General features: G+C 38.8%; 5 protein-coding genes and 1 non-coding gene across 6 annotated transcripts; 3 read left to right on the top strand and 3 right to left on the bottom strand.

The window, feature by feature from the left end:
* Nucleotides 1–10704: 10704 nt before the first annotated feature.
* LOC141631643 (uncharacterized) lies at nucleotides 10705–11262 on the bottom strand. Its single transcript, XM_074444284.1, has one exon. The coding sequence runs from the start codon at nucleotides 11260–11262 to the stop codon at nucleotides 10705–10707; it is 558 nt and encodes a 185-aa protein (XP_074300385.1).
* Nucleotides 11263–57641: 46379 nt separating this feature from the next.
* Nucleotides 57642–59270, top strand: LOC141631642 (uncharacterized). The gene has a single exon (XM_074444283.1). The coding sequence runs from the start codon at nucleotides 57642–57644 to the stop codon at nucleotides 59268–59270; it is 1629 nt and encodes a 542-aa protein (XP_074300384.1).
* A 745-nt stretch (nucleotides 59271–60015) lies between these two features.
* On the top strand, nucleotides 60016–60630 carry LOC141631641 (uncharacterized). Its single transcript, XM_074444281.1, has one exon. The coding sequence runs from the start codon at nucleotides 60016–60018 to the stop codon at nucleotides 60628–60630; it is 615 nt and encodes a 204-aa protein (XP_074300382.1).
* A 17972-nt stretch (nucleotides 60631–78602) lies between these two features.
* On the top strand, nucleotides 78603–82706 carry LOC141626848 (cytochrome b5 domain-containing protein RLF-like). Its single transcript, XM_074440454.1, has 6 exons — nucleotides 78603–78816; nucleotides 79556–79644; nucleotides 79741–80101; nucleotides 80710–80844; nucleotides 81973–82023; nucleotides 82423–82706. Exons 2-6 carry the CDS (start codon nucleotides 79606–79608, stop codon nucleotides 82506–82508), a joined length of 672 nt encoding a protein of 223 aa, XP_074296555.1. The 5' UTR covers nucleotides 78603–78816; nucleotides 79556–79605; the 3' UTR covers nucleotides 82509–82706.
* A 30773-nt stretch (nucleotides 82707–113479) lies between these two features.
* Nucleotides 113480–113586, bottom strand: LOC141634575 (small nucleolar RNA R71). The gene has a single exon (XR_012539302.1). It is a non-coding gene; the product is annotated as a small nucleolar RNA R71 (small nucleolar RNA).
* Nucleotides 113587–132639: 19053 nt separating this feature from the next.
* LOC141631640 (uncharacterized) lies at nucleotides 132640–134882 on the bottom strand. The gene is made up of 5 exons (XM_074444280.1): nucleotides 134411–134882; nucleotides 133734–134295; nucleotides 133189–133419; nucleotides 132913–133012; nucleotides 132640–132834 (listed from the first exon to the last, which is right to left on the bottom strand). The coding sequence occupies exons 1-5, from the start codon at nucleotides 134880–134882 to the stop codon at nucleotides 132640–132642; spliced, it is 1560 nt and encodes a 519-aa protein (XP_074300381.1).
* Between the last annotated feature and the right edge of the window lie 9297 nt (nucleotides 134883–144179).

Below are 144179 nucleotides of genomic sequence, written 5' to 3'. Positions count from 1 at the left end.
TCGGATCGACGGGTAATGGTGCTCGAACTGACTTGAGGACCAAGTCGCCCTCTTGGATGTTTCTGGGTTTGACCTTCTTGTTGAATGCCCGTTGTATACGTCGTTGGTATAGCTGGACGTTGTGCAAGGCATTGAGTCGCCGTTCGTCTAGAAGAGTGAGTTGTTCGTACCTTCGACGGGTCCATTCTGCCTCAGGGACTTAACTCTCCAGTTGGACGCGTAGAGATAGGACCTCTAACTCTACCGGTTGAACCGCCTCCATACCGTATGCTAGGTAGAAGGGTGTGGCGCCTGTCGGTGTTCGAATGGAGGTTCGGTATCCCCAGAGTGCGAAACGGACTTTGCTCGGCCAATCGCGGTAGTTGTCTTGTATTTTCTTGATAATGGTAACAAGAGTTTTGTTCGCTGCTTTCACCGCTCCATTAGTTTGGGGACGGTAAGGGGATGATCGATGTCGTTTGATCTTGTATTTGTCCAGCAAGGCTTGAGTTTCCGCCTGAAAGTGAGAGCCTTGATCGCTGATGATTTCGTGTGGTACCCCGTATCGGAAGATGATGTTGTTTTGGATGAACTTGGCCACTTGTTTGGCGGTCAAGACTGCATATGACTGTGCTTCTACCCATTTGGTAAAGTAGTCGATGGCGACGAGGACGAAGCAATGCCCCTTGGTGCCTATCGGGTTGACTTTCCCGATGATGTCGATGCCCCAGGTTGAGAATGGCCAGGGTGATGTCATGGTATATTAAAAGGATGGTGGTATGTATTGTATGTTGGCGAAGATTTGGCAATTGTGATAATGTTTGAGGTAGTTACGGCAATCGGCCGCCATGGTGGTCCAGTAGTAACCTAGCCGCATGATTTTCCGTGTAAGCATCATTCCACTCTTGTGAGGGCCACATTCTCCATCGTGGACCTCTCCCATGACCTTCTTGGCTTTGTGATGGTCAATGCAAAGGAGGAGAATTCCTTGGGGTGTTCTTTTGTAGAGTTGATTTTGGTTTATCACGAATTGTGATGCGAGTAAACGGATGGCTCTTTGTCCTCTTTGATCAGAGTTGGGAGGAAATTCGTTTTTGGTTTTGTAATTGAGGATGGCTAGGTACCAAGGTTCATCATGGCTTTCCTCATCGTTGATAATGGCACAAATGTGAGCTGGCTCGCTCCTTCTCTCGACATATAGGGGCATCGATGTCATGTCGTCATGTATGTTGACGAGCGCGACAAGTTTTGCTATGGCATCGGCAAATTGATTTTCCTCTCGCGGCAAGTGGAAGTTATTGATTTGGTCGAAGAATTCGGCCTCTTGATTGATGTTTGCTCGGTAGGGAGCTAAGCTGTCAGATCAGATTTTCCATGATCTGGATACCTGATTGATGATGAGTGAGGAATTGCCATGGACCCTCAGTCTCTTTATGCCAAGTGTGATGGTTGCTTGTAGGCCGATGAGACATGCTTCATATTCAGCGGCATTTTTGGTGACGAAGTCTAGCTTGACCGAGATCAGAACATGTTCTCCCTCTGGTGATATTAGAAGGATTCCTACCCCGAAGCCTCTCAGATTAGATGCACCATCAAAGTATAGGTCCCATGCGTCGAAGTCGGCACAAAGGATGTGTTCGTCTTGAAGTGACCATGTGTCGTTCGTTGGATCCTCGTTGACGTTATTTTCAGCTAGGAAATCAGCGATTGCTCTTCCCTTGATAACCTTGAGGGGTACAAACTTGAGATCAAATTCGGACAGCATGAGTGTCCATCTAGACAGCCTTCCGTTTAGTACGGATTTTTCGAAGATGTATTTAACCGGGTCCATCTTGGAGTAGATGTGAACCGAGTAGCTGAGCATGTAATGTCGCAGCTTCTTTGTTGACCATACTAGGGCAAGGCATGTCTTTTCCAGTTGGGTATACCTCGTCTCGTACTCAATGAACTTTTTGCTGATGTAGTAGATGGCTCGCTCCTCGTTGCCAACTGTTTGTGCTAGCATTGCTCCCATGGCTGTGTTGGTAACAGTCAGGTATAGGGATAGAGGAATCCCCGGTTGAGGTGGCATGAGGACAGGAGGTTTGGATAGGATTTCCTTTATCCTGTCGAATGCCTTCTGACAGTCGTCGTCCCAATCGGTGTGATTGGAGGCACGAAGCTTCTTGAATATCGGTTCACAGATCATAGTAAGCTTGGCAATGAACCGGCTGATGTATTGGACCTGACCGAGAAATCCCCGAATCTCCTTCTCGTTCCTAGGCCGAGGCATTTGTTGAAGGGCTTTGATTTTGGTTGGATCAATCTCAATGCCTCTTTTTCTAACGACATGTCCCAAGAGTTTTCCGGAGGTGACCCTGAATGCACACTTCTGAGGATTTAGTCTCATGTTATATTTTCGCAGACGAGCGAAGAATTTCCGGAGGGCATTGATGTGGCCGTCCCGTTCTTTTGATTTGACGATCATGTCATCGATATATACCTCTACCTCCTTCTGCATCATATCATGTAGGAGAGTGGTAGCGGTTCTTTGATAGGTTGCCCCGGCGTTGATGAGGCCGAAAGGCATGACCGTGTAGCAATACGTACCCCACTGTGTAGTGAACGCAGTTTTGTGCATGTCTTCCTCAGCCATTTTAATCTGGTTGTACCCGGCATACCCGTCCATGAATGATATGAGAGCATGTTCGGCAGTGTTGTCCACCAGAATGTCAACATGTGGCAAAGGGAAGTCGTCCTTTGGACTCGCCTTGTTTAGATCCCTGAAGTCGACGCAAACCCGAATCCTTCCGTCTTTCTTTGGTACGGGCATAATGTTGGCCACCCAGTCAGAGTATTCGGACACTTTGAGGAACCCAACCTTGAACTGTTCGTCCACTTCTTCTTTGATTTTTAGGGCCCACTCAGGACGCATCCGGCGTAGCTTCTGTTTCACAGGTTTAGCCCCAGGTTTAATGGGTATCCGGTGCTCTGCGATTTCTCTGTCAATCCCAGGCATATCTCTGTAAGACCAGGCAAACACGTCCTTGTATTCGTGGAGGAGGTCAATGAACTGTTGTCTTTCCGAGGGGTCCAGGGTTGTCCCTATCCTAAGTTCTTGAGGTGTATTGTCGGTTCCTACGTTAATAGGCTCGGTTTCCTCAATGATGGGGGTTCTGGTTTCCCGCTTGTCAAGTTCTTTGGCTAAGTGAGGTGGGTAGTCACTCAAGTCAAATTCCTCATAATCATTCAGAATTGCATTGCAGTTAAATTGAGACGAGTCATAAGCAAACTTAGCGTTCATTAAGTTGACACGAGCGAAAAGCTCGGAAAAGGACAGACATCTCGTGGTCAGTCAGAGGCGACACGACAGAGGAAGTGGTCCCTGGAACAGGCTCCAGGTTGTCACCTTTCATGGGAGTGGGGGTGACCTTAGTAGACTCAGCCTCTGAATCAGCCACGACTTTGTGATAAAACAAGTGGGAAGGGACCTTGACGGGACATCCGGAGTGACGGACTCGACTCCGACTCGGACTCGAGAATCGATCCTTCTTCACCTCCCTCCTTGAACATAGGGCCTTCTCCAGTTGTTATCTTGAGAATGCGGCCTTGGCGATCGGTCCACTTGACGGTTTTCCTCCAGCCCTGGGTAGCCTTCTCCGAGTCAGTATCGGAAATCAAGGCGGTTGGATCGAACTGGTTGTCCTTCAGGGCGATGTTGATAATGTCCTCATAGTCGAGGTGTTTGACGTTATCTTCCCCAAATAGGAGTGTGACAGCTTGTCCGTCAAGGCATGGTGACGGCTTGGACTCAGTTGATGCAGCTTCAATGTTGTCGGGAATAAAGTAGCAGTCCTGGAAGACTTCCACTCCCGGGTATCTAGCTCTGGGCACAGAGTCATAGATTGGCTCCGGAAAGCCGTGGTAGAGCTCAGACTCTCCCTCGGGGATAAAGTATCCGTTGAGAGTCAGGTGGTAGGGACGGAGGATGACTCCGTGCTTCTTGCGTTTTCGGATTAGAAGGTTCATCTCCTGGATGTCTTCATTGGTAGGTTCGTATCCCAGCCCAAAGGGAATGTTGGGGACCTTAGCCTGTTTCAAGCGAGGCAATGGGTCCTTTAGTGGATTGAGCGGCAAACCCGGGAAGTAACCCTGACGCATCATGATATGGTTGACCGTGAGGTTGGTGAACGGGTCACACTCAAAGGTTGCCGATTCATCAGTTATCGCGTTTACGGCTTGGAAACCCCACATATCATTGTCGTCCTCCTCAATGGCTTGGGAGGCTATCCCCCTTCTCATAACTGCTTTGATTGGGGAAGCGGGAATCGTGATTGTTTTCGCGTTGAAGGGGACCCTGATCTTCTGGTGGAGCGTTGATGTGACCGCCTTGACAGCGTGAATCCAGGGACGTCCCAGGAGCATGTTGAAGGACGCGTTGATGTCGACCACTTGAAAATTGGTTTGTCTTTCTAGTGGCCCGGTAGCGACGGCCAAAGTGACTAGCCCGGCGACCTTGCAACGAGTGCCGTCGTAGGCGCGTACTCCTTGGTTCGTTGGGATTAAATCAGATTCCTTAATACCCAGCCTGTGGGCAGTTTTGAGAGGAATGACATTCACGGCTGAACCGTCATCCACGAGGACCATTGGTATATTCTTTTGGAGGCATTGTACAGTGATGTACAGGGCCAGGTTATGATTGGCTCCGAACAGGGGGATATCCTCGTCAAGGAAGACGACCGGGTTACTCAGATTAGGGGCGTCCCTCATCATGTGTGCCACTATTTCTTCTGGGGAAGAGGTGGAGGGCACGGTTAATTTTCCCAAGGCCTGCAGCAAGGCCTGTCGATGCTCAAAAGACGTTGCGATCAGCTGCCAAATCGAGATTTCGGCTTTTTTCTTTCTGGAGCTATTTTAAGATTGAGTTCTCGGGAGCCTTTGGTTAAGTGTCCACTTCCGGGACGACTTCGGTCATGTTGTTGGAATGACCGCTGGGTTGCTCGGATTCTGATAGGGACGTCCGGACCGGGTGAGATGTCAGATTTCCTTCGTCCGCTTTTCCTTCCCCGGGATGACATAGACATCCTCAACATCATCCCGCCATATGCCGTTAATTTCAGGGTCTCGAGGATACCTTGGAGGGGTAATCCTCGGTGGGTAGTTCTTGTGGGGGATATTTTTGTGAAGGCGATTTTTATGGGGGTAGTTATTTTGAGGGTAGTTATTTTGAGGGTGATTATTTTGAAGGTGGTTATTTTGAAGGTGGTTATTTTGAAGGTGATTTTCGTGAGGTCTATACCAGAATGGTCGCGGGAGCAATCCATCTTGGGGTGGGTAGTTTTGAATGCTTGGGGAATTCTCCCTCGGACGCGGTGTTGGCGGATTGAAGATGAGTCGACGGTTGGCGTCGTCGAGTCGGGTGATTCTCTCAGAGAGGCTGGCTATGGCCTCTTCAACTTGCTGAAACATAGTGAGCATGATGGCAGCACTGAACACAAATACTCCGTCTGAAGGATCCTTTTTCCAGAACATTCACCTCGTCGTCAATCGGCAAGATGAGATGAGAGCAGTCTAGGGTTGGCTCATCGTCAGAGATGGTGTGAATTCCCAGGGGATTCGTTTTGTTGTTCGGCTTAGTTGGTGGGGGTATAGGCAAATCTCCCTTCTCAATCATGTCTTGAATGAGGTGCTTGAGTTTGAAGCAATTTTCGGTATCATGCCCTTTCCCTTGATGATACTGGCAGTAGGCGCTGGGGTTCCAAAATCGGGACTTCTTGGCGTCGGCCGGGTCCGAGGTGGGCCCGATCGGTTGTAACTTCCCTTGGTCCATGAGCCTTTTCAGGGCACTTGCATAAGTCGACCCTATGTTGGTGAACACTCTCTAGGGGCGTTCAGTTTTCTTGGCAGATGGTTCGACGAGATTAACCTCATCAATCTTGTTTGTCTGACCGTAAGGGCGAGATCCGGTTGAGGTGGATCCTTGATAACCCTTGCCAGTGGTCTTTGCTAAGACACCCTTTCGGAGGTCGTCCTCAATACGTGTCCCCAGAATCTGCGGATCTTGAAAAGTTTTGATATTATGATACCTCAGTAGGTTGGCATAAACCGGGCGGAGGTTGTTGACAAATTTTTCCACCAGAGTTGACTCACTTGGCTTACTGACCAACTGAGTACTCACCCTCCTCCAACGGGTTAGGAACTCAGTGAATCCTTCCTTGTCGTTTTGGGTTAGCACCTCGAGAGTACGGGTGTTGGCCTGGATCTCGACATTTTCGGCATACTGCTTGGCAAACTCAACTGCGATCTCATCCCAAGTGGTAAGGTTTTTCGGGTCTAAGGAGTAGTACCATTGGCGAGGAATCGGCTCCAAAGAGGATGGGAAGATCCTGGTAAAAAGCTCTTGTTTGACCCCCTTAATGGCCATGTAGTCTTTGAAAGCACGGATGTGGTTGAGTGGGTCCTCCACTCCCTTGAACTTAGGCACATCAGTCATACCTTCGGTTGTTTTCAAGATGGATGTTGTTACCCCGGGCTAGGAGCTGTTCTTCCAAGAGTTTCAGCCTCTTCTCGCCCCGAGGGTGGGGTATTATGTTCCCCAATTTCCTTGTTCTCCAGGGCGTCGATACGGGTCTCGACGCGATCCAGGGTGACCTTAAGAGTGGTAAGCAGGCTGGCCAGCTGATCAGTTGTGACATCTCTGTTGTTATCATTGTTATTGTGGTTGACAGACGAAGTTGAAGACGGGGCCATGGCTCTGAGGCAGAAAAACGGCTCACATTATAACTCCATCCGACACAGCTCCAAGACTGAACGCAGACAACACAGAGGACGAGACAAAGATCGACTCAACAAGACGGAGCGACCGTGTGTAGTCCCTCGGTGCTAACTCGATTTATGACGTGACGGTGTTTGACCGAACCTTTGACACGAGTCCAATCATGACGGCGTGACGTCATTGGACGGGTCTCGTGGTGAGACGACTCATAAGTAAAGACCCATAAGTACGTTTGCTTTGACTCGATAGACACGAGGTGGAATTGGAATGGTGGACTGAAGTTTTCGAAAATAGGAATTTCCAAAAAGATTCATTTGTCGCTTTAATGGGCGGCTTCCGAAGATATAAATCTCCGCAAATCGATCAGTTGAAAAGGGTTGTCTTAAGTTTATTTGCAAAAGACGGTTTGAGTTTGAGTCGGCTCGAAAAACAGTGTGTTGCTTCCCAAGACGGTTTTGAAATTCAAAATTGTATGTTTTGAAAATCGAGTTTAAAATGTTTGAAAAGGTCTCGGGGACGGTGCATGGTCCTCGGGATCCGAAAGTTTCTCGAGAAAAGGGTGTGTGCCTTTCTCGGGTTTTGAAAGAAAGCCATTGTCGGCGCGAAATGGGTTAAAATCCGTGTCTAGACGCGGCGATTATAACGGCGTGAAAATGTGAGTTGAAATGGTTATACAAAACCGGATTTGAAAATCGTCATTATGACGTCCTAGAAAGGCGTGTTGAAATGGTTATACAAAACCGGGTTTGAAAATCGTCATTACGACGGCCTAGAAAGACGTGTTGAAATGGTTATACAAAACTGGGTTTGAAAATCGTCATTACGACGGCCTAGAAAGGCGTGTTGAAATGGTTATACAAAACCGGGTTTAAAAATCATCATTACGACGGCCTAGAAAGGCGTGCATCGGTCGGCGAAAGACCGAGGTTTGAAATGGCCATTATAACGGCGCAAAGAGGGTGTTTTTGAAAGTTTGAAAATGACACGGAAGGACTTATGATCAGATAGCACATAAGAACTCACAGTTCATTATATTATGCATTATGCTGACACGGGTTTTGGCTTAAAAGGGTGGGTTACACACCAAGCAATCAAAGCCCGAATTGCGAGAGGGATACCAATCCAAACAAAATGTGTAAGGAGGGTGCCCTAGCGTCGTGCTCGAAAGTGATGAAAGCTCTTTGACGAAACAGAAATGTGTAACGTCGATGGTATGCTTGACTCAATCGGGATTCCAAACGCGGGGATGAGAAAACTCACGCCGACGAAACGAGCCAATTGGTCGAAAAAGGGTAAGGTTGTGGGCCCGGACAAGGAAACCCGACCGTGACCGTAATATCAATTAATGCATTCCAACCAAGACCTCGTTCAAGTCTCACCTTCTAGGGATCATAAAGACGTAAGTGTCCTAGTTTTCCCCAGCGGAGTCGCCAATCTGTGGACATGGCCCACCTGCGTATGCCCAGCCGATCTGTGGACAATGGCAGTGGTCTTTTTTGAAAGCCACGCTCGCCGGCGTAAAGGTGCTTTCGACCGGATCATTTTAGATCGGTCGGTTTCGTCTCGGTAAGGGTCTCGAAACGATTAGAGATGTTCGGAGTCGCCATCAAGCATTTTTGGGATGCCTGGAACCCGTTCGAATTCCACTTTATACCTCGGCCAAATCGAAGCACGAAGCAGCGTTTGACATAGGTACTAAAGATAAGGAAATCGTCCCTCTTTAGCATCCTATCTCTAGAATGACTCTCGTACGCCCTGGATAAGGTCGTCCACTATCCAAAGTTTCTGAGTAAGAGGTGAAGGTACGTATTGGGAAGCCCTTTAATCAGACACCCAATCCCGCCCGCGTTTAGCGGCCTCTACTGATCGATCTTGGTTGGTTGAATGCAAAAGTTGATAAAACGGTTTAAATGCATGAATGCACATCCAGTGATTTAAAACTAACATGTGAGAGCTTTCTAAGTCGGTTGATTTAATCCAAGTATCAAGTATAAGATGTCGAATTGGATTAATGGTTGATTTGCATGCAAGACGGAAATTAAACATCCATTTACCGTAATAGGTTTAGGGTGCATAACATGATCCATTTGTCTTAGTAAGGCATTTTGCAAATATGGTTTTGAATAATCGAATAGTCATCTGATCCCTCCTATATCCGGGCTAACCGGAGTCGGGATCGTCCTAGACTAATGCTGGAAGGGAACAGGCCCTGTACCAGACGGCTATAAGAGGCGCGAGCCAGCCGGCGGTGTAAGGGGCCTCCCTCTGGTTTTGAAAATGAGAAATGGGGAGCCTGTTTAGGCGCGGGTTAGCCCACGGTTTATGTGCCGTGTTCTGACCTTTTAGAAAACGTTATAAAACATGTTGAAAATGGGTATTTGAACCCGGTTTGATTTGAAAGAGTCGTTCAGACCGCATTTGTTGATTTGAAGAACTAGACTCGAATAATCATCATTATTTGATAATATTCGGCGTCGGGTTCGATTTGACAAACTTAACATGAATATTGAAAATGATGAGGGACTAATTGTTTTAAGTCCATTTGAATGTAATTAGTCGGTACTCATCATCGTACCCGGGTTAAAATCCGGCATGGTATGTAGAACCAAGGATGACTTTGTGTTGGTGACTAATATGTTTGTTTGAAAAATGTGAAGAAATGAAATAAAAGGCTTTCAAATACCTTCTAAATGTCATTAACCAAATATTATCGCCGAAACACGGATTTAACCGTCATGGTATGAAGAACCAAGGGTGAAAAATGCTTTATGGTTAAAACATGTGAAATGAAACAAAAAGGTTTCGAAAATACTTAAAATGGTAAAAACCGATTACAAATATGAAAAATGGATTAAGGGAAATGACGAGAACAAACACGGTTGATTTCTGGTCTGAATACCCCATTTAGGCGCGAGCCAGTTGGCGACCTAAGGGGCTTCTGTCTCAGACCAAAAATTAGTTTTGGCTCGTTTATTCCATGTTTTGGTTCATGTTATGCATGTTTTAGCATGTTAGAGTCATGAAACAAATGAAAACATAATAAAAGAGGATTTTTACACCCTCATACTTACATGTTTGGTTATGGTGAGTGACCGACGTAAGTGTAACAACTCGTTTGATCGGAAAAAACTCGGTTTAAAACCGTTTTGTTAAGTAAAAGAGTGTTTTAAAAGTTTAGTGATGGTGTAGTGGTCGAAGTGGTTGGTCAAGTGGTTTAATGCACGATGATGGTACCAAACAATGTGTAAGACTCGTGTTTACAATTGGTAGGTCGTAAATACGCGTCGGATTGTGACTTTAGATGTCGAGTCGAGAATTTTAAGGGAGAAAAGAGGGGGTGGACACTCGCGTAACTCTCAAATGGGTGGCATTTGAGGGGTATTTATAGGAGAATGAGTGGTTGTGTGAGTTTTGAGCGACGTGGCCACCTGGGCTGCTCAAAGAGGCGCGAGCCACGTCGCGGGTCTTCGAGCTGTGTTGTCGCTTTCACAACAAACGCAATCATAATTTGTTCTATCCTAGGATTTGTAGTCATATGTTTGGTACTTGACCATTCATAAATCCGGGAAATCTTAGCATAGAAGGTTTGAAATGTTTGTTTTTTGTGGTTGACTCGGTTTGACTCGTTGTTGGAGTCGAGATTTGAATTTTTGAGTCGGTTTTGACTCTAGTTAGTGTCATTGCGACCCCGTCGTCGTGCATTAAACACTCCAGGTATTTTTGAAATGTTTTATTTTCGAAATCGTTTTAAGTTTATCGACGTAAAGTTGTACACAAACTGTCGATCAAACGCCGCGATTCCAAAACATGTTGTAGTCCGATAATCATCAGGTGTTTGTTGGAGTCTCAGCAGATACCGGGTATCTACACTTCAGCAATTTCAACTTCTTTACCACACTGTACATTTTAGTCCCTCTAATCCTTCGATCCCAGACTTTAAGGATGGTCTCTCTGAACTCAGGGGACTTGCTTCACATGTTGAAGTATTTGAAAGATCTATTCTTCTCCTTATTAGCTTGATCCATGCTCACCACATAAGAAGTATGGTCAAAATGCCCCTCAGGCAAAAAGTTAGCAAAATAAGCTGGCATCTGAACACGCCAAGAGTGATTAACAAACCTCATATCCAATCTACTATAGACTCTGGTCTCAAGAGGTTGCTTGTTATTCCAAGTATAAAAAACTCCAGTGTAAGACATGTCACTCAAATCACAATCTTCAATGCAATTCTGGAAAGGCTCAGTTTCAGTACTAGTGACATTTCCTCCCAATCTCTCATGAGCTTGAGTCACAAAATTAAAGTCTCCTCCAACTACCCAAGGTCCCTGAATATTATTTGAAATTCTTCTAAGATTGAGCCACAACTCCTCCCTATCAGAATCTCCATTAAAAGCATAGACCATAGTGTAATAAAATTGTAACTGAGTATTCGCATTTGTAACTGACATATGTATGTACTGAGCATTATAATCTAGAAACAGAATATCAACTAGATTGGGTTTCCATAGGATCCATATCCTACCTCCCATGTGGTAAGCAGAATTAGTGGATACAGACCAGTCCCCAAACACATTAGCTACTGTCTTATTCAAATTATGAGGCTTAATTTTAGTCTCTAAAAGACCAAACAAGCCCACTTTATTAGTGTGAAGAAACTTATGTACAAACTTTTGCTTCACTTCTTTATTTATGCCTCTAACATTCTAAAATCCAAAGTTAATCATGGAGATAATTGAAAAGGACCAATACCAGTTATGCCAATGCCTGCTTAGGAGAGCTATTACCACTCACCACATCTTTGTAGGTTGGGGAAGTTTCCTAATATCATAATATGTTATAATATTATTATTATTAATATTATTATTATTATCTTATTATTGTAGTATTGTTGTGTTATTTGTACTGTCATATTATTAGTCTATATTAGCCAAACACGGCTAAGACTCATGCCTAACTGTAGATACCTCATTTTTACACCTCCCACCAACCACCCAATGATGATTAGGCCGCATGTTTGATACGCGGAACGATTTATGACAGTCCGTAAGTTCATCATCAAGTGATAGCTCAAACGCTCGAGTCAACCCCTGGGTCATCATCTACATATCGATACGGTCGTTTTGACAGTAATTAGAGTTCATTTGGAGTCTGGGTCAAAAACCGCTTCATTTTCTAAAAACCATTTAAATGCCGAGTCGGGATATTCCGGAATGTTCTAGAATTCTCTAGATATTTATTCCTAATTAAAATTAATATTTTAAGTAAATATCTACTGTAATATTGAGTTTCATGGAATAAGGAAGTGTAAATCTACCGAAATCCATAATAAAACCAGGAAATCTTTCTTGCCAAGGAGGAAACCGCTGGAGAAAAGACGCAGCAAATGCTGCGCCTCTTCGAAGAAACGCAGTAGGTTCTGCGCCTCTTCTCCAGTCCTCTTTTCGCATTTTCCATAATATTTTCGAGATTTGTTTCCATATCCGTGTCATTCCAAAACTCTTCCATATGTTTAGTATAAATAGAGGTCTTCGTCTTCCATATTTGGCACGCGAGTGTTCCGCCATTTCTTTCTCTCTCTCTTTTTGCATTCTAGACTAAGCTATTACCTTTTGATGCCTACGTGCTTAATCAGTTGACCACGTAAGCTCATATCATTCCGAATCCCAGTCACGTTGCATAGACGACCAACTTGACCAACTCCACCTTTAATCAACCTAATCAATCTACTAAATCCTCTAACGAGGGCATTTTCCACGCATATTCGAGTCGAGCAATCACTAAACGATAACTTTAATCAATATCCTTTCATTAAACATGTAAGCCTGAGGGTGTAAATCCCATTTTATTATTGTACTTTTATTTTGTATCAATTAATGTAAATCTATATCAAGAGCATGTTCGAAAACCGATTTAAAATCCTCCTTTTGAAGCTGTTTTTACGAAACAGCAGAGGTCAGACGTCGAGAAGAAACGCAGCAGCCGCTGCGCCTTCAGGGAGGATCACAGCCTTGCTGCACCTCTTCCAGAGGCTTCCTGCTGCTCCTCCTCTTCTTCTTCTTCCTCGACTTCCTGCAAATTTCCTCGTTTTCTTATTCTTTCATTTTCCTTAGTTCTCTTTGTTATTTCAGTATATAAATCATATTTCAACAACTCCCTTTTAATTACAATGCTTAATTCGTCCTTAATCTCGAGTAATTCAATACTTGCGGGTTTTCTGTAACACCCCGTAATTTCGGACCGTTATTTTATTGCGAAAGTAATTTATTAACCAAGTTGAATTTAATATTAATGTATTTGAAGTAAAAATAATTCAATGAAATATAATTCTATTATATTTTGAAGTAAAGTATTTATTTTGATAGTTTCAAAATGTTTAAAAATAGTTTAAACCGTGTAAAAACTTTTTATTTCGAAATAAGGGCATATCGGGAAAAATGACAACTCTTTTGAAAATTGGGCAAACGATTTTGGAAATGGGTCATATGAGTACTCAATCTTCTTGTAATCTCGTGTTTAAGAACTTTGGTCTTGTCGGAATTTGCATTTGACAAACGGTTCTAATTCTGGTCGAATCGAGTCAAAACCGACTCATGAAATTCCGCCACATCCCGCTCCTTTCCTCTCCTTTCCACGGCACCCTCCTCTTCCTCCTTCCCATTTATTCCTAAAACTTCTTTTGTTCTCCTTTTGGTACCTCTTGACCGAATTCCTCAAAAAAAAAATAATAATAATCTTACAATCGTAATTTCATCATAATTTCTTCGTTTCTAGTCCGATTTTCGCAAAATTTATATTTTCGGAATCCTCTCTTCAAGATCTACATCATAGTATGTTTTAATTTCAGTTTTAATTATGTCGATTTTGGCTGATTTTGGGCATAATTTCGGTTTTTGTACTTATAATTGTGTTTTTATTGTTTGTTTAGGTGAAGATTTAGTAGACGAGTTTGGAGACTCGTATATAGTTGAAGATAGGGGCTATTTGGCATATTAGGGTCGGTGTTCAAGGTGCTAATTGCTCATTTTGTTGCTAAAGGTAACATATTTCGAGTTACTCGACGAATTAATGTCACATTCTTTGCTTTTTGTATGATTTTGTGATTGTTAATTGAGTGGTTTATTTCACATGATAATATGGGTTAAATTCATGTCTAATTCATGTCTTTTATTAGTTTAAGTTCACATATTAGTGTGGAAATGAATTGGGAATGACTAATTGATGCTTCGATTTATGTTAAACTGAACAAAAATGGAAAAATGGAGGGTTTGGGGTGGTGGCCCAGCAGGCCCGGCAGGCCCACCAGGCCCACGGCAGGCCCTGGGTTGGCCCGGGTCGGCCCGTTGCTTGTTTCGCGGTTTTTCATGCGTTGTTCGTCGTTTCGGGTTAATTAGTGTTATATTTAGTATAAGTAGTAAATGGGTAATCATATGAAATGAATAATGTTAGTAGTGGATATAATGATGTTGGTAAAATTATGCTTATATTGGTAGTTTGCACATGTTAGGATAGGTTATGAGATGAAATTGGAAGGAATAGGCTTAAAATGAATTTTATAGCGATAATTGTAATGTTTGGATGATTATGCCGAAAATCGAGCCTTGGTCCCTTTGATCAATCGATGTCAGTCAATAGTGTGATTGGTCATCATTGCGATTGAACCCGTACTGTCGCAGGGTCAGGGGTTGCGGGTAAAAATTCGGTTGGATGAAATTATTGTGTTAATTGGATAATTGGCCTTATTCTTGTTTAGGCCATTTATTATGTTTTTATTTCACATATGTTGTTGGTTGATTTGAATGGTTTCTTATGTTGTAGAAACCTAGATTCCCTGGGAAACTTTAATATTGTCAAGTTTGGACTCTTTGCCTCTCTTTTGGTTAATTGGGTGTCCTACTTGTTTTGTGTGGTGCGGGCTAAAGTATTCAAGCTGGGACCTAGATTGGTTTTATTTAGGTCCTAGGTGAGTGCTTCGGCCTTCATCATAGATAGGCCATTATAGTCTTTGACGAGTGTATGTTCACTGCTTAATAGCCTCTGTGTTCCCGACTTGGTGGGTTTATATCCAAGTTGGGGCATGACCTCGTTACTTATTTTGAGAGTAAGTGGTCGGCTTAAGTACTAGCCAACCCTTTGGTGGACTCCTTAGGGTACTCACTTTGTTTTAGAAAAATTGTGAGTCTTGGGTGCGGTGGTGTGTATCCGCATGTCTAGGTCTGCATGTGATTTTAGGCTAGGGTTGTGTTGTGTCTTGGCCATGTTTTGATAGAACCTCGAGCCAAGATACCGGTTCGATTACCTTCCCTACCTCGTGGTATAGACTCGAGTTCTGAGTGACTATTGACCGTACTAAGAACTTATGCATGTCTTTGATATATTGTCCTTTCTTGTATGGTGATTCTATGAATCATAGAAGGTGAGATGCAAGCCGGCTATGGTTGATAGAGTTTGGATTCCTGGATGTTATGTGATTCACATGATAGTGTAGTATGAGTCGGTCTAGTATTCGCATGCTAGGACTATGTGTTGTTATATTGTTGTTCACATAATAAGCACGATTGTCTAGCATCTATATGCTAAGGCTATGTGTGATTCGTATTCATATTCTTATGTTTACATGTTACATTAAATATGACATTTCGTGGCTGGGAGGACTCGAAGTTACTCCCCACTGAATTGTGGCTTTCGTGTTTGTATAAAATGCGATTGACAGGTTGATGATGATTAGATGGGGTCACAGACGAGCTAGTGAGCAAAAGAATCTTGGACTTAGTTTGGTTATTTTGTAGTAAACCTTTAAACATTTGGTTGTGTTTATATTTTGAAGGGACATATGTCTCCCTCTCTTGCTTTGGTTTGTATCACGTTATTCTCGTGACTTTAGTTATGTTATGTAAATTAGTGTGTTAGTATTTGCAGGTTTTGGCACTCTTCATTTGGAAGTGTTTGTGATTGGTTTAGAAAAGTTTTTGAAATTACAGGTTTTATCTAGTTGAACCAATTACAAACATATCATGTCAGTTTTTCTGTAGAATTTACGTGTTTATCTATCGTTAAAAATGAGGGTGTCACAGTTGGTATCAGAGCTTGTTGCTCCCGACGCACGTTTGTGCACCCCAATATAAATCACTTGACCTTTAAATAATAAACTTGAGAGATGGGTAGGATGGGTAGATTTAGGATTTTATGTGGTAATCTGTTTGTGATTGCTATTTGTTAGGTTCTAACCAATATTCTCTTTTGCAAGATGACTCTCCAAGAAATGTAGATAATGCAATCTTACAAGCTAGGTTTGTTGATTGTTAGTTATTAATTTTGGTGCTGTTAAAGATTGGTTATGCAAAATGAAGAATGCTTCCACTTTCTCGATATTTCTTTCCGTATTCTGTGTATCTTACCTTAATCTTCCAAACTCGTTGTTTATTCGTCTTTCAAATTCCTCTTCTCTCGCCTTGGTAACTACTCTTCAATTTTTTCTCCCGATTCATCCTTGGTTCGTTTTCTTCTTATAATAAGAGTCCTTGTGGTTACCTTCCTTTTATTCCGCGGGATAGTCCCCTTGTTCCAGAGAACCCGGTTTTGAGGGAATGTATCATTTGAGGGCGTGAACGAGTTGAGAAATTGATTGTTTAAGGTTTGAGTTGTATAGGAGAATATAACTTGGGATCCTTTGGTTAGTCTTGTTAGTTGTGCTTGATATGAGAGTCTAGTGGGTTGAGAAACACCTTGGGATTTATGTCTATTGAGAGCTTGTTCGTTATAGATGATTGAGCATGGGTACTACCTTAGCACATAAGATGGAATGAACCTAAGCTACTTCATTTGAGAGTCTCGATGTTTCTTGTGGAGAATTAAAGGAATGATAGTTAGCCCTAATTCTTGTAGGCCTTGAAAGGAATACAATAGGACGTTGACGTTGCTTAATGGATTGGTATCGTACTTTGGAATTAGTTAGTTTGCTAAACCTTTCGAGTTGACCAAATCTAGTATAGAGTAGCCCTTGTTGACCTTTTGAAATTTGAGAACACGTGGTTGACCTTATTAATCATATCTGAATTTGGGAATTTTGGTGGAATGTTGTTCGATGTAGTTCGTTAGTTCAAAGATGTGATTCTAATTTATGGTATCGGAGACTAGAAGTATTAAGTGGTGAGATGATGGAGTAAACCAGCTATGGTATTTGGGGATGACATAGTAAGTGAAGTTCAATGACGAGAATTGTAAAGGAGATACTTTGGGACATGGATGGTAACAGATGAATTTGTGTGGTGAATTGATTTTGGCTCTTAGAACCAATTGAGTTGAGGAATACCTACCATTGTGGAGTCCTTGTTAGTCCTATGATTCGGTAGACTTTTGGGGCTTTGTTGAGCACCTTAGTGATGTAACCTTATCATATCGATCATAAGCTTTGATGAGTGTTTGGTAAGCGGTAACCCTTTCTTTATGCCGCTTCTGTTCTCCTTTCCTTCTCTTTAACGTTCGTTGAACCCTATTCTTAATTATGCCAAAGTTTACGTATCTTCTTCTTGCCCGAGATATCTTCTTAACCCGAATACCTCTTATTTTTGTCAACCGTTATCTTTACGGTCCGACTCCTTATTTCCTAACATGTCATTTGTTCCTTGCTTATCCTTCCTTAACGCCTTTTTATAATACTATCTCTTTTGAGAAATGTTGGCCTTGGTTGGACATCATGACTTTTGAAGGGATTGTTGTGTTTGACCCTTTCCTGGTTTTGAGAGGATTTGATATTGGAGAGACTTAGGTAGTGTGATGAGACATACTTGATGGTTCTTATACCTATAGATCCTTGATAAAGTGAGTACGTTGGATTGGTGGATTTTGTGTGTCAAATGTGAGTTGCATTGGTTACTAAGGTTATGGAACATGGCATTGTTGTTTATGTTTGGGTACTAGTGCCTAGTACTTGACTTAAAATGGATGAAACTGAATGGTGGATTTGAGGATATAGGATTGGTAGTAGTCGAGTTTGTGATCGGCTTCCATAATCACTTTGGGTATGAGAGTGAGAGTAAGCTACATTATTGGGAAGTTTTAGCACTTGTTTTAATAACTAGAAAGGGTAATGGTATGGTTGACACCAAATGTTAGGTTAAAGAACATAGTTTCAATTTATGGTTTTAGGAACTATGAGTTGTTTCTTGGGAATTTGATGGTAAGTAAGTTTAGGATGTCAAATTTGAAAGAATACTCCTTGGGATATTGATGACCATAATGGATTGGTGATGTGATTTGATATTAGTTGGCTCTTGAGAGTTCTTGAGTTGAGAGAGACTTAGTGTTGAGAAGAATTTGTTAACCCTATAGACTTATAGACCTTGAGGTCGCATTGAGTACTTGAGATGATGGGATGATGTTTTAGCTGAGTGTAAATCCGCTTTTGGAAATCCTTAATAAGTAAAAGGATAGAGAAACTTGAGATCCTATTGATTTTTCAGATTTTGGGGTTGGTATGCTGCTACCTTGTTTTGAAATGAGAATCTTGTGGTATATTTGAGGAACTTTCTCTTGGAGTTTATAGCTTGGTATTGGGATTCTTGATTAAAGGTTTATTTGTTTTGAGGAACCCATAGTTGACACTAGTTGGATACGAATATAGCTTTGTTGGAAGCCTTGACCTTAGACTTGTGAAAGTTGTTTCTGGATGTTTGAGGATTTGGAGAAATGAGATCACACTTATAGTGGAGTACCTTGTTTCAGGGAACAGATTAGGATGAGGTAACATAAGCGATTGAGGAAACCCTTGGGAGTGATGTGGTTATGAGTTTTGTTGTTAGGAAGTTTTTGGAACCGTTTTGAGTGTTGTTGTTTGTGATAAAAGTGTCTGGCGTTTCCTTGTTGACTAATTTCCCTTCTTCCCTGATCATGAGCGATATCGTTCATACCTCTCTTCCTTACTTCATCACACTCCTCTCATAAGTTTGATGTTGGTAACCTATGAAACTCCATCTTTGACACCCTTTTAGGTTCGACTTCAATTCTTACCCCATGAAATTCATACAGCCCTTTTGATTAGTTAAGCTTGAATCCTCTTAGCATTCTTGCTCCTATGATGTCTAAGTTACTTTTCACTTCGAGGAATTTCTAAATATTTCGAGCTACCAGTTTCGATTCATTCTTGAAAGTTTATGTCACTTCTGCAAACCTAACCTATTTTTGAAGACTTGAAAATGAAAATTTGATTTAGTTCCCTATTCCTTTCTTGAATATAAACTCGTTTATCGTAATTTTAATTTCTAGACCCGAGTTTTCGTTAAGATTTGTCCAATTTCTGTTAATTTTTGATCCATTTATGACTTCTTTGTCAAGGTTTAATGTTACATTTTTAGGGATTTGACCCCAATTGGGTTTAAAAGTGAAACCTTCATTTCTATTTTGGCTTTTTGCAAAAGAAAATTTGAGTAGACTACCTTTCTCTTACTTTGATTTTAACGTTGATCGGATGTTAGAACTAGTTATTGGAGACATTTGATAACTTGTTCTACGCTTATCGGCGAATAGTTTTTGTTTAAAATTTGTCTCTGATTTGGAAAAATAGCATTCTTGTGTGCACGACAAGAGCAATTCCATTCCATGAATGAGACTTACATTCTTGAAAACTCTTCATTAATGTTTTGAAGGTATTTTTGTTTTTGAATTTTACAAATGATTTGCCTTTTTACCTTATCTTTGATATGAAATGTGGATGTTCTTGTCTGATCAACAAGAGTATCACCGTTTCATTGAAAAGATACTTATATTTTCTTATAATTATATTATTAAGATGTTATTTACTATAATTTCTCCTTCTAAGTTTCGAGGACGAAACTTTTTAAAAGGAGGGGTGATTGTAACACCCCGTAATTTCGGGCCGTTATTTTATTGCGAAAGTAATTTATTAACCAAGTTGAATTTAATATTAATGTATTTGAAGTAAAAATGATTCAATGAAATATAATTCTATTATATTTTGAAGTAAAGTATTTATTTTGATAGTTTCGAAATGTTTAAAAATAGTTTAAACCGTGTAAAAACTTTTTATTTCGAAATAAGGGCATATCGGGAAAAATGACAACTCTTTTGAAAATTGGGCAAAAGATTTTGGAAATGGGTCATATGAGTACTCAATCTTCTTGTAATCTCGTGTTTAAGAACTTTGGTCTTGTCGGAATTTGCATTTGACAAACGGTTCTAATTCTGGTCGAATCGAGTCAAAACCGACTCATGAAATTCCGCCACATCCCGCTCCTTTCCTCTCCTTTCCACGGCACCCTCCTCTTCCTCCTTCCCATTTCTTCCTAAAACTTATTTTGTTTTCCTTTTGGTACCTCTTGACCGAATTCCTCAAAAAAAAAAATATAATAATCTTACAATCGTAATTTCATCATAATTTCTTCGTTTCTAGTCCGATTTTCGCAAAATTTATATTTTCGGAATCCTCTCTTCAAGATCTACATCCTAGTATATTTTAATTTCAGTTTTAATTATGTCGATTTTGGCTGATTTTGGGCATAATGTCGGTTTTTGTACTTATAATTGTGTTTTTATTGTTTGTTTAGGTGAAGATTTAGTAGACGAGTTTGGAGACTCGTATATAGTTGAAGATAGGGGCTAGTTGGCATATTAGGGTTGGTGTTCAAGGTGCTAATTGCTTATTTTGTTGCTAAAGGTAACATATTTCGAGTTACTCGACGAATTAATGTCACATTCTTTGCTTTTTGTATGATTTTGTGATTGTTAATTGAGTGGTTTATTTCACATGATAATATGGGTTAAATTCATGTCTAATTCATGTCTTTTATTAGTTTAAGTTCACATATTAGTGTGGAAATGAATTGGGAATGACTAATTGATGCTTCAGACGATGTTAAACTGAACAAAAATGGAAAAATGGAGGGTTTGGGGTGGTGGCCAGCAGGCCGGCAGGCCAACCAGCCCACGGCGAGCCCAGGTTGGCCCGGTCGGCCCGTTGCTTGTTTCGCGGTTTTTCATGCGTTGTTCGTCGTTTCGGGTTAATTAGTGTTATATTTAGTATAAGTAGTAAATGGGTAATCATATGAAATGAATAATGTTAGTAGTGGATATAATGATGTTGGTAAAATTATGCTTATATTGGTAGTTTGCACATGTTAGGATAGGTTATGAGATGAAATTGGAAGGAATAGGCTTAAAATGAATTTTATAGCGATAATTGTAATGTTTGGATGATTATGCCGAAAAATCGAGCCTTGGTCCCTTTGATCAATCGATGTCATCAATAGTGTGATTGGTCGGCGCGATTGAACCCGCACTGTCCGCAGGTTTGGGGTTGCGGTAAAAATTCGGTTGGATGAAATTATTGTGTTAATTGGATAATTGGCCTTATTCTTGTTTAGGCCATTTATTATGTTTTTATTTCACATATGTTGTTGGTTGATTTGAATGGTTTCTTATGTTGTAGAAACGGCCCTAGATTCCCTGGAAACTTTAATATTGTCAAGTTTGGACTCTTTGCCTCTCTTTTGGTTAATTGGGTGTCCTACTTGTTTTGTGTGGTGCGGGCTAAAGTATTCAAGCTGGGACCTAGATTGGTTTTATTTAGGTCCTAGGTGAGTGCTTCGGCCTTCATCATAGATAGGCCATTATAGTCTTTGACGAGTGTATGTTCACTTTGCTTGATAGCCTCTGTGTTTCGACTTGGTGGGATTATATCCAAGTTGGGGCATGACCTCGTTACTTATTTTGATAGTAAGTGGTCAGCTTAAGTACTAGCCAACCCTTTGGTGGACTCCTTAGGGTACTCACTTTGTTTTAGAAAAATTGTGAGTCTTGGGTGCGGTGGTGTGTATCCGCATGTCTAGGTCTGCGCAGATTTTAGGCTAGGATTGTGTTGTGTCTTGGCCATGTTTTGATAGAACCTCTGAGCCAAGATACCGGTTCGATTACCTTCCCTACCTCGTGGTATAGACTCGAGTTACAGAGTGACTATTGACCGTACTAAGAACTTATGCCTGTCTTTGATATATTGTCCTTTCTTGTATGGTGATTCTATGAATCATAGAAGGTGAGATGCAAGCCGGCTATGGTTGATAGAGTTTGGATTCCTGGATGTTATGTGATTCACATGATAGTGTAGTATCAGTCGGTCTAGTATTCGCATGCTAGGACTATGTGTTGTTATATTGTTGTTCACATGATAAGCACGATTGTCTAGCATCTATATGCTAAGGCTATGTGTGATTCGTATTCATATTCTTATGTTTACATGTTACATTAAATATGACATTTCGTGGGTGGAGGACTCGAGTTACTCCCCACTGAATTGTGGCTTTCGTGTTTGTATAAAATGCGATTGACAGGTTGATGATGATTAGATGGGGTCACAGACGAGCTAGTGAGCAAAAGAACCTTGGACTTAGTTTGGTTATTTTGTAGTAAACCTTTAAACATTTGGTTGTGTTTATATTTTGAAGGGACATATGTCTCCCTCTATTGCTTTGGTTTGTATCACGTTATTCTCGTGACTTTAGTTATGTTATGTAAATTAGTGTGTTAGTATTTGCAGGTTTTGGCACTCTTCATTTGGAAGTGTTTGTGATTGGTTTAGAAAAGTTTTTGAAATTACAGGTTTTATCTAGTTGAACCAATTACAAACATATCCTGTCAGTTTTTCTGTAGAATTTACGTGTTTATCTATCGTTAAAAATGAGGGTGTCACATTTTCGCCGTTTTAATTCAAATCGATTCCTCGGGGTTTCGACTTGTTCATGTCGAGGTTCAGGAGTTCCAATTTGATACATAAGTTTTCTTCCGAATATTATTTGTCCAGTTTCGTCTTAATCTAACCTCAGGTTTCGCCTTTTTGTATTTCCGACATGAGTTCATCATAAAATCATAATCATGTAAACCGCTGTAATTTCTCTTTTTAATTCGTTTTATGACTCGTCCAGATACATATGATCGGTTAAAACTCTTCAATTCGAGTCTAATATCGACAATCCATCTTAAATATACCAATGAACAATAACAGTGTTGCGGTTCTGACTTCACAGCCAGAACCCAGCTCGAGAATAGACGCATGAAGTGTTGCGCCTCTTCCAAAGGACGCAGCAGATGATGCGCCTGTTCTGGGTTGGTTTCTGCCTCTGAACTCTTTCTCGCTTTTACGTAGCCCCTAATTACGGTTTAAACCAACTATATTCATATTATCACCTCTAATCTGACATATTTTTATATTTTAATTCTAATTTTATTTTCCTTTTATTTTCTTCTTCTAAATCTCGTCTTTGAGCGTGCTTTTGACGTAGATCAAACAAAGCTTGTAATTTTTGTAATTTTAATTATTGTAATTCATTTATCATAATTATTATTATGTATGAGTTAATTGTATGGAATTCACATGTATTGAATCTAACATTTACTTCGACCAAATTGTTTGCTAAAACACGTGTTAACCGACATAGTCTAATTTCACATGCTAGGATTAATCCATGTTTTTTGCATTGCATGCATTACATCGACGACATATCAAATATGAACGACTTCCCAAATCATTAATAGAGGCCGCTATCGAGGCGGGCGGGATTAGGTGTTCGAATTAAAGAACTTCCTGATACGTACCCTCACCCCTTACTCCAGTTATATCTCGACATTCGTGTCCATTGGCATCTCGAGAGTCATTCTAGGCATAGAATGCTCAGGGTAATGAGTTCTTGGTATTCATGTCATTACTTTGTATCTTGACATGGCATGAGGTATTCGAACGGTTTCCAATTTTCCAGGAAAATCGACTAAGATGGTTTGGAGGATGAGAGACTCTACCCGACCTCCTAGGTTCCTCGGGAATACTAACCGTATCATCAGTTGGAGGAATAACTTCCTCTATCTGTTCCTCGGTTGTTGGTTCTGGAATCTCCGACAGCTTGAAGGTTCTACTACTCGTCTTGTTCTCGAGAAATTCTTTCTCTAAGAACGTCGCACTAGCCGCAACAAAAACTCGATGTTCGGTAGGCGAATAGAAGTAATGACCAAATGTTCCTTTTGGATAACTTATAAAGTATGTCTTGACCGATCGCGGGCCGATCTTATCCTCGTGTCTCCACTTGACATAAGCCTCGCAGCCCCAAACCTGAATAAAGGACAAGTTAGGGACCGTTCCCTTCCACATTTCATATGGAGTCTTGTCGACAGCTTTAGTCGGACATCGGTTAAGTATAAGAGCAGCTGACAAAAGAGCAAAACCCCATAATGAATCAGGCAATACCGTGTGCCTCATCATGGTTCGAACCATATCAAGCAAGGTTCGATTTCTCCGTTCGGACACACCATTTAATTGAGGTGTTCCAGGTGGAGTTAACTGTAGAACGATTCCACAGTCTTTAAGGTGTTGATCAAACTCATTTGAAAGATATTCGCCGCCCCGATCTGAACGGAGTGCTTTAACCTTTCTACCCAGTTGGTTCTCAACCCTGTTCTGGTATTCCTTGAATTTCTCAAAGGACTCACTTTTATGCTTCATTAAGTAGACATATCCGTATCTACTCAAATCGTCCGTGAAAGTGATAAAATATCTATAGCCATCTCTGTGGGTATACATCCGTATAATACCCTATAAATTTAGGACTATAACGTAAATTTAAACATGTGATTATGGTCATAAAACATAAATACAATGGAAACGATAAGGAACAAGAAATAACCTCGGGTCCTTTGATGCACGGCGTAAAGAACTGAAATCAAACGAGATTCCCTCCTAATTGTTGCACCCAAGACTTGTCCGAGATATGCCCTTGTGCTAGAACGTGTTCTCCGATTGCCTTGCAATATTGGGAGAACTTGTTGTGAGGTTTTCGAGATGTGAGATCTGAGTTTCAGAGAGAAAGTATCTCCAAAACCCTAATTATTTTCACTAATGATGATTAGGTCAGAAGGGAGGAGAAGCTCTCCCTTTTGATCTCCTAATCTCGGCCAAACCGAGTCCATGGGGAGGAAATGGGCTTTTCCATTTCCTCTTCATTTTAACTCGTAGTCCGTGCCCAAAAGACTAAATGTATATGACGCGGTTTATTATAAACTGTTATCGGTTATCGGAAATTAAGGCATCAGCTAATAATACGGGTTAGCTGAATTATTAATACGTGTCCGACAAAAAACAGTATTGTATAATTATATTCAATATACATTTAATTAAATATAAAACGCTTATATTTAATTTTACGAATTAATCTGGTTAATTAAGCCTTAGCCATGATATTTAATCCGTATTAAATATAATATCTCAACATCATATTTTGACTAATTACTAGTCAAATAACTCGGACTAACCGGTTAGTCAAATTTGCATCTACATGATCAGTATTTTCATACCGTCACATCTCTCGAACGTATCCTATAGGTGTGACTTTTAGGGACCAGTTGATCACCGCCATCCGTATGACAATAACGTCAAACTTATCTAGCAAGCCAACCGTTATTGATAAACGTGGATCAACCGATAATAATACCAAAAGTATGCCCTTTGATCCTTTTAGAGGTTTATAAGTCCTTGCACTAATTGTTAAGGACACCAACCCCAACAAGCTCCCACTTGTCCGTACAAGTGTATGTGCAATGACGTTATCCGCACTAACCGGAGGACACAAGCTCCAACAAACTCCCACTTGTCCGTACAAGTGTATGTGCGATAACCGATTCTCATATTCATTTAAAATTTCTCCCACTCAATGTAAAACAATTTGCGGATCTAAATCCACAAAGGTCGTATTTTACAATCGATCCGTATCTAGAGTGGTTTCCCCGACTAGAGAGTAACTTAACCGATAAAACGAATCCGTATCCGAGCATGGCCATGCATTTCGATTCTGACTCCTCGAGTGGCCCCGAGAAATATCGAGTACACGATAAAGATCCGAATATTTCCTTCAACTCGAACTCCTTCCGATCTAAGCACAACATGAAATGACCCAGAAAAAATCTACTTGGCCCCTGTTACGGATGACCGTGAGAAAGAAACCAAAGTCACCCAAAATCTGCCTTAGTCTCAAGAGACAGTCGATAGTCAAAAGAATCGACTCTTAGGATCACCATGGAGGTCCTATCCACGACCGGCACCGAATGTTATAAAACATTTAGGACTCCACGTCGATGTCACAAGTGTGTCCTACGAAATATCCGTATAAATCGCCTCTGTGATTGGTCAGTCAACCGGTTGACTTATGGCTCGTTGAACCCACCATCAACCAACGTCACAAAATAATTGCCAGAGTTATCAGCTCATGTGGGCAATTAAGGACTGAAAAGATATAATGTTCGTTCAGTTCACTTTGTGGTGTTCAAAATTTGTCGTACAAATCCACATGACAAACAAAATATATATATATAAAATATCAAAACGATGATGTCGTATAGAGTACAAGAGAGAATGAATCTGATCCATAAAAGAGTACTACAACTTAGGAACACGTTTAATTCCCATGGAATTAACGTGCCCTTCATGCTTATCTTGTCGTAATGCTTTAGTGAGAGGATCTGCTATGTTATCATCTGTAGCAATCTTTTCTATCACTACTTCCTTTTGCTCCACGTAATCCCGGATTAAATGAGCTTTCCGTTGTACATGTCTAGACTTGTTGCTAGACTTTGGCTCCTTAGCTTGGAAGATGGCACCACTATTGTCGCAATAGATGGTGATCGGGTCATTCGAACTAGGCACTACAGAGAGTCCATGTAAGAATTGACGCATCCATATCGCTTCCTTTGTAGCTTCAGACGCGGCATAGTACTCGGACTCGGTCGTAGAATCTGCTTTAAATGATTTTGTTTCGAACTCTTCCACTGATCGCGCCATTAAGAGTAAAAACGAATCCAGGGCGAGATTTCGAGTCATCTCGATCCGTTTGGAAGCTAGCATCTGCGTAACCGGTTGCGCATAGCCTTTGTTCGCCTCCATAAGTCAATGCCCAATCTTTAGTCCTCCGTAGGTACTTAAGAATGTTCTTGACGACCACCAATGTGGTTCACCTGGTTCTTTGTTGGAATCGACTTGTCATACTCAATGCATATGCCACGTGCGGACGTGTGCATATCATGGCATACATGATTGATCCTATAGCCGAAGCATAAGGAATCCGTGTCATGCGCTCTTTCTCTTCCGGTGTCTCTGGTGCCTGAGACTTGCTCAAATGCACCCCTGGAGCCATAGGAAGGAACCCCTTCTTGGAGTTAGTCATGCTTTGAATCTCTCTAGGACTTTGTCTATGTAAGACTCTGATCGAGAGATAACATCCGTCGTGATCTATCTCGATAGATACGGATGCCTAGAATTCTTTGTGCCTCTCCCAGATCTTTCATCTGGAAATGGTTTTTCAACCATACTTTCACCGAAGTTAAGAGAGGTATGTCATTCCCAATCAGGAGTATGTCGTCAACATACAATATTAGGAAGACAATCTTGCTCCCACTCGACTTGATATATAAACATGGTTCCTCGACCGATCGAGTAAATCCATTTTCTTTTATCACTTGGTCGAAGCGATGATTCCAACTCCTTGATGCTTGCTTAAGTCCATAAATGGAACGCTTAAGCTTGCACACTTTCTTAGGATGTACTGGATCGATGAAACCTTCGGGTTGTACCATGTACAACTCTTCCTCCAAAAAGCCGTTTAAGAAGGCGGTCTTCACGTCCATTTGCCAAATTTCATAGTCATGAAAAGCGGCAATCGCTAAGATAATCCGAATGGAACGCAGCATAACTACGGGTGCAAAAATCTCATCGTAGTGCAAACCTGGCACTTGGGTGAAACCTTTAGCAACTAGTCGTGCTTTGTAGATATCTTGTTGACCTTCCACAGAATGCTTTATCTTGTAAAGCCATTTGCATTGAAGGGGACGAACCTTAGCAGGTAAGTCAACAAGATCCCACACGTTGTTCTCATACATGGAGTCCATCTCGGATTGCATGGCCTCAAGCCATAGCTTTGAGTCAGAACTTATCATGGCACCTTTATAGGTTGCGGGTTCACTACTCGTTAAGAGTAGAACGTCATCTATGTCATGTTCCTCGACCATACCAATGTATCTGTCCGGAGGAATAGAGACTCTTCCCGACCTCCTAGGTTCCTCAGGAATGTTAACCGCAGCCGGGATTGAAGGAATAGGTTCCTCCAATGGTTGCTCGGTATTTGGTTCTGGAACCTCCGACAGGTCGAAGGTTCTATCACTCTTTGCATTCTCGAGAAATTCCTTCTCTAAGAATGTCGCACTAGCCGCAACAAAAACGCGTTGTTCGGTTGGCGAATAGAAGTAATGACCACGTGTTCCTTTAGGATAACCTATAAAGTATGTCTTGACCGATCGCGGGCCGAGCTTATCCTCGTGTCTCCACTTGACATAAGCCTCGCAGCCCCAAACCCGTATAAAGGACAAGTTAGGGACCGTTCCCTTCCATAGTTCATATGGAGTCTTGTCAACAGCTTTAGACGGACTTCGGTTAAGTATTAGAGCGGCTGACAAAAGAGCATAACCCCATAATGAATCAGGTAAAACCGTGTGACTCATCATGGATCGAACCATATCAAGTAGTGTTCGATTTCTCCGTTCGGACACACCATTCAACTGAGGTGTTCCAGGTGGAGTTAACTGTAGGGCAATCCCACAGTCCTTTAGGTGTTGATCAAACTCGTGAGAAAGATACTCGCCACCACGATCCGAACGCAGTGTTTTTATCTTTCTACCCAATAGGTTCTGTACCCTATTTTGGTATTCCTTGAATTTCTCAAAGGATTCACTTTTGTGCTTCATTAAGTAGACATAGCCATATCTACTTAAATCGTCCGTGAAAGTGATGAAATACCTATAGCCTTCTCGTGCGGTGATTGACATAGGACCACATACATCTGTGTGTATGAGCCCTAATAGGTCAGCAGCGCGCATTCCAACACCTTTGAAGGAAATCCGAGTCATCTTACCGATGAGACATGATTCACACGTGCCATATGATTGAAAATCAAAGGCCGAGATAGCTCCATGTTTGATGAGCTGTTTTACGCGTTTCTCATTAATGTGTCCCATACGGCGAGTGCCATGAGATACGTTTGATCTTTGTCACCAACCTTTAACTTTTTATTCATTAAGTGTAATATTTCGGTGGTCTGATCTAAAACATAAATTCCATTCATGGAGACTGCCTTGCCATAAATCATATTGTGTAAAGAGAAAATGCAAGTATTATTCTCAATTACAAATGAAAAACCAAGTTTGTCAAGTCGAAACCGAAATAATGTTTTTCGAAAGACTGGGTACATAATAGCAATCATATAATGATAACTCAAATCCGCTAGGAAGTTGGATCACATATGTTCCCCTCGAGACGGCAGCCACTCTTGCTCCATTCCCGACACGCAAGTCAACCTCACCCTTTACGAGAGGCTCGAGATTTCGGAGGCCCTGCACATGATTACACCGATGAGAACCACAACCAGTATCAAGTACCCAAGTTCCGTAACTTGCGTGGTTAATCTCAATCATATGAATAAAAGTAGAAGGAGAAGACATACCAACCGGTTTAACGCGACCTGCTTTTATGTCCTCATGATAAACGGGACATGTCGTCTCCAATGCCCAGTCATGTGGCGTTGATGGCATTCCATGTTATCTTTCTTGCTCTTTGTCACGCCTGATGAGTTACTCGACTCACCAGGACCACTCTTACCCGAGCCCGACTTCTTGAACTTCGCCTTACCTCTTGCTAGGTTTGCACTGAGCTTTGCCCTTACCCTTTCCTTCATTTGACACAACGAGAACATCCTGTTTCATGCTCCCATTGGACTTCATGTCCTTCTCGGTCTGTACGAGAAGGGAGTGCAATTCATGGGGAGTTTTCTTCAAATCATTCATATAGTAATTCGCCCTAAATTGCGAATAACCATCGTGGAGTGAGTGAAGTATGCGGTCGATAACAATGTTCTCGCTGATGTTACTGATTAAAGGTCTCCGGTTTCTCGACATTCTCAATCATGCTTTGAGAATGTGTGGGCTAACCGGTTGGCCCTTACGAGTCTCGCATCAAAGAAGCGAGTGGTATGCTCATAAGTCACGATTCTCGGTGCTTTCGAGAATTCCTTGGTGAGCGTGGTGAAAATCTTGTTTGCACCATGGGCTATGAAGCGTTTCTGCAAATTGGGTTCCATTGCAAAAATGAGTACGTTTTTAATCGCACCCGCTTCCATACAGAAATCATTAAACTTGGTGATTTCAGCGACTCTAGCCGTGGGACACTGGTTTGCCGGGATGGGCTCTAATAGATATTTGAGCTTCCCGTCAGCAGCAGCAGCATTCCGTAATGCCGCCTCCCAGTCCGCGAAGTTGGATCCATCATTCTTCAGTCGAGTAGACTGATTCATCTGATTCATGAAGATCCGAAGCCAGGACTCACGGTCCAATGTGGCACTTGGCATTGGGTTATCGTAGAACCGACCATTTGTTTAGCAGTTTAAAAACGTGATCTACACTGAAAAAGAAAGAAAAACAAAACGAAATAAGCAACTCATCGAGGTGATTTAAGTCTATTTTAAAATTCATTTTAAACATGTAGACTCTCGCACTTGCATAATTGATCTCCCTCAAGAATGATACAAGTGATCCCAAGACTCAATTTACGTAAATTGATAAGCCAACTGTTTAGCTAATTCTTCCGGAAGAACTCTTGGTCGACAGATTTCCGTAAATCCTATCTATAGTCCACCATAGTCACAGGATCGTACGAGTGACCATAGTGTTGAGATAAAATAGGTCAATCGGTTCCAACTTACCCGACGTAGAAGGGGTCATATTATGCCTACCGACGAAGAAGGGACTCATTGGAGTTTGACCTATAAAGACCGTTCTCAATTTTTGTTTATACGAGGAAGATCCCATCAACTAAATTATAATTCATTTTAAGTGAACGAATAACTAGCGTCTGTCGTGAATGAATTTATTTGGATGATGGCTTTAAAACGTGTGACATGAGAATGTCAATGAAAACTAACTCGTGACCTCTATATGTGTCAGTTTTCATGCAATAAATAGGTGGTTTTGTTTTTAGGCGGAATATGATGCATATTATCGTTGCGAAAAATAAATAAAAGAATGCAATACGTAAATAAACATTTCCTAGTGTGGCCTATCCTAGTATAAGAACATAATACAACTTTGGAATCCACCGTTGGACCCGAAAAGCTTGTCTTGATGTTCCATCTTGATCCAAGTAGCGGGAGTGAGCATCTGGTCTCCATCTTTGGTCTTCTCAAAAATTACAATTAAAATTACAAAATATAAACCTATTTACATTCTAATTAAAAACTGTAATTACAAGTGAAAAATCCAAAACGGAGATACGAGATCTCAAAATACAACCAAGACCGTGTTCCATCATTACGGTAACACGTTCTACTAAGGCCACACTAAGTTACAACCGATTGTAAAAATTAAATACGTAATAAAAGGGCATTCACGGCATTCAAGATAAACGATAAATAAAAATGCATCAACTAAAAACAAATTCATTCGTGACATAATTCTGTAATTATGTTAAATTTATCCAAACCACCTTTTAATGATTAAAATTCATGTGATAAAACCGCTTCTATCATTTAATTTTAATCCATTACAATCCGTTACTTTAAATACGCTTTAAAATAACTTAATGGTACGTGTGTGAACCGTTTCACAATCATAGCGAGTGTACAATATCCGTATAAAGTACATATTAAGGCCAAAAGAAAATTTAAAGCAAAAGAATAAATTTTCAAAGCTGTCAAAACAGAAATCCTTCGATCCAGGGACATAAGTGCTCGATCGAGGGACATAAGGGCTCGATCGACTGAACTGCAAGTCGATCGAGAGGGTTGCCAAACAGAAAGTGCTCGATCGACTAAACTGGTGGTCGATCGAGTACCTTTATCAGCGAATCTACTCGATCGAGTACGAGGACAACTCGATCGAGCAGAGGGGTTTTGAAACGGGGTCGATCGAATACAACAGGGACTCGATCGAGCAAAAACAAGACAGAAAAAACACTCGATCGATTAAAAACTTGTTCGATCGAGTACAAAACTTTCTGAAAAACTCCAAACCCTCGTGAAACAAGTTTTATGATACAAAACCACAACAATTTTGATCAAAAACGCATAAAATCAATTTTAACAATTGACAAAAACATGACATATTGTTATAATCTCCGTATAAAACAACAATATGCAAAAATCAACGAAAACAACATGAAATAACCGTGTAAAACATGTCACGGTTTCATAAAAACGCAACAGCCAAATCAAAAAATTTCTGCCGTGAGAAAAATTGGCTGATGCCGCACGGTTTTTAAGACAAAAACAATCGTTTCAAAATCGTTTTATGAGAAACACATAGAAAATTTACGTGGCCTCGCTCTGATACCACTTGTGGGTATACATCCGTATAATACCCTATAAATTTAGGACTATAACGTAAATTTAAACATGTGATTATGGTCATAAAACATAAATACAATGGAAACGATAAGGAACAAGAAATAACCTCGGGTCCTTTGATGCACGGCGTAAAGAATGTAAAATCAAACGAGATTCCCTCCTAATTGTTGCACCCAAGACTTGTCCGAGATATGCCCTTGTGCTAGAACGTGTTCTCCGATTGCCTTGCAATATTGGGAGAACTTGTTGTGAGGTTTTCGAGATGTGAGATCTGAGTTTCAGAGAGAAAGTATCTCCAAAACCCTAATTATTTTCACTAATGATGATTAGGTCAGAAGGGAGGAGAAGCTCTCCCTTTTGATCTCCTAATCTCGGCCAAACCGAGTCCATGGGGAGGAAATGGGCTTTTCCATTTCCTCTTCATTTTAACTCGTAGTCCGTGCCCAAAAGACTAAATGTATATGACGCGGTTTATTATAAACTGTTATCGGTTATCGGAAATTAAGGCATCGGCTAATAATACGGGTTAGTCAATTATTAATACGTGTCCGACAAAACAAAAGATTGTATAATTATATTCAATATACATTTAATTAAATATAAAACGCTTATATTTAATTTTACGAATTAATCAGTTAATTCGCCTTAGCCCATGATATTTAATCCGTATTAAATATAATATCTCAACATCATATTTTGACTAATTACTAGTCAAATAACTCGGACTAACTGTTAGTCAAATTTGGCATCTACATGTCAGTATTTTCATACCGTCACATCTCTCGAACGTATCCTATAGGTGTGACTTTTAGGGACCAGTTGATCACCGCCATCTGTATGACAATAACGTCAAACTTATCTAGCAAGCCAACCGTTATTGATAAACGTGGATCAACTGATAATAATACCAAAGGTATGCCCTTTGATCCTTTTAGAGGTTTATAAGTCCTTGCACTAACTGTTAAGGACACCAACCCCAACAATCTCTAGCGGTAATTGACATAGGTCCACAAACATCAGCATGTATGAGTCCTAATAGGTCACTAGCACGCATTCCAACATCTTTGAAGGAAATTCGAGTCATTTTGCCAATGAGACATGATTCACACGTGCCATTTGTAGAAAAATCGAATGCGGGAATAGTCCCATTATCGACGAGTTTCTTTACGCGTTTCTCATTTATGTGTCCCATTCGACAATGCCATAGATAGGTTTGATCTTTGTCACCAACCTTTAATTTCTTATTATTCATGTGTAATACTTCCGTGGTTTGATCTAAGATGTAAATTCCATTAATGGAAACTGCTTTGCCATAAATCATTTCATTGAAAGAGAAAATACAGCTATTATCCTTTATTGAAAATGCAAAACCGTCTTTAGCAAGTACGGAAACAGAAATAATGTTCTAAGACAAACTGGGTACATAGTAACAGTTATTTAAAAATAAGTCAAAACCACTAGGGAGTTGGATTACATATGTTCCCTTCGAGACAATGCGACAACTGCGTGCTCCATTCCCGACTCACAAGTCCACATCACCTTTTTCGAGAGGTATGATGTTCTTTAGGCCCTGCAAATGATTACACAGATGAGAACCACAACCAGTACCAAGTACCCAAGTTCCGAAACTTGCATGGTTAATCTCAATCATATGAATATAAGATGACATACCAACAGGAACGACGCGGCCTGCTTTGATGTCCTCACGGTAGACGGGACAGTTCCTCCTCTAATGTCCAGTCTTGTGACAATGGTAGCACTCAATGTCACCGCCCGTGCTCTTTGCCTTGCCCTGTGAGCCACTAGTCTCACCGGGCCCACTCTTACCGTTTCCTGGCTTTTTAAACTTTGGCTTACCTACAGCTAGGTCGCCATGAGCCTTGCCCTTACCTTTACCCTTGTTGGAAATCGTGAGAACATCCTGCTTCATGCTCCCACTCAATATCATATCCTTCTCGGTCTGTACGAGAAGGGAGTGTAGCTCATGAGGACTCTTTTTCAAGTCATTCATGTAGTAGTTCGCCCTGAAAAGGGCAAAACCATCGTGAAGAGAATGAAGCATTCGGTCAATGACAATGCTCTCAATGATTTTGCAATCAAGAGCCTCCAGCTTCTCGACATTCTCAATCATGTGAAGAATGTGTGGGCTAACCGGTTGGCCCTTCTGGAGTTTCGCATCAAAGAAGCGACAGGTATGCTCATATGTAACGATTCTCGGTGCCTTTGGGAACTCGTTAGTGAGCGTAGTGAAAATCTTGTTTGCACCCTGAGCAATGAAGCGTCTCTGCAAATTGGTTTCCATTGCAAAGATGAGTACGTTCTTTATCGCACCCGCTTCCATAACGAAGTCACTATAAGTGAGTGACTCGTTGACTCCTGCATTGGGGCCTGGGTTTACCGGTATTGGCTCAGTTAAGTACTTGAGCTTACCGTCAGCAATGGCACCATTCCGTAGTGCCGCCTCCCAGTCCGCAAAGTTGGACCCGTCGTTTTTCAAACGTGTGAACTGATTCATCTGGTCCATGAATATTTTCAGCCAGGACTCGCGTCCAAGTGTGGCACTAGGCATTTGGATTGCGTTATTTCCAGACATTTTGTTGTAACAGTAAAATAAACGTGTTCTACACTGCGAAAAGAAGAATAAATAATAAGCATGTGCATCAATTTTAATTTAAGTCTAATGATCTAATGTCATAACGCGAAGACTCAAAACATTTATACAATTGACCTTCCTCAAGAATTATATAAATGATCCCAAAACTCAATTATCTGTAAATTGATAAGCTAACCTCTTAGCTAATTCTACCGTTAGAATTCTTGGTCGATAAATTTCTGTAAATTCTATCTTTAGTCCATCATAATCACGAGAAACTCTTCGGACTATAATGTTGAGATAAACTAAGTCAACACAAACAACTTACCCAACGTAGAAGGGGTCATATTATGCCTACCGACGAAGAAGGGATTCGTAGTTGTTTGCCCTCACAAAGACTAATTTCAATTTCCGTTTTAGAGGAAGATCCCATCAACTTTATTTTAATTCATTTTAAGTGAACTAATATCTAGCATGCGTGAATTATTAAACTAAGATGATGGCTTAATAAACATGTGACATCTGTATGTCTATGAAAACTAACATACAACCTATATGTGTCAATTTTCATGCATTTTAGTAGGTGGTTTGGTTTTAGGCGGAATATGATGCATAAACTATCATGTGAATGAAAAGAAATAGGAATGAAAAACGTAAAAGCAATAATAAATTCCTAGTGTGGCCTATCCTATCAAAATGAACATAAAATACAAGTTTGGAATCCATCCTTGGACCCGAGAAGCTTGTCTCGATGTTCCATCTTGATCCATGTAGCGGGAGTGAGCTCCAATCTCCATCTTTAGTCTTCTTCGAAAAGTACAATAAATAAATTTACATAATAAACCTATTTATTACATTCTAATTTCAAAACCCAAAACTAAAGGAAAAAAAAGGAGATTTGAGATCTCATAATTACATAAAAAATCATGTTTCCTTCATTACGAAAACATAATTTGACTAAGGCCACACTAAGTATTCCAAATTACAACCGATTGCAAAAAAAAAATACGTAAATAAATTCATTCAACGATTCATTCAACAAAAAATGCATCAACTAAAAATAAATTAAACATACATGACACAATTCCTTAATTATGTTGATTAATTTATCCAAACCACCTATTTAAATTAAATTAAGTGACAATTCCTCAATTAATCACATTAATTTCAATCTTAATTCATATTAAACTTGTAGTATGAATTTAATCCATCAATATTTTAAACTGCTTTAAAATAATTAGGTATCTATTAATTAAGAACCGCTTCACAATAATCAATTGGCCAAAATAAAAACAAAAAAAAAACAAAATCCTTTTTTTCTTTTGGTCTCGGCTGAACAAAAAAAAACAGAAAAAAAAAAAAAATTTTATAATTTCAGCACGGCTAGGCTAAAAAAAACAGAAAACAGCTTTCCTTATTTTTTTTCTTGTTGCTCACGGCCAAAAAAACAAAACCTTTTTGTTTTTCCGGCTGGAACAAAAATAAACAGCAGCATCCAATTTTTTTTTTTTATAAACGGCATTTATGAACAAAAGCATTCGGCCGAAAAAAAATTTTTTTTAAAAAAAAAAAAGCCCTATAATTTTATCTTTTGCGGCAAAAATGCCCTAAAACCAAAAATTGTAGATGAACTAATTCGTTTATAGTAGCTATTAGCACAAGATTAGCATACAAATTAATGAAACATGATTAACTTATATGCCAAAAACTATATAGCAAAACAAATTATCATCATCAATCAAAACTATTCCATTTACATTTTAATTTAATCCTAATTAAATCAAAACATCTACAAATTTATCATATTATCATCTTAACCGATTAAAACAATCAATATGAAAAATCAAAATGGAATTCAAAATGACAAAAACCGAAAACAACTCGGTTGGAAAATTTTTTTCTCTCAGCATAAAAAAAACAACAGCCGATTAAATTTTTTTTCGAAACCCTAATAATTGTTTACATACGATTTTATGAAAATCATCAAAATAAATTCGTGGCTTGGCTCTGATACCACTTGTGGGATTTATCTGTATGCATCCCTTTAATTTTAAGCACTATAACGAATTATATTGATGATGAAACTAGTCATAAAATAAATTGCATAAACAAAATTGTAAAGGATTAAGAAATAACCTTCGGTCCTAGCAAATACGGCCTAAGAACAATATCAAAGTAGATTAACTTGTTCCTAGAATCGATCTCCAAATTTCAGTAAATTAAATTAGGGTTTTATCGTTTTGTGTTTTTGATGAGAGGCAAGCAAATGGGAAAAAATAAAATTAGGTTTAGAAAATTTTACTCCTATCTCTCCCTTTAACAGTGTGTGAGAGAGATTAGGGTAGAATTTTTTCTTCTAATTTCACGGCCTATAATCCGAAATTAGGAGAGTTATTTCTCTTATTTTCGATTATTCCAAAATGTATAAAATGTGTTAAAAATATAATTTGTCATCTAGTGAGGATCGATCCCATAACCTCTTGTTTTGAGTACCCTCACTATTACCACTATGACACATTCATCTTGTTGATATTAATATAACCGATTACATTTAATTACGAATTAACAGATTAATTCGTCCAAGCTAACATTACATACATTTAATTAAATATAACTTATTATATTCAATTTACGAACCAGAGCTTCAGGTTTGAAGATGAACGAAGGGAAATCTAATATGTATGGGAATGGCATCCCTGAAAGTTTTATGGACCAGATTGAACAGGCTACTGGTATGAAAAGAGGAGCTATCCCTTTTAGATATTTGGGGGTAAATATTATTCCCAAGTGTGTAGAGCTTTCCGATGGCATAATTACTGGTCATAATTACTGGTCACGTATTTTTATCATCCCAAAGGTTATGCTAAACAAGATTGATGCTCTGTGTAGAGCTTTCCGATGGCATGGCAATGAGGCTAAGGAAAGCCTTGCACTGGTGGCTTGGAACAAGCCGTGTAAGCCTAGGAAGAATGGTGGACTGGGACTTAGACATCTCCATAGCTGGAACATTGCTGCTATTGGGAAGTATGTGTGGTGGATTGAAGCTAAAGCTGATCATCTTTGGGTTCGTTGGGTTCATGCCATTTATATAAAACAGCAGGTATGGCAATATTTTACTCCTTCTTTGTTCTCTAGCTGGGCATGGCGTAAGATCTGTTGGGTGAAAAATCTGTTGCAACCATTTTTGTTTAATGAGCAATGGAGAGCACAGAATCCTCAATACAGCATTAAGATAGGATATTCTTGGTTAGTTGATGAGGGGGTGCCTGTTGAGTGGCATCCATGGATGAGTAATAGGGTGCTTTTTGCCTAAGCATTCTTTCTTCATCTGGCTTACTGCTCAGAACAGATTACTGACTCAGGACCGTATGTTCAAAATAAAGATCATCCAGGAGAATAGGTGCCTTCTATGTGGTATTGATGAGGAAAGCATTGAGCATCTGTATTTTGAGTGTTTGTTTGGTAGGAAATGTTTGGCATTGCTGAGTAATTGGTTACAGGTGGACGTACCTTTGAATTCAGTGATCCTTTGGTGGGTGCAAAAGAAGATGAAGTCACTCCTCATAAAGCAAATTATTGGAGCTGCTATTGCAAGCATGATGTATCACATTTGGCATGCTAGGAATCAGAGCTGTGTTGATCAGTTTGTTCCTAGGCCTGAGAGAGTTTTTCTGAGTGTTAGAATGGATTTGTTAGCTAGAGCTGGAAGCAAAAATAAGATGATTAAGAGTAACTTAGCTAAAGTTTGGATTGATAATTGTTTAAGTCGTGTAATATGATGGGGGTGTAACCTGTGTATGTGTATGTTGGAAAATTGGCATTAATATATAACTTACCTTTTCCCAAAAAAAAAAAAATAGACATGTGTGCCATTAGACACTTGGTGTCGTGAGTGGTGTTGGTTCTGGGTAAACTTTGAGACGAAGTTTCTTTTTAGGAGTGAAGACGGTAATACCCAGTATTTTATAAGACATTATATATATAATAAGGCATTTTCTATATTTTATAAGATGAGTGACTTTATATTTTATAATAATTATATGGTAATAATTATAAGAATAAGAATAAAAAAAAGTTTGACGGGTTGGAGGAGTATACATGGGAGAGGAATTGGTCTTATATTTTATTAGTTTAATAATATGTGGAATCTACCTAAAAACTTCCTTAGATCTAGATGACTAGTATATATACCTACCTCACATATCACCTAGACCTTTATTACACAAAAACACAACTCACATAATAAGAGAGATAAAAGAGAGATTTAAGTTTAGATTTGAGAGAAAACTTAAGACAGAATTTTAAGACGGTTTCACCTCGCTCTAAATCCTAATTGTCTTAAGTAACTAAACCTAACATCAATTGTTTACATATTATGCTTGGCCCGTCTTTGACTCACCGTGACCCCCACTATAGCCAGCCAGGCCATGACCCAAACCGTTGACCTGACCATGGTGGTTTGACCAAGGGTTTTGCGGTGGTGGTTTGGACTATGTATGTGTATTGTTGTACCGTGTGATAGGGCAGACCGTAGGAACCAAGGACCGTGGTTAGGGGTGGTTCACAGGGCTGGGTTGTGGACACGGTGGCGGTTAAGGGTGGTGCTGCTGGTGGTATTGCCGAGGGAGTGTGTTGGGGTTTCAGTTTGTGTGTTGGTGTTAGGGTTAGGTTATGTGTTGAGGGTGTTGATTAGTGCACGAGTAACAGTGTATGGTGGGAGTGTTGGTGGTGTGTCGGGGCTGTTGGCACCGTGGTGAAAGGGAGACTAACCAGGCGGTGGTATGGGTGGTGGATGTTGGCCGTGACCCGGTTATGGTGTCAGGTTAATTAAGTAGTTTAATACCGTCTTATACTTAAACTAGTTAGTAATTATTTTGTGTTATTATTTGAATTAGGTGACGGTTTCTTTGAAGAAGCTTTTTAAGTTTGCTTGGATTGCGTAGCTCGGAATTTGAAAAAGGTAGGGTAGCTACTCAACACTTACTTGCGCGGTTCTCTTATGTGCTTAATTGTCTTTAATTGACGTAATTGGTATCGATGAATCTTTAAATGAGGAATTGTGTTGATATGCTAGTACATTGGCCTTTGGCCATGATTTTGGGTTGTTGGTAACTGTTTCATTGGTAGTTATTACCTTATTGGCATGATCGTTTATTGGATTAGTATTCTATCTTATTGCATCTGACATTGGCATCTTAATATCATTCACTAAAAGGAACTTGGCCTTGTTGGCAGTTAAGTACTTGGCACTTATTTTATCATATTGGCTAAATTGTGTAGGCATTGGTTTCTATTCTATTTTGGCAACGAGGTTACGAGATTGGTTGTGATATGGATAGGCCAGGCACGAGGATCTGGAAGAGCCGTGGACCTTTGTTTGGATAGGACAGGCATTGCAAGGTGTTTGGAGTGGGCCCTGGACCTGGTATGGCAAGCCCACTTGTGAAATGAGACGGGGAAGCCGTGATTGAGCATGTTGGCCGTGTATGTGTGCTTAGGTCGAGAGCCTTGGCACTTGGTTCCTTCTTTATTCGATTTTAATTGTATACTAATTTGTTTGCAGGTGTTAGTGTCTTTACATGTTAGTACCATTTATTTAATTTGAATCATAGGTTGACTTGTGTGTTTAATTGTGTCTTAAATCTCTGTTTCCTTCATGGGAACAGTTGATGAGCGGGTATGAGTTGCTGGTTTTTGCTTGGCTGGGACGTGTAAGCTGGAACTCGAGTCATCACTTTTTTTGTCATTAGTAGCTGAACTTTCTTCATTAGTTATCGCTTAAACTTGTCGGATTGTAATTTAAACATAATTAGCATTTTAGATTGGTTTGGCCGTTCTTAGGTCGTGTGTTGTAAGTCCAGATTGGACAAATTATTTCACTATTTACCTTTCTAATTAAAGTACCTTTAATTCGTAGTTTCTCTACTATTTACCCCAGGCAACTGAGATGGTAATACCGTCTTTTTTCTAAGATGCCTAGCCTAAGGCTCTTGGATAAGTGCGGGTGTTACAACATGCCTCTTATTTCTGCTTTCGTTGAGAGGTGGCACCCCGACACCAACAGTTTTCATATGCCATTTGGAGATATGATCATACTCCTTCACGATGTTGCACAGATCTTAGGTATCTGAGCCGATGGTAACATTTGTTAGGTGGAGAATGATGACGGAACTTTGGTGGATCCCTTTATGTATGTTTGTGGCTTCTTTAGGAGGTCAGTTGATCAGTTGAGGTTGCCCTTACAACCTACTAAGAAGGCCGCTATTTAAGAGAGTTGAGGTATTTTGGTAGAGGCGGTGTGTGGGATGGCGATGGCCGGTGGTCACGATGAGCATACACAGGGGTTCATGGCCGTGCTCTTGGAGTGGACACTTTTAATCGACAAATCAGGCGATAGGTTACGTCCTCAGTTGTTTCCCTTGATGGCCGATACCGCCATATAGCATCCTACGCTTGGGGTACCGGTACACTAGCCTACATTTTCCGACAATTGGGTGTGTCTTCACGTGCTATTGTGAAGACTATTGGTGGTTCCTTGTCATTGTTGCAAGCGTGGATCTATGAGTACTTTACTCTTTTAAGAACCAGTCCACCCTCGGTTATTCCGCCTACTGATGCGTGTCTATTATATGATATTTTACACCTCATGCTACACGCATTTCAGAGCTCAATTAGTAGTTAATTCTACTATTTTTCCTATTTCCGTCTACTTTTGTGTTTTTGTGTGATATTGCTAAAATATGAAGATTTCAGCGAAAAATGAGCCAAATTCGTCCCTAAGTGTTTAGCATAGCATTTGACATGAAGGTAAAGCTTGAGGAATGAACTTGGCGCGCGTTTCAAGGCCTAAAGATAGCGGAAGCATGGGTGCGTACAAGTTACAAGCATCTGACAAGCAAAGAAGCACTTCACGATATTGCAGCCTGTTTCAAATGGCTATATCTCGAGTTTTAGAGCCGATAATCAAGTGATTCGAATTGGAGGTGAAATCTTTTCCTCTTAGCTTTCCAACTCCATGAGAATCGCTTAATTACGATAAGTTACGAAGAAATGGCAGCTGTTTTAAGACCGGCGCGCGCTGTAGAATTCGTCAGAATGCATTGCTGTACAGCACGTTTGGTCGATCGTCTGGAAATTGGTCGACCGATCAAGTATACTAAAACACGAGATTTATTTTTAGTCAGAAGCTACTGTTACCCCGACATTTGGTCGGTAGACTGATACATGTAGTCGATAAACCACTCCACAATCTGACGAGAAACTAAAAGACGTGATTTAAGCCCATATGTAATTAGGTTTTGGGAGTGTATTATGTGACTTTGCTATATAACGTAATACTTCTCCCCTGTATTAATCATTCAGTATTTTTCATTAGATTAGATTAGCTTTGAGTTCCTATCACATTTATACATTAAACACATTCATTATTTTAGTTTGTTCAATAAAGCTCTTGTTCAGCTCTCGGATTTGCTTTCTTGCTATTCAATTCGGTATTTTCTTGCTCTTTATTTTCAGTACTGCTTTATTTCATTGTTAGTATTAGAATTGTGTAGTTAGAATCCCGAAACCCTAATCTCATTATCGTATTATTATTGCTTTAATTTCAATCATGTTTTCCTTTATGCTTTTTATCAATTTATGCGTTCTTATTAGACCCATTATGCGTAGCTAAATCACCCCTTGCTAGGATGTAGGCGAACTTAGCGTAGATGGCACTAGAATATGTTACCCTCGGATTAGGGCTTGGTCGACCGACTGGCTTATCTGGTCGGTCGACTGAGTCGGTTGGTCGGTCGAGTGGGGTAGCAGGTCGATCGACCATCTTCGTGTCTGATTTGCATCGTTTGACTTGTTAAGTGCAATATCTATCAATGAGACTTAGCGGAGACTTGTTAGATGCTTAGTTTTGACCAACCCGTACATCGAAAGATAGGGAAGGACTTAAATTAACGAATTAAGATGGCTAAATTGCTAAACTGAAAGGTAAGTGATTTAGGCATTAGGATTACTAATCAAGAACGAAAGTTAGTATTAGTAACACCTAGGGACTAATAGCATAGACCGAGATGGGCTATTAGTTGACTTGGACCGAGAGGACTTGTCATACCCATCACCCACGACTGTATTTCAAGACTTACCTAAACTTTTGTGCCATCGTAGCTATAGTGACCAGATCGTCCTAGCTCCTTTCTATTATTTGTTTACATCATCTTATTATTTTCTTGTATTTATTTGCTTATTTATTTCATTTGCATTTAGACTTAGACATAATCCAAACCCCCTCAATTTGTTACCCTTAGACTAAAATAGAACCCATGGTGCGGAATAGTTCGCACCAGCTTCTTGAAACGGACCCACGCCTCATGAAAATTCTCATCAGGAACCTGTTTGAAGCTCGTGATCTGAGCTCTAATGGAGTTGGTCTTCGAGGCAGAGAAATATTTATTATAGAATGCTAGGGCCAGCGAATTCCAATCAGTGATCCCGTTAGCAGCTCGATCCAGATCTCGGTACCATTCCCTTGCGGCATCACGAAGCGAGAATATGAACATCGTCTCCTTCACCTGGTCCTAGGTCACACCTGCTGGTGGGGGTATGGAGCAGCAGTAGTCAATTAATGTCTCCATATGTTTTGCCGCATCTTCATTTGCAACTCCCCCAAATTGGTTTCTCTCAACCAAATTAATATAAGACGGTTTTGGTTCGAATTTTCTGTCCGTCCCTGGTAATGCGAATCCCTTATAGAGATTCGCAGCTGTTGGCTTGGAGTGCCTAGCTATACTTGCTTCTTCAGCCATGTCTGGAGATGTGACGGTCTCAGCTGAGGAAGTAGAAATTGGTGACGAAGGTGGATCCTCCTCAAACAGCTCATTCTCGTAGTAACTGGACAGAGTACTCAGCCCTTCCTCTGTCGGCAATACCCTAGATGATCATCTCAGTTCACGCAAAGTCCTTTCGATCTCAGGATCTAATGGTCTCAATTCACCACCCTGTGACCTGCGCATAAGAAGAAACTACAAGTAGAATATGAGAATAGTTTAAGGAATAGATGTCCCTTAAACTAAGAGAAAGACTAAAAATAAATAAAACAACTAAAACTAGCGCTGTCTCCCCGGCAACGGCGCCAAAATTTGATGCCTGTCATTGTGTGCACCAAAAATAATATTTATAAAACCTATTAAAACTAACAGAAGCTAGTGGTAACAGGGTCGATCCGTAGGGAGGCGGGGGAGATAATAGTTGCTTTCTATTTTAGTCTAAGGGTAACAAATTGAGGGGGTTTGGACTATGTTTAAGTCTAAATGCAAATGAAATAAATAAGCAAATAAAAACAAGCAAATAATAAGATGATGTAAACAAATAATAGAAAGGAGCTAGGACGATCGGGTCACTATAGCTACGATGGCACAAAAGTTTAGGTAAGTCTCGAAATACAGTCGTGGGTGATGGGTATGACAAGTCCTCTCGGTCCAAGTCAACTAATAGCCCCTCTCGGTCTATGCTATTAGTCCCTAGGTGTTACTAATACTAACTTTCGTTTTTGATTAGTAATTCTAATGCCTAAATCACTTACCTTTCAGTCTAGCAATTTAGCCGTCTTAATTCGTTAATTTAAGTCCTTCCCTATCTTTCGATCTACGGGTTGGTCAAAACTAAGCATCTAACAAGTATTCGCTAGGTCTCATTGATAGATATTGCACTTAACGAATCAAACGATGCAAATCAGACACGAAGATGGTCGATCGACCTGCTACCCCAGTTCACCGACCAGATAAGCCAGTCGGTCGACCAAGCCCTAATCCGAGGGTAACCTATTCTAGTGCCATCTACGCTAAATTCACCTACATCCTAGCAAGGGGTGATTTAGCTACGCATAATGGGTCTAATAAGAACGCATAAATTGATAAAAAACATAAAGGAAAACATGATTGAAATTAAAGCAATAATAATACGATAATGAGATTAGGGTTTCGGGATTCTAACTACACAATTCTAATACTAACAATGAAATAAAGCAGTACTGAAAATAAAGAGCAAGAAAATACCGAATTGAATAGCAAGAAAGCAAATCCGAGAGCCGAACAAGAGCTTTATTGAACAAACTAAAATAATGAATGTGTTTAATGTATAAATGTGATAGGAACTCAAAACTAATCTAATCTAATGAAAAATACTGAATGATTAATACAGGGGAGGAGTATTACGTTATATAGCAAAGTCACATAATACACTCCCAAAACCTAATTACATATGGGCTTAAATCACGTCTTTTAGTTTCTCGTCAGATTGTGGAGTGGTCTATCGACCACATGTATCAGTCTACCGACCAAATGTCGGGGTAACAGTAGCTTCTGACTAAAAATAAATCTCGTGCTTCAGTATACTTGGTCAGTCGACCAATGTATCCAGTCGATCGACCAAACGTGTTGTACAGCAATGCATTCTGATGAATTCTGCACCGCGCGCTAGTCTTAAAACAGCCGCCATTTCTTCGTAACTTATCGAAATAAAGCGATTCTTGCGGCGTTGGAAATCTAAGAGGATAAGCATTCACCTCCAATTGGAATCACTTGATTATCAGCTCTAACACTCGAGATATAGCCATTTGAAACAGGCTGCAATATCGTGAAGTGCTTCTTTGCTTGTCAGATGCTTGTAACTTGTACGCACCCATGCTTCCGCTATCTTTAGGCCTTGAAACGCGTGCCAAGTTCATTCCTCAAGCTTTAACTTCATGTCAAATGCTATGCTAAAAACTTAGGGACGTATTTGGCTCATTTTCCGCTGAAATCTTCATATTTCTGCAATATCACACAAAAACACAAAAGTAGACGGAAATAGGAAAAATAGTAGAATAAACTACTAATTGAGCTCTGAAACGCGTGTAGAATGAAATGTAAAACATCATATAATAGAAACGCATCACCTACTCAGCCTCGGTTGTGTTGTTAGAGATCTGTTGGTTCTTTTCCTCAGTCTGCGGAGAAGTTGTTGGAGTATCGAAGGGTGTTAGACAGTCTTACTACTGCTTCCGTTAGGTGGGAGCCGTATGGTCCGGCTGAGGAGAGGTTGTACCCTTTTCTTCAGTTGTGTACGGTTCATGGACATAGTCGAGTCGTACCTATCCGATCATTGTTTACGTTAGTTTGGGTACAAGCAGGTGGTTCCGATTCCCATTATGAAGAGACAATGCATCCATGGGGACCACATAATAGTATTAACGAAACATCTTAACGGCTTCCGGATGAGCCATGAACACATGGGTTAACTGTCTAGTCGACTGATCGGTAACCCAAAAGTGTTAATATCTGTTGTGTCGGGTTTCTTCTTTCTCTTTCCTCGGACCTCACTTTCTGAGCCCGGTTGTTGATTTGTCGCCTTGCGGGTTGTGATTTTTCTGGATTCCGCTGATGTAATCCCGTACTAATCATAGCCGGTGGTGTATGAACTCTAACCCGGGCATCGATATAGGCCCGCTTATCATCATCAAACTTAGCGTAATATCTATCGCCGTCGCAATACGCCACCAAAGCATGATTATGAACGCCGACTCGACCCATGTAAAGTAACCATTGTGGAGGGTCGGCCTGTACTTCAACAATTTTCATTTTGAAATTGCAATTACACCACTGGAAAGACGTGTTAACCCTCATTAACGTGTCTCCATCATTATTTTGTGGACGTCTTCCACCTCTACGACATACAAAGTAATCCACACGAAGCTTCTTGTTACGACCCCGTTTTTGTTGCTTTCTCTTTTAATGCCAAAATCGAGTCCAAGTGCGGCCTGATACACCCAATTAATTCTTCTTTACTTAAAGTGAATACTCCGTTGGTAATAAAATGTTCCGAGTAATCGACAGCGTCGCTACCGAAATCCTCGTTCAAATCTTGCACGAATTTCGAAACGTAAACGTAAACGTATTAAACAAATGAAATTTAGAAAAAAAAAATTAAAAACGATATTTAATAATGGAAATTCCATATATTTAACTATTAATTATCGTAACTAGGATTAATCAGTAATATTTAATTAATATATTTCACGACATTTGGAAGACTATTTATTTATTTTTTTAAAAAGGAAAATTAGGTTGGGCGAAATTTTTTTTTTCGTCTGGACGAAAAAAAAATTCGTCTCAGCCTAGTTCTGGACGAAAAATTTTTTCGCCTTAAGCTAGGTCTGGACGAAAATTTTCTTCGTCCGCCCTATTTGCGAATTTTTTTTTTTTGAAAAACAAAAAAACTAGTTTTCATCTTAGATATGTTTCAGGCGCGGTGATCGATAATCGCTAATCTGTTCTACTCTAATCCGATCGACCAATCATAAACTTGAAACGTAATTAAAATGTAAACGTATCTCTTGAAATTCGTTATTAGCTTGATCGTTGTTACCATTATTCGTCGGCATGATTAAAACCGTTTTAATCGAAAATTACGTAAACTAATTGACGATATCTATGATTATGTTGTTGTCATTTTTTTGGGGGAAAAACCTTCTATTTTTGTTTATTTTTTTCTTTAATCTTTTTTTTTACAAAGATGTTATAAAGAGGGAAAGTGGGGAAGTTATGGGAGGGCAATGTTGAAAAGTAGTGTTTAATTGTCGACGTTATTTAGTAATGTATCTACAACCCTTATAAATGTCTGAACTTCTACAAATAAGTTGCTTATGAACAGTAGAGCAGTAGCATTCATGCTACTCACGTGAGAAACAGTCTTTGTACTGTTCTTGCTCTTTAATCTTCTTTTTTATTATTACCTCTCTATTGTCTCTCTCCATTTATACTTTGTCTCTCATTCTCCTTCACCTGGTTATTTTGAGCTCTTTCATTCTCCTTTTCTGCATCTCTAATCATCACTCATTATTTTTTATTTCTTAATCTCTAATCATTTATCATTATTTCTCCTTGTATACGTTTCTCCTTCTATACGGGTTCCCTGAAAAATGGTTTAGATCTGCTGCTCTTCTCACCTCTTTATCCACCATTTTCCTTCTCTTTCTTGCTTTCTCTCCTCTTACTTTCATTTTTACAGTAAGTCACTTCACTTGCACACGGGTTTAATGGAGGTTGTAGATCTTGAGGTTTTGACATTGGTAAGTTTATTGTTAATTTGTTCCTTAAGTTTATTGTTAATTTGTTACCTTAACTTGATTTATGCTTTTAGCGGTTTTGCTTTCAGTTGCTCGGAAATTAAATTAAGGTTGTGTCTTGTGATTAGGTTTAGTGGTTTTGTTATTATTATTTTGTGTGCATTGATAATTTTAAGAGTTACTGCCTTCAGTTGCTCAGGAGTTAATTAGGGTTGTGTATTCTCATTAGATTTAGTGGTCTGTTGTTGAGGAATCAATGCTGATAATTGTTACTCAATTGTTGTCTGTTGCTGGTGTGTATAGTCGTTGTGCTTAGCTGTTGCGTAAAAATTACAGTTTAAGAATGACAACGCTACTTAATCACAGTCGCTAACAGAAAAGCATATCTGATAGCCTCAGCACTGTCTCAACCAACACGTCCTTCGTCAACATGATCTTGTAATGTGGTTCTAGGACAGACATTTCAGTTGTGGATGCTTTGATTTAATAAGAGTAGTGTAATTGGTTTACGTGAGTTATCTTTTCAATTAGTGTCCATCAACTCTTGTGTAATGATCGTTATATTAAGGGAATATGTAGATTGACAGGAGATAGGCAAGATGAATGAGAATGCAGCTATAGTCCGAGATATCCAGGAAAAGATTGACCGCATTGTGTCGGATGCGCCAAAGCTATTTCAGCGGTTAGATGTTCTCATGGCATCAACCGCTGTGTTTGACTTGTTGTCTCGACACGGTCCAGTCCTTAGACTTCTTCGCCCTCTGTATGTTAACATTCCATGACCAATTTCCGCACCAATATTGGGTGGGATTGTCACAGATCGTAAGTTCCAGTCAACCTTTATATAGTAAAGGTTTACAGCCTACTACTACTTTACATTTCCTGATTATTGGTGCGTCTTTTGTTTTGAGTTACTACAGGATCCGTAGCGCTGAAACGAGAAGAACTTCAGAATCTGACAGGAGAAGTTGTTGAACTATTTGAAAGGTTGCGGAATGTCTTGGACTGGAATGCAGTGTTTGATATCTGTTATGCCCGTGGGAAGATAGTGATTCTCCCAGAAGGACACCACGAGCCCCTGAGAATCTTTGATGTGTATTGTGACCATCTAGACGCGCTGCATGAAGAGCGACTAAGAGAAGAAATGCTTCAAGAACTTGAGTCCTCATCTTCCTCTATTAATAGTTATGGTGGTTGATATTTTGTAGCTTATACTATGGGGGTCTCTTAAATGGCATCAGTAGTTAGCCGCGCACCTGTTATAAGTTTTAGGGTTATAATCACTTAATGTTAGAAAGTTCTGGTGGCCTATTTAGATGTAATTGGATAGCTTTTGTGATGATGGGTGTCCTGACTAGGAGTTTGGTCTACGATGTCTTTTGATTGATTGAGCAACACACTGCGTGTTTGTAAACTTTGCACGACAATGTATATATATGTAATATTTGGCTCGACGCTTTCCACTGTGTTGTTTAGCTGTGATCATAATTGTCGCTCAGAACTACTATATTTCAACAAAGGCTGCAAACGTAATTGAATCTAAAATAGTGAGCACTCCAGATCTACAAGGGCCCTACTCACACCATTTTCATAACCCTTAGAATTTTCACAACAAAATTGGTACTTGGTTACTAAGTAACTTGGAAGTCTCAGTTCCAGGGTTTCTGCACTTTTTCAATTGAGAAATTAACAAATGTGGCCCGTAAACAGTAAATATAGTAAGGCTATGAAAGCACTTTACACATGGCTTCTCCCTACCCTTTAAATTTGCATACCAACTTGGTACTTACTCAAAACTTTAGTTAAGATATCTCAAACAATCCCATATTTTCTGCTATCTAAACTACTTTTATAGTACTACACTTTTATAGGGGTATTTTTGAGATAATGACTACAATTTACATATATACATACTCATTATTTGCTTATTTGCTATATATGGTTTTATAAAAAGTGGTGACATTATTCTGTTGTTTACGAAAACACAACTAACTCTTCTTCACTGAACGGTTGATGGCTTATCATCAACAACAATTTCACATGCCTACTCCGAAGGTATATATTTTGCTTATACATTTGAAAAATTGTATGCTTTGATTTATTTAGCTACATGCTTACCCTCCTCACCATGGTATTTAGCTCTGTGTCTAATTATGCTATGTAACTCTATGTTTCATTTTTAAAACGCTATCATTTATTTCGCATAGCAGTCTTAAGTTAAGTACAGTTAGTTAGATCAAGCTGACACACTGGTTTTTAAATTTGTTTGACCTCAGTATTGTTAAATCTTGGTCAGTACAATGCTGTTACATGAAGTGTCTAGATCAGGGCATGTTTCTAATTTAGTTGCTTATACTGTTACAATTAAGATTAACATTCTGATAAGTTTGGTCAAGTTGCCCCAACTAATGTGTGCTTTCAATCAGTATTAAACACAACACATTTAACTTTCATGAAGTTTAAAATCACTGGTTCAAATTACTTCAGTTAGAATTATGCAAAAACACTTCAGGGTACACTTTGTCAAATACAGATGTGTTAAGTTCAAATCAAATTAAGTTCGTTAAAAGTGATATTGAAATTGTCTCTTATGTCTCTTCCAAATATTTTAAGCATATATAAGCTGACTCAGCTCTTAAATGATATCGTCTTCTGCAGCATTGGCTGCAGCTTGTTCTGAAAGTTTGAATCTAGAATGTGTCTTGTGTCCCTGCTCCATTCATTTTCGACGTTCATGATATTAGTGTTAGAGTTTGAACTACTGCATTGATCTGAACTATACATGTGTAAGCTTCTTTAAATGTGATAGAGTAAAGCGTGTCACAGAGCTGATTGTACATGTTTAACTTGTACAGGTGTTCCCTGCGATGGTTAATCGGATAACCATACCTTTTCATCCACTACTGGAACAAATAGCTGATGTGCTCCGCTTTCCTGAGCCTGTTTACCACATTCTAGACCTGTCTAAGAATAGTGCATATGTGGCAGTTGAAACGAATATCATGCAGCCACCTACTGTGATTTTAACTCTAACATACGTAGGTGGGCGCGCTGATACAGTAGAGGAGTCTTGCGAGGTTGCTGCGAAGAAGGTTGTTCGTAATCTAATTAAGAGGTGGGGGGGTCCTTGTTGAGGACTTAACGTTTGACCGATACAGTGCTCTGGAGCGCTGTAGTGGCCTCTACAAGCTTAAGCACTATGAATTAGAAGATCTTATCAAAGGAGGAAGCAGAGGTGCTTTAGAGGAGAATGTGCCTTGTAGTCCTGCGAATGTAACTCATGTTTTATTAGACTATATGCCTCTTCTCAGGAAAATTTTCAGGACTATTGCAATTCAGTGTACACCGTTTCAGACTGTCAAGCACTGCACTGGTCGTTACATGTCTTGGATAATAGTCCAGCCTCAGCTTAATAATGCATCCAAGGAGGTCTTTGTTGGGCCAACTTGTGACACCCTTGTGCATGAAAAAAACTATTTGCCTAAGAAAGTCGTACAGTATCTTATACCTGCATACAATCTTGAGATTGTTGACGCAAATTATGGATCCCGTGAATCTAAATTAGGAACTTTGTTATGTGGTCTTGAACTGGAAAGCTGCTTTGCGATAAGAGTAAGGATGAATGGGGTCCTTAATGAACCAACGTTCTCAAACCTACTTATTGAGCAAGATGAAATGTCATTTGAAAATGCAACAGCTCATATTCCCCAAATTACTCCAGCACCTGTCAATCCAGAGCCTCTGCGACGTAGCCGTCTGGCTAGCCCCAGTAATGTTGTTGTGTGTCAAGCTGGTCATAACCCTGTTTACTATAAGGCTCCACTACAGCAAGGGTCTACCAGCAAACGCACCAGGAATGTCTAAAATATTTTCGCTCCACGATGCACAAGTGCCATGTTATGTTTTCTAAATAAAAGGTATGTTTTTGGAGTAGTTGTCACTTAGCTGTAATATTGTGACCCTGCTGCGCTGCCTCGTGTATTGTCTTTGCTTGTTAGCAGCGGTCATTCTTGTTTTGGGGTGATCTGCCTGTGTCTGTGGAAGCTGTATTTTGCTTAGTATGTATCCTTTTAATTATGGACTTTGCCTGCTTATGCTTTCTTGTAATTAATGTTCTTAGTACTTGTTCTTTTCTAATCACTTTAGTAATATGTTATGTTCATGTGGACGACTATCACCGTGTCATGCTTTTGTGCAGTTATAAGTCTATAATTTACGTGTACTGCTTGAGTAGTGTGTATGCGAAGCTCGCAAATCAAAACGTTGTTGACAACCAATGCTTAGCTGTAACATAAAGCATCTGAGCTCCTTCATTCATATTATAATTAGTAATTAGATCATACTTACATATCCATGGTGTGTAGTCGTTTGATAATCAGTGCTTTCAAATTTAAATGACATTGGGTCTGATCTTTCAGCTGGTTGATTACATGTATTCTTAATAAATTGTATTGATGTAGAGTACCCGTGTTGCCTCTGATGGACTGTGACACATGCTTAACACTACTTTCAGAGTTACAGTGTCAATTCAGCTTCCCATATTCACCGTTGTCTTCATATGCTTACTATTTGACGACAAAACAGATCCTTATTATACGCTTTCGTTTATGTCAGTCTTCAACCCGTTGTCTGAAAATCTAAGCTTAAAGATTATTTTAGCAGATTGCTTTTATCAGACAGCGAACAAGCACGCATCTTATCATGTGTTCATCAGGCTTAATAGGAAAAAAACGTCATGAATGCTAAAATTTTATTTAAGACTACTACGTAAGCAAGCGTATTTGTATCGCATAATACCTACAAGTCCTTATTAATACAGTCTAAGATTAAACAACTTGCAAGATTGTCTAAATGAACTGGTCTGTACTGTGCAAGGAACTACTCATATAGCACATGCGTGCATACTTATAATTTGATTAGACAATGGGCAATAACCAACTAACAAAGTACAAATCAATCCCACCAAATCTGGAAAAAAAAAAAAAAAAAAAAAAAAAAGGCGCCAATGTAACTAACCTATTCTTATACTCATGATTTAGTAACTATACTTACACCTTTGCACATATTTTCTGCAACTATGTCACCTTATCTCATCATAAGTTGAGCTTTGTGGGGTTTGCAATATTATTTTACTATAAAAAAGAACTGTTTAATAACCCTACTCCATGTACTACATTTTTTTGTATATAACAACATATGTGCATTTTCAGTTACACACATTCACTAATATCAGATTTTTCTCTCAACTGCTCTGATATACTTCATTCTGCTCTTCTATAACAAGCAACCAGTTTTCACAAGGTGCTTTCTGGCTCATTCACTACGCTTTATCATTGACAATTCTGTTAATAGTTACATGAAAAGTAGATTGAACTTTACTTTTATTCTGACATTTGTAATTTCAATTAAATTTGCATGCAATTATTTCCTGCATATTAATTTAACATGCTATGTTTTACAATCGAATAGTTATATGTTAAGGTATATAATCTCAGTTTTTTTGTTTGTATGGAATGGAGTATAATTTAGATTAAATAGCTCAGAATTATTGTAACATTTAATCACTTATTGTTTAGTGGTTCTTAAAAGAGGTCTCAGCATGCAATAATTTGTAGGGCTCCAGCTAAATTGGAAATTAGGTATATTAATATGTTTGTCGTCGTAGTTGTTCTATTTGCTACTCTCTTTTTGTTTATCAATTATCGCGTCTTCTTTCGATATTGGTAGTTTTTAATAGCTAATTCAAAGATTTACTTCTTAATGCTTTAAAACATTAAGGTGAATCTTGACACTCTACTCTCCAGACAACCTTAGATAGTTCTGATTTATGTAGTATAGGCTAAAATAGCTTGTTCAGCTGTAATTCTAGACTACTGAAGTCTAGAGTTATTTGAACAAGTTAATCTTCAAAAACCATTTTTCAAGGTTCTGTATATTAGGACCACAGGAATTCTGCAAATTCCTAATGGTTAAAGTTACAGTGCTGATTTGTTGTGCCATTTGTGCAATGTACACACAGTGCCACTGTAAGCCTGTATTTCCTAAGCATTCATAGAATCCTATTTAATGCACTGACCATACCAGCTAATGCTGATCATTGTTTGCCCTTCTATATAGGGAACATTGCTTGGAGACGATGGCTACATCAGTCATACAGATCGCAATTCCTTTTCAGCCTTTGCTAACACGAATCACTGACTGTCTTCAATTCCCAAACCCTACGTATACTGTGCTGGACTTAGAACAAAACACCGTTTCTGTAACTATCACGCCTGGTTATGAGGCTGATGAACTTATTTATATAGGAGGCCCTTCAGCTACTCTAGAGGAGTCATATGAAAAAGCTGCAAGAACAGCTATCTGCGATCTTATAGATAAGTTTGACATCTACATTGCAGACTTTACGGCTGCTTAAAAAAAAGAGTATAATAGATGTGCCAATTTGTGGCGCTTGAAACATGTAGAAATAGACCGCTTAGGAAAGGGCCTACCTAAAATCTGTTTAGATGAGGAGTTTGAATTCCATGAGATATCTCATCTACATTCTGTGACCATTGACATGGTATCTGTTCTTATGGTAATCACCAGCAAGCTTCCTATTCACATTCCCTCTTTATACACTATAGAGCATAATCCTTCAGCTTTCACTACATGGACAACTATAGATCATTATGGTGAAAGTCACCCACATGCCTCTTTCTTTAGCAATGTTGCTGCAACAGCACTCGCATCACAACAGGAAGTTGCTCACAAGGTCATAGAGTACTTAATACCTATTTACAATATCAACATCATTGATGCAAACTATGCTCCTAATGAGGTTAAGTTTTCTGCAATGGTATGCGATAATGTCAAGAAAAAATTCCATACTTTAGAAAAAAAACTTTATGAGGTGCAGCAGGGTCTTCTTAATAGTGTTGTGCTGATTGAAAATGATTGCACTACTCCTAAAGGTGAGCTGCACGCAATCCATGACCTGAAATCTCCGCCTCCACCTCCTCAGAAGCGAAAGATAAGCGTAACTTCATCCATCACTACTGCTGAGATACAAAACAAGAATAAGAAAGCTTTTATAATTCCTGTAGATTGTATTGACAGGCTCTTTTGAAAATCCTAAGTTCGTGTGATAACAGCATGGTTCTCCACTGATGCTCTTTTGCTTACTTGCAACCACACTTCCAGACTGATGGCGTTGCTTGTAGTTTTCTTATCAAAGAACTGAGCATAGTTGCTTTTGCTTTTTATAAGCTATGTATTATATGCGTAGTTGCTTTTGCTTTTTATTTTGTGAGAACTGGGCAGTAACACTGAGTTACTATAATAATATCCATGTTAGCTATGTTTCTCTTCGGTAGCGCTACTGGTTCTACAGCTAGCCTGTATTTTATAAAGCAAGGTGTATTGTAAGTGCTTTAGCAGACATTAGAAGACGTCATTGTGTTTTCAATTTCTGCTTTCAAAGTATATGTCTGTACTGTAATCCTCAACTACTTACAGCTATCTTAAGTAATTTGTAATGCAGTTGAATATTTATCAAGTATTTCCTAAGATTTGTCAGCCCTGAATTAGTTTTAAAAGTTGTAGCTTTGTTCTAAATTAGCCTGTAAAACTACGCCTTCAGAATTGCCGTGTCTTTACTACAATTATAGATTAAATACGCTCATTAATAATTTACAACTTTTGGTTATTTGGGGTGCTATGGTGTTCTGACAATAGCTTGTTCCTCTGAATCAAAGTGACATGCCTTCAGTGGAAATTGTTCAGCGTAAGATTGGTTCTATTCACACCTAATTATTAGGTTATTAATCATTTACGCTCGCAGCATAATAGATGCTTCTTTCTCTGTGCTTATTCTTACCTTGTATATTACAAGAGCAGTCCCCATTGATGTACTGCTCATTAAGCAATAAAACTAACCATTTGGCGTGCAAAGAATTGCAGACGACAAGGGGCTTGCACTTTTATATATGCTCCGTATATTAACTAGATGGGTAAGTGAACAAGTCAAGTTACACTTTTCGAAATTAGTGCGATACTGATGTTTATAGCTTATTTACCTTGAATCTATGTGATGTTTCATGCTTATTTGCAGATGATGACTTCCCATACTACCCAAGTACATCTGCAACTAACCGAACAAAGAGAAAATGTAGGACACAAGGCTAGTCTCTAGCTGCTGTTCCAAAGTAATGCTCTAACCACACATTAGTCTGTATTATGAGATTATATCATTAAGGCATGAATTACAACTTTATCTCTAAACATTAGGCACCGTCAAAGCAGAAGTGGTCCAGGAGATCCAAAAAAAATACGCAGACAGCCTATAACACCAAAACAGCAAGGTATATTCTTTATCAGTTGTAGTTTAACTATTGTCCTATATGCATATATAAGTATTTAGCTTTCTGCTTCATGTTACAACTTTGCAGTGCATTTGCCTGTTGCTATGATTGGGCAACCGCTTCCAGGGAAACCTCTCCAACTACCAGTTGCCCAGTCATGTACAAAGTGTCTAGCAAAAATAATTGCTTCTGAGTCCCGTACATTTTGTTGCGGAGATGGAACAATAGTGCTACCATTCAACAGCTATCCTGTAGCATTGTCCACATTATACACGTCTCCAGACCCGCTGTCTACTCATTTCAGGAAATATGCGCGCCTCTACAATAACTTATTTGCTTTCAGCTCAATTGGAGGCAAAACTCACGCAGATACACAACAAGGAATCTATGTGTTTAAGCTTCGTGGTCAGATCTACCACAACGTTCTAGATCTTGTGCCAACAGACGGAAGTCCGAAGTATTTGCAATTATACTTTTATGATGGTCAACATGAAGCTGCTAATCGCTCTGGGTGCTTTTCAGACCTAGATCAGAATGTTATTGACATACTGATGAATATAACACAATCAAACCCATATGCACGTTTCTTCCGATCATTAAAGAATAAACGTAACTGACAATACACAGATACGTATTGAGAAAAATCCTACAAGAGACCAACGTGTAAGCAATTCACCTATGTCTGATGAAGTCACTGTCATCTGGGCCGATAATACGACATTAGGTGAAACCAGTGGACCACATATCTTGGTAACTGGGCGATCACAATCTTCTCATAGAATTATGCACTACTATGGTTGTTATGGCCCACTTCAGTATCCTCTTCTTTTCCCATGTGGAGAGTGTGGTTGGCATCAAGGTTTAAAAAAGCGTATTATTCAAGCAAATACAGCGTCAACAAGTCATGGTAGTATGACCCTTGCTTCCATTACAAATACAGCGTCATCCAGCCAAGCTGAAATGCCCCTACCTTCCACTTTTGAAAACGCTGAAGGATTACTAAATGCAGAAGCGCAAAGTAAGCATTGATTTTACCGCCCCATTACGTCATGGCCTCACCCCTATGCACATCCACCTAACTCAATCATAAATCTTTCTTGCAGGAAGTTCACAGAGACCAGACTCACAAGAACGCAATGTGTCTTGCCGAGAGTACTACTGCTACAAGCTACATAACAGGCCATGGAACATGCTCTTAAGAGCTGGGAGATGTTTACAGCAATATGTGGTTGATATGTATGTGAAATTAGAGAACACTCGCCTGGACTATTTCCGAAACAACCAAGTACTATAAGGTCTGAATTTTATCAGGGTTTACTTGACACAATAGATGCAGGTGAGCAGTGCGCAGCTAACGTTGGTAGACGAGTTATCCTTCCAGCAACTTATATTAGAGGACCAAGGGATATGAAAAGGAGGTATCTTAATGCAATGGCTCTTGTACAGCGCTATGGTAAACCAGATTTTTTATAATCATGTTACTGCGCAATGCGGTGGCTTTGAAATAAAAAGAGAGTTGGCTCCTGGAGAAGAAGCTCAGAATCGGCCAGATATAGTAGCTAGAGTGTTTCGCACAAAGTTGCTAGCATTAAAGAAAAAGCTGGTTGAAGATAAGATCTTTGGAGAAGTTGCTGCATTTGTGTATGTGGTTGAATTTAAAAAAAGGGGCCTTCCACATGCACATATTCTGCTAATAATGAAGCCTGGCAGTAAGATGAACTATACTGACGACTTTGACAAGTTTGTTAGTGCTGAGATCCCGCCAGTGACTAATGTAAGCCTACGCACGGCTGTGCTAAAGCATATGATGCATGGGCCTTGCGGCCACCTAGACCCTGACCGTCAATGCATGCAGCACAAAAGTAGCAAAGGCCGATGCAAGTATGCGTATCCAAAACAATTTGCAGCTTCAACAACTAATAGTTCAGATGGATACCCTGTCTACAGGCGGCGTAAGACAGGAGATAGTGCTAAGACAAGAGGTGAGCAACTCGACAACCGTTGGGTTATTCCATATAACCCATACCTCCTTGACCTGTTCGATTGTCAATTAAATGTCGAAGTCTGCTCCACTATACAAGCAGTCAAATATTTATATAAGTATGTCTACAAAGGTCACGATAAGATATCGTTCAATATAGTAGCAGGAGATGCAGTGCAAGTAGTTGATGAAATTCAGCAGTACCAGTCTGGACGCTGGGTTTCCTTAATAGAGGTAATGTGGCGGATTCATGGGTTTGACCTGTTCGAGATCCATCCACCAGTCATGCCACTTCCAATACACCTTCCAGGCATGCAGGCAATACAATTAAGGCCTCATGAAAACCTATCCCGGGTAGTTTCCAATGAAAAGCGGATCAGGACACCATTAACTGAATTCTTCAGGATTAACAACGACAATGAACACAAAACAACTGAAAGGTACTTATATAGCCAATTTACTGAACACTATAGATGGGATAAGACAGAACGGACTTGGTTCAAAAGAAGAAACAAACTACTTGTAATAGCTAGGCTTGTGTTTGTTTCGCCATCAGAAGGAGAACGGTATTTCTTGAGATTGCTACTTAATCATGTTAAATCTCCCAAATCTTTTGAAGATCTTAAAACAGTCAATGGTCATTGTTGCTCAACTTACCCAGAAGCTGCATTAGAACTCAGGTTAATTGAAGAAGATAACATGGTCGATTTGTGCCCTACTGAAGCATGTAATGTACAGATGTCTTCTGCTCTACGACGTCTATTTGCAAATGTTCTCATTTTTTGCCAGCCAAAAGATCCTGTAAACCTGTGGGATAAGTACTACACTGCACTATCTGAAGACTTTAGAAGAGAGCACCCAAATGATGCATACACTGTAAGAGCTCTTACGGTTCAGAAGTTTGAACAACATCTAGAAGCAATGGGCAAATCTCTGCACACATTTGGCCTCGCGCACTTGAGCGAAACCCAGGATATTGTGCTCCGTAGAACCCGAGATATAACTGATGCACTTAATGCACCTATACCAGAAGAGTGTGTAAAATGTCGCAGTTCATTGAATCCAGAACAACAACAAGCTTTCGACACCATAGTTTAACATGTTAGAGAAAACAAGCCTGGTGCCTTTTTTGTGGATGGTCCTGGTGGAACCGGTAAAACGTACTTATACAATACTTTATACGCTGAAGTCCGGTTGCGTGGTAAAATTGTATTACCTACTGCAACTTCTGGTATAGCTGAAGCAAACATACCTTCTAGGCGGACCACACACTCCAGATTTAAAATTGCTTTAGATTTGGATGTCCCATTAGCCTGCGCAGTGCCAAAGCAAGGGAGCCTTTCCGCATTAATACAATCAACCAGCTTAATTATATGGGGTGAAGCTTCAATGGCAAGGAAGGAAACAGTTGAAGCCCTAGACCACTTACTACACGATCTATGTGACCCAAATTTAGTGTTTGGTGGGAAGTTAATAGTGTTTGGAGGTGACTTTCGCCAAGTGCTTCCAGTAGTCCCTCATAGATCGTTAAGAGAAGTGGTGAACTCTAGCATGGTCTCCTCTACAATCTGGTCTCAACTGATCAAATATCACTTAACCGTTAATGTTCGGGCCAGAGATGATCCAGAGTTTTCCAGATTTCTTTTGGATCTTGGTAATGGTGAGCTTCAAACTGAAGAAACTGCTCAGATTGAACTGCCTCCTGGAATTGTAATAGAAACACGCAGTACAGAAGCAGAGTTGATAAGTACAGTTGCTGATATTGCATACCCATAAGTTGATGTTAACACATTGGGTACTGATATATTTATCAAGCGGTCAATACTGACGCCCATGAATGAAGATGTTGGTGCCATTAGTACACTTCTTAAATAGGTTCCCAGGAGAAGTTGCCACATATAGAGGCTACGATTCAATGCTGACTGATAACTGCAACATTTATCCAGCTGAATTCATAAATACGCTTTGTCCAGGAGGCATGAGTCCTTATGAATTAATTCTGAAAGAAAATTGTCCAGTCATTCTGCTTAGAAATCTTCTTCCATCTTCTGGTCTCTGCAATGGAACTAGGCTAATCTGCAAACGATTTACACCTAATCTAATAGAATGCATGATAGCATCTGGACATTATAGTGGTGACCATGTGTTTATCCCACGTATTAAAATGCAGCCATCAGCTTCTGATAATTTCCCATTTCAGTTCCAACGTAATCAGTTCCCTTTGAAGCTGAGTTTTGCAATGACCATCAATAAATCACAGGGGCAGACATTGGACCAAGTTGCTATCTACCTTCCAAGACCCTGTTTTTCTCATGGACAGTTGTATGTTGGTCTTTCACGAGCTAGATCATCAGACAAAGTAACAGTTGTTTTTGCATCAACAGATCATGGTTCATCACAACAATCTGTGAAAAACATTGTTTCTTACGATGTTTTGAGACTTGCAGGCATCATCTAAGTAACCTCCCATAGGAAGTGTTCCTGCAAAAACAGCATACTTTTTGGCACCTAACTAGGACGATATATTGTCTAGATTTTGAAGACACGACTGCAAGGATGACTCTGCTTATCAAGATGAAGCACACACCTGCAAAATCGACCTCTATTCCCATTAGTACAACCATGCTACTTAGCCCACCATTGTGCTTGACGAAGCATATGAGCCAATGGTTGGCTATATTGTATAAAGGAATGTAATGCACTTTTGACTGCAGGAGCTTATGAATCATGTAATATAAGGAATGTTCAACAGAAATGAATTATAAAGCTTCTAACAACCCTTTCTTGTTTTGAAAAAAAAAATACTTGATCATTACTTACAATTTCAGAACATTATCATATAAAATCAACAGAACAATACAGCTAATACTTTCTTACAATATAGAATATTTCTCAATTATGTTAAATGAATCAATTTTCCATAAACCATACATACACAGACACACACCCCTTCCTAGCACCAATCTTCACACAATTATTTCTAGATAAACTTCTCCATTAGCTAATAGTCAATATTAGACAAGTCATTTTATAATCAAGAAAGTAATAAAAATCTCTTATATAAATAAATAACTATAACTATAAACACACTATACCATAGTACTCCTACAACCTACTAATAACAATATAATATTATACTCTTTCTAATACTCACAACAATCACCAAACTACACATTACTCTAACTAGAACGAAACAGTGTATTGTCTTATTGGCATGTGCTAAGAAATCAGTCTAGCCTAAGAAACATAGTCTTCTACTGCACTCCACCCACCTTCTTTTCCCATTTTCCCTCACCGCCTTTCATTCACTTGCTTTTCTAATTCTATGTCAGTCATTGCTCACCTCTTCCACATGTTTGAGTAACTACTCTGCTACTTATAGTACCACCACTTTCTAATTCCTACTTCCAGTTACAGTTCTCAAAGAAGTAAGAAAACAACTTTCAGTATGCACTTCTAATCTCAGATACGCTCATCCTTTCACTCTATATTACATTGTTTTAATTTGTTGGCTTTTTGAATTATTATTAACATGATTATCATTGTCATTTACAACTAAATCAGGTCTTTATTATCATGGCTATCTTCAAGTACATATATATTATGAAGCATAAAATAGTCATGTTTCTATATTAGAAAATTAAAGTCTACAAAATGAAGAAATCTTGCCAGACAAAAATCACCCTAACAATCACAACTTATTTGGTGAATTTGGTCACATGTGTTCACAACTATCCTAATAGAAAAGTTGTATTCATATGTTAATCTAGAAATAATGTGATGCAGTTTTGAATTAACCTGTTTATTAAAATTATCTAGAAAACTACATCCAGTTTACAGTCTAATTTCAGTCTAAATATTCTTCATTGAATAGTCTGCATTTCAGAACCCAGATACTAAATTTGATGTTCGAAATACATAGAAATCAACATGAAAATTATTTGATTATCGTGTGGCCTCTCTTAACAGAATGAAGCCGCAACCCGTGTACCTAGATGAACTAACAAACACCACTAAGGACTATAAGGTCAAGGTGAAAGTAATTGAAAAGAGACGCCCAAAGACATCTCCTTCAAAGGTGGTCTACCAGGGCTTCGTCGTCCAAGATGATAAGGCAAGCCCAATATTCATATAAATTTTTGTCCGAAATAAATTATGAATGTAGATTATAATTTATCAATTTTGATCTTATTTTAGGAATCTACATATGGAGTAGTTGATGAATTAGTGCATTTACTAATTAATTATTATTTAGTATATTTTATAAGGCTCTCCTCACATATACATATATTCGTTCATGAAACACATAAATTTAGTTGCAACCATTAGTGCATAAATGGTAAGAATGTGCTTCAATGATCATTTTGGCTGTGACGTTTTGTAGTCTTAGTATAACATAGTGAACTTGAAATGCCACACCTCTGAGGAGCTCGAACATCAATTACAGTAAAAGACTTGTTTCAGATGAACCCTTTAAATACATCTTCTGTTCCTCTTGAATCAAGAATAGCATTGTCTTCCAATACAAGTAGTTCTATTTAGCTTAACTGCTCTCAAGTTAAGGGTCTTCTTTTTTGTTTGTTTTGGGCATCTATTCTTTGAGTTACTAAAAAGCCGTAGTGCCTACTTGCCTAAGTACAGCACAACTAAGCAGCGCACATTTCTTATTAAACATTGTTCTCTTTGTACATGAAAAAATCACTTGAAAGCTACTTTGCTAACAAGTGAAATATAGCCAGTACCACGCGATAAGATTCGCTATGTGTATAATAACAATGAATATACAGACAAATCTAAATAACATATGTAATTAAGTTTATTGATCGTGTCTTAGAATTAATTTATTGAATAAACCGTGACTAACAAACATAGTACTATTAACAGGGGTCTACGATGCGCGGGGCTCTTTTTGCTGACCCGGTCGATCAATATGAAGATGCATTCAAGCACAACAGACTGTATGAGATAACAAATGCTCCAATATCTCCTCTGAAGCCAGAATATAAATTAAACCCTACAGATGTTGATTTTCAGATGAACTTTGGACGGCGAACTATTGTCTTACCAGTTGATATTGATGATGGCACCAATACCATAGACTATAGACCCATCTCTCATCTGCCCAGAGCAACTGATTACACTGAGATGTTTGGTATGATTAAGTGATTAGCTATATCATTGATGCGTGTCTATAATATGATGTTTTACATCTTTATTTCCACGCATTTTATGTCTATTATATGTAGTTTATTCTACTATTTCCCCTATTTCTGTCTACTCTCGTATTTTTATGTAATATTGCAGATTATTGCGGAAATGAGTAGAAAATGAACCAAATATTGACCCCGAAAGCCAAGCTTAGGAAGGACATGAATATTTGACTCGGACTTGAAGTTTAGAATGCATTTCAAGGCCTGAAGATAGCAAGAGCATGGGTGCGTACAAGTTACAAGAATTTAACAAGCAAAGATGCACTTCCCGATATTGCAGCCTGTTTCAAATGACTATATCTCGAGTTTTAGAGCTGATAATCGAGTTATTCTAATTGGAGGTGAAAGCTTATCCTCTTAGCTTTCCAACGCTGTGAGAATCGATTTATTCCGATAAGTAACGAAGAAATGGCGGCTGTTTCAAGATCGGCGCGCGCTGCAGAATCCGTCAGAATGCAATTTTGTACATCGCTTTTGGTCGATTGACTGGTCCAAATGGTCGATCGACCACTCCACGAATCTGACGAGAATTTAAAGACGAGATTTAACTTAAGCCCATTTGTGTAATTAGGTTTAGGAAGTGTTACGTTATTTTGCTATATAACGTAACACTTTCTCTCTGTATTAGCAGTCATTATCACCTAGTTCCATTCATTCTTAGTTTAGATCTCACACATTAGTTTAGCTTCGGTACATTAATTTCTCAATGAAGTTGTTGCTTCCGGATTCAACTCTTGCCTCCTACTTCGGTATTATTTTGCCCTTAATTTCAGTTTCTACTTTATTTTGTCATTAGCATAGAATTGATAGATTAGAATCCCGAACCATAGCCTCTTTATTGCGTTTTATTGCTTTAATCATTCAAATTATGTTTTCCCATATCGTTTATTTCAATTTCGTTGTTGTTATCAATATTAATATGCGTAGCTAATCACCCTTTGCTAAGATGTGAGGGGATCATAGCGTGAGACGACGTAGAATAGGTAGACTGATCGGGTCTTGGTCGATCGATCGATGTCAATAGTTGTTCGATCGAGAACCTGTCGATCGATCGGCCGAGCTAGTCGATCGATCGCGTCACGTAAGAATCAAAGACTGTTCAATTGATTTAATTGTTTTTTTTTAGTAAAAGACCGAGAGGCTGTTTGTTAAATACTTAGGAATTGACCGACCCATTAGATCGAAAGAGAGGGGAGGGCAATGGACTACTAATTGAATGACTAAATTATACTAAGATCGTAAGATAAGTAAAATTTAGGCATTAGGAATCACTTTTCAGGGCGTGAGCTAGTATTAGTGAGACATAGGGACTAGTAGCTTAGGCTGAGCGGCGCTACTTGTTAAGTTGGACTGAGAGGACTTCTTATTTTCCCATCTTACGTCACTATTTCAGACTTACCTAGGACTTGTGTCGTAGCTACAGTGAACCGATCGTCTTAGCATCCTTTTTATTATTGATTACACTTTTTATTTAATTGCTTTAGTTGTAGCTTTTATTTTTATTGCTATTAGTTAGTTATAGACCAAATCAAACCCCCCCACTTATTCGTTTCTTTAAGACTAAAATTAAGACAACTATAAATTACATTCGCCTTTCTGTGGTTCGACCCTTACTATCACTAGCTATAGTTTTAGTTCGGATTTATAAATTTATCTTTGGTACTAAACGACGGTATCAAATTTTGGCGCCGTTGCCGGGGAGGCAGCGCTAATTTTTAGTTGTTTTTAATCCTAGTCTTTCTTTCTTTAGTCTCAGGGAACTTCGGTTCCTTGAGACCGTTCTCATGTTTCATTTTCTGAGTTTTCCACAGGAAGAGGATGAAATCTTTGGTGCTTATTTCGCCAGGCTTTGGGAGTTTATTGAGCCCAGACGAGATGCATTCTCTGAATTCTAAATATTCATGACTCTCTTCAAGGGTATGCCTGACTCTACGCGAGCATACCTAAATTCTATTGGTAAGGGGGATTTCACAGGAATGCCCGTAAAAGAGGTATTAGAACTTTTTGATTGGTTTGCTGCTGAATCTCTTAAACCCAACTTTTCTCTTCATGTTGACTCAGATGAGGGGGTGGGTGAGACCTTAGAAACCAATCTAGGAAATGCTGACGGAGACATAGAGGAGACCATTAGCGTGGTTGACAATCCTTTTTATGAGGATAGTTTAGAACCCCTTTATGATTCTTGCACTGTTAGTAAGGTCGATTTGGAGGATCTCTTTGAGAACCTCCAACTTGATGAGTCTAGCGATAAGGAGAGTGAGGAGGAAAATTTTGACAGTCTTGAGGTTAATTGGGATGTTTATGACGATATTATAGATGAACCTATTATAGAGGACCCGATTGACCCATTTGACTTTACCGCCCCTTGCATTTGGGATGATTATCCACCTTCTTCCTTAGTTGACCAGACTCCTCCACCTCACATTTCATACCCGTCAGAGTACTTTAATTCTACCCGCGTTATTATTAAGTCGAATGCACCTAAGTTCGTTAATTCTCCACCTGCGGATAATTTGAGCTTTTATATTCCGCCCTTAGCTGGAGGGCAGAATTATTTTGTGGATGATTTTAGAAGCTGGCATAGGAAATTTTTTAAGCTTAAATGTTTTTACATTTTGATTTCCTATGTTATTTCTATCTTATGGTGCTACTTACAGTTTTGTGTAGCACATGCGCAGATGTATGATAGGTTGCTGAGAGCCTTGAGTTGTTTTGATTGGGCTCCATTAGAGTAAGCTGCTGAAGAAAAAGAGGTCGAGCGGGACCGGTCTGAAACTAGCGCTAGCCGGGAGGCAACTCGGATGTGTTTTGTTTTTGTTTTGAATAAAACTTCATAGTTGTTTAAAAATAAAAACTCTTAGTGTGTGCTTAGTTTAATTTCCGTCTTTAGACTATTACCTTTGGGTTCAGCGCAATTTTGGGCGCATTATTATGTGCACTTGCAGGTACTAAGACCATATTAACTCAATTTATTGAGTTAATTCGTGGAGCGTATGCGGAGCGTATGCGGAGCGGAAGACTTAATTGTGGATTAAAGTGAGAGGGAAGATCCGAATGCACTAGGTGTAACCCGACCAGATCGTGTCACTTGATGCGTTATTGGGCGAAGCGGAAGTCTTTTTTGTTTGTTTTTGTTTTTCTTTGGTGCAAGAATAAATAGATATTTGCTTCGATTTCTTGTGAAGAGATCGAACCAATGGGATATTTGCTATCACTAGACCTATAGCGATAACAATGGGGAATTACTCGAAAACGCGTCAAGTAATTTAACTTATACTGCGGAGTGCGTCCTTAGTTCAAGGCAAGACTCGAAAGCATCGACTCTTTGAAAAGATTAAAACACAAGTTTCTCTCTCTAAAAGGTTTTTCTTAATTCTTTGATGGATTACAAATGAGGAGGCTAGGTCCTTTATATAGGACAAAAGCCTTGGCCTCCAAGCAAGCATTTAATGCTAGTTTGTAAGTTCTAGGATGAATGAACACATAGAACTCACAACCTAGACCCTTTTGTCAACTTTTATTCAAACTAGTTTGAAAATGCAAAAATATAAAATTGGATTCTCCCCCCTTAGTGCCGCCACATTTCGGCTCTCTCACTTGTTCCCACACGGCATTCCTCTTGTTCCTACACGGCATCAAGGTTCTCGCAGCTCTTGAGCTTTAATCGCACATATTTCCTTTCTTTTATTTGAGCCCATCCAATTTTAGTGTGCGAATATGTATTACTTGGGCGTGGTTTTGCTTGGTCCTCTAAATTGAGCACAACCTCTTTCATAGGGTCGATATTCGTATCAGGTCGTTTATTAATCGTCCCGCCATACGCATCAAATTCTCTCCCTTAAAAAAGAATTGTCCTCAATTCTTTGCCTCAGTATGCCGGGATCAAAGATGAATATTATAAACCCAAACAAACTCGAGCACATAGTCGAATCATATTTGATGCCGCCGGGATCAAAACAAAACTGGAAGTTAGATTCAAACTTGATTAAGAACATGAAGTAATTTGCGCACCCCGTTGATCTCTTCTTCAGCTCATCATCTTCAAGATAGTCTTCATGTTTATCCATCTCCAGTGATTTGAAATTGTAATGATTATTGCAAGTCAAAACCATTTTGTGCCATCTTTGCTTGCGCTTTACTTTCTTGTGATTTCCTTCCCACCGCCTTTTATGCACAATTCTACCAACATCCAAATAGTGGTTGCTTGAAACAACAAGATCATCATGAGCTTCCATGAAAATTGACCTCAATAAGAATTTAGAGTTCCCACCATGTAGCTTCTCATCAATGTATTTGTCAATTGGTGGTTGATACGGTTCTTTGACTTGATATGGTTCCCACCTTCGTATCACATCCTGCATGACTCTTTGCAGTTGGGGCCAATGAAAATGTTCTTTGAGAATATCTATAGTTTTGTTTACCCCGAAATGTCCTCCAATTCCATCTTCATGAGCTTCTCGAATAAGGAGTTCCCGAGTTGGAAGTTTTGGAACATAAAGTCTATTACCTTTGAAGAGGAAACCATCTGGAATAATGAACTCATCATGAGTTCCGGACTTGCAAATCTCGAAGGTTTCTCCAAAGTCGGGATCATGCTCGTAGTAATCCTTCAATGCCTCAAATCCAAGTAATCGGACATCGAGCACGTTCAATAATGAGTACTGTCCTGAGAGAGCATCGGCCACCACATTACTCTTGCCACGTTTATACTTTGATGAAAAGTGAAAGGATTGTAGGAACTCCACCCACTTGGCATTCCGTGGGTTTAACTTTTGTTGTCCATTGATGTGCTTCAGTGATTCGCGGTTCGAGTGCAGGATGAAATGACTCGGCCAAAGGTAGTGACTCCAATGTTGAAGAGCTCTCACGATAGCATAAAATTCTTTGTCGTACGTCCAGTAATTGAGCCGGGCTCCATTCAATTTCTCGGAGAAATAAGCGATGGGTCGCTTTCCTTGTATTAGTACGGCTCCAATTCTAACACCGCTTGCGTCACATTCCATCTCGAATGGTTGAGTGAAATCTGGGAGTGCCAATAAAGGTGCCTCGCAAAGGTTTTGAATAATCGTCTCGAACGCCTTTTGAGCAGTCGGGGTCCATACGAAGATTCCCCTTTTCGTACACTTGGTGATAGGACTAGTAATGGTACTAAAGTCCCGAATGAACCTCCGATAGAATGATGTGAGTCCATGAAATGATCGGACCTCCGTAGTGGTCTTAGGAGTAGGCCATGCCTTGATTGCTTCAATTTTGATTTGTTCCACCGAAACCCTGTCTTTAGATATCATATAGTCGAGAAAGATGACACTCTTGACCCACAACGACCACTTCTCCTTCTTTCCATAGAGTTTCTGCCCTCGAAGTATGTCGAACACCTCTCGAAGGTGTATGAAATGTTCTTCCTCAGTTCGACTGTACCCCAAAATATCATCCAAATAGACGACAACAAATCTGCTTAAGAAAGGTTTGAGTACCTCGTTCATGAGTCGCATAAAAGTACTCGGAGCATTGGTTAATTCGAATGGCATGACGGCCCACTCGTATAACCCATATCTAGTCTTGAACGCGGTTTTCCACTTATCCCTTTCTCTTATTCGCATTTGGTGATAACCACTCCTCAAGTCGATCTTAGAAAGGGTTTCGGATCCATGTAACTCATCAAGCATGTCGTCAAGCCTTGGGATAGGAAAACGATACTTGATAGTTATGTTGTTCATGGCTCGACTATCAACGCACATTCGCCACGTCCCATCCTTCTTTGGGACAAGTAGAGTAGGGACAACACATGGACTTATGCTCTCGCGCACATAACCTCGTTCCATCAATTCCTCGATTTGCAATTCCTTTGTCTCCATTGGATTGCATCTATAGGCGGCCTTGTTTGGTAAGGGAGCTCTGGGTAGGAGATCGATTTGGTGTTCAATCCCTCGAATAGGTGGTAAACCAGCGGGTAGTTCCTTGGAGAAAACATCCTTGATTTCCTCATCCGAGACTGGCACAAGATTAGGATTGTCTTGAGTTGCATCATCATAACTTGTATGATCACTTTCTTCCATGTGAGTTTCGTCATAAACTTCTTCCAATTCTTCATCAAAAATAATTGGTAGATTTGGATCAAATAAAGAAGTACCTCCCGCATGAGGTTCATCCAAGTTGGCAAATATGTCATCTTCAATCACATCTTTAATTTGATCATCGTCACTCAATGGCTCTATAATCTCGTCCTTTTCTCTTTCTTCGAAATTGAACACATCACCCAATCGTTACTCCTCATCAAACAACTCATCCCGATAAGCAACAGTGTCTCTCAAGGTATTCAATCGCTCATTTGGACACGCGCTTTGATAGTGCCCAAACCCCGGACACTTTAAACATCGTACTTTGGAGAGACTTGTTTCCTTATAATCGGGCGCTCTTGCCGCGGAACTAGGGGTGGCAGCCGACTTGGGTTTGCCAACATTACTCGCCGGACTCCCTTCCGATCCTCCCTCGTTCCTCCAATTCCGACTACTCTCACCGTAAATTGTTGGCAATTTAGCTTTTCCTTGTGCTTCAACCATCTTTAATTCTTCACTCTCTTCCACTTCTCTCATCAGAGTGAGATTATCAAACTCGTCGATGTATTCAGAGACACAAAGCCTCCCTTGGTTGAGATTAGCAATCTTACGATAAGTCGTGAGCCTATAAGTTGCTGGAACATATCTCTTGCGCAATTTGCGTTTAAGGGAATCCCAAGATGATAATTTCTCTTTTCCAGCACGAGCACGCCTTACTTTCAAACTCTTGTACCATAGTGAAGCCCCTCCACTAAGTCTTCGAGTAGCGTACTTACAGCATTTTGCGTCATCCAGAACTTTGAAATCAAACACCCGATCTATTTGTCTTTCCCATTCAAGATAAGTTTCGGGGTCCGTGCCTCCCGTGAACTCGGGCAGTTCACTGAATTTGAACTCTTCAACGGTTCGTTCTCATCTTGGTATCCACTTGGGATCGTTTTCTTGTAAATTCTTTAAAGCCTTTTGAAGATTCTTGAGAAAGTTGGGATCGTCGAAATTCATTTTTGATGTTGGTTGTTTGAAATTTCGAAACTCCTTTTTTTTTTTTTTGATGGTGAATAGTACCATGAACAGTGATTTTTTTTTTTGTTCAAACCGTGCCTTCAAGATCCAATCGATTAAACCTCAACTACCTCGTTAAGTTTAACCTTTGAATACCAATCGCGTTGGATATTCAACTACTAATTGATTGGGACCTCCTTAGAACCGTCTTGATTTTTTTGGGGTGATCAAGAGCTGAAGCTCTGATACCACTTGGAGCGTATGCGGAGCGGAAGACTTAATTGTGGATTCAAGTGAGAGGGAAGATCCGAATGCACTAGGTGCAACCCGACCAGATCGTGTCACTTGATGCATTATTGGGCGAAGCGGAAGTCTTTTTTGTTTGTTTTTGTTTTTCTTTGGTGCAAGAATAAAAGGATATTTGCTTCGATTTCTTGTGAAGAGATCAAACCAATGGGATATTTGCTATCACTAGACCTATAGCGATAACAATGGGGAATTACTCGAAAACACGTCAAGTAATTCAACTTAAACTGCGGAGCGCGTCCTTAGTTCAAGGCAAGACTCGAAAGCATCGACTCTTTGAAAAGATTGAAACATAAGTTTCTCTCTCTAAAAGGTTTTTCTTAATTCTTTGATGGATTACAAATGAGGAGGCTAGGTCCTTTATATAGGACAAAAGCCTTGGCCTCCAAGCAAGCATTTAATGCTAGTTTGTAAGTTCTAGGATGAATGAACACATAGAACTCACAACCTATACCATTTTGTCAACTTTTATTCAAACTAGGTTGAAAATGCAAAAATATAAAATTGGATTCTCCCCCCCTTGGTGCCGCCACATTTCGGCTCTCTCACTTGTTCCCACACGGCATTCCTCTTGTTCCCACACGGCATCAAGGTTCTCGCGGGTCTTGAGCTTTAATCGCACATATTTTCTTTCTTTTATTTGAGCCCATCCAATTTTAGTGTGCGAATATGCATTACTTGGGCGTGGTTTTGCTTGGTCCTCTAAATTGAGCACAACCTCTTTCATGGGGTCGATATTCGCATCAGGTCGTTTATTAATCGTCCCGCCATACGCATCAATTCGTGAGCAGGAACTGTTCACGTCAAGTAACTTGGTCGATCGACTGGTTAGAGTGGTCGATCGACTGATACGCGTATCACAGAAGCTACAGGTAACTTGGTCGATCGACTGGCTAGAGCGGTCGATCGACCACTGTAGCTGTTATACCTTGTTCTTTTAATTCTTTGCACATAGTTACCGTTTCAATTTTGTTTTCTCGGATTACGCGCGGTATTTTGTTTCTTTTCAGGTATTTTATGGTAGCACTGCTAGCTACTGAAACCTCCTAGCTCACGCTCGTTTGGGGAGGTTTCCTTTTGCGCTTAAAATCTTGTAAGTTTGAGTCCCAATTTCATGTCTTATTTAGTTTCTTATCGCAATATCCCAAATTCCTTTGCTTATTTATACACATGATTTCGCACAATGAGGGCATTGTGTGATTTGGTTTGGGGAAGGGTTTTGCGTTGCATTCATTTTGTTTTGCATTCACGTTTATTTTCTGTTTTGAATTGTTATCTAATTTTCGTTATATATACAAAAAAAATTCAAAAAAAATTCAAAATTTTTTTTTTGAAAAAATTCAAAAATATCACGTTTAATTTTGCATATTAGGTTGAGTCAGATTGGAGTATTCATTACTGATAGTTGTCATTTGCTTAAACCCTGCATTTTATCACATCTTTTAGCAAAAGCTTTTGCAATATCTCGAATTTCGTTTCAAAATTTGTTGAATAATTAGACTTGACTTGAAATTTTGGCAAACTACAAAACTTTCTAAGGAATTAGAGCTTTATAAACTGGTATCACTCATGACCAGTTTCATCTAGGATTGTGAGTAGTTACTCCCTGCATATCGTGTAACATTAATTTGCACAAGTATGACATTTAATTTCTTTTTGCCTGCATACATTCGGGTTAGTGGTTGGTATTGCATGTTTGGAGAATGCTTGCGAAAATCCCTTTTGTTCATTTTACCCACTAGCTTCACATTAGCCAAAAATTGCCAGTTGACCCTTTAGCTACAATCCATAAACTAAGCCTACCCTTTGCTGAGCTAGTTTAGTAGTTTTAGTGGTATTCGTTGTATTGTATCAATTTTGGCTTGATTTGCACTCTATGAAGTTGGTAATGAATGAAGGAGAAAAGAAAAAGAAAAATGAAAAAAATTGAAAAATAGTGACTGCCGAAAAAAAAACGAAAAAAAAAACGAAAAAAAAAGGAAACAAAAGAAAAAGAAACGGCAAAGAAAAATGAAAAAAAAAAAAAGAGAAAAAAGTTTACTCCTATGTTTGCTTTATATTTTATGAGGAGTGTTATTTGGATTAGTGAAGTGTTTGCCTAATTCACTAAGGCATTTGAGCTTATTTCATTGAGTTAGAAGTGGATGTTTTATTCGGTTTTTTAGGATGCTAGCTTGGCTATTTCCCTCTCATTCCCATATTGTTTTGCCTCTTCTTACCCATAGCCTCACTTATCCAAATCTTTGCAAGTATTCGGCATGTGATGGACCCTGAATGGTTGGAATGTATATGCACGGTAGCTAGAATTACTTATCATACTATATTGCATGCATGATCATGTTGGTTGAGTCTAGGTGAGCGACTTTTATCTCTTTCTCTCTTACATATAAATTGCTTACCATTTGCTTTGTTGAGAGAAGAGTGACCCGGGAGAGTCCAATCTTGAAAGTCTTGCAAGATCAAACGTTCAACATCTTTTCGAAATATACATAAATTCGTTTGCGTGACTTTGAGCTATTAGTAGTTGATTCATATGCATTGAATTGGTTTAAGTAGACGATTTTCAGTTTGTCCATGTTTTGCTCCTTTCTATCTAGATTTAGTTTTGCATTTAGTTTCCTTGGGGACAAGCAAAGGTTTGGTTTGGGGAAGTTTAATGCGTGTCTATAATATGATGTTTTACATCTTTATTTCCACGTATTTTATGTCTATTATATGTAGTTTATTCTACTATTTCCCCTATTTCTGTCTACTCTCGTATTTTTATGTAATATTGAAGATTATTGCGGAAATGAGTAGAAAATGAACCAAATCTTGACCCCGAAAGCTAAGCTTAGGAAGGACATGAATATTTGACTCGGACTTGAAGTTTAGAATGCATTTCAAGGCCTGAAGATAGCAAGAGCATGGGTGCGTACAAGTTACAAGAATTTAACAAGCAAAGATGCACTTCACGATATTGCAGCCTGTTTCAAATGGCTATATCTCGAGTTCTAGAGCTGATAATCGAGTTATTCCAACTGGAGGTGAACGCTTATCCTCTTAGCTTTCCAACTCCGCGAGAATCGCTTTATTCCGATAAGTAACGAAGAAATGGCAGCTGTTTTAAGATCGGCGCGCGCTGCAGAATCCATCAGAATGCAATTCTGTACATCGCTCTTGGTCGATCGACTGGTCCAAGTGGTCGATCGACCACTCCACGAGTCTGACGAGAATTTAAAGACGAGATTTAGCTTAAGCTCATTTGTGTAATTAGGTTTAGGAAGTGTTGCGTTATTTTGCTATATAACGTAACACTTTCTCTCTGTATTAGCATTCATTATCACCTAGTTCCATTCATTCTTAGTTTAGATCTCACACATTAGTTTAGCTTCGGTACATTAATTTCTCAATGAAGTTCTTGCTTCCGGATTCAACTCTTGCCTCCTACTTCGGTATTATTTTGCCCTTAATTTCAGTTTCTACTTTATTTTGTCATTAGCATAGAATTGATAGATTAGAATCCTGAACCATAGCCTCTTTATTGCGTTTTATTGCTTTAATCATTCAAATTATGTTTTTCCATATCGTTTATTTCAATTTCGTTGTTGTTATCAATATTAATATGCGTAGCTAATCACCCTTTGCTAAGATGTGAGGGGATCTGTAGCGTAGACGACGTAGAATAGGTAGACCTGATACAGGTCTTGGTCGATCGACTGATGTCAATAGTTGTTCGACTGAGAACCTGGTCGATCGACTGGCCTAGCTAGTCGATCGACTGCGTCACGTAAGAATCAGCACTGTTCAATTGATTTAATTGTTTTTTTTTAGTAAAAGACCGAGAGGCTGTTTGTTAAATACTTAGGAATTGACCGACCCATTAGATCGAAAGAGATGGGAGGGCAATGGACTACTAATTGAACGACTAAATTATACTAAGATCGTAAGATAAGTAAAATTTAGGCATTAGGAATCACTTTTCATGGCGTGAGCTAGTATTAGTGAGACCTAGGGACTAGTAGCTTAGGCTGAACGGCGCTACTTGTTAAGTTGGACTTAGAGGACTTCTTATTTTCCCATCTTACGTGACTATTTCAGACTTACCTAGGACTTGTGTCGTCGTAGCTACAGTGAACCGATCGTCTTAGCATCCTTTTTATTATTGATTACACCTTTTATTTAATTGCTTTAGTTGTAGCTTTTATTTTTATTACAATTAATTAGTTATAGACCAAATCAAACCCCCCCACTTATTCGTTTCTTTAAGACTAAAATTAAGACAACTATAAATTACATTCGCCTCTCTATGGTTCGACCCTTACTATCACTAGCTATAGTTTTAGTTCGGATTTATAAATTTATCTTTGGTACTAAACGACGGTATCAATCATCTTTTTCACTATTGTGTTTTATTACAGAAAAACTGCACTCCACCATAACATGACCATGCTTCTTAGGTGTGGTTCTCTTTGTAGAAGAAGATTCCCGTAAAGTTACAACAAACAAGAACCGCGAAACAAATGTTCGTGAGATTGTGATCACTGACCACAGGTAAATCATAGCCATAGTTTACGGATTAGTTAATGCTAAAATACTAAAGAACAAACATTGTATACGAAACTAATAACATCAGTTTAAATGGAACGACCTACACAGTACTCCGCAGCCACTATCAATCTCAGTTTGGGATGACCTGGCAGAAGATGATTGCACAATGCTGATTCCAGAACCTGGCAAATTCAGGATTGTGGGACTCATAGCTCTCAGAGTATCTAATCACTAAGGTCAGACACATTTACTTAGTTGCAATTCAAAACATACGCACTAAATATAGTAACTGACAATTAATAACTATACCTTACCATTTACAGGTTTCTCAATGACCACTTCTAGATCAACAGTCATCATACATTCACCTGTTGGTGAGAAAGCAGAAGCGCTGAAAACCTGGTACTGTCTGAACTTAGTAGTCCTAATTCAAACACTACGAACACGACCTTTCTATTTGCTATTTCAGATGCTAATGTTGTTCACTTTTACAGGATGGCAAGCCATTACACATCCTTGACACAACTTCAGTCTAGGCTCTTTCATGTCAAGCTACCTATGCCAAGTGAAAAGACAACCAAAATTCCAGCTCTTCGTGCTAAGAAATTAAACACAATTTAGTGATGCACCTTCTAATGTACCTAGCACATATGCATTTACTAATCTCCATCATACTTCCAACAGGCAAAATCAGCTTTGCAAGATGAAAAACACTGGTTAGAAGTGACTGTACCAGCTGCTGAACTTCATAAAGTGCATGCATACATGGGATGTTCAAAATGTGCTAAAACCACGAGCATGCCACCAGGACGTCCATACACATGCAACAACTGCTCCGCGCCTGATTGTACCTCAGTGCCAAAGTAAGTCTACTGCATCACTTTAGTACTACAATAACTTCAAATAAGAAAATATACATAATCCCACTCCTACTTATAGCATAGCTAATAATAGAACTCATTCAATATCCTAATAGCTAAAACACGCAGAAGTTACTAATGCTTAGACAACATCTATTTCAGAATCACATTCAACTGCGAAATATCAGATGGAACAGGAACATTGCCAATGACCGCATTTACACTGACTGCTGAAAGACTGTTCAAAATGTCAGCAGCTGATATATTCCACATGAAGCACTCTGTAAGACTAACAACATAAAACCTCAACTAATGAACTAGCACATACATATTAATAATTATTAACCTAATTTCCAGAATCATGAGGAAGCTTTCTCAGCTGTACAAGAGTTGCTCCATACAACTCCTTTCAAAGTTCAAGTTGGCCCTTCTACATCCCTCTCAGTAAATAACATCTTGCAGTGGGTGGTGAAGCGGGTTGTTGTTGACGATTTAAGATGACATCAGATCAAAAACTGAACCAGTTCAGGAGCCAATCCCAGAATCACAAGTTATAGACGATCCTGAAGTTCGTGCAGCTGACAAGCAAATAGTTCATGACCAATCTGCAAACAATGACATTACTACTCCTGCAGAAGATGCACCTGAAATATCCTCGATCACCAAAGATCTCCAAAGACATTCTCGCATGACCGACTACGTCCAAGAAAAAGGGGACCAAAAAGAACACAGGTCCTAAATCTGCAGCCTACCCGTGAAGCTATCAAGTATGGACTACAATAGCACATGCATAGTCGTAATAGTTAGTGGTCATGGCCTGTCATTTTGGTATTTTGTCAACCTACTGTTACTCTTGAACAATTCGCCGAGCTGCTAAGCTTGCTGCGTGTACTCTTTTAACGTATCCTTAGCTTTTGTGTGTAATATAAACTATGGACCAGACAAATCAACGCACTTATGAACAAATCAGTTCTACTTTGTACTAAGGCTACTTAATTTACCATGATGATCATTAATCTTTCATAGGTTAATTCATCATTTGTTATTTTATATATCTTCTTTTTTATTTGGTGCTTATCTTACTTCGTTCTGCATCTCTCAAATTGATATGTATTATATATCTTTGCAAGATATCAAACTAGCCATTACAATCTTACATTCACAGACTTTCAATTAATTGAGTAAAAAATACTCAAATCCAACAGTTCAAAATATTATTCAACTTCTAGATCTTCTTCGTCAAAACGATTACAACTGCTTAGAAAAGATTCCATTTTTCTATGCTACTCTAGAAGATCACATCAAACAAAAAAGATGAAAACAACTTTTCAATAAGTTTCATAACACATCACAAAGACACGCAGACATTTACAACTATTTTCTTAAAGCTTGCATAATGCAATGTGAACATAGGTGTAAGTGCAGACGTCGTCTTCAGCAGCAGCTCTTTTCGCTTCATGTCGAATTGCATAGGGGAGTTGCTCATACGCTAGCAGTTCAGAGAAATACCTTGAATCTAGCCTTGAAGCTACCCACAGATACGGACCAGGTTGTGGCTTGAACGTGGCAAACCAATTGTCTCGACCATGACCTACAGAACTGAATTGCTCTTCTAACTTGAAAGCTGATAAGCAAGCAATGGTATCACAACCAAAGGCAATTTGAACAACCCCTTCAAATTGATGAGTTTTTGGGTACATCACTGGAAAAACACCAACAACAGGATAACCTAGATTTATAAAAGTGTCCTGTATTAGTCTTAGATCGCATGGAATATATACCCCATGCCGCATCCTCCCAGGGACATTAGTCATAATACAAGTATATGGAGATACAAATTCGTAGGCCATGTCAAATGTTTCTAAAGTATTCTCAATTATTAATTTATCAATTGCCAATTTATAACTTTCAACTCCAGAATTTCAAAGGCAAGAATCAATGTGAAACATCCTCTGACATTTAAGACTTTTGACAGCATTAGTCAAATTGTAACATCCTATGGTAAAAGCACCAAATTTAACACAGACTAATTGTTCAATTGTTTTAATTTCACAATTATCAGTTCAAAGAACGACATTAAATGCAAAAAGGATGCTCAATTCTATTGTTTCTTGGTGCACTGAATGATTTGATAGGGGGCACAAATGACAAGTGTATCACTAAATATTTGAAGACAGTGCAATAGAATAAGAAACTAAAACGTCAAATTAAGGCAACTACGTTGAACATTACACGTAAAAAAAAAAAGCTTCTACACTAGAACAAAACGCAACTACATCAACATACATTCAGTAATTCTCGCCAAAACTGAGCCGTAAACAGATTCGCTGCAACAACAAATAGAAACGCGTTTTGAATCTCCGCGCGTAACGCGCGCGGAGAAACAACTAGTCAATGAAGATATTGTAATTGGGTCAATTGATGGATTTGGTCCCTGATCAAACGGGCCAATTGTACTGGACTCACTAGCCAGTAGCCACTCGACATCTCTACAGAAGAAGATCGGATTAGACAAACGATTCATCTCTTTTAAGACGATATATCGAGTTCGGAGAAGACGAGTTTGACCCTCCGCTCGTTCAACAAAATCGCCACTGCCCCACCTACCAAAATCGAACAATATTTACGCGGAGAAGCCACTGAGAAAATTACGCTAATCTACTTCTCTAATTACTCCTTGGTTAGATTCTCTTTTCTCTAATTAATTTTTTTCAATTAAGTTTATGATTTGATTTCTTTGTGTTATAATTTTGTAACAACAATTGTTATTCCTCTATATCATCATCATCATCATCATAATCGTAATTGATTGCTTAATTTTATTTATACTGTTGATTTTTTTATTGTATGACGAAATTGTCGCCAATTAGTCTTATGTAAGACGGTTTTATGCTAATATTGTGGGAAACGGATTGCAACTACCTTGAATATGGCCCATCGATGCTAAACAAGTACTCCCTCCGGGCGGGCGGACCTAGAAATAAAATTTTGGGTAACAATAATCGATAATTATAACCATTTTTTGGAAGTACCCCCTTGCCACTAGCTAGATTCCCCTTGCCTCCGTCACAAACTCACAATCGTTTGTTTACCTTTGTTTAAAATATTATTCACGAAGAATAGAAATAGGTAAACAAATGATTGGGACAAAAAATGTAGTTACTAAAAAATCTGTTTTACAATATACTCCTTCGTCCCAATCATTTGTTTATCTATAGTTAGAAGGCGAAGGCCCCCTTACACAAGTATATGTGTTAGTGAAATAGAAAGCATAGTTAGTGATATCGGAATTGAGAGTGTGAATGGCAGTTGGCAGTCTAGTAGAAATTGTGTACTGATGTATTTGAAGTTTACTGCATTGGATGAGAGAAATGATGGCGGATGTTCGATATGTTGTTGATTGTTTGTTGGTCTGACAGGAATTTCTTTGTCTGCAATATCTGATTGGATAAAGTTGTGTGTTTGTTGGATGGAAGACGATAAAGATAACGACTTTACGTTCTGCCAGGCAAGTTGGAAGTTGGAGCTTCTGTTTCTATGAATAGGAATTTCGACTGGCAGCTTGATGCTTAACTCGAGGAGTTTTTTTGTTTCTTGTATACAGGTTAGTGCTCCGGTTGACGACAGTAAGGGTAATGAGCAAACTGTTGTTCCAGGCATTGCTAATATCTCTATAAAAGAGGAATCCTCTAGTAGCCACAGTAAGAATCAGAATGGTGGATGGAACAACGGTCTCTCCAATAGCAAGCCTGTGGTGAAGGAGGAGAAGGTTGGATCTTTATCGTTCAATGTAATCAGTACAGAGCCCTCAAAGCAATCAACCGAAGCACCAAGACAAGCATCCGTGGATGGTCCTGCAAGTTCAGTGAAGAAGAAGGCTGTAGTTCGGGCTAAGATTCCTTTTGAGAAGGGTTATAGCCAAATGGATTGGCTCAAGCTTACTCGCACTCATCCTGATCTTGCAGGTGCACTCAAAATTTAGATTTTGAACCCCCTGATGATTTTTCTGATTTGTTATATGTGAACTAATCACTTTTTGTGCGACCTGGTGTGACTTACGATTCACCTCCTCCTCCCCCCTCTTTCTGAAACAGTCGCAGAAAGGTAGAAGTATGTCTTAAAGTATCAAATCTGCACAAAAACTTATGAGGTGGTTGTTATGCATACAACCAAGCCATTAATGTTGCATTTCTCATTTAATTTAGTAAACAGCTTGGTTATATGGACTTATATCAGTACCATCGTCTCACAAACAACTCACTGTAAAATTGGAATAATGTGGTATGCATACAATCAAGTCATTAATGTTGTATTCCTCATTTAATTTAGTAAATGGCCTGATGTCTCCGAACCATCGTCTCGCAAAAGTGACACCGTAAAATAGGAATATTGACACATTGACATGTCAACCACATTGTATTTAGAGTTGTGAGTTGATGTATTGTGAACATAAGTTATTTTGAAAATGGTGTTGAATCATGAATTCATGGCTAATAATGTCCCTTCACTTTGCGAAGTATCATGCGATTCATGACTGTTATCTCACTCCCTTCGTTTGACGGTTGTAAATTAGGCCTGAAAGGTCAATTAAACCGGAGGCTTATACCAAAGAGTGAAGTAAAACAACATCAAACAGAAGGCTCCATGTGGACAATTTTTAAAGGACATGTGTATAACATTTACCCATATATGAAATTCCATCCAGGAGGTAAAGACATCCTTTTCTTAAGCTATATTTTCCAAGTATTCCCCATGCTAAAGGTGCGCGAGTTATACTCCGTGATGACTTATAACATGTTTGCTATAATTGGTTTGCTTGTGCAATAAGTGCATGAATGATCAATCCTTAGGGCTTGCTTTGAATGGGAGTAATTATTAAGGGACTAATAGAGATGAAATGAACTAAAAAATGGAGGGAAGGGATGGGGGTTGGAGATAGAAATGGATAGAGATGGGGAAATATAGTGTAATATTCCCTCCATTAAGGGAGTAATTGTTCCCTACCTCTCCCCCCAAATAATACATTACCTCCATATGGAGATAATAATTCCTCCCTCACCTCCTCTTTCCACCCTCCACAACCACCACTAACCTCCAATCTCCTCCTATTTTTCTTATTTTAGCTCTCATTACTCCCTTAATAATTACTCCCATTCCAAGCAAGCCCTTAGTTTATGCCGTCACTCATTTTGTTTATGTCATCACTCATTTTATGCCTTTTACACAAGGGTAAGAATGGTATTGTTTTTGTAAGATAACTAGCTTCAAAGTTGAAGTTTCTCTCATTGTAATTAGGATAAAATCATAAATGCTAGAAGAAAAACTGTGGAGATTCCAAAAACATGCAAAATGGTTCCGTAATGAAGTTTATAGTGAACTGAGGAGGGTTCATAGTGATGATAACTTTTGTTGGTTGTGTGCCGGTAAAATAGACTTCTTTGAAGTACAAATTCAACATTACTTAGTATCTCGAGGGCCCACGCCCATTACATACTCTAAGTCGTGTGTTAAAACACAGAGTTGGCTTTCATATTGAAATTTGTTCCGATCAACTACCGCTGTGCATACAGTCTAGTGAGTCCTTCCGGTTTACAGTGATAATGGGGACAATAGAGGAGTTGATTTATGTGTTTTTACATTTACTTTTGTTGTTTATCAAACTCGAGAGGAGAGGGGAGAAAACTTGTACGTAAATGACTCCTTAGCTTCAACAGGGTTTAGGCTGATGAGTTTGTTTGTATATCCAACCTTTTGATGTCATATACATATTCAATCTCTTTAGCTTTTTAGGTTCTGGTTTGTATTGTGCAGGCGCTGACAGTTGTTTTGTTTCCAGGCGAAGATATGCTAATGAAAGCTGTAGGGAAAGACTGCACATCCTTATTCAGTATCCTTTGGCACTATATTTTCACATTGTTATAAACAGTCTGGGAATAATATCAGCACTGTTCTTTAAACTTTTTTTTTGTCCGTGCTTAAAGTGGTGCTTGCATGCGGTGATAAAGATGCAGTGATGCAGCAGCCAAATGAATTGAGAACATATGTAGTACTCTGTACATGACTCAGTCTAACCATGTTAACATTCTTATGTGGAGTTTCCAGTGATATTCAGTAATCTTTATGAGAACTGATTGACTTATTTTTCATTTAATGATAATAGCCCGCTCAATAACGTACAAGTGATTTGTTTTTTCTTCTGCAAATTTGATTGTTAACTTATTTCACGTTTGATTACCTGTGTTGTATATTTCTAAGCAAATTAGGTTGTCCTTAACTGTTGGTTCAGATAAATACCATGCTTGGGTGAATGCAGAATTCTTACTGGAGAAGTGCCTGGTGGGTGTCTTGGACGAGAGCAGCGAAAAGAAATGATTACGACTCCAGCATGAATTCGAATGCCCATTGGTACAACCACAGTGTAAGCTAAACGGTCTCCTCTAAAATCACAATTCGGGTCAAACTGAGCATATATTCTTTTTCTTGGATATGTGGCAATCTGTTGTATTTCTTGTAATAATGTTAGATACCTTGATTATTATGCAAATGAAAGGAGGTTTTAGTTAGTTACTCTACTTTTGCGTTGTGATCCACCAAAATGAGACATGCCACAGGGAAATAACAAACAAACAAGCAAGGGGAATTAAACTTTTAAATTCGAATTTTGTTGATCTGAAGATATCCATTGCATCACAGCAGATGCAGTGGAAAAACATTCAACTATTGCTCTAATTCTCAGTGCGACTTCTGCAAGCAGAGCCACAAATACTAGTCTAGGAAAGGTAAGGGTAACATACTAAAACTCTAATATTATTGTTGAGGTTTGCATCAATGTGAGAAGGGATAACACAGATCTAATAAGTAGGGAAGACCTTGTCTTCATCAAGAATCGGGCCACAAAGGATTTTGTACTCATCACTCTTGGTATGATAGTAGGAGCTATAGAAAATGATCCTTGTTTCACTAGAAATGGCCTTCAATTTCATGCTGACAGTGGCGAACTTGCCCAATCCCTGGGACTCGAAGGGAGCCTTGAGGGTGTCTTTACCGGCAAAGGCTTCCACCATCATAGACCCCTTGCAACCGTTCTTTGCGTCTCCTATGGTGAAAGTGAGGTGGTACATCCTGTCGGGAACAGTACGCACAATCTGCGCAATGGCGCGCTCTCGCCCTGCAACAAGCTCAATGGCTGAACGACCATATGGAACATTGAAGTGTTTCTTGTCTAAGAACTTAACGTCTTTGTTGGATTCGATAACCCATCCTGGTAGCGGGGAGGTAATGTCTTCCTGTCTAGGAGGGAGAAGGATTCCGTGAGAGATGTTGAGAAACCGGTAAGGGCCCTCCTCAAACCCATTATTCCTCACAAGGTTACCTGCATACACATCATTATTATTACAAGATAGGGACTTAACTAGCTGACATCATCATCAAGTGCAGCGGAGACTCGGAGTACAAACCTGCTGAAGGATAAGTAGGTATTAACTCCTTGAGAGCGACAACATCAAGAAGTGGGCCGCAAGCAGGATCCTCTTGCAAGCCAGGGTTGTGGAAAGTGATCTTGGCACTTGTAGAGTGGCCTTGAATCCCCACCCATAAGTGTCTCCACCGTCGCTACTATACAGCGTCTGGATGGGCAAGTCAATCTGGAAAGGAGGGACACTAACCCTCAACACCTCGTCTTGGGCACAGGTCCTTGTGGCCCCGAAAGTCAGTGCATAAAATGCCCCTTCTTTCACAGGCAGTCTGAGAGATGGATGCCTCGTTGCCAAGTCTGACAGCGTGCACTCCATGGGCCACAGGAAAGAGCATTTCGTCTGGTTGAGGTCCGCCCTGGATGTATTCAACAAGTCCTTTGATTTCCCAGTTTGGCAGAGAGTTCCCTAGGATTTTAGTCGTCTTCAATTGCTTCGGAGGATTTTCAAAGTACCCATTTCACCATTTGGGATTAGCCCTACAAGATATTAAACAGAGCAACCCGTAAGTACGGTAGAGGGGGCAAATGAGGGCGGAAGGGTAAAAGTTGCCCGAAAATGACTACACCCTTTTAAAAGAGCTACCAGGTATACATACGTGAGGCATGCTTGGGGTAATTATAAGTTTATAACCAAGCTGACAAAGCTCCAAATAAGCGGAAAATGGAGGAAAACAAATGTAGTTGCCCTGTTTTCACCTTCCACCGCTACTACCATTTCGTCCGTTTCCCTCTTATTTCGAGCTTCATTACTCCAATAACAATTACTCCATCTATTGCCAACATGTTTAGGACTAACCCTCACTTGGAGTTACAGATACAACAACAACAACAACAACAACAACATCAGAGCCTTAATCCCAAAATTATTTGGAATCATTCTTTAGAACCATCTATGGGACTTGGGGTTACAGATTTAAGCATTAATAGACAATATAACTACACAACTTTATTGTTGACAGCCACAGATCCATTTAGTGAAAATTAAAATAACTTAAATTAGTAAAAAGTGCAATGGTCTTAATAGTTGCAGACCATGCAAATTGCTGAACATGTTTTCCATTTAGTGAAACTTGTGCGTGTTTGAAGAACACGTGCTATTGCACAGTTAAATTTTTGACCCGAGAAAGTTTAAAATGAATTTGACCCGTGCACATTTAAAACGGAAATTTTGACCTGTTTTTACGGTACCATTTTGTTAAACTTCTTGTATAAAACAAAAACATAAATTTGTCTTAATTATATGATTATATAACTTTTTTTATCATTTAACTATAAAAAATTATTTCTATAAATGCTTTAATATAAATACGATAAGTGATGAATATTATTAATATTAAATATGATTTGATTTCTAAAAAATATGTTTTTTCGGCTTAAAACTTAGCAATATAAAATATGTTAGAATTTTTGTTGGTCTTTATTCTAACCCTCATCAGACTTGTATTTTGCTCCAACCTGTATCACCCGACTTGTTTAACAAATCTTATCATAATAGTCCATCAATTATTCTCCCTTAATACGGATGTATCCGTCTTAAAATTAAAATAAGTCAATTATCATTCTCCTGTGCATATAAGACAAATTTACTTTTCACTATAATTTTCCATTAATTATACTACTGAATCTTATACTTAAAACGAATAAACTCGTCTTAAATAAAAATTGGTGCTCATTTATATGTTTAATTGGCCCATAACCTCCCACATTACATATCTGACCCGCCCCATATAAAATACTGTATAAATTAGTCTCCTTCATTAAACCCTAAGTTTAGCACTTTTGTTAATTGTTATACGCTTACCCAGCCTCTCACTTTCTCTTACTCCTCATGCTCAATTTTAATCAAAACCCAGTATCCTTGATCATTTATCTCATTTCAATTTCAATCTCATCATTTTCATTAAAAAGTCCCACAATCAAAATCCATCCTATCTAATCTTATATATTTGACACGGCTGTCGCAACCCTATCAAAAATAAACCAACTGGCTCTAACTAATATAGTAAAGAAAAATTACAAGGGTTTCGGATCCGGAAAATAGAGAACAAAATAACGTAGAACAAGAGGAAGAAGAAGTGTCTGCTTAATGTTCCAGGATTAGTGAATGAAAGATAAGATCCTTAAACCTAATTAAGTCTCTCTTATTTATAAGAGAGACACTTTATTAACCTAAACCGTAAATTAAGATATTAAGTCTATGCGAGAAAATCTCACGTCAAATAGAAAACCTCTCGATCGAGCAACTTGAATCTCCTCGGTCGAACACTTACATGGCAAAACCTCTCGATCGAGGACTTAGTCTACTCGATCGAGGAACCTCAAATATGCACCTCTCGATCGAGAACAGCAGGGTCTCGATCGAGGTCTTCTCACCACCCATATCTACTCGATCGAACAGAAAGGCTAACAAAAGCCTTCGATCGAGGTGAATGCCACCGAAACAGCTCCTTACTTCGTTGGTTAGCTTCCAAGACCACTTCACGCTTCCCGAGGCAAGGGCAATTCCGCTTCAATTCTTCCATCTCCATAAATGCATGCTAAGAGGCATAAAAAGGCATGATTCCGCTACTTTCAGTTCCGTTCCTGCAAATAAAGCAAAGCAAACCAAAGTAGACTATTCGGGGCATTTTGTAGCTTAATACTACAAGAATTACATGGAAATGCGTGCATAAGAGGCCAAAAAGGACTATGTAAAATGCACGTATCAAACCTCCCCAAACCAAACAAACTATATGCAAACTAATGGAACAAAATAGAAAACTCAGAGCTAGCTACAAGTTGTCTACTTAAACCAATTTAATGCAAACAAACTGACACTTATAGACAAAACTATCAATTGCAAACGAGTTGTAAGATGTTCATAATAGAGCTGAACTGTCGACCTTGCAAGACTTTTAAAAATGGACTCTCACGGGTCACTCTTCTCTCATGAAGCAAAGGGTAAGCATATGAATGTAAGAGAAGAAGAAAAATAGTCGCTCACCTAAACTACGACCGACATAAACATGCATGCAACTAATATGATAGACATTTCTAACTACCGTACAACATACATTTCAACCAATCAAGGTCCCGTCACAACAGAGGGCTTACAAAAATATGGAAAAGTGAGGCAATGGGTAAGAAAAGGCAAAATATTCTTGGAAATGTGAGGTAATAAGTCAAGCTAGCTACCTAAACAGAACCAAACGAACCATATCTGATTCTTAATCATTAGAAATAAGCACAAGTGCTCCTTATTTCGGCACACAAACTCACTAACCAAATAAATACTCCTCATAAGATAAAAATAATGCATAGGAGGAAAACCGTTCTTATCAAATCAAATTCTTTTTTTTTTTCATTTTTCTTTTCTCTTTTTCTTTTCTCTTTTTCACGTTTTTTTCTTTTTTTTTTGATTTTTTTTTCATCATCCTCCTTCTTCCTTTTCTACCAACTCCAGATAATCAAATACAAGCCAAACTCGGATCAATAGACAAAATATCGCAAAAACATACACTAAACTACCTTGACAAGGCATGTTAAATTTGGATGTAGTAAAGGGTCAAAAGGCAAATTTGGCTAAATGTGGAGTTTAAATGGGTAAAAATGAAAGAAAAAGGGAATGTAAGCACCTCCCTGCATGTGACACTAACCACTAACCCGAATGTATGTAGGCAAAAAGAAATTGAATTTCATATACGTGCAAATTAATGATACATGTTATGCAAGGAGTAACTACTCACAATCCTACATGAACTGGTCATAAATGACACTAGTTTTAAGGCTCTAAAACTTAGAAATTATAAGTAGGTTGCCAAAATTATCAGGTCAAGTCTATTTGTTCAGCTAAATTTTAACATTAACTCGTGGACATGCGATAAGACAAGCTAAAAAAATATCAGTTTTGCAAGGCTTAAGCAAAAAGGACCAAAAGTAGTGCAATTTCATCATTGAAATCCACCGTTCCGACTCAACCTATATGCAAAAATAAACGTGAATATTTTGATATTTTTCGAATTTTTTGGATTTTTCAATTTTTTGAAAATAAAGTACAAATGCAAACAGAAATGCAATAAACATGAATGCAAAACAAATGCAAATGCAGACTCAAAGGATGCATTATCCTCCCCAAACCAAAACGGACAACGCCCTCGTTCTCCTCCAGCATACACCAGCAGAATAATAGGGGACGGGAAAAATACAACCAATATGCAAAAATGAATAAATAAATATGAAAGGAGATGAAAAAGAATAAAAAGTGAGAAATACTTACAATATATACGAACTTCCCCTTGTGCATTGGATTCTACTCGATCGAGAACTCTAGGCTGTTCGATCGAGGACTTTTCCTCTTCACTTTTGCTCGTTCGAGTACAGGACAACTCGATCGAGAACCTCTGAATTTTGACATTTCGATCGAGAACTGTAAATCACTCGATCGAGGACTTCCTTTTGGCATTTTGCTAGATCGAGCACAATAAGTGTTCGATCGAGAACTTCCTTCTGGGCACGCTTTCCAATGGTCAAGAATCTCCCAAAACCTGCATAAAACACAGAAATACTTCCCGCAAAAATACCAAATTCACAGCAGCAGTCTATATTCAGTCTTCAGCTAATTAAACTAACTAAACTAATACTATTGTCTAAATGCAAAAAAAAGTCTAGCAAATTCAAATTACAAATTATTTATACAAACGGGATGGCGTCTCGTTTTATCTTCCGAAACACTTGAATAGCCCAAAAGAGGGCTTCTGACTGGAGGAGATCCCTTCAACATCGCGGACCGTCCTTTTTGGGTTCTGTGAATTTGAATTGATGAAATGAGAGTAGTCCGCATCCACATATGCCTTTACTCTCGTTTTTACTTTCTCCTGCTTCATCCTTTCATGGCCTTTGTCTTTGGCATCATCTTCAGCATTGAGCTCAAATTCCATTGTACTTTTATCACTGGGTGTAATACTACGATTTTCTATGTCTATGGGTACACTATCGAGTGGGGCTTACACTGTCGAGTAATTAAGTTTTTATACGAAACAGTAGGCTACCTGATGGGTATTCGATCGAGTATGTTAGGCACTCGATCGAATAAGGGGTACTCGATCGAGTAAGTGACTTACTCGATCGAGTAAGTGAGTCTTACTGGTTATTTTAGCCAGGTTTTGTTAATAATGCGTGATAAGTATAAAAGGACTCCGTCATTCTTTTTAATCACTTTTCACCTTTTCTAAACCTTTCAAGAGAAAAACAAGTTACGTAGCTTTCATTCATCGCGTTATTAGCAAATCCTAAGTGCTAAAATCGTCGGATCGTTGTGTTCTTTACGCCGTTGAGACCGTCGTATTGTGGGTAAGCTTCTAGTGTGATTTATATATCGTTTCATTGATTTTAGTTGAAACCCTAATTGGGTAATTTGGGGGTTTTGGGGAGTATTGTTGATGTTAGATTGTGATTGTATGATCGTGTGTTTATAGGAGGTGATTTCATTGAAGAATGATTTTGATTAGCTGATTGTGACGATCTTGGTGGTTGCTTTTCTAGGTAGGGTTTCCCTACTCAGTTATTGTATAAATGATTATAAGATAGTTGATATGTTGATTGGCTTGATGATTATATTGTAATTGGTATTGCATTGTTTTGAATTGATATTGTGATTGTATAGTGTGGTTGTTGTATATCATATCGTTGTTGGATTTAGAGTTGGTGATTGTTGATAGTATAATGTTGTTGGTCGTATAACTGTCTGTGGTTTGCGAGATGCGTCCTCGGCTGAGTGGAATCACTTGCGGGAGTGGCTTCACGCCCTTGATTCGCCTTCTGTGGAACCCGCCACAGAAGGGATGTGCACATTAAGGAACAAGGGTTATTTGCTCGATGAAGATGAGTGGGGCTTAGGTGGGAACGGCTGCGGTACCCCACTGGCGGTGAGGAATATCTGTTGCGATGGATATTCTGGCAGCGCTACACACTTTAGTGTGTAGTCAGATAATTGGTGATGTGACGGTGTTTGAGATTGTGATTGTGTATCTGTTGTTGTTTATGTTATATTGTTTATGCAGTAACTGACCCCGTTTAAATGTTTTAAAAACTGTGGTGATCCATTCGGGGGTGGTGAGCAGTTGACTAGCAGGTATACTTTGGATGCGGAAGGGATAGCTGGGCATGTGTCTCCACGAGTCTATTAGTAGTCTTCCGCTGTTATGTCGAACATTGTATTTACATTAGTTAGTTTTGGTTTTGGAACGGTTGTATCATACTTTACAGTTTTGGGTTTTGATGTAGTAACTTAAACTATTTTATTAAAGTACGTTCTTTTATGGTCTATTTGATATTCATTGCCTCGGGTAACTGAGATGGTAACATTCCCATGCTTTAGGTGGTCCTGGTAAGGCACTTGGAGTATGGGAGTGTTACAAAGTGGTATCAGAGCGACGATTTTTGAACCTGTAACTAATGAGCCCAATGAATGTAGAGAGTCAAATTAAAATGAACCCGGGTAGGAGTTGATAGGAGCTAATGCAAAGACTTGCGAGACGTCCTAAAGTCGCGAACTCGCCCTACAACTTTGAACCGGTCACTACGGGGTGTGATGGGATCGCTATGTGTTTACTAATGTTCTATTGCATATGTTGGATGATATGTTGAATAGCAATGTTGGATGAATGATTGTGGTGGATTAGTGAATATGGTGGAAAAGGTGAAGAAGATGTATATAGTAATATGTTGTGGATGATCATGTTGTATGGTGGAACTGATTTATAATGTGGCAATCTTAGTGACCTGAGATTAGGGGAATGTGATATGATTATACATGATTTTGGTTGCGTAAAGTTATATAATAAAGTTATATATTTGTTTATTGTTGTTTCGTATGCATATGTTGGATGGATGGGTGTTATGTGGCTGAATGGAGGTGTGGTGGAAAAGATGAAGGTAATTGTTTATGATAACATGAATTGTGGTTGGGATCGCTACTAGTTACTATTGTTTATATGCATATGATTGGATGACTAAATTGTATGAATACGTGTATGAATATGATCTACGAATTGGTTTGAAAAGATGAAGTATGGAATTGCATGAGAATATGAAATTCATGTGGAGAACATGTTTTTGTGATGGAAGTGGATTTTCTACTTTTGCTATGTTAGTAACATGTGAATAGGGGATTTTATGTCGTATATTATGTTATTGTTATACGTAAAGTTATAGAATAAAAGCATGTGGGTAATACATGATTGACAAGTTAAATAATATATGTGCATGATGGATGTTTTTGCTTGGCTTTTGAAGATATTAACATGTGATTAGGAATACTGGTTTTATGAGTATTGAGTTGTTTTTGTCTACTTTGTTGATATTTAAGTTGTTTGAAAGGAAAAATCAAATAGTTATGTTGTTCAATTATAGAGGAGTTGTCTTTAAACTGTTATAACTTGAGATGTATATATGATTTTGATGTGATACCAATTGGAGGTGATAGCTTGTTCTGTTACGATTCTAACGATAGGTCACACGCCCAAAATGACCAAGAAACGAGTGAGATATGACCGTTTTACGAAAATTGGACAGTGCTGAGAACTGCGTAGGGTACTCGATCGAGTGGCCCTTACTCGATCGAGTGCACCTCTTGTTACTCGATCGAGTAACCCTTACTCGATCGAGTAGCCCTGGTGATTTCTTATACGTGCTTCTGAACTTCACCTACTCGATCGAGTAGGCTGCACTCGATCTAGTGACCCCTGTTTTGGGTCATATACTTATCTTTTGACATCGTCGCATGTTATGTTTAATTCAAAGGTGTTACTTTGCTTCTTTATGCATTGTTTTACATATGTGTTGGTCTTGATGCGTAAGTTATCCAGTCCGATGATGTAAGAAAAGCACCTTATGATGGGTATGAGTTTGGTGGGGAGGACATGAGTTATATGTGGTTGTGATGGATAGTGGGAAAAGAAAAGGGAGGTTAATAAACTTATTGAGGTATGGAGAATGTTTTGTGAGATGTGGTGAGTGATATGATGGTGTGTTGAGTAATGTAAAAGTAAATGAATATGGGTGAGGGGGTGATGTAAGTCTACGGAACATGAAAATGAAAAGATTGAAAGGAAGAATGTGGATAGTAGCAACTTGAGATGTGTAAGGAATTATGGAGGAAGATGGTTAGATTGTGTTGGTTAATTAAGAATATATGTAATGAAAGGTCGTTGTAGAGGGATGGAGGAGAGTGCTATATAGTGAACTTAGATGGAGACATGTCGCGATATGGATTTATAGATAGAGATTCAGTTTGGGAATTTGGTTTATTGAGAGGTGAAATTAGTGTGTGATTTCCGTGGGCAATTAACGGTATGAGATGAGTTTTGGTTTCTAAAAAAAAAAGGTGTGAGTTGCTCAGTAAACGATGATTTTGTGGATTGATTAGTGGTAGGTGTGAGTGAGTAGAATGATAAGAGAGGACCCATGGTAAGAAAGAGTGAGAAGGTACCGATATGAAGTAATGGAATTTGAGTTTTGGGACAACGAAAAGGTAACCGGATTACCAGAGAGTTATAAACAAGGAGTAAGGAGATGAACTAATAATTGGTATTGTTGAGTGTAAAGGGAAGAGAAGGATGAAAGTAAGCTAAGAAAATGTCGATCAGAGTTAAGGAACAGGAAAGTAAGAAATCATGGAAATGTGTGATAGCATCATGAGAGGGTGCGAGTTAATGGTTATATAGGAGTTTCAGGACAACATGTTAGCCATGATATTCAAGGAAGTAAGGGGAGTGAAAGTTGGTAGAGTATTTGCACGATATGAGATTTTGGTGGTGAGTTAGGTGGCGATACAATTAAAGACAGAATTGGGATGAATGTTCAGGTAAATGGGTTTGATGTTCGTTATTTGGGATGCTAACCGAAGATGGGAAAGAAACCGTGATATTTAGGGATGAGTGTAAGAGGTTTGATATACGAACGGTGGTAGTGTTGAGGTGTTGTCACTTGTGGTTAAGGGTGATGATCAGCAGGAAAGATAGCCATTCTAAAGAAGTTGATTTTGTGGAGACCGGATTGATATGTATGGTTGTGAGGGAGTATAAGATGTGGTTATAGAAGACGGTTGCTAGTACTTGAGTATTAGCGGTATGGTTATATTTGGCAGGAGGTGATGGTTATGCGAATGGGAGAATGTGTCATGAGGAGCATACAAGTTAAGCTCGGGCGAGGTAACCTTTATCAAGTGGTAACTTACATGATCAGGATTGACTAGTTGGATGTGATTACGGGTCTAAGATATGTATAAATGTTTGTGTGAGGTTCTGACCTCACGAGAAGTGGTTTGGAGTGATAGTTATAAAGTTGTTATCTGAATGTTCTGTAATATATGTTGGGTACGGTAACCTAATGGAATGATATTCAAAATGTAATAATTTGAGTGATCTGGCGTGGCTAGTTAAACTTGCATGTGTATTCATGATACATGTTTATTCCGTGAAAAGGTATGGATGATATTCATGAGGTTCTTATCTTTTTATTCCGTGTAATATGTTGCGTTGTGATCTAGTAAAGCGGTTTTGAGTAGTTTTCTTGTCCGGAAAGTTATACTGAGTCAGTGTTTATGGGAATTGTGTAAGTTGCGATGACTATCGATGTGGTTGTTGTGCCTTGGGTGGTGATCCGGGCACGGTACTTCGTGTTGTGATGCAGGTATTTCGCGCTGTGGTGCGGCTGTTGGTGGCGGTGTTGCGATGCCGTAATCGGTTGTGATGGAGTAGGAGGGATGATTACGATACGAGTTTTCAAAAGTGCAGACCAGTTATATAGATTGTTGTTTTATTTGCTGCTGCTTCCTGTGAGTTTCGGTTGGACATATAGACGGTTGTTTTGTTTATTGATGTTTCTTACTAGTTTTGGCTTGGGAGTGAGGGTAGTGTATGTTATGGAACAGAGTTGCGCATGTGGTCGTGGTTGTCATGGTATTGTGATATTTCGTTAATGGGGCATAGTTGTGAGAGGTTGTTGGAGTACTTGTAATCTTCTTTTAGAGGAGGCATTGGTTGACATAGTCATGGTAAATGATTTGTAGAACATGTGTTGTACTGATCTGGATGCTGCATGTGATTCATAATCTTTTATTGAGACAGTTAGTATAGAGTGTTGGGAATTAGTATCATGTTAAGTTATGGATGAGTTTTGCGACAATAAAAGAAAAGAAGTTGAGGATCTAGTGTGAGTGTGTGTAACAAGTGTGGACCGTGAGTATGCTTTTGGTGATAGGTGCTTTCTATACTGAGGCATGTCGTTTTGCGGTAATATAGAAGAGTTGGAGTATTGGTTATGCTAAGGATTTTGTGGTATAGGATAGATGGTGTGCCGAATGAATTGAGGTATGGGAACTGTTAGAGGAAGAGAGACTTGGATATGGGAATGGCTGTAGGTGTTGAGGTTATAGTCAGTTATCGTTGACATGCGGTGGTAATGACGCTTTTGGGAAGTATAGCAAAGGATTTAGTACTAGTGAGTTACGAGGACGTAACATTTATCTTAAGAGGAGTAGGATACGACAAAGAGAGTTTAATGGTTGTACATGTTGTAGTAGATTTGGAAGTTTGAGTCTTGATGGAGAATAAAAAATGGATTTGTATTGTGGTGGATATTGTTAAAAGATCATGGCCGTGTTTGTAGTAGTGTGATGTTTAGGAGTGTGAGAATACTTCGATAGTGTTGAAAGTTGGATGATGATGTTTATGAGTTCGATAGTGTTGAAAGTTGGATGATGATGTTATGAGTGGAAGTAAACTTCGAGGACGAAGTTCTTTTTAAGGGTGGTAGAATGTAACATTCCGTTTGATGTTTATGAGTGTCTTGATAATGGATTTTTCTAGTGGATAATATGTTAGGGAGACGAAGCTAGCGGCGTTGGTGGATGGTATTTGGTAGTGTATGGAGTTAGTTGCGACAGACTATAATGTGGTGAATACAATATCGTGAGCCATGTTGCGGAGGTAGGTTGTTTTGAGTCGGTATAAGTTATGGTTGAGGTTTTGTTTTGAGTTTTTGTTGCGCTGTTGCGTCATGGTCGAGTGGGTATGTTTGTTTTTGAGTACGGGTTGAACTTCGGGGGCGAAGTTCTTTTTAAGGAGAGAAGACTATAATACTACAGTTTTCTATGTCTATGGGTACTCTATCGAGTGGGGCTTACTCTGTCGAGTAAGTATGTTTTTATACGAAACAATAGGCTAGCTGATGGGGCACTCGATCGAGTAAGTGACTTACTCGATCGAGTAAGTGAGTCTTACGGGTTATTTTAGCCGGGTTTTGTTAATAACGCGTGATTAGTATAAAAGGACTCCGTCATTCTTTTTAATCACTTTTCATCTTTTCTAAAACCTTTCAAGAGAAAAAGAAGTTACGTAGCTTTCATTCATAGCGTTATTAGCAAATCCTAAGGGCTAGAGTCATCTGAACGTTGTGTTTTATACGCCGTTGAGACCGTCATATTGTGGGTAAGCTTCTAGTGTTATTTTTATATCCTTTCATTGATTTTAGTTGAAACCCTAATTGGGTAATTTGGGGGTTTTGGGGAGTATTGCTGATGTTAGATTGTGATTGTATGATCGTGTGTTTATAGGAGGTGATTTCATTGAAGAACGATTTTGATTAGCTGATTGTGACGATCTTGGTGGCTGCTTTTCTAGGTTGGATTTCCCTACTCGGTTATTGTATAATTGATTATAAGATGGTTGATTGACATGATGATTATATCGTAATTGGTATTGCCATTGTTTTGAATTGATATTGTGATTGTATAGTGTGGTTGTTGTATATCATATCGTTGTTGGATTTGGAGTTGGTGATTATTGATAGTATAATGTTGTTGGTCGTATAACTGTCTGTGGTTTGCAAGATGCGTCCTCGGCTGAGTGGAATCACTTGCGGGAGTGGCTTCACGCCCTTGATTCGCCTTCTGTGGAACCCGCTACAGAAAGGATGTGCACATTAAGGAACAAGGGTTATTCGCTCGATGGAGATGAGCGGGGCTTAGGTGGGAACGGCTGCGGTACCCCACTGGCGGTGAGGAATATCTGTTGCGATGGATATTCTGGCAGGGCTACACACTTTAGTGTGTGGTCAGATAATTGGTGTTGTGACTGTGTTTGAGATTGTGATTGTGTATCTGTTTGTTTATCTTATATTGTTTATGCAGTAACTGACCCCGTTTAAATGTTTTAAAAACTGTGGTGATCCATTCAGGGGTGGTGAGCAGTTGACTAGCAGGTATACTTTGGATGCGTAAGGGATATCTGGGCATGTGTCTCCACGAGTCTATTAGTAGTCTTCCATTGTTATGTCGAACATTGTATTTACATTAGTTAGTTTTGGTTTTGGAACGGTTGTATCATACTTTACAGTTTTGGGTTTTGATGTAGTAACTTAAACTATTTTATTAAAGTACGTTCTTTTATGGTCTATTTGATATTCATTGTCTCGGGTAACCGAGATGGTAGCATTCCCATGCTTTAGGTGGTCCTGGTAAGGCACTTGGAGTATGGGGGTGTTACACCGGGATCTCTAATGTCCAATCCGCCTATACCTGTAACAACAGAAATGACAGACTGGTCCTCCATATTGCTCCCAATATGGGGCGGAGGTGTTAATATCGCAGCACATGATTCTATACGGTCAATTGGAGGTTTCCTGTCAGGGTCCGTAGAGGGTTGTGCATTGCACGGCTGGATTTGCATAGGAGCCCTGCGAACCCTAGACCGATAAAAAGTCAACTCCTCATCACCTACCTGAAAATTCAAAGTCTTCCCCCCGACATCTATTAATGCGCGAGCGGTATAAAGAAATGGTCGTCCTAAAATAATAGGAGTATATAAGTCTTCGGGGATGTCTAAGACTACGAAATCGATGGGAATGAAGATCTTCCCTATCTTAACATGTATATCCTCTAAGACACCGAAAGGCCGTGATACACTACGGTCGGCCATCTGTACGGTCATATTAGTACAATGAAATTTTGTTAAACCAAGCCTCTTAGCGAGAGACAATGGTAAAACACTCACGCTAACTCCCAAATCGCATAATGCATTATCAATTAAATGGGTCCCAACATGACATGGTATAGAGAAACTACCCGGGTCAGACAACTTAGGTGGGGTCTTATTCTGAATTAGGGCAGTGCCCACTTCAGTTAAAGCCACCGTCTCATAGTCATTAATGTGCCTCCTATGCTCTAAAATATCTTTCATAAACTTCATATAGAAGGGTACCTGGGTTACTAACTCAGCAAATGGTACATTAACGTGAAGACTTTTCAAAATTTCGGCAAACTTACCGAATTGTTGCTCGATCTTCTTGCTCCGAAATCTTCTCGGAAATGGGATCGTAATTGGAATAGCTAGTCCTTCATTTTTCTTCGCCAACGAATTTTCATATTCGGCATCAGATTAACTCAATCGAGGACCAGTACATCTCGATGGAGTGCTTTTCTCAGCAAGAGTGCTCTATTGAGCACTTTAATCTACTCGATCGAGAACAGTGTCTTGAGCAGTGCTCGATCGAGCACTTTCACCTTCTCGATCGAGGACTTTTTCAGCATAATCCCTCTATCTACCACCAGAAATCAGTCGATCGAGGACATCTCGTGGTGTTAGTACTTTTTCATTAAAGGACCATTGTTCATGTACAACAACTTCAGCCTCCGGGTCAGAAAGTTCAGCATATTCAGTCGGCATTTTTGGTCCCTCATAAGAAAGACCACTCCTCAGATTTATCAGATTTACCGTCTCATGTGGTTTCTTGTCAGGTTGGGACGATAAATGACCGGTTTGCCTTGAAGCTTGATTAGCAGCCAGTTGAGCCATCCGGGATTCAAGTGACTTAATGGAAGCATCTTTCGCTTGGTCACTTTTTTGCAATTGAATTGTCAATGATTGTACCATCGACTTCAACTCGGCTATATCACTTACGCCACTAGAAGAGGCACCTTGTTGCGGCGGTGGGAAAGATGGAGGCTTTAGAAAGCCTTGTTGTTGATTCTTATGAGGCGGTACATAAACTTGTTGCTGCGGTGGAGGTGTAGGATTCAAGACATTTTAACTAGTCCATCGCAAATTAGGATGAACTCCAGCTTGGTTATTGTAATAGGAGCCTCCTTGCCTAAATTTTTAAAAGGCATAGACCTGCTCTTTCTTAGCTAAGCACTCCACGACAGTATGATCGTTTTTGCCACATCTCTCACATGAGACGATCTCTTGTCTAGACAACAACTGAACCGTCTGCTGATTCCCCGCGACCTGCAACTCAAACTTATCAAATCTGGCATTTATGGCTTCCAGTTGAGCCACAAGTGCACTATTATCAATAGAGACCGTTCTAGTTCCGCTTCTAGGATTCCCATATTGAGCATAATGGGTGGCCATCTCTTCTATAATTCCCCAGCCCTTATCATCATCAATGTTCTTCGGAAATCGACCATTGGCTGCAACATCTAAAATAGCGCAGTGGTCATCATACAACCCATTGTAGAACTGGTTGCACAAAACCCACTGGTTAAACCCGTGATGTGGGACAGACCGAACCAACTTCTTAAACTGACCCCATGCTTCATACAAATTTTCAGTCGGAGTTTGCTTGAAACTTGTAATCTGCCCTCTCAATGCGTTAGTTCTCTACGAAGGGAAGTATCTTTTATATAAAGCAAGGGCCAAAGTCTCCCAATTTGTAATGCCAACTGCAGTCCTATCCAAATCATTAGCCACTCTCGGGCTCCATCAGTGAGAGAAAAAGGAAAAAGGACTTCCTTTATCTTGTCTTGTGTCACTCCCTTAGTAGTGGGAATGGTAGAGCAATAATCTGTAAAGACCTCCATATGCTTCCTCGGGTCTTCGCCATCTACTCCCCTGTATAAGTTCCTTTCCACAAGATTAATGTAAGAGGGCCAAATATCGCAGGTATTCCCATCTTCTGTTGCAAGTTTAAAACCTTTAGGAATGAAAGCAGCTGTCGGCTCAGAATGACTCGCAATATTAGGCATCTTCACAGATTCAGTAACTGTTGCAGAAATAGTAGTGTCTTCCTCTAAATACTGATCTTCTGCAAATTTAAAGTTTTCTAGCTCAGGTTCAAGAGTACTCAAGACTTCCTCTCGACGATTCTTTCTTAGCAAGTTTTGTCTACGGTGAAAAGTTCGCTCCGGTTCAGGATCATCTGGTACTAATTACGACCTGTTGGACCTGGGCATACACAAAACTAAGAAAGAAAAATAATAAGAACTGCCTCAAGGAAAATACCTCCCCGGCTGAGACAAACGAAAATAGACAAGTAAATAGGCTAATTGCCTCCCCGGCAACGGCGCCAAAATTTGACACGGCTGTCGCAACTCTATCAAAAATAAACCAATTGGCTCTAACTAATATAGTAGAGGTAAGTCGGTTATTGTACCCCATAAGGTGGCTATTATATCTACTTGTTATTCTAGTCTATCACGGTAATAAAATGGGGGTATTTTATTTGTTTTAACTAAACTAATAACTGAAATAAAAAGGCAATAAAGGAGACAACAATTAAAGTAGCAAGATTTGAAATAAGATGTCATCAAATAAAGAGAGAAATGCTAGGATGTCAATTCACCATGGTATCACACAATTCTGCTAATGGTAAGGTTAGTCGGTCTGATGTGAGAAGGGTAAATGAAAGGTCCTTTCGGTCCGCTATCCGCCCTAAAATACTACTAAATTAGCTTTCACCCTCATTAGTGTAGTCTATTGTTCATAAGAGGTCTGTTCATTCCAATCTCTCGATCTAGGTCTGAATTTAACCGGATTAACTAGTTTAGAAGCGTGCACTCAACTAAACGATTACAATTAAATTGCTAAGAATCAATTCTCACAATCAAAACCGTCTAATCCAATTATAACATTATTGCTTTAATACCATGGTTCCCCTAATCCTAACACAAAAGAATTTAGCTACTCATTATGGTAAATAAAATGATAACAGAAGATAAAGCAATAGAAAACATGATATAAAGATGAATAAAATGAAATAACCTAAACTTAACAATAACTCTAATTTTAAACAGAAATTAAGAGCAAGGATTAAATATACGCAAAGAGAGAATTAAATTAAATGAAGAGAGTAAAGAGAAATTACAAGGGTTTCAGATCCGGAAAATAGAGAACAAAATAACGTAGAACAAGAGGAAGAAGAAGTGTCTGCTTAATGTTCCAGGATTGGTGAATGAAAGATAAGATCCTTAAACCTAATTAAGTCTCTCTTATTTATAAGAGAGACACTTTATTAACCTAAAGCGTAAATTAAGATATTAAGTCTACACGAGAAAATCGCACGTCAAATAGAAAACCTCTCGATCGAGCAACTTGAATCTCCTCGATCGAACACTTACATGGCAAAACCTCTCGATCGAGGACTTAGTCTACTCGATCGAGGAACCTCAAATATGCACCTCTCGATCGAGAACAGTAGGGTCTCGATCGAGGTCTTCTCACCACCCATATCTACTTGATCGAACAGAAAGGCTAACAAAAGCCTTCGATCGAGGTGAATGCCACTAAAACAGCTCCTTACTTCGTTGGTTAGCTTCCGAGACCACTTCACACTTCCCGAGGCAGGGGCAATTCCGCTTCAATTCTCACTACAAGAAAAAAGCGTCCTTGCGACGGACGAGTCCGTTGCAAAAAAGCCTGAATCCGTCGCTTAAATACATTTTGCAACGGACAGTCGTCGCAAATCGGTACGTTGCTTAACTGTCGTTGCAAATGACAATTTTTGCAACGGATGTGCGTCGTATATTATTTTGCAACGGATATGTAACTTTTGCAACGGAATAGCAGTTGCTTAAATGAGGTCCACCTGGCAGCCATTGGGCCATGTATGGGATGGATATCTGTTGCAAAAAAGGGTTTTTCCGTTGCATTATATAGGCAGAAGTCAACAAATTGACTATTTTGACTAATGGATAACCGTCGCAAAACTTGTTGTTTCCGTTGCAAACACAAATAAAGGATAAGATAGCTGCTTCGTTACAACATCCCTTTTCCTTCTTTTGCTCCTATATTTTACCAAACAATAAACTTAAAAGGAGCCAACAATATAAGAACCACCTGAAAATGTTTGTCGCATTAGTCATTAAGTAAATTAAAAAGTGTACATACATAGAAAGCATCCTTAAATTCATACATAATATTGTGGGGTAATATCCGTATAATACCCTTTAATTATAGGATTATAACGCAAATTTTATATGCAATTTATAGTCATAAACGAAAAACACAATGAAACGATAAAGATTAAGTAATAACCTCCGGTCCTAGTGCAATTCGGCAATGAGAGATCAAAGTAGATCTCCTCCTAAACGATGCACCCAAGATTGTCCGAGAAATGCCCTTGTGCTAGAAGGAATCCTCTAATTGCCTTGCAATATCGAGAGGATTGTTTTGTGAGGTTTTGTTGGATGAGAGATCCGAATTTTGAGAGGCACTTTTCTCAAAACCCTAAATTTTTAGCAAATGAATGATTAGGTTTCAAGTGAGGAGAGAGCTCTCCTTTTGTCTCCTCTCATTCGGCCAAAACCGTGTGGACTAGGAGGAAATGGGCTTCCATTTTCTCCTTATTTTTAACTCGTGGTCCGAGGCTAAAATGTATACAACGCGGTGTTTATTATAGATCATCATCGGTTATCGGATATTAAATCATCAACTAATAACACGGATTAGTTGAATTATTAATACATGTCCGACAAAGACAATATTGTATAATTATATTCAATATACATTTAATTAAATATAAAACGCTTATATTCAATTTTACGAATTAACCGCTTAATTTGTCTTAGCCATTATTATTTAATCCGTATTAAATAAAATATCTCAACATCACATTTTGACTAATTATTAGTCAAATAACTCGTAATAACTGGTTAGTCAAATTTTGCATCTACATGACTGTATTTTCATACCGTCACATCTCTCAAACGTATCCTATAGGTGTGACTTTTAGGGACCAGTTGATCACCGCCATCCGTATGACAATAACGTCAAACTTATCTAGCAAGCCAACCGTTATTGATAAACGTGGACCAATGATTATGATACAAAAGTATACCCTTTGATCCTTTTAGAGATTTATAAGTCCTTGCACTAATCGTAAGGACACCAAATTAACAAGCTCCCACTTGTCCGTACAAGTGTATGTGCAATGACGTTATCCGCACTAACAGGAGGACACCACCTCCAACAAACTCCCACTTGTCCGTACAAGTGTATGTGCGATAACCGATTCTCATATTCATTTAAAATTTCTCCCACTCAATGTAAAACAATTTGCGGATCCGGATCCGCAAAGGTCGTATTTTACAATCGATCCAGTATCATGAGTGGTTTCCCCGACTAGAGAGTAACTTAACCGATAAAACGAATCCGTATCCGAGCATGGCCATGCATTTCGTTCTGACTCCTCGAGTGGCCCTGAGAAATATCGAGTACCTGATAAAGGCTGAATATTTCCTTCAACTCGAACTCCTTCCGATCTAAGCGCAGCATGAAATGACCTTAAAAAAAATCTACTTGGCCCCCTGTTACGGATGACCGTGAGAAAAAAAACCAAAGTCACCCAAAATCCGCCTTAGTCTCAAGAGACAGTCGATAGTCAAAAGAATCGACTCTTAGGATCACCATGGAGGTCCTATCCACGACCGGCACCGAATGTTATAAAACATTTAGGACTCCACGTCGATGTCACAATTGTGTCCTACGAAATATCCGTATGAATCGCCTCTCGTGATTGGTCACAACCGGTTGACTTATGGCTCGTTGAACCCACCATCAACCAACGTCACAAAATAATTGCCGAGTTATCAGCTCATGTGGGCAATTAAGGACTGAAAAATATAATGTTCGTTCAATTCACTTTGTGGTGTTCAAAAATTGTCGTACAATTCCACATGAAAAAACAAAATATATAAATATCAAAACGATGATGTCGTATAGAGTACAAAAGGGAATGAATCTAATCCATAAAAGAGTACTACAACTTAGAAACACGTTTAATTCCCATGGAATTAACGTGCCCTTCATGCTTATCTTGTCGTAATGCTTTAGTGAGAGGATCTCGCTATGTTATCATCTCAGAGCAATCTTTTCTATCACTACTTCCTTTTGCTCCACGTAATCTCGGATTAGATGAGCTTTCCGTTGTACATGTCTAGACTTGTTGCTAGACTTTGGCTCCTTAGCTTGGAAGATGGCACCACTATTGTCGCAATAGATGGTGATCGGGTCATTCGAACTAGGCACTACAGATAGCCCATGTAAGAATTGACGCATCCATATCGCTTCCTTTGTAGCTTCGACGCGGCATAGTACTCGGAATCGGTCGTAGAATCTGCAGAATGTTTTGTTTGGAACTCTTCCAAATGATCATAGCGCCATTAAGAGTAAAAACGAATCCAGACTGAGATTTCGAGTCATCACGATCCGTTTGGAAGCTAGCATCTGCGTAACCGGTTGCGCATAGCTTTTGAGGGCCTCCATAAGTCAATGCCCAATCTTTAGTCCTCCGTAGGTACTTAAGAATGTTCTTGACAAAACCCAATGTGGTTCACCTGGATGCTGTTGGAATCGACTTGTCATACTCAATGCATATGCCACGTCCGGACGTGTGCATATCATGGCATACATGATTGATCCTATAGCCGAAGCATAGGGAATCCGTGCCATGCGCTCTTTCTCTTCCGGTGTCTCTGGTGCCTGAGACTTGCTCAAATGCACCCCTGGAGCCATAGGAAGGAACCCCTTCTTGGAGTTAGTCATGCTGAATCTCTCTAGGACTTTGTCTATGTAAGACTCCTGGCTGAGAGATAGCATCCGTCGTGATCTATCTCGATAGATACGGATGCCTAGAATTCTTTGTGCCTCTCCCAGATCTTTCATCTGGAAATGGTTTTTCAACCATACTTTCACCGAAGTTAAGAGAGGTATGTCATTCCCAATCAGGAGTATGTCATCGACATACAATATTAGGAAGACAATCTTGCTCCCACTTGACTTGATATAAAGACATGGTTCCTCGACCGATCGAGTAAATCCATTTTCTTTAATCACTTGGTCGAAGCGATGATTCCAACTCCGAGATGCTTGCTTAAGTCCATAAATGGAACGCTTAAGTTTGCATACTTTCTTAGGATGTTGTGGATCGATGAAACCTTCGGGTTGTACCATGTACAACTCTTCCTCCAAAAAGCCGTTTAAGAAGGCGGTTTTCACATCCATTTGCCAAATTTCATAGTCATGAAAAGCGGCGATCGCTAAGATAATCCGAATGGAACGCAAAGATGACTACGGGTGCAAAATTTCATCGTAGTGCAAACCTGGCACTTGGGTGAAACCTTTAGCAACTAGTCGTGCTTTATAGATATCTTGTTGACCTTCCACAGAATGCTTTATCTTGTAAAGCCATTTGCATTGAAGGGGACGAACCTTAGCAGGTAAGTCAACAAGATCCCATACGTTGTTCTCATACATAGAGTCCATCTCGGATTGCATGGCCTCAAGCCATAGCTTTGAGTCGAAACTAGTCATGGCACCTTTATAGGTTGCGGGTTCACTACTCGTTAAGAGTAGAACGTCATCTATGTCATGTTCCTCGACCATACCAATGTATATGTCTGGAGGAATAGAGACTCTTCCCGACCTCCTAGGTTCCTCAGGAATATTCACCGCAGTCGGGATTGAAGGAATTGGTTCCTCCAATGGTTGCTCGGTATTTGGTTCTGGAATCTCCGACAGGTCGAAGGTTCTATCACTCTTTGCATTCTCGAGAAATTCCTTCTCTAAGAATGTCGCACTAGCCGCAACAAAAACACGTTGTTCGGTTGGCGAATAAAAGTAATGACCAAGCGTTCCTTTAGGATAACCTATAAAGTACGTCTTGACCGATCGCGGGCCGAGCTTATCCTCGTGTCTCCACTTGACATAAGCCTCGCAGCCCCAAACCCGTATAAAGGACAAATTAGGGACCGTTCCCTTCCATAGTTCATATGGAGTCTTGTCAACACTTTTTAGACGGACTTGGTTAAGTATTAGAGCGGTGACAAAAAGAGCATAACCCCACAATGAGTCGGGCAACACGGTGTGACTCATCATGGATCGAACCATATCAAGTAGTGTTCGATTTCTCCGTTCGGACACACCATTCAATTGAGGTGTTCCAGGTGGAGTTAACTGTAGGGCAATCCCACAGTCCTTTAGGTGTTGATCAAACTCGTGAGAAAGATACTCGCCACCACGATCTGAACGTAGTGTTTTAATCTTTCTACCCAATAGGTTCTGTACCCTATTTTGGTATTCCTTGAATTTCTCAAAGGATTCACTTTTGTGCTTCATTAAGTAGACATAGCCATATCTACTTAAATCATCCGTGAAAGTGATGAAATACCTATAGCCTTCTCGTGCGGTGATTGACATAGGACCACATACATCCGTGTGTATGAGCCCTAATAGGTCAGCAGCGCGCATTCCAACGCCTTTGAAGGAAATCCGAGTCATCTTACCGATGAGACATGATTCACACGTGCCAAATGATTGAAAATCAAAGGTCGAGATAGCTCCATTCTTGATGAGCTGTTTAACGCGTTTCTCATTAATGTGTCCCATACGGCAGTGCCATAGATACGTTTGATCTTTGTCACCAACCTTTAACTTTTTATTCATTACGTGTAATATTTCGGTTGTCTGATCTAAAACATAAATTCCGTTCATGGAGACTGCCTTGCCATAAATCATATCGTGTAATGAGAAAATGCAAGTATTATTCTCTATTACAAATGAAAATCCAAGTTTGTCAAGTGCAGAAACTGAAATAATGTTTTTCGAAAGACTGGGTACATAATAGCAGTTATATAAAAATAACTCAAATCCGCTAGGAAGCTGGATCACATATGTTCCCCTTGAGACGGCAGCCACTCGTGCTCCATTCCCAACACGCAGGTCCACCTCACCCTTTAGGAGGGGTTCGATGTTTCGAGCCCCGCACATGATTACACAGATGAGAATCACAACCGAGATCAAGTACCCAAGTTCCGTAACTTGCGTGGTTAATCTCAATCATATGAATAAAAGTAGAAGAGAGAGAAGACATACCAACAGGTTTAACACGACCGCCTTTTAAGTCCTCATGATAAACAAGACATGTACGCCTCCAATGCCCAGTCTTGTGGCAATGATGGCACTCCATGTTTTCATTCTTGCTCTTTGTCGCGCCTGATGAGGTGCTCGACTCACCAGGCCCACTCTTACCTGAACCCGACTTCTTGAACTTCGGTTTACCTACTGCTAGGTTTGCCTGAGCTTTGCCCTTACCTTTCCCCTTGTTTGTCACAACGAGAACATCCTGTTTCAAGCTCCCACTGAACTTCATGTCCTTCTCGGTCTGTACGAGAAGGGAGTGCAGTTCATGGGGACTTTTCTTCAAATCATTCATATAGTAATTCGCTCTAAATTGCGAAAAATCATCGTGGAGTGAGTGAAGCATGCGGTCGATCACAATGTTCTCGCTGATCTTACAATCAAAGGTCTCCAGCTTCTCGACATTCTCAATCATGCTGAGAATGTGTGGGCTAACTGGTTGGCCCTTCTGGAGTCTCGCATCAAAGAAGCGAGTGGTATGCTCATAGGTCACGATTCTCGGTGCTTTCGAGAATTCCTTGGTGAGCGTGGTGAAAATTTTGTTCGCACCATGGGCTATGAAGCGTTTCTGCAAATTGGGTTCCATTGCAAAAATGAGTACGTTTTTAATCGCACCCGCTTCCATACGAAAATCGTTAAACTTGGTGATTTCAGCAGCTCTAGCCGTGGGACCTGGGTTTGCCGGGATGGGCTCTAATAGATATTTGAGCTTCCGTCGGCGCAGATTCCGTAATGCCGCCTCCCGGTCCGCGAAGTTTGATCCATCATTCTTCGATCGAGTAGACCGATTCATCTCGATTCATGAAGATCCGAAGCCGGGACTCACGGTCCAATGTGGCACTTGGCATTGGGTTATCGAGAGAACCACCATTTGTTATTAGCAGTTTAAAAGTTCGTGATCTACACACCGAAAAAGAAAGGAAAACAAGAACGAAATAAGCAACTCATCGAGGTGATTTAAGTCTATTTAAAACTTCATTTTAACGTGTAGACTTGCGCACTTGCATAATTGATCTTCCTCAAGAATGATACAAGTGATCCCAAGACTCAATTTTCGTAAATTGATAAGCCAACTGTTTAGCTAATTCTTCCGTAAGAACTCTTGGTCGATAGATTTCCGTAAATCCTATCTATAGTCCACCATAGTCACAGGATCGTTTAGTGACTATAGTGTTGAGATAAAATAAGTCAATCGGTTCCAACTTACCCGACGTAGAAGGGGTCATATTATGCCTACCGACGAAGAAGGGATTCATTGGAGTTTGACCTATAAAGACCGTTCTCAATTTTTGATTATACGAGGAAGATCCCATCAACTTAATTATAATTCATATTAAGTGAACGAATAACTAGCGTCTGCGTGAATGAATTAATTTAGGTGATGGCTTAAAAACATGTGACATGAGAATGTCAAAGAAAACTAACTCGAGACCTCTATATGTGCCAGTTTTCATGCAATAATTAGGTGGTTTGGTTTTTAGGCGGAATATGATGCATATTATCGTTACGAGAAATAAATAAAAGAATGCAATACGTAAATAAAAATTCCTAGTGTGGCCTATCCTAATAAAAAGAACATAAAACAACTTTGGAATCCACCGTTGGACCCGAGAAGCTTGTCTTGATGTTCCATCTTGATCCATGTAGCGGGAGTGAGCATCCGGTCTCCATCTTTGGTCTTCTCAAAAAATACAATTTAAAATTTACAAATATAAACCTATTTACATTCTAAATAAAAACTGTAATTAAAAGAAATAAAAATGGAGATACGAGATCTCAAAATACAACCAAGACCGTGTTCCATCATTACGGTAACACGTTCTACTAAGTCCACACTAAGTTACAACCGTTTGCAAAAATAAATAAATACGTAATTAAAAGCATTCAAATTAAACAAGAACGATAAATAAAATGCATCAACTAAATTTAAATTTATTCGTGACATAATTCCGTAATTATGTTAAATTTATCCAAACCACCAAAGATAATTAAAATTATATGACAAAACCGCTTTAGTCAAGTTAATTTTAATCCGAGATAATCCGTTACTATAAATCGTTTTAAAGTAACTTAATATTACGTGGGTGAACCGTTTCACTATCAAGCGAGAGCATAAAACCGTTTTATGCAATAAAAGGCCGAAAAAAAACAAAAATTTTTTTTTTTTCTTCACTGCTGGACGTGAACAGTGAACAGTACCACGAAATTTTTTTTTTTTTTTTTTTTTAAATGCTTTAAAACCGAGAGCATCAAAAGGCAAAAAAAAAATTTATACGGCTCAAAATCGTGAGCAACAAAAGATCAAAACAAAACGGTTTGATGAAACACAATTGCAATTTTAATCTAATCCGTATAGAAAACAAACTACAATTGTTACATCTTCAACATATTGCAATAATTATCGGTTAAAATTCCAACATGTGAAGAATGAATCGAAAACAAAACAAGAGATCGTCTGATCTAGCAATAACCATGAGGCACGTTATCCAAGGCAAAAAAAAATATGAAAACAGGCCGTAAAAACAGAAAAGCCACACGGTTTTCAACAAAAAAAAATGCCATGACAAAAAAATTGGCCGAGACCAAAAAACAGCCACACGGTTTCAACAATTTTAATCAAACAAATGATAGATCTTTAGCATATTGCAATGAATATCGATTACAAAAACAATATGCAAAGATCAAATCGAAAACTCGACAAGTAACAACTCACACCGTGTAAACTTGACACGGTACTCAAGACAAAACGCAACAAACAAAAAAAAAATTTTGTGCCGAGAGCAAAACATGGCTGCCGCACCAAATTTTTAAGAAAAAAATCATCGTTTCTAAATCCGTTTGATGAAAAACACATAGAAAATTTACGTGGCCTCGCTCTGATACCACTTGTGGGGTAATATCCGTATAATACCCTTTAATTATAGGATTATAACGCAAATTTTATATGCAATTTATAGTCATAAACGAAAAACACAATGAAACGATAAAGATTAAGTAATAACCTCCGGTCCTAGTGCAATTCGGCAATGAGAGATCAAAGTAGATCTCCTCCTAAACGATGCACCCAAGATTGTCCGAGAAATGCCCTTGTGCTAGAAGGAATCCTCTAATTGCCTTGCAATATCGAGAGGATTGTTTTGTGAGGTTTTGTTGGATGAGAGATCCGAATTTTGAGAGGCACTTTTCTCAAAACCCTAAATTTTTAGCAAATGAATGATTAGGTTTCAAGTGAGGAGAGAGCTCTCCTTTTGTCTCCTCTCATTCGGCCAAAACCGTGTGGACTAGGAGGAAATGGGCTTCCATTTTCTCCTTATTTTTAACTCGTGGTCCGAGGCTAAAATGTATACAACGCGTGTTTATTATAGATCATCATCGGTTATCGGATATTAAATCATCAACTAATAACACGGATTAGTTGAATTATTAATACATGTCCGACAAAGACAATATTGTATAATTATATTCAATATACATTTAATTAAATATAAAACGCTTATATTCAATTTTACGAATTAACCGCTTAATTCGTCTTAGCCATTATTATTTAATCCGTATTAAATAAAATATCTCAACATCACATTTTGACTAATTATTAGTCAAATAACTCAGACTAACTGGTTAGTCAAATTTGGCATCTACATGACTGTATTTTCATACCGTCACATCTCTCAAACGTATCCTATAGGTGTGACTTTTAGGGACCAGTTGATCACCGCCATCTGTATGACAATAACGTCAAACTTATCTAGCAAGCCAACCGTTATTGATAAACGTGGACCAACTGATTATGATACAAAAGTATACCCTTTGATCCTTTTAGAGATTTATAAGTCCTTGCACTAACTGTAAAAGACACCAGCCCCAACAAATATAACTTATTGTTAGACGAATATTTCCTAGTGATGTAAAGGTGCCATTTCCACTATCATCATCATTGAAGTCCTCTCGAGTATGGAACTGGTCGATATTACAATTTGGGTCAAAGGTAGACCCAAATTTTGCTTGTAAAAACGCCTCCATTCTTTGTACTCTATCTTGGAGCTCTTTGTTACGACGCTCAGTTTCGACATTCTTGCTCACAAGCCGATGAAGTATTCCGGGCGATAATTCTGGGCGGTATGGTTGGGCTCCCTACTTCCTGTGGCCGGGCGATCAAAGTAATGCACGAGTGCAGAACCAACACCAAAAACTAACCCCTTCTTATTAAAGCTGCATTTTTCAAGATATACTTTATCTTTATTGATATTAGTTACCCCTTGAGATTCAAGGGCACTAATTTCTGCCTCAATTGATACCTGAAACAAAAGTTGGATTATTACACTAAAAAACTTAGGACTTGCACGACTGCACCCGAACATAGGACTACTCAGAGATAGAACTGACCAATTCATATGATCTAACCCAAATGCTGACTGATTTACCATCGCAGCATACTGACCATTATGTATAAATAACTTTATAACAACCCTCAGAAAGTCAACGATGATATAAACACAAATAACTCCCAACTTGAACCAATCCAACCTAAATACTTATTACAAACTTGAAATAATCCAACCAAAAGTATTAACTCAAACCCGACATAACTAACCCGTTTATCAGGTCTACTTATGGATGAGACTTAGACAAAATTGGCTTAATTTCAGCAATGGGAACAAAGATTTGTATAGAAACATGTAAGTATTCCAACGTGGGAGAATGTATGTGAATGGTAGATCACACGTATAAGTTGTATCCACTTAAACCAAAGCAAGGGTATTTGTATTTGTATTTCTTTTCTCAATTGAACCTTTGGGGCTTATTTGCTACTTTGCCCGCTTCCAAATTAATCATCAACATGAAACAAAAGAAATTTAGGGGGCGGAAGACTAAAATCGTAAATGGGATATCTGAATGCAGGGGCTGAAATCAAAGACAACCAGCAGGGAGAAGTCTCACAATAAGAAAATCCTAACTTACAGCAAAATTTTCAGCTTTCTTTGAAACATATCCTCCTTTCTTCTTCTTTTTTGTCGCTTTCAATATCTCAATTGCAGGTGGGTAATCTCCACCGTTAGAATACACATGTTAACAAAAAACACAAAAACACTGAAGAAATCGCAATTGTTACATAGTTTATTGAAGTTATTAAGATAAATTTACTACTTTCTAATTTCTCCATCACTTGTAGAGAATTCATTCGCCCCATGCTATGAGTTCCCAAAGCTTTTCCACCTTCCTCTTCATTTCATTTGCGATTGGCCTGTGCTTGAGCTTTTTTTTTCCTTTATCGGATTGTCTATCACGCAGCAATTCGGCATGGAGTGCATCACCCATCCATTTTGGCTGCTTTTTGGCAGCCTGACTAACCATGTTCCTTAGTGATGTGACCATTATTTGAGCGTATTTAGTCCCCGAATTAGCCTTGTTCCCATGCTTTTTAGTGCATATTTAGGTCATTTATTGTCTTTAGTCCTTTGTTTTGCATATTCTTTGAGGTTTTGATCCCTTGGTAGGAAAGGAGTGCAAACCTTGCATTTTCATGGCAAAATGGAGCTAAATTGATTGAATTCAATGACCAAGCATCAAAGAGAAGACAAGACTGGAAGACCTTTGTACATATTGTAGTAGTTGGGCAATGATGAGAAAAGATCCTTGCATCTCCGATGAAATTTCCAAGGATTATATGAAGAAGAAGGAAGAAAAGAAGAAGGGAAGAAGCTGACTCAGAATCCAAGCGGATTGCCCCCTGGACGCCCGTCCAAGACAAGGAATCCAAGCGTCTTCTTCAGAGGGATGCTCGTCCAAAAGACCCACAATATGCCCGTCCAGCCATTGAATCCGCTCGTCCAAAAGCCAGACAATCCGCTCGTCCCTAATTTGTGTACCTAATCCCCATTATAAATACCCCATTAGTCTAATTAGATAATCATGTTCTTCTTATCAATCTTTAGTGTAGTTTATATAATTCTAATCTCTCTTTAATCTTGTAATCAACTTTTAATCAAGTCTTAATACAAATCTCATTTCCTTAATCTCTCTTTTGTTCATCTTTCATTTTGGGTAATTGAAGATTATTTGGGTTATTATTGGGAGATTGACAACCTTCCAATCAATCATCAAGTACTTCTATTATTCTTTGCTTTATTATTGGAATCATTAGTAAGTATAATTCTCTAAATCCCATTTTAATTATTGTTAATCATCTTCATTTATTCATCATGTTTTACTTTGTTGGTATGATTGACAACCTTGCTAGCATGTTCAACATAATAATGAGTGAGTAGTTTCCTTAACTAGGGTTAATGGGCAATTAGGGAAAACCAACATGGGGGATGATTCATGCTTAATTTAATATGATTTCATAGTTTATGTGCTTGCTTGTTGTGATCTCAACTTATGCACATGTTATGTTTGATGAAATGCGAGCCTATGAATCCTTTCATTTTTTACCCATCACTTACCTTTTCAATAAGACTTGTAAGACATAAACCAACTCGAGTCTCATTAGACCATGCATATAGTTGAGTAGGGAAGATTAAGTCGACTTGTAAGTGTTGTACACTCTAATCGATTCGGCTCCGGGACCCAAACTTTCCTAGGATTGTAAGATATAAACCAACTCGATCCATCACAACAATAATTGCTTGCTTATAATTTGAGAATATGTTTGTATGATCAATTCTCATGAATCCCCTATGACCCCATGACACCCTAGTGACTGTTATCAATTGTTTACATATATTTTTAATCATCTTGCTTGTTTACTTTCATTGCTATTTAGTTTAGTGATCTTCTATTCCAACCCTGAATTGTGACACCCCTAGACACCGCTACTTGCAATTGAAAATCTCACTTCAATACCCGTCCCTTGGGATCCGACCTTTACTTGCCTCTTTACTAATAGTAGAGTTGTTTGTGGAGTTATAAATATTGTTTTGGTCTAGGTGCTCCTAACGACAAGTACCGAAAACTAAACCTCTCAAGAGGGCTCGACCAAAAATGGTGTTGTTGCCGGGGACGGTGTTAACTTGATTTAGATTTTCTTAGATTGTTATTAGTTGTGTCTTTCTTTGCTCTGGGGAAGTAAAACTCCTCAAGGTTTGTTCTAATTATTTTCAAGTTGTTTGATATTTTGCAAGTCTAGAAGATCATAAGGTAACTTGTTACCCTTTGATCACGAAATTAAAAGGACTTTGACAAATAATAGAAGACTTGCTAGAGGTACTTTGAGAGGTATTGGTGAGGTTGTAGATATTCAACCAAACACTATTGAGTTCGTCAACCCTTTTGCAAGAGAAGGTGAGGAGAACCCAACACAAAATCCAACACAAAATCAACCCACAATGCCTAAATTTTCATCACATTCCGTACCAACCGAGGAGAACCTACCCAATGGTACTCCCACACCACAACACTTAACCAAAAATTGCATTGCCAAGTCCGCATTTATCCAATTAGTCGAAAGAAGCCAATTTGGGGGGATGCCTAGTGAAGACCCTCACTCTCACATTGAGACTTTTTGTGACTATTGTGATGCGATTTCTCAAACCGGTGTAACTCAAGACCAAATTCGATGGATCTTATTTCCTTTTTCTCTAATTGGCACCGAAAAACAATGGTTGAAAGGCCTTGATAAGACTACTCTCGGAATTGACTCTTGGAAGAAATTGGCTCTAGCTTTCTACAAAAAGTTCTACCCACCGGAAAAGACTAACATGCTAAGAGCTCAAATTACGGGCTTTAAGCAAAGATATGAAGAATCTTTGTATGAAGCTTGGGAGCGATTCAAGGGAATTTGTCGCTCATGTCCTCATCATGGACTTAGCGAGTGGTTCTTGGTACAACAATTTTGGAATGGTCTTTATGAAGACTCAAGAAACATTCTCAACATGGGATCAAATGGTATGTTCACCGAAGTTGACGATAATCAAACTTAGAACAATATTGAGGAAGTGGCAATCCATAATTCACAATATAGTAGACCTCGCAAGGCTACTAGAGGAGGAAAGCATGAAGTGGACTCTATTACTCAATTGGGTGCTCAACTTAGTGCTCACATTGATACCATCAATTTGAATTTCGAAAAAGCTATGGCTAGATTTGAAGAAGCCTCAAAATCACCAAAGCAACATGTTAATGCCATGACGGCATCTTCATCAATCCCAAGCGGAATATGTGAGAATTGTGGAACTTTGGGACATGACCAAAGTGAATGTAGGGGAACAAATGAACAAGTGAATGCTTTTCAAGCATACAAGAGTGGTACCCCTTATTCAAATTATTACAATGAAAATACCAAATTCCACCCAAATCTCTCATACAAAAGCAAAAATGTTCAAAACCCTCAACCAACATACACCCCACCTCCCATGAGAAACCAAAATCAAAGACCCTTTTACAACCAAAACCAAGGTTACCAAAACCAAACTCCATACAATCAACAAAATGACCAAGGTTTTGATGTCCAAAAAGCGGTCCTCCAAATGCAAAAGAATCAACAAGAGTTTTTCACTCAAATGCAAAAGGATAGTCAAGCAAAGGAAATCACCATCAACAACATCCTAGCCCACACCAAAATGTTGGAAACCCAATTGACTCAACTAGCATCTTCAAGTTCTCAAAGACAAAAGGGGAAATTACCGCCTCAAAGTAATCCCCCAAGACATGAAACGGTTAGTGCCATTCACTTGAGGAGTGGTACGAGGTATGAAGCACCAAAGAAGAAAGTTGAGGATAAAGTTGTGGAAGCTAGTGACAAAGAAGAAGTTGTGCAAAACTCCAAGGATGAAGAACCATCAAAAGAAGAAGTTTCAAAGAAAAGTGAAGACAAGGCCAAGGAGAAGGAACCCATTGTGATTAGACTTCCTTTTCCAAGTCGTCAAGCTAAGCCCAAATTTGATGACCAACTTGGAAAATTTATGGAAATTGTGAAGAATTTGGAAGTCTCGATTCCTTTTACGGAATTAATCAATCACGTGCCGGCCTATGTAAAGTACATGAAGGACATCCTTACGAAAAAGAAGTCGATCCGGAAGCTTGAGACTATCGCCTTCACTAAGGTGAGTAGTGCAATCCTTCAAGGGAGTTCACCTCCAAAACTTAAAGATCCGGGAAGTTTCTCAATACCGTGTACCATTGGCGACACAACGATCAACAAAGCCCTGTGTGATCTAGGGGCTAGCGTGAGTGTTATGCCGTATTCGGTGAGTAAAAGGTTAAGGATGGGAGAACTTAAATGTACCAATATCACACTCCAAATGGCCGATAAATCGACGAAAACACCATTAGGGATATGGGAAGATGTTTCCGTAAGAGGTTGGAAATTTTTCATCCCGATGGACTTTGTCATTGTTGACATGGAAGAAGACTCCAATATTCCAATCATTCTAGGGAGACTTTTCTTGCACACCGCGGGTGCGGTGATAGATGTGAAGCATGGAGAGCTCACTCTAGAGGTGGGAGATAAGAGCATAACTTTCAATCTTGACAAGACCATGAGAGCTCCCCGTTTGCATGAACCATGTTTTATGGTTGATCATTATAGCCGGAAGGATGATAGGAAGAAGTCGGAATTTCAATGGAAAAAGAAAGTTGATGATGCTCCATCAAAAGAGCAAGTGAATAGCAATAAAGAGAGCTTGAAAAGCTCACCCATGATAAGTGAAGAGGATGGCCTCATTGGCCAAATCAAGAAAGGAGGAGAGTTGTCTCTATCAACTCAATAGATTTTTAATGACCAAGTAGACGAAGTTTCTGGTCTTTGGGACGATGAGTTTGAAGGGATTTTTAATCCCTACATTGGTAATGCTATCGATCAAGACCAACATGAAGGACAACAAGTGCAAAGATCTATTGAGGATCTTTATCATGATAATGAACAAGCTTTTGACTACTTCTTCAAGGTGTTGAGTAACATCAACAACACCTTGGCCATGCCCCCATGACATCTCACTAAGGATGAGAGTTTGGTGGAGTGCTCTCCAAACCACCATTTATAAATATTTCTAACTCCCTAACCTGCATTTTAATTCTTACATTGCATTTTTGTTATTTATGGATTTTTGTGCCTTGATCAAGATATTCATCATTTTTGAGAGAAGTGAGGGAGGGACTAATGATTTTATTGATGTGTAGTGCTTTAACTTAGTGTGGAGATAGCAATTGCCTAGGTTATTCATGCCTTTGTAGTGCCCCTACAATGAAGAACACGGGATTTGAAGAATGAAAATGACACGGGATATGCAAGTGCACGGATGGACCTGAATCCGGGTAGACCAGGAGGAATCCGAGCGGCTTAAAGGGTAATCCGCTCGTCTTACAGGAATCCGAGCGTCTGTAAAGGAGTCCGTCCGTCTAAATGAGCTGCAAAAATCAAAAATCTGGTCTGTAAGAGAATCCAAGCGTCCCAGCTGAGAAGACGCTCGTCTGAAATTGGCCGCTCGTCTTTGTAGAAAGACGCTCGTCTTTTTGCCAGTGCAGATTAAGAAAAGTTTCCGTAAAAGAATCCGCTCGTCTTTGAGGAAAGCCGCTCGTCCCACATTCAGAATCCGTTCGTCTTATTTGAAAGACGCTCGTCTTTAGGCGAGTTTTCCTGAAGCCAATTTGAGCAAAATCCGAGCGTCCCGACAGGAATCCGCTCGTCTTCCCCTGTTGTTCTGAATTTTTCGGGTGTTTTAATACACCTTCCCACATTCATTTCATTCATTCATTCATTCAAACACTACCCATAAACCCCAAAACCCTCATCCTCTCCATCACCAAAAACAAGATTTCTTCAACCAAATTCAACAAAATTAAATTGAAACTTCCTCAAAACAACAATTAATCACTCCTTTTGCAATAATAATTGAGTCAAGCACCAAAATCTTCAACCTTTGAGTCGATTTTTGAAATACAAAGAAAAAAATCCTTTCATCTTAAATCGATTTGGGTATAATTAGAAATTGAAGATTCTCAATCTTTTCTTGGTGTAATCGACAATGGCAAGAACAAAAGGAGCAACAAAGGCACTCAAAGCAAAGACACTTTCGAAAAGGCAACAAAGCCTTCAAGCAAGGAAAGCTTCAATGGCTATGATGGTTTCTAATGCAAACTTGGAAGTTCAACAACAACAAGATCCTCCCTTGGAAGCAACAACAATAACAACTCCGGAAATCGCTCAATTATCCAACTATCCGGAGGTAATTTTCATTTCCAACTCCCATAGGGATACATTTGCCAAGTATGCTAAGAAAGCCATTTTGCTCACCAAATTCATTTGTGAAGATGCCTTGAACAAATTGGGTGTCCTTGAACAAACAAAAGCCTTCTTTGAAGCCATGGGTTTGGGTAAATTGTTCACCACAAGAGAATTGACATACCCCTCCCTTACCTTGGAATTCTTAAGTTCATTGAAAGTGACTAAGGTAGAGACTAGAGAATACATCGAGTTTCATCTTGCGAATGTGAATAGGCGTATCACCTTTGATGTTTTGGGTAAGATATTAGGCCTTAGTGATACACCATATTATGACAAGATGCCCGAAAAGTATGACCCCACTCCTCTTTGGGAGGCAATTTCCGGGAAGAAATTTTTGAGCTTCCATGCTTGTCGCGCTCTATTATTCCACCATCCGGGCATTAGAGTATGGCACAAGGTCATCGGGAATACTATAATGGCAAGAAAAGGTATTAATCACTTTACCAAGCTCGATTGTGTTCTACTTGAGTCGGCCTTAAATGTAGGAAGGGAATTCACTAAGCCCTACAATGCTCTAAGGCTTTTGATGGAAAGATGGCTTAATGTCGATTGTGGTAAGGAAGGCCCCGCTCATATTGTAAATGGAGGTCTAGTTACTCTCTTGGCCAAGCACTTTGATCCAAATTTCAACAAGGATAACACCTATGTGGCGATCAAAGGGGGTCATCTCATTGACACCCGGATGCCATGATTAACAAGTATAAGTGGGTCAAGCATAATTCTCTTGACACCAACTATGGGTGGCTAACCAATGATGCTAGATCCTTCACTTTGCCTTCCAAGATATGCCGATTGAGTGCCCACTGAACAAACTACCTTCTTCCACTATCCAAGGGCGCCGAGTACATCATCCGTCAACAAAGGGGCGAGATTGAAGAGCCCTCCTCCTCCATTGTCACACCACCCTACCCATTCAAATATCAATAGTTCAAACCCAAAGATGTTGAAGTGGGAAATGATTACATCACCCTACTCATGAGAGAAATGCATAAACAAGCTTATAATGATCGAGTAGATGCATAATTGGCCCAATATCCACCCCTCCTTCATTTAGCTAGGCAAGGACTACTTGATCCATCATGTTCTTTGCCTAGTTGGGCGGATAGGGAAGTTTTCTTTCCAAGCACATCTAGGGGTAAAAGACCGGGTGAAGATGAGAATGTCGAAGATGAGAATGTTGATGATGAGGGTGTTGATGAAGAGGTAGATGAAGAAGAAGAGTCTAATGAAGATGATGAGGAAAGTGAGCAAGATCAAGAAAGTGAAGATGGGAGTGAAGATGATTCCACTTCCATGGAGGAAAATGATGACAATGATGATATGATGGAGGATTAGCAAACTTTGGAGGCTCCTACCCTCTTGAGGTTTGTCTACTTCTTTCTTTGTTTTCTTTATTTTATCTTGATCATAGTTTGGAGAGTCCTAGAACACGAGGACTAACACCTTGGCCCCATTGAGGTGTTCTTTTTATTGTTCCCACATGAAAAATCCAAAATGACAATATATAGTTTCATGCATTTCATTTCGTGTGCATGAACTACCCCAAAATTTAAGACATTAGAAATAATGTCTATCTCGGTTTAGGGAAGTACGTGCATACGCAACGGGAGGTAATCTAAATTATGCTCTCCGTCATAAACAAAAACCCATGCATCATGTAGTGTAGCTTAGTATAGCTTGCATTTAGTCTAGAAATCATGCATCATACTTGCATAATTTCCTATCATATTGGCCATTGAGGAGAATGCCCATATTAGTGTGGGGATGGGAAATTCTAACTTAACTATTATTCAAAACTCCAAAAAAATCAAAAATTTCGAAAAAATCAAAAAAATTGAAAAATTGAAAATTCAAAAACAAGTTCATTTCCTTTGTAGTATAGTCTTGTGTATATATTGTTTGTATATATTATGTTTGTCTATCCTTGTTCACATTGATCGACTACGCCACACCCGAGACATGAGGATATTGAAGACCGCATGGTATGATCTTTCCAATCTCCTTTTTCCTCTCTATGTTAATACTATGTGGCTTTATTTTGATTGATGCGGTATAAACAATGTGAATCTAGGACTTTCATTTAGATTATTTGGCATATTAGTTGGTAGAATCATATGCATTAGGATGTATATATGTTAGTTGCATCATGGCACGTAGTTGCATGTTAGAAAATTTTGTGAAACCGTCTACTTGGGAAGCTTGACAAGTGTATATAGGCCCTAGTAGATGTTTTTTCTTCTTAAAACTTTGCTTGTTAGAATACTTGTAAAACACCCTAGGATGTGTCATGCTAGTATCCTTTAACCCATGGATTAAGGCCTAGTCAAGAGTACCTTGTGGTGCGATAACTTCTTGGCTACCGTTTATTCCAAGGTGACCCTTGAAACCATGCAACCATCATTCATCCATGTTCTACCACATTTTGTCATCAAAGGGAATGGGCACAAAAAGAAATTGATTTGAGTTCAAGAAATTAAATGAAAAGTGAAAGAAAGTTTGCAAAATGCATCAAAAGAAAAGAGGAGTAACAAAATGAAAACTCCTATGCTTCAAATATAAGGCACCCTCACTACATATGGGGTGACCTTGAAAATGTTCAAAAAGAAATGCAAAAAGTTGAAAGTTGTCAAGTGTTAAAATGCCAAAAATCTAAAGAAATGGCAAAAGAAAGTGTTCTCAAATTTTATATGCCACAAGAAATTGGGGAGAAAAACAAAAACAAAAGCAAACTCCCAAATGAAACTCAAATTCTATCGATCCCTTTATCCATCGTATCCATTTTTGTGCATGGTAGAGAGGGGACGACCCTTCTTCTTGTCTAGGCAAGAAGTGGAATTCCGCGATCCTCCAGTGTTTCTAACACCATAGGGAGTCTATTCTTGACAAAAGCATTTAACGATTGAGGACAAAGGTACCCTAGCTTGACACAACTTGGAGGTGATTTATTGGTATCCTTCTAGGCTTAGTAGTTTGAAGAAATTGCATCTATGAAGGAGTGTATACCCTTGAATTGCTTCCCTTGTAGATAATTTCCGCCACTTAGATGAGGAAAGTGGCTATTCTTTTGTAGATGCATCCATTACTTGATTTTATATGCTTTAATGCTTGGATGTGTCGCCATTTTGGCAAGACCCACCTTGCCTTGCAAGAAGGCATCCTACCTCATGGTTGTCTTGTTGTGAGTTGAAGGGGCGGAGTGAGACCAGCTAATTGTCTCATATCGGCTATTCTATTAGGTTAGTTTAAATAACGGTCCTAGTTTTTGTCACCTCTTTACTCGGGTCGAGCAAAGGTTCGGTTTGGGGATATTTGATGTGACCATTATTTGAGCGTATTTAGTCCCCGAATTAGCCTTGTTCCCATGCTTTTTAGTGCATATTTAGGTCATTTATTGTCTTTAGTCCTTTGTTTTGCATATTCTTTGAGGTTTTGATCCCTTGGTAGGAAAGGAGTGCAAACCTTGCATTTTCATGGCAAAATGGAGCTAAATTGATTGAATTCAATGACCAAGCATCAAAGAGAAGACAAGACTAGAAGGCCTTTGTACATATTGTAGTAGTTGGGCAATGATGAGAAAAGATCCTTGCATCTCCGATGAAATCCCCAAGGATTATATGAAGAAGAAGGAAGAAAAGAAGAAGGGAAGAAGCTGACTCAGAATCCGAGCGGATTGCCCCTTGGACGCCCATCCAAGACAAGGAATACGAGCGTCTTCTTCAGAGGGACGCTCGTCCAAAAGACCCACAATCCGCCCGCCCAGCCATTTAATCTGCTCGTCCAAAAGCCAGACAATCTGCTCGTCCAGTGCCCTGTACGCTCGGATTGTGTTAAAGCTATTCCGTTTTCTTCTTGTTCTATGAAGGATGCACATACCTCGGAAAGACTATGAAAAAGGAGACTCGCATATTTTTCTGAGAGGAGCGATTCCTCAAGGACTTAATCGTCATTTAAGCCCTTAGTAAACCCTAATTTGTATACCTAATCCCCATTATAAATACCCCATTAGTCTAATTAGATAATCATGTTCTTCTTATCAATCTTTAGTGTAGTTTATATCATTCTAATCTCTCTTTTATCTTGTAATCAACTTTTAATCAAGTCTTAATACAAATATCATTTCCTTAATCTCTCTTTTGTTCATCTTTCATTTTGGGTAATTGAAGATTATTTGGGTTATTATTGGGAGATTGACAACCTTCCAATCAATCATCAAGTACTTCTATTATTCTTTGCTTTATTATTGGAATCATTAGTAGGTATAATTCACTTAATCCCTTTTTAATTATTGTTAATTATCTTCATTTATTCATCATGTTTTACTTTGTTGGTATGATTGACAACCTTGCTAGCATGTTCAACATGATAATGAGTGAGCAGTTTCCTTAACTAGGGTTAATGGGTAATTAGGGGAAACCAACATGGGGGACGATTCATGCTTAATTTAATATGTTTTCATAGTTTATTTGCTTGCTTGTTGTGATCTCAACTTATGCACATGTTATGTTTGACGAAATGCGAGCCTATGAATCCTTGCATTTTTTACCCATCACTTACCTTTTCAATGAGACTTGTAAGACATAAACCAACTCGAGTCTCATTAGAACATGCATATACTTGAGTAGGGAATATTAAGTCGACTTGTAGGTGTTGTACAATCTAATCGATTCGGTTCCGGAACCCAAACTTTCCTACGATTGTAAGATATAAACCAACTCGATCCATCACAACAATAATTGCTTGCTTATAATTTGAGAATATGTTTGTATGATCAATTCCCATGAATCCCCTATGACCCCATGATACCCTAGTGCCTTTTATCAATTGTTTACATCTCTTTTTAATCATCTTGCTTGTTTACTTTCATTGCTATTTAGTTTAGTGATCTTCTATTCCAACCCCAAATTGTGACACCCCTAGACACCGCTGCTTACAATTGAAAATCTCACTTCAATACCCGTCCCTTGGGATCCGACCTTTACTTGCCTCTTTACTAATAGTAGAGTTGTTTGTGGAGTTATAAATATTGTTTTGGTCTAGGTGCTCCTAACGACAAGTAGAGAAAACTAAACCTCTCAAGAGGGCTCGACCACTTAGCCTTGTTTTGGAGCTATTGGTAAACTCAGCTCTAACTTGATCTTCTTCATCTTTAGGATAATCCACTTGGCTCTGTTTATTCAAAAATATAAAACTTGTTAAAATTTAATTTACATAATTATTTAACATTTGTTTTCCCAAAGTCTAATTCAAATAAAAGTAGATATTTACCTTAAACCACTTCCAATACTGTTCTCGTCGGGCAGGTTTAGTTTCAGTCCAATTTGGCCCATGCTCATGATAATTACCTTTCACTGTTTTTATCACTAACTTCAAAACCTCCGGATGTTCAAACCTGTTTGTTGTTACAAATAAATTATGTGTGTATTAAAGAAGCAAAAAGGAAGTATTACACCGTACCAATAAGTTGCAGACAGTATTAAAATCAATGAACTTGCTTGAATATTGTGATAATACGTACATATATCCATGAAATATCCAAACCATCTCACCAAGTATAAGTTTATTTAGCATAAGCTATACTAAAGACTTTTTTACTGTCAAACTGTAATACCCCGTATTTTATATAATAAATTAAATGGATATTATTATATATATTAATTATTATGCATTTTATATTACTAATTATATCGGGTTAATTGTTGAGTCGATAATTACGTTAAGTTATCGAGCTAAGTTAATTAAGACGGGTTTATATGGAATTCGAAAGGTGAGCTAAACAATTAACCCTCGACCCATTTGAGCTGGCCCAATACACGTCCAGCCCAAAATAACCCTAACCCTAATAATAACCCTAACCCTAATAGTACCTACCCCAACCCGCCTCCCTCATTGCTCACTACCTCAAACCGCCTCCCTCCTTCACCAACACCAAAACATCAGATTTCACGCATAGAGAGGGAGAGAGAGTGGCCGTGGGTGTTGACAGTGAAGCAAGGAAGAGCTAGGGACTATTGTTGACGGCCGTGGGTGGCCCTGGTGGCGGTTGTGGTGGCGGAAAAAGGTAAGAGTCAACCCTTTCCTCTGTTTTCATCTTTCTGTATAGTTATTGGTGGTTGTTTCGTGTCTTATAGGGGCGTTTATGGCGGTCGTTGTTGAAGGGGTATAGGAGTAGAGTGGTGTGAGACGAGTGACTTGGTGGTTGTTGGGGTGGTTTTGGGTGGTGTTGGTGGCCGTGAAAGGCGGCAGCGACAGGGGGGATAGCAACGGGTTTTAGCAGGGGGTTTTTCAGGCGGTTTAGATGGTTAAGTTGGGGTGGCACCACCGTGGACTCGGGGGAGGTCGAAACAGTGGTGCCACGGCGTCTGGGTTCGTGGGCTGACGGCGAGCAGGTAGGTGGTGGTTTGGCAGGGGATGAGTGAGAGCTGCGGTGGTTGCAGGTCGAGAACAAAGGGCGTATGGGGAGGTACGGTGGTGAACTGACAAAAACGACGGCGCTGGTTTGACTCGCCGGCGCAGTCGACGACCCATGGGGGTGGTCGTTGGTGGTGGGTCGAGTGGGTGTTAGGTGCAGTGGTTGACACGGTGGAGAGGTGGCGCGTGTGAGCGTGGGGATGCGAGTGAAGGGACGGTGGTTGTGGACGGGTTGTTTTAGTTTTGAAACGGGTTTTGTCATAGTTTAATCGTTATGTTTCGTTAATTGGTCGTATGCTTAATTAATTAATTTAATTCCCGAGTTAATTAAAATAATTAAAGACGGGTTTTGAGTCGGGTTATTGAATTGTTCAAATGTTTGATTCGGGTTTTCTTAATCGAATAATTCGTTTAATCTTTTAATTATCATATTGGTTATTCAATTTAATTCCCGAGCCAGTTAAGTAATTCAAGTCGGGTTTGTTAAAATAAAAAAGCTACTATATCGGGAAAGTTTCCATTTTAAGAAATTCTACTTTAGTAACTTTCTATTTTGGGAAGTTGGGTCATATACTAATCGGGTTATTTTAGTTATCAGTTGGGCATAAGTTTGGTGTCGGGATTGTATTTCGGGAAGCTTCTTGGGAGATTTCTATATTTAGTAGTTAGTAATTATAAATATTATAATTGTTTTAGGTGACGGATTCGTGAAGGATCGATAATCAGATTCGTTGCTTTATTTTCTCGGACTCGCTTGAATCGCTTAATTGGATTTGCTGGCACTTTGAGGTAGGGAAATACACTTGACTTATTATCGTTGTTGTTTAATTGTGTTGACTTGATTCGTGGTTGTTGATTTACGTTATGATTAATATATGGGAAGGTGATTGACTGAATTGATCGTATTGAGTATGATATCACATCATCGAGTAATCGGCATGATTTTATGATTTATCAGTTCAGTGATTTATATATATATATATATATTGTGTTGCATTAATTTATGTTGAGCATCTCATATGCATTGGAGTTGGAGGATGGTGTAGGAGTGATGATGTTGAGATACGATGTGAGTTGTGATAAGGCCCAGACGGGTTCTGCAGGACTTGCCCTGGTGTCCTCAGCTGCGAGCTGGCAGATCGGCTACGGTCGATATATATAGTCTACCGGGGATCGGTATGGATGGGTTGTCCGGGGTATGAGATATAAGATATGAGTTGAGATGGAGATGGAGGTGACGGAGGAGCATGCATATCATATTTTATTGTTTCATTGTTTTCCCTACTCAGCTTCGCGGCTGACCCTGTGTATTCGTGTACGCCTGTGATGATCCAATTATTGGGGAGCAGATTGACAGGTATTTCGAGACCGATGGGAGCTGGCGGGAAGAGAGCTTGGATGACCGACTTAGTGCCTAGCCCACCTTAGTCTTATTAGTAGTTTTATCAGACTTTATCTTTTGGTCATATTTTTGGAGGCTTTGTTTTAATTCCAGTTGTAATCTCACTATAAACATTTTAATAAAGTACTGTGTTTCTTTCCTTTGTTATCTACTGCCTCGGGTTTCCGAGATGGTAACACCGTCATTTATCCGAGGAGTCCTAGTTCGGGCCCTTAAATAAATGGGGGTGTTACAAAGTGGTATCGTCAGCGAACGATCCTCGGGCCTAAACCAATGAGCCCAATGAACCTAGGATGTGTCTAATTAAAATGAACCCCGGGATAGAACCGTTAGGAGCACACTAAGGTAAGGTATGAGTTAGGGGCCCCCTTACACCGAACCAGCCCTCCTCTCGGTTTGACCCGAAACCCCGAGTGTATATGAGAGAAAGGGTAGAAGAGTTGCTTGAGGTTGAGCATGAAATTCAAATATCGTTGCCTAAGTATTAACTGATTGATACATTGATTATTGCATAATCGAGTTGATGTGTATCTTGAGACCCATATATTCTAACCATTCTGCAGGACAATGCTACGGTAAGTATTTTGTATGAATGATGACGTGATCATATGATGTTGTGGAAATGAGAAATAAATTTTCGAGTTCAGGATTAATAATCAATGAAGTGTTGTGCTAGTCGTGAGCATGAAAATAATTGCGAGTCGATGATAGTTACCTAGGTGGATGTTGAATAATGTGCTGATAGTACTATTATGTCTAGTAATATGCGGTTATGTGATCCCAAAGCCATGCTAGTATAGTCTTGTGATAGTAATTAGAAACACTATCGAATTGCATGTTTATAGTCATAACAATCGTGAGTTAGATATACGGAGTAGGTCGAGATACGAAGGGATTCTATGGGGTAGATGTTACGAATTGTACAGTGTGAGATTTAAGTTAGGATGGATTAGTATCGATAGTATAGTTGTAAGAATTGGGACGTAGAAAATGAACGACATAGTGCTGAAACTCGTTTAGTTTGATGTTACTCTTTAATTGACGTTACTGTCATTTCTTTTCTGTTTATTGCCTATGGATGAAAATTTTATGGGAGATAGCCTCGCGAGTTAGTGTTCATTTGGCGTTAGTTTCATGCTTATATGATATACGGATTAGGAGTAATAAATATTTTAGCGAGTTGTGGTTAGGAAGTTTCTGTGCAGTGATGTTTTGACCAACGATTTTGTAAAAATCCTCATTTAAATTGTATTAATAATTTTCGCATAATTCCAACTCCATCGATCATAAAATTTGCATATGTTTTCAAATTGATAAGCCACGAAAAATTCTTGATGTCTCTATATTAAACGGTAGGTTTTGCAAACCCGACCCAGTTTTGGACCAATTCTTTGTCACATATTTGTTTGGACCAACTGAGTTGTAAAATTCTTTAAAAATGAAATTCTTGTGCTTTAGACCTAATTCTTTTTTCCCCTGTGTTTTTAACTCTCCGTGTTTTATAAAAATAATATGACTCAAGTTTTAATCGAACGGTTATTTATTCGTGATCTTTGAAAGTTACAACGTGAAACATGACTTGTAAAATGTGTGTTCTAGGTTGAGTTTCATACAGTTGTTTGATTAATTCATGAACCTTAGTAATGTGAATTTATAATGCTTTATATGACGATAGTAGCACGCATGTTTAGTAGTTATATATATCTTAGCAAGTGATAAAATTAAAACTTAGTTGATAACATTGTTGGCATGATAGCATGAGTAAAATTGGATAGCTTAATTTGATTCTTAATCGAGGGTGAAATGTTTATACGAGTCCAGTTGTTTGCATACTTTATATACATTTGGCATGTTGTAGTGTCTCTGGGTGTGCATCATATTTGCATAGTGGTCGGATATATATATAAATATAAAACTATATTGTCATATCTTGGTAGGTTGATGGCGTTAAAAGTTAATTGATTGTTCTAATATACACGCATGAATAATTATAATAATTATGTCTAAATATTTACACATGGATGGTAGTAATGAGTATGTCTAAATGTTCACACATGTAGGATGCATCTGAGTTCTAATGTCTTTCATATGAGTTGTGTGCTCATCGTTATATTTATTACCGTCATCGCAATAAATTATTTCAGTTGGACCTACACCTATAACATGATAATAAACGGTGTTGTTATTCCTTATTGAATATGTTCGTTATTACGATGTCATAAAATGCTAAAGTGATTCTTGCAATTGTATGGGTGTGCTATAAAGGAAACTGTTTGATATAACACGACAATTGGCATATCTATATTCTCGAGTCGTTACTATCAATTATATTATAATAAAGATTGTTATGATAACTATGTTGACAATTATAATAGGATAACCCTTTGATGATTCACATGAGATGCATTGGTTTAAATGATAGTCGTTATAGTTACATTTAATTGAGCCTACGAGTTGCCTAATTATTCAATCATGCAAATCAGAGAAATTGTTCAAGTTGCTAATCTTTTATCATAGCTAGTGTTCTACAAAGTATATGATGGCAAATGTATATGTTTAAACTATTTATACAATATCTTTGTTTTGCTGAAAATGAATTATACTAAGTTGCTGGACACAATTGAATGATATGGTTGCTAAGATGTTAAACACATGTGGGATATGGAAGGAATGTTGTCGTTGTCATAAATCATATGTTGTTACTTTTAATGGGAAATATGTTTTCAGAATTGATATTGTGCAAACAATTTTGATAATTTAAAATATGAATGATGAGTATGTTGTTGATTGCTTAAAGTCATCGGCCTAATTCGTGACCTAAACCAGTGAGTGAGTAAATGGTTGTACAGACATGTTAATAAGATCATGTGATTGTGGGGGATAGGAGTGGTAGATCTGTTTCCTGTGATATGTTTACAAATGTGAGAAGTTTTTAAATTGTTTTGTTGATTTTGCTCTCGCTCGTTCATAGTCTATAATTGATCATCAAATTTGTTTAGTAAAGAAACCGTGTAAACCTTGGTTCCTTTCTTGTTGTCCTTTTAGTTTGATGTAGCGTTTTTAAGTTAAGCATGAGCTAGTAATAAATGTTACTTGTTGACAATAAGTTAATTCCTTAATAAAACCTTGTTTCGACCTTAATATTGATGCGCAATCTCTTATCATGTGTTCCTTCCTGTCACATGTGGTTGATAATGATTTTGTTGCATGGGCATACGAAAATTGAAAAGAGGTTACGAGGACGTAACCATGTTTCTAGTCGGGTAGGATTGTAAAATCTTAATGTTTATATTGCACTTGTTTGTAGATTGTAGTTTTGATCAAGTTGATGTTTCGCTGTGGGGTACCTATGCAAATGAGTTTTATATGTTTTGTTCCTACTTCTTTTAGTTGGTTGATGTGTAAAAGGAGAGTGTAGTTAAACTATTGATATTGAGATTGAGATTGGCCACTAGTATTGAGTTGTGGGGCCTTTGTGCCGAGTTACGTTTACGGTCCAGTGTGACCATGGTTATTGAGTTACTTGAGTTCAAGATCGGAATTTAGATGGAAGATGATGGTGTTCTCAGATGATTATTTAGTTGTTATACATTCGTATTCTCAGGTAGTTATTAGTTGTAGTTAGTTGAGTTAAGTGAAGATGAGTTAAACTTCGGGACGAAGTTTATTGTTAGGAGGGCAGAATGTAACATTCCGTGTCTGTTATGTTTAATTGATGTGTCAAAAGTGTGAGTTAACCGTGTTAGAAATGCGTGGCGTCCGTATGTACGATATACAATACCCTTCTGATGTTTGAGTACGGGAGCGAACTTCGGGACGAAGTTCATTTTAAGGGGGGAAGACTGTAATACCCCGTATTTTATATAATAAATTAAATGGATATTATTATATATTAATTATTATGCATTTTATATTACTAATTATATCGGGTTAATTGTTGAGTCGATAATTACGTTAAGTTATCGAGCTAAGTTAATTAAGACGGGTTTATATGGAATTCGAAAGGTGAGCTAAACAATTAACCCTCGACCCATTTGAGCTGGCCCAATACACGTCCAGCCCAAAATAACCCTAACCCTAATAATAACCCTAACCCTAATAGTACCTACCCCAACCCGCCTCCCTCATTGCTCACTACCTCAAACCGCCTCGCTCTTTCACCAACACCAAAACATCAGATTTCACGCATAGAGAGGGAGAGAGAGTGGTCGTGGGTGTTGACAGCGAAGCAAGGAAGAGCTAGGGACTATTGTCGACGGCCGTGGGTGGCCCTGGTGGCGATTGTGGTGGCGGAAAAAGGTAAGAGTCAACCCTTTCCTCTGTTTTCATCTTTCTGTCGAGTTATTGGTGGTTGTTTCGTGTCTTATAGGGGCGTTTATGGCGGTCGTTATTGAAGGGGTATAGGAGTAGAGTGGTGTGAGACGAGTGACTTGGTGGTTGTTGGGGTGGTTTTGGGTGGTGTTGGTGGCCGTGAAAGGCGGCAGCGACAGGGGGGATAGCAACGGGTTTTAGCAGGGGGGTTTTCAGGCGGTTTAGATGGTTAAGTTGGGGTGGCACCACCGTGGACTCGGGGGAGGTCGAAACAGTGGTGCCACGGCGTCTGGGTTCGTGGGCTGACGGCGAGCAGGTAGGTGGTGGTTTGGCAGGGGATGAGTGAGAGCTGCGGTGGTTGCAGGTCGAGAACAAAGGGCGTATGGGGAGGCACGGTGGTGAACCAGACCAAACGACGGCGCTGGTTTGACTCGCCGGCGGCAGTCGACCCCAGTGGGGGTGGTCGTTGGTGGCTGGGTCAGAGTGGGTGTTGGGTCTGGTGGTTGACACGGTGGAGAGGTAGCGCGTGTGAGCGTGGGGATGCGAGTGAAGGGACGGTGGTTGTGGACGGGTTGTTTTAGTTTTGAAACGGGTTTTGTCATAGTTTAATCGTTATGTTTCGTTAATTGGTCGTATGCTTAATTAATTAATTTAATTCCCGAGTTAATTAAAATAATTAAAGACGGGTTTTGAGTCGGGTTGTTGAATTGTTCAAATGTTTGATTCGGGTTTTCTTAATCGAATAATTCGTTTAATCTTTTAATTATCATATTGGTTATTCAATTTAATTCCCGAGCCAGTTAAGTAATTCAAGTCGGGTTTGTTAAAATGAAAAAGCTACTATATCGGGAAAGTTTCCATTTTAAGAAATTCTACTTTAGTAACTTTCTATTTTGGGAAGTTGGGTCATATACTAATCGGGTTATTTTAGTTATCAGTTGGGCATAAGTTTGGTGTCGGGATTGTATTTTGGGAAGCTTCTATTTTGGGAGATTTCTATATTTAGTAGTTAGTAATTATAAATATTATAATTGTTTTAGGTGACGGATTCGTGAAGGATCGATAATCAGATTCGTTGCTTTATTTTAAACTTTGCTTGAACTCTATTTGAATTGGATTTGCTGGCACTTTGAGGTAGGGAAATACACTTGACTTATTATCGTTGTTGTTTAATTGTGTTGACTTGATTCGTGGTTGTTGATTTACGTTATGATTCATATATGGGAAGGTGATTGACTGAATTGATCGTATTGAGTATGATATCACATCATCGAGTAACCGGCATGATTTTATGATTTATCAGTTCAGTGATTTATATATATATATATATTGTGTTGCATTAATTTATGTTGATCATCTCATATGCATTGGAGTTGGAGGATGGTGTAGGAGTGACGATGTTGAGATACGATGTGAGTTGTGATAAGGCCCAGGCGGGTTCTGCAGGACTTGCCCTGGTGTCCTCAGCTGCGAGCTGGCAGATCGGCTACGGTCGATATATATAGTCTACCGGGGATCGGTATGGCTGGGTTGTCCGGGGTATGAGATATGAGATATGAGTTGAGATGGAGATGGAGGTGACGGAGGAGCATGCATATCATATTTTATTGTTTCATTGTTTTCCCTACTCAGCTTCGCGGCTGACCCTGTGTATTCGTGTACGCCTGTGATGATCCAATTATTGGGGAGCAGATTGACAGGTATTTCAGAGACTGATGGGAGCTGGCCGGGAAGAGAGCTTGGATGACTGACTTAGTGCCTAGCCCACCTTAGTCTTATTAGTAGTTTTATCAGACTTTATCTTTTGGTCATATTTTTGGAGGCTTTGTTTTAATTCCAGTTGTAATCTCACTATAAACATTTTAATAAAGTGTTGTGTTTCTTTCCTTTGTTATCTACTGCCTCGGGTTTCCGAGATGGTAACACCATCATTTATCTGAGGAGTCCTAGTTCAGGCCCTTAAATAAATGGGGGTGTTACACAAACCCTATAAAATTATGTAATTTTAACCAAATATCCTATGTATTCTTACAAAGGCATTACCCATTTTACCCGTCATCAAGTCCACAAATTTTGCAAAAATGAAATACGTAAGACAGCAGCTCTAACAAGTCTTGTTTCATATGAAATTTATTTAAGCATAAATATCACCCCATCCCACTAACTAAGCAAAACAAATTAATTGGTATACAATGCAAACAAACAGAATAGAGAACCATAACATCACTTGAACAACACTGACCCTAATCTAATATACAAGACCGCAATAACCGCGACGTAATAAGAACTTCGCTTAGAGGTGGAAGGCGGGGTCGTGCTCAGCCTGCGGCTGCTTGACCTTCAACATTGAATCAGGCCTCAAGAGTGGCAGTTCTAGGCCAGTTCCAGGGATGGTCGATCTCACTAACTATACTACTAGTAGTTCAAAAAATGACAAAACATAGAAAAATAGCAAAAGGGGGCAGACTAAAAACATTTAGATGACAAATTCAAATGCATATCCCAAAAGTCAGTCGGTTCCTTTGTATATTAAACAATTTTAGCTGGAATTTAGCCCATTTCACTCACCACTTATACTCGATGGATATCCTGAACTTTTTCGTTGGTGATTTCGAGACCCCGTCATCTTCATCGCCGGATCTTTGTTGGTTGCAGCTACTACCTTTTCTTTGTCTTGACTCTGCCATTATTTACCAACTAAAAACCATACAAATGTTTAACCAAATCAATAAATATCAATAAGTGTCAGACTTCAGACATAAATAATGTAGAATATTCTCAATGAGTGTCAGACTTCAGACATAAATAAGAAAACAAGAAAATGAGTACAGAGTTCAACAAATCTAACATCACAACTTATGCAAAGCTCAAAAGAACTCAAAGGTTGTACAAGAGGAACCGTAGAAAATCATAAAATTCTTTGAACGATACTAAACAACATCATCATCATCATTGTCACTATCATTATTAATATCAGGATTGTCATCGCTATCACTATCGGGGAAAAGTTCTTCATCTGCTTCTTCCTCGGTCCCCTCCTTTTCTTTGTCCTCCTCCTCTTCCTCTTTGTCCTCTTTTTCCTCCTCCTCCCCCTCCTCCTCCTCACATGTATATCCTACTTGCTCCAATACTGCTTCATCATATTGTTCATCATCATCATCTTCTATTGTTAAGAATGATGGCAGCATAGTGACTACATCTTCTTAAAAGATTCGTTCATCCACTGGAGCGTCAATATGAGATCTGGCCTTAGTTTTAAATACAGCTGACCATTGATCCTTGTCTTTTTTGGTGTTTGGATAAGAAATATAATAAACTTGCTCCACTTGATATGCCAGCACGAATGGACCATATTTTGCATATTTTCGCTTAAGATTGACATCTACAAGCTTATATCGTTCGTGAATCGCCATACCTCTATAAGAATTGTCTAACCAATCCCACTTAAATAATATAGTCACATAACTTCCTTGATCACCGGTATAAGTCAGCTCAATAACTTCATCAAGGGTTCCTTAATAGTCAGCTCCTTCAGTTGAATTAACATATACCCCAATTTTTAACGTTGATTTGGCTACATCTTTCCCATCTTTAAAAGCTCGGAAGTTATAACCATTGATAAAGTAGCATTTCCAAGTTCTTACTTCTCTTGACGGTCCCATTGCTAAAGCTATTATTAGATCATCGGTCATGGTATCATCATCATTCACCTAAAGATTTTAAAATTTTATGTTTATTAAATTATTAAGGCTATTGTAAAATGACTTTTTGTTAGAGCATTCACTTACTTGATTTCGTAGCCATTGCGCAGATTCTTTTTCAAATTTATTCCGCATATCATCGACAAATAGATGAGGATGTTGTTTACTTATAAATTCCTCAAACTTCCTGATCACACAATGAATTTTTAACTTCAATCACTATATAATTAGTAAGTTTAGTTATAACATGAAATTTAAAAGATTGAAATTGATTATTTCACTTACGTTTCATAAGGATTCATTTTCTCACAATTACATAAAATGTACATGTGAGCACATTGATATTCTTTGTCATCAAGATACCTGATCTGACACTTTCCTGAGGTTTTTCCCATATGATCTTGAAAAAGTTCAGGCAAATCTAAATCAGTCTGATGTTCGACACAAACATTGAGTTGTTTTGCTTTTGTGTCTATAGGCTTCTCAAAGTAGAGAGAACAAAAATTTGAGATTTTTTCAAGTAAATAAGCGTTGCATATAGAACCTTCGACCCGAGCTTTGTTACCAATTTTTCGTTTCAAATGATTTAGAAACCTACAAGTTAATAATTGTATATAAGATTTCAAACTATTGTTGCATTTACCTAATAAATGAAAATGTAGGTGTTTATGATTACCTTTCAAATGGGTACATCCATCTATATTGTAATGGTCCACCGACTTTGACTTCATAAGGCAAGTGAACCGGTAGATATTCCATGGAATTGAAAAAAGATGGTGGAAATATCTTCTCTAATTTGCACAAGATCTCAGCAATATTATTTTGTAGACGTGTCATGTTATCAATTTGAAGAGTTGATGCACACACGTCTCGAAAAAATTGGCAAATCTCGGTTATCGCACACGTACCATTCATTCTTTGGAAGCAAATGCTTTAGAGCAACAGGTAGTAGACGTTCCATAAATACATGACAATCATGACTTTTCATGCCATGTAGCCTTAAGTCCTTTAGGTCTACACACCTACTTAAATCAGAAGCATATCCATCCGAAAACTTCAAATTGCATATCCAGTTACAGAGTACCCGCTTCTGTTCCTTTTTAAGAACAAACATATCTCCTTTCCATTGGGACTTGCAAACTATTTTCAAGTCTTTTTGTGCATTCGGTTTAAAGCTTGTTTTATTTTTCTCATCCATAATCGTGTGAATCAGTTGTTCAAAGAAATTCTTTTCAATATGCATCACATCTAAATTATGTCGAATTAACAAAGTCTTCCAAAATGGAAGATCCCAAAATATACTTCTCTTCCACCAGCCTTCCCTTTTCTTTTTCAACTTCAACAACTCCTCATCAGTTGCATCAACAATAGAATGTAAATATTGAACATGTTCCCAAACTTCGTCATGCGTTAGTCTAGTAGAAGCGATGTCAGCCTCCACGGGTCTATCCTTTCGAAAATGTTTGTTATCTTTCAGAAAAAATATGATTAGGCAATAAGAACTGTCTGTGACAATCAAACCAACTCCACTTTTTACTATGTGTAAGTCAAAACGACTTAGATTCATCAATCCTACAATATGGACATGCATGTTGACCCGCTGTAGTCCGACCAGATAACATGCCATATGCAGGAAAATCGTTGATTGTCCACAAAAGTGCAGCTCTCATATTAAAATTTTGCTTCCTGGACACATCGTACGTAAACAACCCATTTTCCCACAAATCTTTCAACTTTTGAATCAATGGTTGCAAATACACGTCTATGTTTTTCTTAGGATTCTTGGGACCGGGTATAATCAAAGACAAAAAAATGAATTGTTTCTTCATACACAACCAAGGAGGCAAGTTATATGGGGTTAACATCACCGGCCAACATGAGTACGACCTTCCAAATTGATTAAATGCTGAAAACCCATCAGTGCACAGCCCGAGTCGGACATTTCGAGGCTTACTTGCAAAATCGGGATTTTGTTTATCAAAGTGCTTCCAAGCCTCTCCATCACTTGGATGAGACATTATCCCATTAGCACGAGGGTTCTCGTAGTGCCATCTCATTTGTCCCGCAATATGTATAGTTGCATAAATTCTTTGGAGCCTTGGTCCTATCAGGAAATAATATAATGGGTTTTGGGGTGCTCGTTTTCCATTTGAATTAGATTTAGATTTGTATCTATCTCGGCCACACTTCTTGCATTGATCAAGTTGATGATAATCATTCCAAAAAAGCATACAACCAATAGGACATGCATGAATCTTCTCATGGGGAAGCTGGAGAGCTTTAAGTACTTTTTTTGTCTCATAAAAACTTCGAGTCATACAATTATTGCTAGGAATCATATCCCCAATATATGACGCGAAACCATCTACACACTTATGTGGCATATTGAACTCACATTTCAAAGTAAATAGCCGCGCCGCTGATTGCAACAAAGACATCTTACTCCCTTCATACACAGGTTCTGCTTTTTTTAACATCTAAAAAAAAGCAGTCACTTTAGGGTTTGGAGATTCGTCGACTTCTTCAGCATTAAGGGCTTCCTCCATTATTTGTTCAATATTATCACGTAACGCATGATTCACCATCTCTTGATAAGGGTTATTAGGCTCTATAATTATTTCTTCTTCTGGTGGATACTCTTCCCCATGACACACCCAATCATAGTAATTCTCGCAAAATACCTTTAACAAAAGATGTTTCTTCACCTCCAATTCACTTAATAGTACAAAATTGGTGCATTTTTTACAAGGATAGTGGATTTTATTGTTGGTTATATATTCAGTTTGTCCCTTAGCGTAATTAATAAATTCCATTACACCATTTACATATTCAACCCTCAGTTTTTTTATTAGCATCCACTCTCTCGTACATCCACTTACGGTCTACTCTCTTCATATGAAATCTACAAATATTTATACAAAATAAATTCTTAAATTATACTCAAGATAAGGGACTGAACTTTGACATTTTTTCCAGATAAGGACCTAAACTTAGAATTTTTCCAAGTAAGGACTTCTAACTCACACCGTTTACTTTTCCGTTAAACCATTGTTTAAGTGCAATAGTTAAAACTATTTGAAATTGAAATGAGTGAACTCCGGACAAAAAACTACTGTAATACGCACCTACAAGTCGGATCACAGTTCATAGAAATGAGATTTTTCCTTGATTCTTATGTATTTTTAGGTTCTTATGAATTAGCACACACATATAGAAAAATATAGTAAATACTCCCTTAAGCTAATTTTTTTACCCATAGCTCAGGAAAACTTATGACCCAAATAACTGGACTGATATTGATATGAATGATTCGTATCCAACTCGAATTAACAAGAACAGGTTAAATTGGCTAACCAAAATGACCAAATCGAACTCCAATTAAAAAACGAGTCTACGGTCAATCCAAATAAAATTGAACCGATAACCGAGGGAAAGCCAAACCAAATAAGTTGCTCCACAAGTATAAAAATGCGTATACATGGCAGGAAGAACAAAGTGGTAGTAGAAATAAGAGAGGTTAAGGTTTTAGGAAGGCGATTTTGACAAAAAATAACTTAATCTTTGATAAGTCTTTCAAAAATAACCCGACCTTTTAACTTAAATAATATATTTTTTCATAATTTAATATATTATTTTTGCAAAATATTGTCAATAAGTTAATGAATTGAGTAATATATAAGTAAAAATCATTTAGGAAATATAAGTAAGATTCAGGATATTTTTGTAATATAAAAGAAAAAGTTGAATTATTCTTGTTAAAATTAAAAGGTTTGGTTATTTTCGGAATACTTGACATACGTTGGGTTATTTTTGTTAAATTTGCCTTTTAGGAATGGTGGTAGTGCATGGTATATTGGCATTTGTACAAGAGTGCAGTCAGGGAGTGGGACAGGACTGGGACAGTATGAATGTATGATCGACAAAAGTCACATAAGGAAGGGCATGAAACTCATTTTTTTTAGGGATGAAGCTTATTTATTTATCATAATTTATTAATCAGTATACAATATACAATACAAGTAGTATAAACAATTTCAGGATGGTTGTTGTTAACGGCAATATTAACGGAATGCATGAGTTAGTCCCTTAACTGGAAAAAATACAAAGTATAGGTCCTTAATTATGCTTAACCCTTTTAGCAAGACTAACTTCCAACAACTCAAATGCATCAACATCAGACTCTAATGCAGTAATGTATAAAATAAACAAGTCAGCGCCTAAAGAAGATATAGTCGAGACAAGCAGCTATTTAAAGCGGAAGTAACAACACGGTAAGAAAGAGGAATAACCTGAATGAAATCTCTAATGGTGCACACTAGAATACATGGCTACTATATAGACTCAGAAAGATTAATGCCGAATAAGAGTCACTTTATGTTGCAAGATAGAGGTGTCATAAAAGTTACCACATGGAAAATATATTTCATTAAAGACCTCTCAATTGTGAAATTGTGAAGTACACTAGAATAAGTCGTAAGCTTAAGTCCCTACAAATCTAACTAGAATTATCCAAACAGTTTTTGTTGCAAGATAAACACAAAAATCTGTTCTTTAAAGAGAAAGGTCTAAAATTGCATAAAAAAATAGCCGAATAAGAGTCACTTTAATCTCATTCCATTCTATAAAAAATATTAGACCGTTACCCGACAAATGGCAAGCTAAGGAAGGTCAAAAGCGTGCGGCCTTACCCCTACCCCTCCCTTGTTAACACACAGAGGCTCCTTTAGAATGCTCCATAACGGTTATTGCGTCATTTCTTCGGATGACTACTATTTCACTATGAAAAGAAGCACAACCTGTTTACTTGGCCTTTTTTTATTCAATCACAATCCAAAACCATATAATAGCGAGACATTCACCAAAAAAACATCAATCTTGGAAATTTTGAGTCTATACAGCAACCATGTATTTTGAAATAATTAAAAAAGTTTCAGTTCGGACCTGATAATCAAACATCAAACAGAAGATGTGGAAATGTGGAATCCCCATAAAAACAAGATGCAATACATTAGGTGTTAATCTAGCACTACAACAATCAGTAAGGGGAACAAACTCTCGTAAATGAACTCCTAAAATGGATAAACCGATAAGAGCTTACACTGACTGACATCATCAACAATATTCAATAAAACAGTAATCCAAACCCATATAATAGCGAGACATTCACCAAAAAAACATCAATCTTGGAAATTTTGAGTCTATACAGCAGCCATGTATTCGAAATAATTAAAAAAGTTTCAGTTATAGGCCCTTATCCAATGCAGAATGGTGTAAAATTAGACGAATCAGACAAATCCATATTGACCAATATTTTGCTCAATTCACATGCCCCTGCTTTCCTTTCATTTTTCTATAACTTGGAGCGTATACGGAGCGGAAGACTTAATTGTTTTTGTTTTTGGGTTTGTGTTATGCGAGAAATAAAGGATATTTGCTTCGATTCCTTGTGAAGAGATCGAATCAATGGGATATTTGTTGTCACTAGACCTATAGCGATAACAATGGGGAATTACTCGAAAACGCGTCAAGTAATTCAACTTAAACCGCGGAGCGCGTCCTTAGTTCAAGGCAAGACTCGAAAGCATCGACTCTTTGGAAAAGATTGAAACACAAGTTTCTCTCTCTAAAAGGTTTTATTAATTCTTTGATGGATTACAAATGAGGAGACTAGGTCCTTTATATAGGACAAAAGCCTTGGCCTCCAAGCAAGCATTTAATGCTAGTTTGTGAGTTCTAGGATGAATGAACATAGAACTCACAAACTAGACTATTTTGTCAACTTTTATTCAACCTAGTTTGAAAATGCAAAAAACTAAAAATAGGATTCTTCTCCCCTTGTTGGTGCCGCCACCTCCCCTTGTTCCCACACGGTTTTAAGATTTCTGCGGGTCTTGAGTCTCGATCGCACATATTTCCATTTCTTTACTTGAGCCCATCCATTTTTTGTGCATAAATAGTGTATTACTTGGGCTTGGTCTTGCTTGGTCCTCTAAGTTGAGCACAACCTCTTCTATTGGGTCTAACTCCGCATCATCTTTGGGGCTTATTTGGACTGAATTTATTCGTGATTCCCGCTAAAATTTATTAAAATTTTTACCCCCCCTCTATACGCATCAACACTCCTTTTCTTTAAAAAGAATCGTCCCGATTCTTGTACCTTCAAGTGTCGAGGAGAGATGCTGCCTTGTGTTCATCCTTTGCTACCCAATGCCCGGTTTGAACACCTTCGATGATTGTTGAGAATCGAAATCAACACTCCCCTTCTTCAAGAAGAATCGACCCGATTCTTGGAAATACTTGATGCCACCGGGGTCAAAAACAAATCTTGAAGTTAGATTCAACTTGATTATGAACATGAAGCTATTTGCGCACACCGTTGATCTCTTCTTCAACTCATCATCTTCAATATAGTCTTCATGTTTATCCATCTCCAGTGAATTGAATTTGTAATGTGTATTGTAAATTAAAACCATTTTGTGCCATCTTTGCTTGTGATTTCCTCCCCTCCATCCTCCATGCACAATTCTACCAAAATCCAAATAATCGTTGCTCGAAACAACAAGATCATCATGAGCTTCCATAAAAATTGACTTCAATAAGAAGTTAGAGTTCCCACCATATAGCTTCTCATCAATGTATTTATCAATTGGTGATTGATACGGTTCTTTAACTTGAGAATCTGATTTAATGTGATTGCCCAGAAACTCCTCATCCAAGATTGGCATAAGATTAAGTTTATTTTGATTTGCATCGTCATAACTTGTATGATCACGTTCTTCCACGTGAGCTTCATCATAAACTTCTTCAAATTCTTCATCAAAAATAATTGGTAGATTTGGATCAAATAAAGAAGTACCTTCTTTATGACATTCATCCTCAAAAGAAAATATGTCATCTTCAATCACATCTTTAATTTGATCATCATCACTTAATGGTTCTATTCTGATAATCCCGTCCTCTTCTTTTGGTTCATCATCCTGAAACTGACAGTCGCCTATCTGATAGTCTACTCCACCGTTTGTTTCAACTAGATCAGACATTTCTACAATCTGACAGTTGTCCGGACTGTTATGTGTCATCTCTCCATGCTTTTCTTGAATTCGTAATCGTTTCAAGCATCGATATTGTTCAAAGGATATGTACTCCTCATTAGGGCAAGAAATATATGAATGTCCAAATCCATGACACATAGTACAACGTGCCAAATCTTCTCTTCCAATCTTTATACACTCAATTTCTCATGACCGTCTCAAGATGAACAAAATTTCATCTTCGTATTGTTCCATCTTTTGTCATTTTTTTTTCTCGGCTTTTTTTTCGCGGATGAACAGTACCGTGTACAGTACCAGCGTGAACAGTGATTTTCTTTTTTTTCTTTTTTTTGTTTTTGGTTCAATCCGTGCCTTTAAGATCCAATCGATTAAACCCCAACAACCTCGTTGAGTTTAACCTTTGAATACCAATCGCGTTGGATATTCAACTACTAATTGATTTGGACTTACTCAGGACCGTCTTGATTTTTTTGAGGTGATCAAGAGCCGAAGCTCTGATACCACTTGGAGCGTATACGGAGCGGAAGACTTAATTGTTTTTGTTTTTGGGTTTGTGTTGTGCGAGAAATAAAGGATATTTGCTTCGATTCCTTGTGAAGAGATCGAATCAATGGGATATTTGTTGTCACTAGACCTATAGCGATAACAATGGGGAATTACTCGAAAACGCGTCAAGTAATTCAACTTAAACCGCGGAGCGCATCCTTAGTTCAAGGCAAGACTTGAAAGCATCGACTCTTTGGAAAAGATTGAAACACAAGTTTCTCTCTCTAAAAGGTTTTCTTAATTCTTTGATGGATTACAAATGAGGAGACTAGGTCTTTTATATAGGACAAAAGCCTTGGCCTCCAAGCAAGCATTTAATGCTAATTTGTGAGTTCTAGGATGAATGAACATAGAACTCACAAACTAGACTATTTTGTCAACTTTTATTCAACCTAGTTTGAAAATGCAAAAAACTAAAAATAGGATTCTTCTCCCCTTGTTGGTGCCGCCACATCCCCTTGTTCCCACACGGTTTTAAGATTTCTGCGGGTCTTGATTCTCGATCGCACATATTTCCATTTCTTTACTTGAGCCCATCCATTTTTTGTGCATAAATAGTGTATTACTTGGGCTTGGTCTTGCTTGGTCCTCTAAGTTGAGCACAACCTCTTCTATTGGATCTATATCCGCATCATCTTTGGGGCTTATTTGGACTAAATTTATTCGTGATTCCCGCTAAAATTTATTAGAATTTTTACCCCCCCTCTATACGCATCAGAGGGTGAGAAAGACGGCTGCAAGGGTGGTGGTTAGCGGCAAGGTTCAATTCCGCGGCGGTGATGGCTGAAGAACAGAAAAAAGGATGGAAAATTAAAAGAAGAAAAAGAGAAACGAGGGGAAGAACGGAATGAGAAGAGAATAGAAAGAGGATACTGGCGGTGATGAGGCGTTGGTGAAGCGAGAACAACGGCTGTGGTGATGAGGCGGTGGTGAAGCGGTGGTGAATTATATTTTGGAGTGAATTATGAATTATGTTTGGGAGTGCTGTCTACTTGTGTTTGATTAAAAGGGGTGGGTGTCTCAGAAATTCTATTTTTGTATGTTAATTACATATGCGACGGATAGGTATTTTAAAATACGTTTCATAAATTCCTGCGCCATGAATTATTAGGCGGGGAAATAGATCTGACGCATATCCGTTGCAAATTTTCCAAATTCCGTCGCATAATTTAATATCCGTCGCAAATATAATAGTATCCGTTGCAAGAAATGTTTAGCAACTAGTTTTATCATCCGTTGCAAATAAGCCTTTTTCTTGTAGTGATCTTCCATCTCCATAAATGAATGCTAAGGGGCAAAAAAAGGCATGATTCCGCTACTTTCAGGTCCGTTCCTGCAAATAAAGCAAAGTAAACCAAAGTAGACTATTCGGGGCATTTCGTAGCATAATACTACAAGAATTACATGGAAATGCGTGCATAAGAGACCAAAAAGGACTATGTAAAATGCACGTATCTATTGGGCCTGTCCTATTCTGGAGAGTTACAGTCATTAATCATATTTATTCAAACAACAACCACAGTGCTGAGGTGTCGCACTGTGGTTGAAAGTTGAGTTTTTAAAAATCTTTTTTTTTTTTTTTTTTTTTTTTTTTTTTTTTTTTGCACATGTGGGCCACCCACGTTCATGCCACATTTACTGATTTACATCCTTACACTTATACTAAGTACTGTAGTTATGAATAGTCCATTGCAAATCCCCACCATTGATCCCTCCCTCTCAATCCTAACCTTCCATTCTGTCTTCACATATTTCTAACCTACTTCATTCTTTCCTTTCAGACGCAGCTTTGTCTTCCATTTTCCATTTCATTCTCTGCCTGGTACTCTCTTCCTCTTCTACAATTGCTCTGATATGTTCTTCACCGCCATCACCTCTCCATGCTTCGCCGCCAGGTTATGTACTTTTATTTTACCCTTAGTTTGGAAATTATGATATTGATAATGATTGAGCTGAACCGCACTATATCCATTCTTAATTTACCACTTTCTAACCTACTTTATTCTCTCATTTCAGGCACGGCTTTGTCTTCCCTTTTCCATTTCATTCTCTGCTTGCTACTCTCTCCCTCTTCTACAATTACTTTGATCTGTTCTTCATCGGCATCACCTCTCTACGCTTCAGCGCTAGGTTATGTACTTCTGTTTTACCCTTAATTTAGAAATTATGATATTGATGATGATTTCGCCGTACCTCACTGTATCTGCGGCTTGATTTGATTGGCCCTGTGATGGTGATTATGATTCAAGAGGACTTTTATACTGTGTTTGATTGCGATGTGCATGATCTTTTTCATGTCTTTTCGTTGATCTCATCTGTTGAAATTAAAGACGCCACGTCTAAAACCCTGTGGCCCTAAACTATTGTCAGGTAATTGGGTATGTCTTTCTCAATTCTAGGGGGTTTAGTTCGTTTATTACAAAATTTAGGTAATTTTAATTCAGATTTAGGTTTATTTGGCATTCTTAGTGCAAGCCAGTTTCAGGATGAGGTCCGGTTGGGTGCAAAGTCTAGTTTAGTGTTGCAGGTTTGTCAACTTAGATCTATAAGGTAGCCCGTCGGCTACGCCAAGTCCTGATTCCATGGGGTTAATTATTGCCGACTTTGTGGGAAATAATCTGTATACTTCCCTTAAAATTAAAGGATTATAACGAATTTAACAATGATGATTAAAGGTCATAAACAAAATACATAAACAAAGTATAAAGGATTCAGAATTAACCTTCGGTCCTAGCAAAATTGGCCTAAGAACAATATCAAAATTGATATTCGCCTATCAGTTGCACCCAAGACGATATGAGATATGCCCTTCTGATTATGCTAGAAATTGATCCAAAATTTTCTGTAAAATTTAGGTGTTTTTGTGTTTTTCTGATGAGAAAGATGAGGCAAGGTCAAGAAAAAGAATTAGGGTAGAATAATTCTCTCCCTTTCTTTCTTATACTGGCCGAAAATTAGGATGAATAATACTTTCCTATTTTCGGCCCAACTGACCGAAATAAGGAGTATATTCTCCTTATTTTTGGTCTTTCCAAAAATATATAAAATGTGTTGAATTGTCATCTAGTGAGGATCGAACCCATGACCTCTTGGTATGTGTACCCTCACTATTACCACTATGACACATTCATCTTGTTGATATTAAATATAACTGAGTATATTTAATTACGAATTAACAGATTAATTCGTCCAAGCTAACATTACATATATTTAATTAAATATAACTTATTATATTTAATTTACGAATTGACTGTTAATTCGTCTCAACTAATATTATTTAATTTTCATTAAATAATTATCTCATCAACACATTGACTAACTTTTTAGTCATATTGGGCATCAATGTGATTATATTTCTATAACCACATTTCTCAAACACATCCTATAGGTGTGACCTTTAGGGACTAGTTGATCACCGCCATCTGTATGATAATAACGTCAAACTTTCTAGCAAGCCAACCGTTATTAGGTAAACGTTAATCAACTGATTAAATATACGAAGTATACCCTTGTGAACCTGTAAGAGATTTACAAATGTTATCACACTAATTTGTGGAGGACACAAGCTCCAACAAACTCCAACTTGTCCTCACAAGTGTATGTGCGATAACCGATTCTCATATCCTAAAATTTCTCCCACTCAATGTAAAACAATTTGCAAATCCGAATTCACAAAGGTCGTATTTTACAAGCGATCAATATTAAGAGTGGTTTCCCCGACTAGAGAGTAACTTAACTGATAAACGAATCAACATT

This window comes from Silene latifolia, chromosome Y (genome assembly GCF_048544455.1).
Source record: "Silene latifolia isolate original U9 population chromosome Y, ASM4854445v1, whole genome shotgun sequence".
In the NCBI taxonomy this organism is placed as follows: domain Eukaryota; kingdom Viridiplantae; phylum Streptophyta; class Magnoliopsida; order Caryophyllales; family Caryophyllaceae; genus Silene; species Silene latifolia.
Note: the sequence above shows the minus strand (reverse complement) of the source record. Positions and strands in the feature narration are given on the sequence as shown.

Excerpts from the sequence above, each read along its gene's own strand:
- LOC141631642 (XM_074444283.1), top strand. The coding sequence starts at position 57,642 with ATGGTAAACCAGATTTTTTATAATCATGTTACTGCGCAATGCGGTGGC.
- LOC141631640 (XM_074444280.1), bottom strand. The coding sequence starts at position 134,882 with ATGAGATGGCACTACGAGAACCCTCGTGCTAATGGGATAATGTCTCAT. Across the intron at positions 134,296-134,410 it reads TACAGCGGGTCAACATGCAT|ATAACAAACATTTTCGAAAG; the intron begins GTCCATATTGTA and ends TTTTTCTGAAAG. Across the intron at positions 133,420-133,733 it reads TTGCTTCCAAAGAATGAATG|GTTTCTAAATCATTTGAAAC; the intron begins GTACGTGTGCGA and ends ATTAACTTGTAG.
- LOC141626848 (XM_074440454.1), top strand. The coding sequence starts at position 79,606 with ATGGAAGACGATAAAGATAACGACTTTACGTTCTGCCAG. Across the intron at positions 79,645-79,740 it reads ACGACTTTACGTTCTGCCAG|GTTAGTGCTCCGGTTGACGA; the intron begins GCAAGTTGGAAG and ends TCTTGTATACAG. Across the intron at positions 80,845-81,972 it reads TATGAAATTCCATCCAGGAG|GCGAAGATATGCTAATGAAA; the intron begins GTAAAGACATCC and ends TTTTGTTTCCAG.
- LOC141631643 (XM_074444284.1), bottom strand. The coding sequence starts at position 11,262 with ATGGGAGGTAGGATATGGATCCTATGGAAACCCAATCTAGTTGATATT.
- LOC141631641 (XM_074444281.1), top strand. The coding sequence starts at position 60,016 with ATGTTGGTGCCATTAGTACACTTCTTAAATAGGTTCCCAGGAGAAGTT.